Here is a 132,659-nt window from a genome sequence, read left to right as displayed (position 1 = left end):
TTATTATTATTATTATTATTATTATTATTATTATTATTAGAGCAATCATTCAGTAGCTCAAGACTTCTGAGTGACAGCATGTCAAATCAGAGTTTTAGTGCACGAGGTTTACACAGAATCTTTCATTGAGAGATTGAATTGAGCCACAAAATGAAACAATACCATGGTGGAGGGAGCGAGCTCACATATCTGAGCGTTACATAGTAGATTAAAAGACATAAAGAGGGCACAGCACAGAATACATCTGGTTCTAAAGTCAGATGAGGAAATGCTACTTACCACAAACTGTATCTGCTTTCTTACACTGATGAGGAAGTTGAAGAGCAAACAAAACCAGAAGCCATTTTTACTGTAGGGAAGACTAGATTTATACTGAAAACTAAAACTCTGTTCCATTCTGCTTTGTTAACTTTAAATCATTTGTCGGGAGAAGCCACTAAATGGCCTGAGAGCACCTTTAACACTGCTGGATGACACACTAAATGCAGTTCAGCTCATACTTAACTCCGCTGTACCCTGCATGTCCTGCACTGCGGCGGGATCCCCGTCCTTTTGCCTTTTTTTGGGGCCGTGTTTGATCGAGGACCTGTCTCTGAGGATCAGCCGCAGCCCGTCGGTTAACTCCCCGGTTCGGCCAGCTAATCACGGGGATGATTTGATTTGCGCCGGGCGTCTATCTTCACTTGATTTGTTGGTGTTGCCTTAATCAGGAGGACTGAGCTGCAAAGTCACTGTGACGTCTGTCGAAAGGCTGGCGGGTGAGTGTCGTAAATCCTCATTAACGAGACGGAGGAGACGCGCCGTACAGTGGCAGGAAGAGGATCAGATCCAACCTGTGATACAAGAAAAAACAAGAAAAACACCTTTTTTTTGTGTGTGTTTTTGGGAAAAATCACATTTTCATGCTTTGACTTTGATGAGACTGTTATGACTAACATGCAGATAAAATCAAACTTAAACATTGTCCCAGTGTGTGTGTGTGTGTGTGTGTGCGTGTGTGTGCGTGCGTGTGTGTGTGGTCATCAGACCAGCCAGCTGTGGTGATAATGTGAGGGTGGAGCCGCTCGTTGCTATCAAGTCTGCACAGTCCAAGTCTGCCATCTACTGATTCAGAGTGAGAGAGCAGCTCCGCCCGCACCCTCCCCCTCCCCGTGCGCTCAGGGATCACGGTTTGATGCCAGTGTTTGTGTGAACCGAGGCCGTTATCTGCTGGATTTCATTTCAAGTATTTTTGATCACCCTTTCCCCCCCCCCCCCCCCCCCCCCCCCCCCCCCCAACTCTATCTTTTGAACCGATTGCCATGAAACCATGTTTATGATCAGATCATATTTATCTGGTTCTTTGAAGCAGTGACATTTGTCTTCATCTGATGGTGCAGCTCCACCAGGGGAGATTTAACCCACCTTTGTGTTTTCACATTTATAATCCAAGCGGTTGAGTTCCTTCAACCAGCTGTACCGAGGAGGTTGGAAAGAATCAAGAAAAACACAAAATGCACAGAGGGTAGAACATGCAAACCCTACACTTTAGGCCTGGAAAATACATTTAATGTACATTTTATTGTCTTAATGCCATGTAAAATATTGCACAAATATACAATACTAAAATTATGAAAAGGCTTTGAATCACAAGTTTGTATATTAAAGTTAATTTAAATTGAGGAAGAAAAGCTTGGTCACCTCTCCAGGAGCAGCGATCGTCGGCGTCTTAATGAAATCCACTCGTACATCCCTTTGACCTTTACCTCGTGACGACTTTCACTTTCATTTTGTTGTATATGGCGGCGTAATCCCGCTTTAATTACAGTGGGCCCGGCTTCCATTTGGAGGTTAAACACACTGAGGCAGTTCCACACTGTCTGATTTTGACGTCTCCAGTCCCGATCGTGATTTGATATTTGACTCCGGCCGCCTCGAGATCAGCTCTGAAACAGAAACAGAGGATCAGACGGTAGCAGCCGGAGACGCCGCGGTTGGTCTTAGATGTCTGAAATAATGTAGAGAAAGCAGAGGTTTATATTTCAGCTGGACCTTCGGCCGGCGGGAGAGGACAGTAATGATGAAGACTGACAGCTGCAAGTTTTCTTTGAAGACTGTGTTTATTACCTGAGAGCGACGGGAGGAGAAAAGCTTTCAGACCTGAACTTACATTTATATCTGCACGACTAAAGCAGTTAACTTTTACTAGCATGATGTTGGATGAAGTTTCACTCAGTTTCATACTGAGGCCTGCAGAGCTTCTCCTTCATCACTGAGTTTTAAAGTGAACCTGAGCTGCGCTGCTGTTTGAATAAAGCCTCATAAAGTCTCAAAAAATCTTCATTATATTCAAAAAGTTCAATTCGAAACACATTTGAATGAAAAGTTTTGTGTTTCTCTGCCTTGTGTTGTTGTGGTCGTCGTTATTCAAAGGTTATCGTCCAATAATTTTCCCTGGTCTGAGATGAAACCGGGCTGTATGTGGGCTCAGAAGAAGCCATCCATCTGTTTCATTTCAACACCAACGCTTAAGACAAAAAGAGTGAACTCTCCAAACTTCACCACCTTCACAGTGTGAAAGTGTTAATTAGTGTTTGAAGGATCCTTATAAACTCTGCTACATCCAAAAAAATGAGAAAAGTTTAAAAATAAAGCTTATTCCCAGTCAGATTTTTGGGTGAGACTTGGTGAAACACATTCATTTTCCCCGCAGATGCAATTACACAAACGTGAGAGCACGAGTGTTAAATTTATAGATGTGAATCTGGTTTATTTCTTCATTCCTGATCTGATTTCAGCCACAAGTCTGAAACACAGCGAACCGCTAATCAGTGAAGCTGTGGATCATGGAGGAATGTATATCTCCTTAATCCCCGATGCGTCCAATTTTTTTTTTTTTTTTTTTCCACACAATTGGAAGGATTTGCACGAGAGCGGCAGATGAGATCGAAGATCCAGACTCTCTCTTTCTCACTACTTCTCTCTGTTTTTCTTTCGCCTTTGTGCAATGCATCATTCATCAAAAAAAAAAGAAAGAAGAAGAAGGCTGATCCAAAAGTCAATCTCCTCCATGGCGTCCATGTGTTGCGCCCAGGCCTGTGCAGTTATCTCGCCTCGTAGCCAAAGCTGGAGATATACAGTAGAAACTTCATCTTTTCTGTTTCATGGTGCGCCGGGGTTCCTGCGCCGCGTCGCCGCCGAGCTCAAAGGGGGGAATCTGCCACTTGATAAGTCCGGGTAACATCAAGGAGGAGAAATGTTTTATTCATCGGCCGCAAAAGCTCCTGAATTCACTCAAATCAAATTCGCCCGCCTTTGTTTGAGAGATCAAGCTCCAGGTTTGACACATATAGAAATGATTGGATTTCTTAGAGTTATAGAAAAAAAAATAAAATAAAGAATAAAGCAGGAGGGAGGGAGAAAGTTGTGAGAGAGAGAAGAAGAGATAGCAAAGTTCTGCGGAGTTTAATGGGAACACAACGAGCTTTAAATGTTCAAAATCTGCTTCTCAAAGCAGGATTTCTTGTTTATTACCTGAAAATGTATGTTGGATTGTGTTGTTATCTGTTTGACTTTCAGTTTTCCACACAATCCACTCCCGAGCCGTCTCCGGTAAGTCATCCACTCTCGGATTCGGGTGACCTTGGCACCCTGCTGATTCACTTGTTTTGTTGCCGCTCTTTCATCCTGTGTGTTTCTCTCTCATGCCGCTCTCCTTTCAGATCCCATATTTTCTCTCCCTCCTCTCTCCCAACTCTGATCTCCTGCTGTCAAAGAAATTCAAATACTTTTTTTTTTTTTTGGAGTGGTGTACACTGAGGTCAGATGAGATTTGCAAAAAAAGAAAGAAAAAAGACAGAAAAGTTTGAGTTTGGGCCGATGGCGCCGGCACAGAAAGGTCTCATCTCACGATAAGAGCGCCGTGACCCCGAGTCGAGGCCCTGCAGGAATTTATAATCATTATGAGAGGCGTGTTTTTTTTAAAAGAAGCAGGTTTGTTTTTTTCTATTTTTCATCACATCTGCTGAAGTTTTACCTTCTCGTCTCTTGTTTTCCGAACCTCTCCTCGGTGCTCTGGTCACACTGCCGAAGTGCTCTTTGATTGAACCAGAAAGGAGATCCAACTTAAAATCTGTCCTAAACCAAACCTGCAGATCACATGATCACATGTTGCAGTGTCACAGTAAAGACACAATCAAGTCAGGCAGACCCGTCGTGTCTTTTTCATATCGAATCTCAGTTTTTAGAGCTCTTCGTCCTGACACGAGGAGGCGCCGGGCCGGTGCCTGAGTGGATCTGAGTGGATCTGAGTGGATCTGGTTAATCCCATGTCCACTGCAGTCAGTCCGAGTCTCGTCACATCTGCTCGTCCTCCTCTCGGCTCCCACTCCGGCTGCAGTTCACGTCCTCCGACAGGCCGTCGACAGCAGCAAGCAGGTAATTACAGCCCAGGAGGGCCTGGCGCCCGCCGGCCTCTCCACCTCCAGCTCCACTGGCTCATGCGTACCTGAAGTAAAACTCCAGATTCGAAGAAGGAAACACAAGAAAGGAGGTAAAAGACAGAACAGAAAGATAAAAAGGAAGCGACGTTCAGTGTGGGCACATTCACGATCCTGAAAGATGTTTTGGAAACAAAAAACTGCCCCACCTGCTTCAGGAGCTCAAACTCCGGATAAATTCTTCTTTAGTGAGCCTCGTAAATATGAAATAGGAGCAGCGGGCCGGGCGGGGTTATTCTCCACGTAAAAGGACTCGTCTTCACGCGGCCTGATTGATTAGGCTGCGTTTAATCACGGCCCATGAATCAGAGCGGGATCGGCGGCGTCAGAGGACGTTTGGATGGCCTCACCTCCAACAAACATTTATACCAGTGGTTCATTTACATTAATGAGCCTTTTGATCTATTTCAGCTGCTTTAGGGCAAACAAATTAAACCTGTAATTGTGCCATAAATAATGAAGAATTTAAAAAAAAAAAAAAAAAAAAAGAGTGGAGTGGTTTTTATTTTTAGAGGCAGCTTTGATCAGACACAAGGTAAGTTATGAGGGAATCGAACTACGAGCGAAGCACACCCGATTAGGAAAATGAGGCAACGTGCCAAAGAGGAAAGAAGGAAAACATGAGGAAGCAAGGATTACAATGAGGAAAATAAAGACCAAATACCTTTATTATTAAAGAAAATGTGAAAAATATGTAAATTAAAGGAATTACAATGTGATGTAAAGAAGGAAAATGAATGAATGAAATGAAATGAAAAACATTTCATTCCTCTTCTGTGGCGTCTTATTTTAGTTCAGAGTCGGTTTCATCCAGTTTCACGTGGGGCGTTCCTCCTGGACTAGACTTGGGCTCCTCTTCCTCTCAGAGCCTGAACCCGACGTGCTGCAGGGGAACGAGGGAAGCTCCCCTGCTGGTCTGCCTCGGTGAAAACCAGGAACCTAAACCACGAATCCCCTGAACACTTGCTGCTCGAGGATCCTCGGTCATCAATGAATCCTTATGAGTCAAAGCAGTCTACACCCAAACAAACATCTGTTGTCTTGTTTTGTTTTATTGATCATCTTTTAATTGCAAAAAACATTAGACAGGGTGCACTTTTCTAATGTTCTTCTTTTCTCTTTTCATTTTTTTTCTAAATTGGCCACGTTATGTAAAAATATCTTTGCTTCTCTATTTTCGTGCTTTGGCCATAATTCTCTCCCCCTCTCTCTTTATCACTGTCACCTTTTCACCTCATTCCTGTCCCGCTTCCCTTTAAAAACCATTCCATCTTTTCTTTTTCTTGCACATGAAAAAGGTAGACGCCGGGCCCCCGGTAGGTCACAGTGCATTAACCACACTAATAAACCCATTACGCTGCCATGGAATGGGATCCAAACGAGGGAGGGAGGGAGGGAGGGAGGGAGGGAGGGAGGGAGGGAGAGCGAGCTGAGCGATGGGGATAAAGAACGGAGAGAGGCTGAGTTTGGGAGCCTCGGTGGCAGGCTTGGGGGGGGAAAAGCCTCCCTGATACACATTCGCTTTACGTACCTTTAAGGCCTCTGTCGATTCATTAGGAGCAGGAGCTGCCACCTTCTGCCGGGGCGTTGCGTCACCCTCCGCTCCCGTCTCCCTCTCCCACATTAGTGCCATTGCGGGGCCAATTACGACACTGCAGAGTCGTCCGGGGGCCATAAATATCGGCGACGTGTCCCCAACCCGCAGCGCTCCTGCAAGGGGAGAGCAGGAAGGCAAGAGCAGAATGTGGGACAAAGTAAGCAGCTGAACGCTCTTTTTGTCTCCATCAGTGAGGAAGGAAAAATATCACTTCTGATCATATATCTGATGCCCGTCGAGGCGCCGACTTCTCTAGACTTTTAGGATGTTTGCAGCAGATGCTTTCAGAGGTGACACCGGCCATCCGTGACCTTGTCACCGGTTTACAGCTTTTTCCTTCCTCGCACCACTTTGGGAGATTCTGACCGCCGGAATCGGCGGAGAGAGCTGCTCTTACCCATCCAGAATCACTTCACTCAAATCCCCTTGTTCCTGCTATGCCTGGGGATAAAATGTTCATCTGTTGACTTATAAATAACACTGACTGACAGGAAGTCAAATCAGTGTCATATTTTTGCCTGATCAGCGCAGGATGTGATCTCCTACTTGGATACATGTCTTATATCAACGCCTCCAGTCTTTTTTGTGTGATTGCATCACAATTTTTCTGCCAATTTTCTCCAAAAATGTTCTGCAATCAAATATTATGCAGTCTTGTCTGTGATTTTCTTTTGGAAATTGAATTGAAATTTTCATGTCTATCTTGAAAAAATGTCACTTTTCTTTGTTTTCTTCTTTGGAAGAAAGCATTTTAATCACTCCCTTTTGCATGTTTTGTTCAGGATACTTTGTTAATAAATGAAAAGAAAGTTTAAAATTGCCAAATTTCTGTGAATATTTGTTAAATATGTGAGTTCCAGAGGTTTGATACCCAGAAATCATTGTAAACATTTTTTTTGGAAAAATTAAACGATCAGGCGACACGATTAAACCGATAAACACAACCCAACATCAGCAGTATTAAAGTGATGGTCTAATCTCAGCTAACGTTCGCTTTTCAATGAGCGAAGAATCAAACGCTGCACCGATTAAACACCTCAAATGACACATGAATCCTTTCATTACTCCCACGCTCTCTCATCACCTGTAATGAAGTCTGTTTGAATCAACATAAAATCAAACGGGCCCAGATGTAAGCCCTGAGGGACGCCGCTTATCATCCTTTCATTGGGACATTATCAACTGGTAATAAACAACACGCTGTGATAATTATATGTGACTTTTGGTGTCGAAACATCGATAAAATCATAACAGCTTTTATATTTCAATCAGCGTTCAGCTCTCCAAACATCTAATTCATGTGTGATCTTCACTCAGCACAGTTTCACCATGTTTCTAACATGGATGCATGTGAGATATCAGCAGTGTGATTTCCATGTTTTGTGAATATACTTTAAAAGCATTAGTTGGAATTGTGCCTTTCAATATCTAATCTTATTGGTATCTGTTGTTTACTTTGGCATCATTTGATTAATACGACCGTCTGCTTGGCAGGTTTTCAACTATCAGTGCGGTTTTTTTTTTTTTGTTTGGAAGTACTACAAGGAAAAAGCACAATGCACAACAAACATGTGAAGTCCATTCTGGTTTGAGATTTTCTGTTCAAACCCACACACAGGACAAGATGTAAGGATCAATAATGATGGATGTTTGAAAGAGGTCCAAACTTTTGTTGTGCATCATTAAAAAACATGATATGGATGTAGATAACACATGTTGTTTTCCTTCCTGCAAGGAGGAAGCCAAACAGTCTTCTTCTTTGTAACATTTCAAAAGTCTCCCCTGTGTTAAATACCTAATAAATCCCACTCACTGCATTTTAAAATAACAGCAGGCAATAAGTCAATATTTTGCCAGGTCACACAAGCTGTTCAATTAGCAGACACTTCAATGAGAAACCGCACAAAAGTCACTTCGTAGCACAAACTGACGATGATCAGAACAGTCGATTGGACAAAGCTCGTTCTCCCTGCCTTCCTAAGAAAAAGGAGAGAATGTTGATTTTCCCTGGCAGGGAGTGGCTGAGTGAGGACGGCGGCGTTTTCTGCTCGACGCTCTGCTGACACCATGTGGAGCCCGACCGGAGCTGCAGAGCCCAGAGAGAAGCAGGCTGGGATTTGTTGCTGGTACACCCAGATGCCCAAACAACATTCATCACCGGCAGACACAAACCCCCCCCCCCCCCCCCCCCCCCCCCCCCGCCCCCCCCCCCCACACCCCCCCTCCTCTCCTGGTGCGGCGAATTGATGAACCATCAACACGAGTTTCATCACGTTCACTTTGTATTGATAAAGCAATCATGCATGCTTTTCTTCTGTGTTTCACGGTTTCTCCTGCTCTCAAGACAAATGGGGTGTCAGAATGATACCCCCCCCCCCCCCCCCCAAATACACACACACTTCTGCGTCAGCCCGTTTCCACCGAGTGACGGATCACGGCTCAAACTTCCCGTTTAGGCTGGATTCTTCAAAAAAAAAAAAACACGACTCCCAAACATCTCAGATGCCTCCATTTTTTTTCCTCCTTTTTTTTTTTTTTTTTTTATTAATTCTTCTACAGTATACAAATAATCACACACAAAATGTTCTCAAAAAACCCCTATAGCGTCTCGTAAACATTCACTTCCTCCTCCTCTTGCAGTCCGTCCGTCGGTTTCCTTCACCGTGTGCCGCGTCGTCCAGAACCTTCAGTCTTCTTTCGTTTTAAAACAGAGGCCACACTGGAGATCCTCACACACACATACACACACACGCTCTCTCTCTCTCTCTCTCCCAGACACACCTCGTGCACGCCGTCACCCCTTCCCACCCAACCCCCCCCTCCCCCCCCCTGACATTGCATGGTTTCACCGCGGTGACAGCCCAGGTCCGGGATGAAGAAGGGAAGAAAGCCAGAGAAAATCACAGTGTGAAGCAGGAGCTCTTGACATCAGTGCGCTCGGTTGCGGGCCCAGAGGTGAGGAACGGGGTATTGCATGGGTCGGCCTCGAGCTTTAGAGTGGTGCGGGGGTCGGATTGGTGGGGGTGGGGGGCGGCGAGCATTTGGTGCAGCCGTCAGATCTGGATCAAATAATTTCTTGGACTCAATTCCACAGCTGCAACAGAAACATTTCTGCTATTGTGCGCCTTTAAAGGCACAACACGCCTAATAAGAATGTCTCACGCTGAAGTACCTTTAAATGCGTCCGAGATTCGACCAAAATCTGGCGGCGGCGCCACGTGCGAGAAGAGAGGGTAGTCAAAAGAAGACCAAAAAATAAACAGAAAAGGTATGGATGACTGGCTACAGGATGCAGTGAGTCAAGTAAACAACGGGGAGGCTGGAATCCGGGGAAACGTGACCGATGTGGACGAAATCTGCATATTCAAGAAAAACTTCCATCGGTTCATAGGAACCACCACCGTTTATGAATATTTAAAAACATCTAGAACATGTGAAAACAAAGTATATATATTTATATATTTATTTATATATATATATATATATATATATGGAGGAATCCATAAGCAGTGGCACTGAAGACGCCGCAGATAATTGTGGCTCTGGTATCATGTGCGGCGCCGGTCAGTGCGGCTGCCCATGCATCCCCCTCATCTCTACATCTTTTTTTCAATATGTACTCCGCAAGCAGCGGCTCTTTCCCAAAATACCAGGAAAGCAGTAGTGCAACTAACTTTTAGCAGGTTTTTTTTTGTTTGTTTGTTTTTTTGTTTTTTTGTTTTCCTCTCCAAAAAAAGGAAATTAATCAAGTACGTGAGTTCAGGACTCAGACACTTCACAAGCTGCAATCCACCATTCCACCGAGGAGACGTAAGGTAGGACACTTGAGAAGGAAAAACAAAAATAATTTAACAAAAAAAAAAAAAAGGGGGGGCTTGACCAAGCTGCGTTACCTTTTTTTTTTTTTGTTGTTGTTTTTCTTCCTCTTTAAGTGGGCGTGTGCTGAAAGTGAGGTTTAAATATATCCAGTAAGAACAGCAAACGCGAGGAGCTGAATGTACAGACTGCCCCTTTAGACCCTTCGACTTAGTGGCTTTTTGGTTCGAACTCAAGACGAAATTAAGAAACGACAGTGACCTTTCTTCTTGACCTGTTGGGATCTTTTTTTTCGTTTTTGCTTCCTTCTTGCAATAACTTGTGCGTTCCTTCACTCCCGAGCCGAGGACAAAGTGCGGCGGCGTACGGTACAGGTGGCGTACAGGGGATTCACTCGTCCTTCTACTCGCATGCATTTTCGCGAGACGTCCGCGCGGCCGACGCCGTTTGGTCGCAGTGCGGTTTTCCCCGACGGCGCGAGAAAACACGCTCGACTGCCAAGAAGCTTGTGCTGTTTCTTTTTTTCTTTTTCTTCTGTTCTGTTTTGTTTTTTTTTTTTTTGTGCTGCGGTTTTACAATAGAGGCCCTAAGAGTTGACCGTGAAGGAACGCAGGAGTTATTCGGGCGAGCGGTCCGCCGCGACCCCCCGGGGGATCCGCGGGCTTCCGGCCGAGGCTGTGAGTGAACTAAACTAAAAGGCATTATTGAAAAATAAGGCTACCAACCTGGAGAACACTTCAAGGCACCCAGACTGAGCTACATTCCATCTCTGATGACAAAGAAAAAGAAGAAATCCAGAGAGAAAATAAAACGTTTTAGCTTACAGTGATGTCCTTCTTCTTTTTTTTCTTTTTTTTTTTAGTATTCGGGCTAAAACTCTTTATGTTTCTTCTCTCTCACTCACTCACTATCTCACTCCGAAAGTTTTTTTTTATTTCTTCTTCTTAAATAGGCTTTTGATTTTAGACGAGGAGCGCTTGATTTTCTCTCCATTGTCGCTGGAGTCCTGGGAGGAGGCGCTCTGGAGCTTGTACTCCCGTCCCAAGCTGCGGCCCTCCGAGTCCAGGGAGGTGATGGACGGGTGGCGCCCCACCTTGGGCAGCATGCTGGCCGGCAGCTGGCCGAAGCTGTAGGACTTCTCCAAGACGCCGTTGTACACGCCCTTGCCCGTGGGCGAGGGCAGGGCGCTCCCCTGCGTGAAAGGTACACTTTGGGACTCGGGCGAGATGCGCGTGAGGTCGGGCGAGCCTCTCTGTGCAAAGGGCTGGCGCTCCAGCGCCGGGGAGGGCGAGGTGGAGGGCGGGCCGGACGGGGTGGCGGGCGGCGGCAGGGGGGGCGGCGTGGAGTCCCTGAGGCTGCTGCTGCTGCTGCTGCTGGTGGTGGTGGCGGCGGTGGGGGAGGCGGTGGACGGCGGCGGCGGCGGCGGGAGCTCCGAGCTCGGGCTGAACAGCAGCAGCTCCTCGCGGGAGATCTTGCGGTACGGCGGCTCCGAGTTGTGCAGCTGCTTGCGGACCACCGACGAGTTGAGGCCGTCGGCGTCGGGGTTCGTCTCCTGAGCCGCTTCCCTGACGGACGAGAGCAGAGGAGGCACTTCAGTTGATGAAAACCTCTTTCGTCTGATCAAAACTGTCAAATTTGGAGGGAAATTGATTACACTGAGGATCCTGTTTTAACCATATGAAGCACAAGGTGCAAGTCCGACTTTAATATAGTGAAATAAATAAAAAACACTTTGACTCAAGAACAGTTCCTTTCCAACATCTGACCTCACCTCCTTCTTACGTTAACAAAACGTTTTCAGAGGATTTTTTGACTTTACTTGGTTATACGATCAGTCAAAAGTGTACGAGACCACAGGATGTCGCGTTTACATGGGACTTTTTATTCCTTCATAAATCAGAAAAAAGCCTAATTCTGCTCTGAAATGACCATGTAAACAACTGAAAACTTTATTCAGATTTAAGTTTAAATCCAAACAGACCGGCAGGTTTATTCTCCTTTAGAAGTGGATTATATGCTAATTAGGCGCGACTTCATTCTGATCGATCTGCGCATGCTTCGCCGTGATGACGCGATATTCCAAGACGGCGGCCCGCGGCCCGCGTTTCGACTCGTACGGAGACGATTTATTTAACGGCAGTTTTAGAAGAACTGGATAAAATGAAACGAGCGGATCGATCAGCGCTTAACAACGCGGACATTTTCAAAACTGCAGCGTCAAAGTTAATCGAGAAGGAAAGACGAGGAAAACGCCGTTTACTTCCGGGAGACGTCATTACGTCACGGCCGCGCCCGTCCAATCAGAGAGAGAGGATTTAATCCTTCGTTTTTCCCATGTAAAGACGAAGCTCATGAATATAATTCTGAATTACTTAATTCGGAATAAACCGATTCCGAATTAAAAACACCATGTGACCACGCTCATTGTCGCACACACTGATAGTGAAGAAATTCATTTGAATTCAGACCTAAAGCAGACTTGATCAGGCTCAAATAAAAAGCCACACCTTGAGCTGCGTGCTTAAAAAAAAGTCCTCCGAATTCTTTTAAAAGTTCTCGATTGTGTGTTAATGTTTAGATTCACTCTCCACATATTAGTCGGCACCAAAACAAAAAACAAAAAAAACCCAAACGTTACCACTTAAGCCCAAGTTAAACGCATCAGTGTAAATGTTGTGACTGCGTGAAACACCTGTGAGTCCAAACTGTAAAACCATTCCGCGGCGTTCCGGCCACCGCTACATACCCCCTCCTATCCGAGCTGAACATGATATGTTCGTCATCTGCCTCGGGGTGATAGGAGAGGGACGAGCTGGCCATGGACAGCAGGTCCGGGTCCGGCGACATGAGCGGCGACTGCGGCGAGTTCATGATGCTGCGGCGGGAGCGGCACAGGCTGCTGCTGCGGGTCAGCGGGGGTCGCATCAGGGTCGACGCTGGAGAAAAAAAACGATTTTTTAAAATTGATTTACTCTTTTCTCTGTATTTGTGATGGAAAGGCCGTGTCGCCAAACTCACTGGTGAACTGTGGAATGATGGGGGGCGTGTCCTCGTCCAGGTCGTCCACGCCGCCGGCGATGGGGTAGGGGGGCACGGAGACGCGCGGCATGACCACCCAGCTGTGGTCGGAGTAGAGGCTGGCCGTCAGGCTGGGCAGGCCCGAGTTATTGACCACGGGGAAGCCGCACAGCTTCTCGATCTGCTGCCAGCGGTGGAGCCGCTCCCTCAGGCACGCCGTCACCTCGGACAGCGCCTTCCTGCGAGGAGAAGACAGCGAATCATTTACGTTTTTATTGACTGACTTACCGATCGTGATCTGATCTGAGCCTCTTCTCACTTCGCCTCCAGGATCTTGTGATCCACCTCATCCAGCGACGAGCTGTGGGCGACGTGAAGCGTCCCGAACACCGTGCCTCTCTTCTTTTTTATTTTCTCCGCCTGAAACACAAGCAGGACTGTACTTACAGCAGGATGGAAAAACCCCCGTAGAGACGCTGAGTTACAGCGTCGTCACGGGACTGAAAGCTTCTCTACTGTAACCCAGATTAATGGGGTCTGGGGTTTGTTAGCCAGCCTGATTGCGAGTCTCCCGGGGACTCGAGGGCGACGCCGCCCCATTAATCAAACCGGCGGTCTTTATTGTTTGTCCACTCTGACCTGGAGGTCTCATGCAAATTTGGATTTGATGGGGAGAAAACTGGGCTGAAGTTTATAATCGGGGCGTCCAGAGAGAAAAATGAGCCGAGGATGTTTCTTTCATATGTAAAAAAAAATTATACTGGAGAAGTGAATGACCTGCAATACATATTGACATTTGGATAACTTAAACGTGTTTTTCAAGGAAAACAAGTTCAAGTAAATCAAGGAGGGCAGCAAAAAGTGTGTATTTAATAATAGAAGAGGCCCATTTAAGTGTTCTTTAAAGAAAAAGTCAGAACAATCTGACTTGTCTGTATTGTAAACACGCCTCTTTCAATAAATGAATCCCTGATTCAACTCAGTCCGGATCCTCCAAATAAAAATCAGCACTGATGACGACCACATAATATTACATATCTATTTCAACGTATTGCTGTAAAGCAGGATGTCATCATTCTGTTTTCATGTAAAATAGTCTTAATGCACAAAAACGTTGTCATACTTGCATTGAAATGACAAAAAAATGATTGAATTTCATGACTATACTGTAAAATATGAATAGAGAGCTTTTTCTGTGAATAAAAATTAACTTTTCTTTTGAAAGCTGTTATGATGGACCACAGCTGGGTTGTAAACTCAACCTTTGACATTAATCTTTGATTTTGAAAACTATTTTCTTAAAACTAGGACATAATTTGTTTTCTTTTTTTAAACTTGCTGCAAATTACTACAGTAACTGCCACAAAAAACCTTGCAAAACAGGGAGGTTAGATTTTTATTTCTATAACTGAACGTTTATCCTTGTATTTTCAAAGTAAGTTGTCAAATAAAAAAAACAGTTAACACCTCTTTTCACATTTTTAAACCAACTCAAGCTTTGATACTCCAAGTCAGACCAATGAATCCCCAAAAATACTTTGTCAAATCCTCTTATTGTTGTTATTGACGTGGTAAACACATCTTGAATTAAACCATTTCTCTCTTTCAACTAAACCACATCAGGAGATATTTGCACCTTTAACTTTAAATTGTCCCTCGGCTCTCACATCAAGACCCCGTTATCCTCCCAGTTAACATGGATTCTGATTCGTATCCCGTCCCGTTAGAACGTTACTCCCCTCCCATCAGGGCGGCGGCGGCGGCGGAGGGGAGGTTACCTCGTCTTTGGCGACGCAGAGCTGGAACTCGGCGCTCTGCTTCTTGATGTTGTAATACTGGACTTCCACTTCGTGCGTGAGCTGCAGCCACTTCTGGAGCGCTTCGGGCACCGAGCGCTCCGACTGCATCTCCTTCTCCGCTCGCTTCAGGGCCTTCCGTACCTGCAGGGGGCGGCATTGGGGGGGGGGGGTAGTGGGAATAAATGTTCATAAATGTGACTGAACACTTATAATTCTGCACAGAAACTGAGGCCGGCGGCGATTCAAACTTCTGCACCTGCACCAGCTCCTCCTCGGCGTACTTGAGTCGGCTCAGCTCGCACTCGGCCCCCTCCCGCAGCTCCCGCAGCCTGTGCGCCTCCTTCTTGGCTCCCGTGATCTCGTCCCGCATTTTCTGCTCCAGGTTCTGCTTCTCCACGGCCACCGTGCGGTTCTCCTCCTGAGCTTTCTCCAAGCTGGAAGGCAAAAAAAAAAAAAAACAAGACCCGGGAGGTGCGCCATGAGTAAAAATGTTGAAAATGAGAAAATACAGCAGAGAGAACTTGCACTGAAACACCAGAACACACGCTGGGGCTTTGATCGGTGCAGTTGCTTCACTTTTTTGTGTTAAAGCTGCTATTTTAATGAAGATCCCGGAAGATTTATGCAGACAGGATGTTTGGAAGCTTTCATCACGCAGCAGACCTTCAGATCGTTCATCTCTACCTGCTTCATCTTTATAACAGGGCTGTCAAACACAGGGGTCACAGACAGTCGAATTTCTTCTTTAAACTTAAAGGCTGAGGTTTTTTTTCTTCGTTGTGGTGCAGAGCTCGCTTAATGAAAATGTATTTTCACAAAAACAAGCAATTACAACAGAAAATAATCATTTCAATGATGTTTTATGGTGCAAAATACAATAAAATGTCCCAAAAAAACACCTGAAACCCTTGATTTCTAATATATCAGCAGGCAGAATGACAGCAGTGACCCTGGGCGGAGGATCTGGCCAGTACAGCGTCTCGTCTTCCCGCCTCTCTCACCGGCTCTGCAGGTCCAGCAGGCTCTGCTCGGCGTGCTGCAGACTCTCCAGATCCCTCATCATCTGAGAGATGTGCACCTTGCTGGATTTGTTCTGGACGTACGCGAACCAGCAGCCGCCGACGCCGATCACTATGGAAACCATCAGGACGAAGTCCTTCATCCAGTTGTGCTGCGGCCCTGCGGAGGGGGGGGGGAGGAAGAGGAGCGGCCTTCACTACTTCCGGTCGTCCGGATGGGGATCGCGGCGACGGCGAGGACTTACGGAGGGGAGGCCCGAACAGCACGGCATCCAGCGCCTTCAGGTTGAGCTTCTGCTTGTGCCGCTGGTCTAAAACCTTCAGCTGCATCGACATGAACGACGGCTCGTTCGCCGCTATTCTGGAAAGCGGGGGAGAAATCACAAAAATATGTGACGCAGGCGTCGACGGCTCCGTGTGTGTGTGTGTGTGTGTGTGTGTGTGTGTGTGTGTGTGTGTGTGTGTGTGTGTGTGTGTGTGTGTGTGTGTGTGTGTGTGTGTGTGTGTGTGTGTGTGGAGAGTTATAACCTGAACATGAGCTCATGCTCTCGCACTGCACCGCCTCAGCTGACCTTCATGACACCGCCGCCGTCCTGCCACCCCCCCCCCCTCCAAGGATCCACATACCACCACCATCTTAAACCACTTAAGACAACATGGCAGCCTGAGAAACTGTACCCCCCCACCCCCCTCACGCCGGCCTCGCAGTGACATCACTTCATGAGTCAGCGCCGATCGGCTCGGCGGCGAAACGCGAAACCCTTCGATACCCCTCCCCCCCCCCACTGCAGGTCACACTGCACATGTCTCTGTTTCTCCTGTAACGCTGTAACGCTCATCTGACCGTTTCATCCTCCAAACGGGGCCGGCTGGGAGGGGCGTCGTCTCTCCAAGGGTTGCAGGTTTGATTCCACGTCAACACACCGAACCCCCCCAACCCTAACTCTGGCAGGTGGAGAAGTTCTGTCTTTATGAGTGAAATCTATTTATGAAGAGCTGCATAGATAAAGAAGATTTAGTCCAAATTTAACAAGCTTGAGAGGATTGATTCATGACCCCTGCCGTGACCTTGAAGGGGAAAAAAAAAGCCTCAAAGCTCTGAAACTCCTGATAGGAGAGTTTTTAAACGCTGTGTTTCCTCCAACAGCCAGCAGTGGGCAGCATTAAACAGAGTAATGAAAACTAAAGACTCCTCTGGGTATTCCAACAGAAACATCTTCATCAGAGGCAAAAGGAGCAGAATCTCCTCCCGTGCCGCTAACGGCGTCCTGGCGTCGCGTTGCGGCGAAGCGTACTAACCGAGGTAAAGTGTTCCCGGTGACTCCGAAGTCCCGGAAATTCTTCTCGTACTGCGGCAGCTCCACCGAGTCCTTCAGCCACCGCACCGAGTCGTCCACCGTCCAGTTGTGAACTGAGCAAAGAGAGGAGGAGGAGGAGGAGAGGCGTTTGTTAAATCGAAAGAAAGCTGAAAATTTCCCACACTGACAAGTCGGTGTTTCACTATTCGGCTTTAGATTTAATATTACTCATTTAATTTTGATTCTAATTGATAATCTTCTTATCTATTTATCCTACGAGGAGCAACAGTTCAAAGAATTTCACAGTGATTATTTTTAGTAGTAGATTTTAATTTCCAACTCCACTCAAATGCTTTTATTTTTACCGATCCTTTGACGGCAAAAAAAAAAAAAAAAGTGTAAAGAAAGAAAAGTCCACGAGCTGATTGTAAAAGTTTTAGGAAAACTTTAGGTAAAAGCAATGACGAAGACAAACAGAAGACGAGTGGATGATTTAAGTTTTAGACAAATGAAGGCGGTAAACAACAGTTCAGGACTCAGAGACGGCTAAACTCAAATCCTCTGATTCCAGTCAGGCGACGCTGGGAAAAGTGAGATTTCTACCATTTTCTAATCACTTCAGTGAGATTAACACCTTTTGTGGGAAAAACTGAAAAAAACACACGTTCTGTAAATTGGATGACAGAAAGTGACCGACTCAAGACAAAAGGTGTCTGAGGCAAAGCAGCTGCTCGTTGTTCTGCTTCCAGTCAGTATTTTTTTTTCTCTTTTCTTGCCGCGTGCGCTTTAATTCCAGATACCAAAACCAGAACTCGATCTGAAACCACTGAGCTCCACAGATATGAGTGATAAAACAAATGCTGGCGCATGCAGGCCGAGGCTGCACGTTTGAAGATTAAACATGAGTCTGCGCTGCGAAAAGACGAGATGCTGCGACTGTGACTAATTTACGGGAATTACGGTGTTTTGTGTTGTTTAGGAATTAAGTAATATGCGACAAACAGGCCGTTGCGGCTGTGTTTAAACAACATTTCCATACAAAACAAGAGCAATAAGAAGTTGAGCTAAAAAAAGAGCAGACTGTCTCAACATGTTGCAGTCAAGAAACACATCGCCCCCTAGTGGCCTGGCATGCAAACTGCACCGTTTTCACACCTCTCAAGGATGTTTGTAGATGAAATCGGGGCCCCAAATTTGTTTTGTTTTTTTTCTCTGTGTAAGTGTCTAGAAATGGTTGCACTGTGCCTGGCACCATATAAATAAAGCTAAATTGAATTGAACATCATCTGTCGTTAAACTTTCTTCCTTCTGCGTGAATTTTTCTTCTCAGGCATGCAGACCTTTTTCTGGACGATCGATTTCAACTCAGTTACATAACGCTGCTGTCTGGAGGCAGGATATTGTCATTTCCGTGGGCTCAAAGTCAGCGTGTGTTTCAATAAATGCAGTCTATTGTTAATTATGGTCGCTCATTTTAGGACTTTTCTTTTTAATTTCAGGTTTTTGGGGGCTGCATAAAATGACACTGGGTGCCGAATTCGGCCTGCGGGCCTCGAATTACACACATGTGCACTACCGTAGTGTAACGGGAGGCTACATGCACGTGTGTTTGTAAGAACTGTCTGATACCTTTGCAGGATTCTTCTTGTTTTATCAAACATAACTCCAGGTTTATTCGGCGAGCTCTGCAGGACTATGAAAGCAGCGTTTGCTGCAGAGCCCTCTGACGTGTGTGTGCGTGCGTGCGTGTGTGTGCGTGTGTGTGTGTGTGTGTGTGTGTGTGTGTTACCTTCAGAGGTCTTCCAGCCCCTCCACAGCTCCTCCACTGTGATGTGCTGGTCCTCACGGTGCAGGTTGCTGTGTTTGTTGGTTTGCTGCTGCTTCATGTCTTCTATTATGAACTGGAATCGAAGGAGAGGGAAGAAGAAGAAGAAGAAGGAGAAAAAAAAAAGCATTTGTGTGAGTTTACAGCACTCTGAGATGAGGGGGGGGGGGTTCACTCAGATCGTCTCTGTATGTCCATGTGAGGGTTCAGCAGAGACTTGGCTTTGCCTAAAAGTCTGGCTCTGAATCACACACGTACACACACTTTTTCTTTTTGCTGAGCTTTCTTCCTTTTAGGGACTTTGCACAGAGAAAAGAGAGCCATGGCGGAGGCGCCGCTTCCACCTGTGTGTGCGTGTGTGTGTGCGCTCGAGAGTGTGTGTTCTCGGTTTCCGGCCGTCCTCCTTTGGTAGCTCGGAGTATAAATGCCCCCGCAGAGAAAAGCCGCCGCTGACAAACCCACCAAAGGACCGCCAGAACACCGGCGGCATTAACGAGGGCCGTGGCCGACTACCAAGCACTACAAAGCCCTCGTCTCGCAGCTTCGCGTTTATGTGTGTGTGTGTGTGGCCTTGGCACGAACCACAAAAACAACCCGACTTCAGTCTAATTAATAGATCGTACCTGTTTCTGAGAACTAATTAGCCTCTGATAGCACTGCAGCGCGGCGCGCAGCCATTACCGCCGCAGACTTGACGATCACTCTGAACCGGCCCAGGATTCGACGCACACGACTCACATTTGTGTGGAATTTAATGCTGTTGTGAACCTTTAAAGGGCTTATCTGCATAGAAACTGTTTATCAAAGGGAAATACAAAGATCCTCAGTAGTTTTTTTTTTTTCTGCACATCATTCGGAGAAGCTAAAATCCGTACTTCGGTTGTGTTCAGAGATGCAGTGAAGCTGCTGCAGCTTCATGTAAAGCTAGGAAAATCCGCTCCGGCCGCAGAGCCTTAACATGCAGATGAGAAAGTGAAGCTATTTAAGTCACAAGATAGTATTTTTACCCCCTGTTTAACAAGCTTGGATTTAAAGAAAAAAAAATGTCTGAGATCGAAATGTGTCAGTAAGCATGAAGGATTTTTCCTTTATGCATGCAAAAAAAATTTAAAAAAGTAGTGTAAATTAAGGAAACTACAAGAAAAAACAGGACGATCTGCAAGTACATGGAGCTTGGGGACAGATAAATAGAAGCTTATCCAGTAAAATAGCTTGTAGATGTGTCAGTGTGAGGAGACGGTGCAGCCGTCTCCTTACTGGGGGGGGGGGGAATGGCTGCGCCGTCTGCAGGGTGAGCATGTTCCGCCGCCTGTGCAGTCAAACGCTAAACCGCCGCCGGTGACAGATCGCGGTGTTTTGAAGGCTGTTTTGACACGGCGATGAATCACAGCATCACAGATCAATGACTTTCATATCTGACTTGATAAAAAAACAGCACACTCTGATTGTAATCCGGCTTTAAAACACATCACGTGCCGGATCACTGACAGATGCCATCAACGCGCCGCTGCAACTAAACTCTTTTGAAATATTCCTGAAAGCATGTGCAGACACATCTTAAACACATTTCTTTTTTTCTAGAAACATTTCACATATTTAGATGGAAATCTGCAATTCCACTCATCTCTGTTTGCTGTGAGGTTAACATGAAACACAAAAGCTGCCTGCAAAAACAAAAAAAACAATGATCAATCGGGGACCAAAATAGCTTAAATTACACATTTGAATGTAATACATGCAATATTTAAGGGGAATCTTTACATTTGTAGCACAAATTCAGTATTTTAGTTATGACCGTCTAGAAGTCGAGTGGCAATGATGCACAATAAGGACAAAGAGAGCGAGAACTGCATGCACAGTTCACGTCTTGCATATCAAACATCCAGTTCAGCATCTGTGTTTATGAATTCCGCCCGGCTTGGCCCGGCTCCAGCTGGGTGTCAGCACCTGAGGGATTAGGGAGTGCCACCTGCCGAAGCAAAGTGCGCCGGAATCCTCCCTCAGACGCGAACCGGCTGCACGACAAAAGGAAATCACCTGTTTGTGAGCAGGTCGTGAAAAAGCAAGTCAGCTGCGGCTCTCTGCAGAAAGCAGCTGCAGGAAAAAAAAAAAAAAGGGTTTGCATGAAGCAACGTAACGCTACGTAAAATAATGAATAAAAAAAAAAAAAAAGAAAAAAGATGGGGTGAAAGTGAACATCCCCATGCATGCCTTTGGAAATTTTAAGACTTTAAATGAGCGGCGTCGACACAACGCAACACTGAGACCCGAGCTGAGATGTCGGTGATGCTGCCATGAAAGCTAGCAAGTTAGCGTTAGCCTCAAAGCCAAAGAGTTTGGAAAAAACATGCATAATGCAGCAGCTACTGGACATTTCACTGTATTTTGCAACAGAAGGTTTCATTAAAATTGCCTTTATGTTGAGAATTCCGTCATTTTTGGTAGAAAACAAACCAAAAACAACTTTAAATGTAAAACTTAAAGGTTATTATGGCTCTATTATTCCAATCCAGCCCACTCAAGACGAAACTGTTCTGAGCTGAGGGATGTTTGACTTCCCTGGCTGAAATGTTGACATTTGTTGAATCGGGGGAACACGGCGGTAAACCGAGACTTAGAAATAATAATAAAGGCAAGTCACATGAAGCTGATAGACGCATGTTTGTAGAGCCGTCCGTTTATCTATGTGATCCCAAAGTAAACCCCGAGGATTTCACTCCGTGTAGCATGTGTTCAAACACGTGAACTTCTTTTTTTTTTTTTTTTTTTGTTCTGAGGGATTCCCACTTGGGTTTGCCTGAAAAGCTCTTTCAGCACCTCGGTAGTGGACAAAATCCTCTCCTTTTTGGTTTTTTTTCTTTTTTTTCTCCCCAGACTTCCTTTCCACAATACAAATGCAAATGTGTTTCCCTTGCTGATGTAACACCAGGCACAAACTCAAGCGGTCGGCCCTGCTGAGTCACCGGAGGGACCGCCACACGTGCAGATCCAGCTCCGAACACATCCAGTCCTCCTCGCAAAGACGCAGGCTTCCGAGGACGAATTGACGACTTGTCCTTTTTCTTTGGGGTTTCTTGTTGAAAATGAGACCACTCTCTGGAGCGCTGCCACAAGAAACGCCACAGAAAAAAGGGAGGGAATCGACGACGGGACAGAGAGCCTCGGCTCGCCCTGAAGGTCAATGGTCGGTCCCGCAAGGACAATAATGCGTCCACATGTCTCGGGGAGATCTGGCCGGGAGCGAGCGTGACAAGAGACGCACACAGAGCAGGCAAACAAAGACATATCTGTTCACAACGCATTCCAGATCGGCTGGAGTTGGAGACACGTCCCATGAGCCTCTGCTCTCCCTCCGACTCCTTTCACCCCCTGATATCTGCTGCATCGGTCCATCTGTCCACATCTAGTCATATAACCCAGTGGAAGTTATTAACATCCACCGCGTTTCCATCATCATAACCCCAAGCGCTGATATTCTAACTCCGCATCGTGCCCCGGCATTAATCGACATTAATCACAGACTGCTGATAAAAAAAACCCACCATTTTGGATGATTAATTGTTATTAATGCGGTGTGAATTAGGGACAAAGGGTACAGTGCAGTCCGCTATGATTTATTAGAACATGAACTACGGCAACACGGCGGATTTATCACCCGGATCGCCTCATCACTCACACGACAGCATCGGTTTATTTCACATTTGCAGCTCGTTGTGAGGGTGAAGTGTGTCTTTAAAACGGGTGACAAATGTTTCACTGTATGTTGTCAGGAGCCACGGTTCGCGACCTCTGCGGTTCAGAAAAGTCCACAGTCATTTTCATGGACCAACGATTAACTATTGCAGTGACTGTCAGCCACAAGACTACCAAGTTCCAGGAGAACATGGACGAGGAGTCAAGGCACTCTGGAGTCCGCCATCGTAGAATATTATGCAACAACTTAAAAACCTACAAGTCTGAAATCTGAGCGACAGCAGGTAGAATTACCAAAACACTTCCTGAAGCATCACGTCCAGCTTCTTTACTGGAATTCCAAGAGAAAAACTGCAAAATTTCCTGATTTCACAAGTGGCAGTTCACTTTACACGCATGCACAAACACACACACACACACACACACACACACGCGAACATGCTGTGATGGGACCAAACCACCAACTTCACACTGCTCTCCAAACGGAGCCAAACACACTAATCAGCGTCTGGTCCTGCTGTTAAATCCAAATCCTGGTGATTTTGGGTGAAGAAGCCACTGCAGCAGCAGGATGAGGAACAATTTCACGCCGGGATTTTGGGACCCCAGACTTGGAGGGTGATTCTCCAGGCTTTTTCAGATCACTGATCCAGCACAGAGCGCGCTTTATGTGTGGATTATTCAGAGAGTAACAGACCCGACTGTCAAATATCTTAAAGATAACAGTTTTAATCTCATTAAACTGCCAATATATCATCCCATTTTTTTTGTTTTATTCCTTTGCAAGAAGCAATGAGCCACTTCTCAAATGCACGATTTCTTGATCTGAAAAAAAAAAAGTGTAAATAAAATCTCCAGAACATTCCCAGACAAGTCAACAAACTGCTTCCAGAAGCATCTTTTAATAGATATACCGAAGCCTCGAAGCTCCTCCAGCCTCCTCAAGTTTCTCCGATTCATTCCAGCCTCCGCTCAAGTAAGACATACATACAGTATGCCCGCACGGATGTAGAACGCACATGCGAGCCTGATTTTTCCACCGGGGTGTTATGCATGACCTGTCAACCGCTAATAAAGTGCACACACACACACACACACACACACACACACACACACACACACACACGCAGTAGCCGAGGCACACACTCCCCGCCGCGACGCTGGTCGGGTTCATGAGATTTCAAAGTGATGCAACACGATCCGGCGCAACGCCGCCCTGGCAGACGGGCAAAGCGCCCCGGGGCGAGGACCCGCACCTGCCGTCCCCCGGCGCGGCGGCCGCGCTCGACGGCGGGGGACCTCCGGACGCCGCCCAAAAAACCCCGGGGGCAACGCCCGCGCACCGCCGGGTAACGGGAGCCCGGATCACGGCGGACGGGCTCGGGTTGCTAATAAAATTCCCGCACAGTAGTCGCATTCTGGACGCTCTGAGAAGGCCGTCAAAAAGCCGTCACCCCGACGCGGCGTGCGCACGTCCACAAGACCGTAAAACCATTAATTCAGCAGCATGCATGCCGACTGCCATTGGCAGTATTTTTATTGTGCGATGTCCGTCTTTTACGCACGCCGCTGAGAATGTCCGGTGAAATCTGACGCCAGTGTATTTTAGTTTTGCTGGTATAATCACTTTACAGGAAAAGGGGGCAAGTTCAAGAGTTGATGGGTAAATTTAGCGTGCAGCCGCGCTGCGTTACACCCATTTTAACGCCTTTCAGGTGAAAAAGTGTTTGTTTCAGAAAGAAGTTTCCATGCACATGGCAGAAACGCTGAAAACAATGTGGTTGACGCGCTTCAGTTCCTCTATTAGCTTCTCTTTATGCCTTCATTTGATGCTTTTACAACAGAAAACTGCTACATAATATTAAAATTAGTGTCTTTATATGATTTAATGAACAAAAATGAATTGTTTCCTTTTTTATTTTCACTTGCAGCCAAGTTGACAAGCTTTTCTCATGCAAACTCAGAGCTCGAACTGCGGATTTTCAACTGAACGACCAGAGACACTCTGAAGCTTCTGGACGGTTTGATTCCAGTTGGGGGAGTTCAGCCAGTGAGCAACACTCTTGTTTGCTCTCCCTGCACTGTCAATACGTTTAAGAGCATTCAAATGTGACCAGGCGGGCCTGAAGTGACTCTTACAACCGGATTATTGTCCAAAAAAACGAGAAACATGAGCTGTCCCATTTTACTCACGCAGAATAACCCAGACGGAGATTTGAATCTGCTGCTAATATATAATTTGTTCCGGTCATGAGCAGACATGATGAAACGAGGCGCAAGAGTAAAAAAAAAAAACGAGCGAATCCCTCTGCTCGACGCAGCAGCGATGTTGCAACCTGCACGCCGGCGTTTTATCTCTGGGCTTAAAGAGCTAATATGTCTGCGTGGGTTCACAGTTCAGACTCCGACGGGGGAAACGGGGACGGAGCCACGGCAGGGAAACCGTCACGGCGAGCTCGACTTAAAGCGCGAAGCTTAATAGGTCGAGCTTCTGCAGGGCTGCTGCCGCCGCTCAAACAAGGCAGAAACGGCTTCTGCTTGAAACACAAAGCAGAAACGCTTGCCTTTGTCTGGATCAAGCACGTGGCGGCCGGATTTAAAGCGTCTTAATGCTCTTGAAGTTTCCTAGAAACGAGCGCTTTTGGACAATATCTGCGCCAGACATCATGAGGTTTAACACGATTCGTTATTGATTTTATGAACTTATTACGTCGTTGCGGTTTTCCTAGTTTCCACATTTTTGGCTTACAAGATTATCTTTTGTGGTTTGGCCGCTCCCAGAAACAAAAAAAAAAAAAAAAACTAACTAAAAACTAACATACACCAGCTTAAAACACATTTTCTTGGCTATAAATATTCCCAACATCAGCTGAATGCCAGTGGTGTCGTTGTCCCTGTAAATCTCCTCTGTCAGTGACGGGGTTTCATGTCGTCTTTAGTGCCATCGAAGGAATCTCCGAAATGTGTGTCATGAAAAACACAGCTGTGACATTACGAATGAGGCTCTCGTCTCGTGTTAACCAATCCCTTCAATATCAGGACAACGGCAGGAAGCGCTTTGTGCGAATTGTTGGGTGAAGCAACAGAAACACTGTCTCTCCTGCTCTCCTGCACCCACGTGTTTTTCTCCAGCAACCATCTGAGCACAACAACAGAAAGACGAGTGTTTTCAGATGGACGGTCGCCGGCACACTCGACCAACCTTCACATGATCCCAGCCCTGTGTTTTGTAATCTCTACGCCTACTGCAGACTGACTCACGCTCGCATCTAATCCCAACTGTAACACGCCAAATCGAGAGCAAGCATTCACGTTACATAAGCGAGGGAAGAAGAAGAAGAAGAAGACTAATTTCTTTTAAATTACATTTAGCCATCAGCTGAAATAGTGACGTGTTATGAAACTTGCCTCCTCAAGAAGCCCAAAGAAGAAGCTGGAAAATCCTCCGCGGTGAGCGGCGGCCAAAAACAACTCGGGAGAGAAACGCACGCAACTCGCTGCCCTTATAAAGACAAAGGGTGAAAACCGACGAGGGGGCAAGTCAGAACACACTACGGGCATCGGACACCCGGCCCCTTAATGTGGGCCGGGGTCCAGTTCTAGCACCGAAACCCCCTCCGTACGCCGTTTCCCCCGCTCTCCCTCAGGCGCCGCCGCGGGGCCGGGAGATATTAACGCCCGGGTGAAAAAACGACCCCTGCCAACACACACACACACAAACACACAACGCAGCCGTGGTCCCGGGTGGCCGCCTCTGAAAGCGAGAGTCCGTTCGACTGCCGGGAAACCGGCGGGGCGCGGCGGGTCGGGGGGGGGCTCTCGGGTGTCGGCCGTGACCCCAGCAGAAACCTCCAGCCTCCAAACACCCTGTTTAACGGCATCAAACGTGCCTGAACCGCAGTGTTTCTCAGCTCCAAAACGGCGGCATAATATTGATGAAAAGAGCCACCGGGGATGTGTGAGTGTTTCTGGCGGTGTGTCACGGTGTTAGGAATGCTAACTTGGCCGTCTCCTCCAATGACGAACCGATAATTATTCAAGTCAAATGACTTCGAGGCCGGCCTGGTGCCGCCGCCGCCGCCGCCGCCGCCGGTGCCACAGGCTCTTCCTCACGGGAGTAAATATTTACTGGTGTGCGGCCGATCCGCTCCCGAGCGTGCGTCTGTCAGCATTTCAGGCTCTTCGAGTGAGTTTTGTTCAAAGAATGCAAGAAGTGAGGATTTACAGCATTCCTGGACGAGAAGACGAAGGCGGCTGTGGGAGTTAAAAAAAAATCACAAGATGAGACTCATTGAAATAAAGCCAAGAGAAGTCCGGATTTTACTTTGATGACTCAAAATATGACTTTATGGAGGCCTTGCAATGAGATCTAATGACAGTAAATGTGAACTGTGATCAATTAAGTCGAAAAGAAAACAAGATTCTCATCCCCTCGACACGACACTTGTTGACCTGCTCACACAGCAGAAAACCTGGGAAAGCGACGGATCGTTTGTCCCGCTCACCTCCACGCTCTCGTTGACCTCTATCCCGCCGTCGTTGTCGTCGTCCAGCTGCTTGTGGATGTGCCGCAGCGCCTCCAGGCTGAAGCGGTCGGCGTCGCCCATGCATGGCGGCATCACGATGAGGCACGGATCTGCGGGGCAGACGGGAGAAGCGGGTGAGGGACGGCCGGTCGCACACAGATCTGTGGAGTACCGAGAAGCCGGGTGGAGGCTGCACCTGAGAGGATCTGGATCTGCCTGAAAGGCTTTTCCACACCAAATCATTGTTTTTTTGTTTTTTTTTTTTTTTAGTTTTGGTCACGAGTACATCCGCGTCTGCTGCTCACTTTCAAGTCCTTATCAAACCACACGTCGACTCAACCCAACTTTTCTTTGTGAGTCATGAAGTAACGGCAAATATGTTGCATGTACGCACAGTAAATGCAAAAACAAAGACAACACAACACAGACAGTACGTCCCGAACACAATGAGCAAACTGTAAAGAGTTTTTGGAGCATTAAAAAAACAAATGACTCAACACAGAGTGGTTTGTTTAGTGCTGACATGTTTCTGTGTGGTTTGAAAGGAGAGTCACGCCTGGAGCTTTTTGGAGAGAACGGCTAAAAACAACACAGAGGAAGACACGGCCGATGCCTCTGATTTATCTCCTCATCAGGACGGAGGGCATTTCCTTCAGGCCGCAACTCTTCAGGCCAGTCTGTGCGAACAAAAGCTCGTCTTGGGGCCACACCCGGCCAGGTGTTTTTCCAATGCGTCGCGCTTCCTTGTTTGAATTAAAAGAAAGAATCGCGAGAGTCACATTTTTACTTCAAGCAGGGCAAAGGCTGTATTTACACAGCAGGAAGTTCAACAGGTCGGCCTTTCATTTTGATACACGTCTGAGAGTTTTAAATTCCCGCAAACACAAAGGCAGCGTCTCCCTGCAAACACCTGACGTTTGTTCTTCTTTTCAAAAAAGCCAAAAGCAGGGATGTCAAACGTCAGACCGATCGGCGCTCTGGCTGGACTGTCGCGTGCTGTTGCCGTTTCCGCAGCGTCTCCAGGCACCCCCCCCCCCCCCCCTTGTTTTTATTCAGCTACCCGCCTTCGCCCCCCCCGCCTCCCTCCTTCGCCCCCCGCCTCCCCCTGGGGCCTCCGAGCAGTGGACAGTTTGCACTGGCCTGAAGCCAAATCGTCCCAGCAGGGCCACAAAACACAGTCGCGTCTCAGCGGCCGTGGAGACGGCGGTGGCGGCCCGCGCACACGCACGGATACGTCACCATCATAAAGCTGTCCCGGTCCCTAAATATATTACACACATAAAGAAGGAGCACTTTTTGTTTTTTTTTTAATTGTCAGTCCAAAGGCCTTTTCTCACACAGCAACACTGGAACACACACATACACACACACACACACACACACACACACACACACAGGCTTTAAACAAAGCTCCACAGCAAGTGTACAGACGACAGAAAAGCCACCAGCAAACCCAGAGAACTCAGATGATTACAAAGTAGCGTAGTGGTTAACACGCTCACCTCACAAAGTGAGAGTATCCCGGTTCAAGTCCGCGTTCTCCACCATCCCCTGCTAAGTTAACGAACCAGCTGCTCGGATCAGTCACACATCATCCGGCAGAGGAGAGGACAGCATGGATCTTGATGTCTGACTCCTTCAAGTACTTCCCTAAGAATCCTTTTTTTTGTGTGTGAGTTTGTAGAAAACTGACTTTGAGCTATTTTCGGCGATTGTTAAAAAGTGTGTTTGTGATCGTGTGCAGCCCGCCGGCCGCCGTGTGGCATTTTCTCCTGGTTTTTGATGTCGGATCCGTTTACCGAGAGGAGACTTGACACGTTAGTTATAGAATTGCCACTTGGCAATCCACGGAAGAAGCAAAAGGAGACATTCGATTGGACGCCTGCCCGATGCTAAGTTTGGACGAGAGGACGCTGGGGAGGGATGAACGTGTCAAAACCAAGGAACCGGCGCTGCGCCGGGACTTAACCCCGGGACAGCCGAGAGGTTAGGTAACGCCGCCATCACTCGTTCTTGGGCAAACAGACACAGTAAAACCCGGCGTGAAGCGAGAGTAACCAAAGCAACGGCGCGGAGTGCGTCAATCGAGAGCGCCGCTGAGAGCCGGAGGAGGTGGAAGACACACAACGTGGGAAAAGATCGTCTTATTATCAACAGGAAATATTATCAACACAAAACGCCTCGTTCAGATAAGCTTTACTGCTAAAGTGTCCTCCCGTCTCGGCCGACGCTCGGTCAGGAGTTGCATAACGTATTTGCTTAGGTTGCCCGGGAAGTTTACATGGCCTGCTGTTTGCATAGCATGCATCTAAGATTCGGCTGTTTGGTTATTTAAAGACGTACACACACACACACACACACACACACACACACACACACATCATTTCCATGCCTTTCTCTGGCTTTGTATTAACTTGTATGCCTGTGTGTACAGATATAGGTGACTAAACAGCCCATTCACACACACACACACACTCTTCCACATCCTGTTGTGAATCTCAGTTAAATCCTTTGTTTAGCAGGAATGTCACACTTGGCTGAAGCACACGTCTACAAACAACTTTCCCTCACGCTGATGCCTCCATTTGTTGTCACATCAGTCCATACAGTAGCAGCCTGCGTCCTAATTCTGTAATTTTTTTCGCTTGTGCTGAACCCTCGATGAACCGACTTATCTTCAGAAGCTCTCAGACAAAAAAGATATTTCCAAGATAGAACAAAACAAAAAAGACAGAAAAAAGAGAAACACTGTCACTCACGTGCAGCATTTAGGCGTGCGATTCACAAATCCCACATCAGAAGCTTTTCCTTCCCAGGTGGCCTGTTTTTGAGTGTGTTTGAGTCCGTTTCGGGGGGTGGGGGGGGGGAATGTTTGCACTACAATGAGGAACCATGTGACGGGAAGCGGCCGGCGGTGACCCCGAGTGTTCCGGCGGGACGCACGCAAAATCAAAACAGCTGGGACGAGCGGTCCCGAAACACGACAAAATTGGAAAGCACTGAGTTATTTTTAACCCATCAGGCTCCCGGTTGTCAGGATGTAAAAAGCTCAACAATGGCAGAGGTCTCCCTAACTCAAACACACACACACACACACACACACACACACACACAGCAGGCAAACACAAAGCAGGAAAAGCAGTTGTAAAATAATTTACTTTGCTATAACTCACAGATGTGTGCGAGCTGTCACCGAGGGCTTCAAAAGAATTTCATACCAAAGCGTTCGGTTGTCAGCTACCAACTTTAAAGTGATTCTCGCTACTTTTTTGTGGCACATTATATGCATGTCATTAGGAGGGTCCTGTCTTCATTTTTAGCGTCTCGGTTGGAGGCAGGAGAAGCAGAGCTGAAGGTGTCTGTTTGGTTCACCATGTAGCCGATATATTAATCCCTACAGCGAACAGAAATCTGGGTCTGATTGCAGGTTAGAAAAACATTTTCTGTCTCCACGCTGCTCCAGAGGCTTCGTAAGGGTTTGATGCGCAAATACAATAAACCGCACAGTCTTTGTTTGGTGCCGTTTCCATGCAAAAAGTCAGAAAACCCAACATAAATGCAGCGGATCCATCAAGATTTTGAAGTCGAGTAGCCAACCAAGTATTTTCAGAGACATAAAATAGCTGAATCACTTGACCTTCCGTCCCATTCACCCCCCACCAGTGTTCAAACAAGACTCGGTTATAAAGAAACACCTGAGACCTTGGCAAAGTTTTATCACTCTGCAAAATGACAATAACAGCCACTGGTTGTAACTAATGAGATGAAAACACACAAAGGACAGGTCCCCTTTGTGAAGAATATTTCAATTATAGAATAATTTAAGAATATCATAATTATATAGAGAATAATACGGACATGAAAATGAGCTACAAGTCAGCATAAAGTTCAAATGAAGGATAAATGTGTGCACAGAGCACCAAACAGTGTCTGCAGGTCAGAATCTCCTGAGATCCTCACCGAGGAGACTGGAAGCCTGTCGCCTATCTCCCTGTCTCACTTTAGATCAAATCCTGGATGACGATCCAGATTTGCTGCCCTGGTTCGGGTGAAGGGCAGAGACAGGACAGAACCAAGAGCGCTGGATTTGACGGCTCCGTCATCTGACTCCCTCGTCTCACTGCTCGAGATTTCTCCGGGTCGTCAGCTATTTCCTGCTCGAATACACACACTCACACACACACACACACACACACCTAACTCATACAGACTCCAAGGTGTCTGAACGACGTTTCAAGACACGATGAGCAAACCAGGATGAAGCCACGAGGAAACAGATCACAGAGCAAACACCCCGCTCGCTGAACAGACGAGCGCGAGCAAGTCAAATTTCATTTCGGAGATTCTCTTGTTAAAAAAAAAAAAAAAAAAAGAAAGAAAGAAAAAGAAAATTAGGTGACAGGTAGTCGAGGTTTGACTGGTTTCTTTTTCTCTAACAACTCCCGAGGGTAGGGTACATCTGGACGAGCTGAGCTCAGTGAGGAAAGGAGAGAGAAGGACTTTAAGGTAAAAGAGCTGCTTGAAAGGAGCTATTTCTGCATGGCTGTACGTAAATTGGCATAAATAGTACAAGAATATAGCAAATAGTTTATTTAAAGACACACAGCTCAGAAAAAAAAAAAGAGCATCAGTGCAACTTTTTAGGAGTTTGGATGAAAATAACAACTTCGTCACTACGAAATCTGTCCAGTTGAAGCCTGAATTTCTGGCTCTTTGCATTTGATTTTTGCCAGATTTAACGGCGAGCGGGGAGGACGCGGGATGTGGTCCGCACTTCCCCGCGCTCTGTATCATCACCAGCGTCGCACGTGTCAGCCGTTCATTAGATCCACCGGCGGCGCCACAAACCCATCAGCTTCCAGGCATTTGCCACACGAGCACGAAAACATATGGATAATAAATGAAAAGTTAAGCGTTTCCTTCTAAATTCCTGTGATTTATTGATGAGATACCGTGGAAAACCCCGCGCCCCGCTCCGAGGTGGCGCCTCTCCTGCCTGACCCCGCCAAGATTAGACGCTCGGTGTGTTTTTAATGAATCGGGTGAAAAATGCCCTTAATAAACCAATCGCATGCCCCAGATTGTGCGAAAGCGAAGGAGAGGAATGCGATGTCCCCTGTAAGCAGCGTCCAAATGGCGGCGTCGTAAATCAAACCGACGGCTCAGTATTAAAAGCGAGTAAATAAAGCTTCTGAGAGTCTACCATTTCAGCTCATCAGCAGCCATTAATAAGACACAAATATCGTTAGCCGCCTACAAATGCCACCAGCGATGGCAGCGAGAGGGGAGAGGGAGCGGCGTGGTTAGTTAAGGAGCAGGAAACAGGATACAGAAAGTGTCTCTGTGTTACTCTCAGTTTGCACAAGCTGTAAAATCGAAACGCGCCACCGGCGAATATTTGGAAGCGAGGGAGCGGCAACAACACACTCCGGACAACAGTTAGCTACTGCTAAGCTAACAGGTAACCAGCTGCAAAATCATCAGTGAGCCTTGATCCAGGTTTCATCAGAGGACTCCCAGACAGACACATTTCCAACGCAGACGGAGTGTTGCGAAGCCACACGAGTCCCGGGATCCAGACGACCGACGTGTCTGAACAGAACCTGACCCGCCCTGAGCTGGATTAACTTTGTCGCAATTTGCCGAACGCGCGACACAACAAAAACTGTCGATCCTGCAAATAAAAACAATAATAAAGGCGGCGACTGGCCCGCTTAAGTCTTCAGGTATGCATGCTATGAATGTGCGCTGTCCAAACTGCAATCGGCACGTCAGCGCTCACAATAAATGCATGAAATCATACCATACAGTGAAGCTGGTGTCAAATTACAGGCCCAAAGAAAGTCTGTTTTCAAGGAGGAGACAGCAGGTCAACTAATGGGCTTCATTACATAATAAGGATTTTATTTTTTTAACCAGTGAATGATGAAGATTCATTCAAAGAACGGATGCTGGATACTTTCCCACTTTTTTGATTCATAAAAACCAGCAGTGTTTTCATGTTTGTTGAGTCCAGTAGAGACGCTACCTTAGTGATCTTCAAACCCAACTCTGTTTTCACTGCTGTTTTATTTGAAAAAAAAAAAAAAAAAAAAAAAGGAAAGAAAATAAAAGGGGGACGAGCAGGGAGGACAACTAGAGCAAATCATGTAAAGACTCACTAAATCTGAGCCAAAAACTTCCAGAAAAGGAGACACTCCATGCACCCCGGCGTCCCAGGAATGCTTCAAAAGCGGCGCTGGACACGAGGTGTGCGGCGAACGAGGGCGGTCCGGAGGATGAAAAGCAGGAGAGGGAGAGACAGAAAAAGAGAGAGGGGCGGCTGAGCGCTCGTTTAATTAGCTGGTTCGGCCTCCGACATGCTCCTCTGGATGTGAGGTTAATGGATTGCACGTCTTCAGAGAGTCGAACCAGCGGAGCAGACACTCGAGGGGGGGGGGGGGGGGGAGGAGGATCACATGCTCGGCTTCAACAGTTAACAAAGAACAATGAATCGCACGGCGAAGCCCCGGCGTGTACGAGCCACGCAGATCAGGTCACTGAGGAGTCGGGACAGTCTATGCAATCCATGCTGATCTAAATCACACACGTGTGTAGGGGAGATGCATCATGGGTAGCCCCAGCAGGGATTACGTGTTCCTGATCTGTGACACAGCCTCACAGATGGTAATCTGAGGGTCGGGACTTTCCCAGCGGACCTCCAAGAAGCAGAGAGATATTAAAAAAGCGGTAAAGTATGTCCCCAAAAAGAATAATTTCTTCATTATATTATCTCTTACTAAAATGGTTCCATTATTCCAGAACGGGATCAGCGCCTGCTCCGTGTAATACGGATACAGTCAAGTTGTTAAAATCAAGACAATCGGCTTAAATATTACAACATTAAGGAATAAATAAATCAAGGTGAGTGAATATCTCTAGAATAAAGTCAGACAGAACAATGAGTACAGCTTTCACAGCAGAAAATAATCTATATCATGTCGAAGGTTTACAGCCGAGGAGGGAATCACATTGAAGTTTAGGGATCAGTCCAATTTCGTCTTGAAGAGGCCAAACTGTTAGAACTATGCCATTTAAAGTGTCTTTAAATTCAAGTATACTTTATGAAAATATTTATATTTTTATATATTTTTTAGTGCTGTCAGTTTTAATCGCATTGATCGCAATTTAATCGCATTGATCGCAATTAATCGTGATTAATTCATGGAGAACTGTCAACAATTAACTTTTTTAAAGTTGAGATTAATTGCAATGAAGAATCTAATCCTCATAAATCGGTCCCAATGTCAGGAAAAAACACTATTATCCTCTAGTTCTTTTCTTTGACCCAATGGATTAATCGCAATTAAAATTGACAGCACTAATATTTTTGCTATTTACAATTACCTCATGAGGCATTTATCAGATTATGAAGTCAAAATAATCTGCAGTAAATACTCACCTGGAGTTGGTGTTATTTTTCCAGATGTTTGACGTCTTTAAAAACTTGTGTAACTTCACGACTTTATTGTAAAAACATCACTAACATCCCATTCTTACTATATTGGTCTCATGATCTTACTTCATTACTTGACCAGGCTCTTTAGCCATGCTTATAATTGTTTTGTTTTTTTCCATGAATAGTATTTTATTTTCTGAAATAAACCACCTATTTTTGACTGGTTACATGTTTTCACAAAACAAACTTGAGCGTCATAAGGCCCGGGGGGCCTAATGTGTCCCTTGACTGGACCTCAGGGTGTCATGGGGAAATCCTGAGTGAAAAAAAAAAAATACTGTTGTCTTCATTATATCTAAAATGGTCATTTTTTCTTTCACACCATTGTCCATTTTTTCATTATTGGTTGGATCTGGCAGAGTGACACGGAGCGACAATACCTCATAAAAATGTAAAAAAAAACAAAAAAACTTTTTTATCACAAGATAATTCTTACTGAGCAAAACTGACCCAATAGGAATTATTTTTCATGTGGGGAAAATTACTTGCCGTCTTCTGATTTACAACATTCTCAGCACTGACATCTACAATAAACCAACTGAACACTCCGATAAACTAGTGCTTCCTGTATGTCTTGTTTTGAATGCTCAATGCTTCAAGACACATACATTTTTAGATTTTTAATGTGAAATTATTGATTTGCTGATGTGTGAATTTCAACATTGAGCATTTAGCTCAGCAGTTGTTCGACTTCATAACTGTGTGGGGATGTTTCCCACGTGAGCTGAACCACACCGGTCTTGTTATCCGTGCCGCTCGGCCGGGCGACTCGTGTTACCGGTGTCTGGTTGTGAAGGGAACCCGAGCTCATGAATGGCACGATAACCTTGAAGGAAAAACGAGGGACGAAACGCAGCGCAAGGAACAAAAGCCCGCGGGCCGCTCGCCCTCGGTATGAAATCCATCATCTCGATTGTTTACATCCTGCTGGATCTCGTTCGCGTCGTTGAAGAAGAAGGATTCCAATGGCATTTATGTGACGAAGAACACGAGAAACATCTGGCTCAGAATCCGAGTGTTTAGTGTCTTCCTCTAAAAGTTGAGGTATAAAGTTAGTGTCTTCCCTCAGTATGGGAACGTCACGGTTGGATGATCTATAACTAACAGTAGGTTTGGCCCGCCGCCAGCATCCTGTGTGTGATCTTCACCTTCCTGCTCGACAGGATTCTGCTGTTTTTTGTTACTTTTACTCGTCCGCGAATGGATGCGGATGAGGACGGGAGACATAATACACCTGCAATTAAATCATTCCTAGCCAATTCCAACAAGGCTTCATACATTATATAACACCAGCGTTAATGATGAACGATGAACAGATGTGGAGAGAAAAAAAAAAAAAAAAAAAAGACTACATTTCCCAAAATGGCAAAGGAAAGGCTGCACAGACGGAAAGTTAAAACTTCCTGAACACACCACATGTACGCCAGGGAATCGCCTTTTATCACACCTCTCTGATGTGAAATACAAACTGGATCCACTGAAGATGAGGTCAAGGAGAGGTCTAAAGACTTAGGGTCCTTCAGCAATGAGGCCACAAAAACCATGTTTAACAAGTCCGAACTGTACCTAATTTTGACTCTCAAAAACAGTGAAGGGATCACATCCATGTCACCCTCCAGCTGAGCGTCTTCACCTTTTCTCGTTTATTAGATTTGTGTCTCCGCACTATGCTCGGATCCCTCCTTGTAAATTATTCTGTTATGAGCGCAGGTCAAGCGCACGGACGTCGGTGGAGACAGACTTGCGAGGCGGACGGCATACCAGAGAAATCCACACCGCTCTTTGCCCCTCTTGCCCAGGCCACCGCATCACGTGCCCCCTGCTGAGGGAAAGTCCCTGAAATCAGAGGGGACCGCTCGTCACGTCCAACGTCTAACTTTGAAACCCACTCAAATATTAATAGATACATTTGCCCAAATTTGAACGGTGAACAAGAAAGACATCTCTACTGGCCTATCGGCTGGGCTGCTGTGTGAAATCAGCTCAATGCTGGCTTTAAATTTAGAGTCTCACAAGTTTTACACTAAAATAAAAAGAGTCCTACCTCTGTTTCTTACAGAACAAGGAGGGTAATGACCAGGAAATGACAAACACAAAGAGACAAAGCCATCGAAACTATTTTGGACATGTGTGAAGGACATAACATTGGCTTCTTCCTGTGTTAAGGTGACGAGTGTTATCGCGGCCGGCTCCACTCCCGCTACAGGACGAGGCTGTGACCCATGACGGCCATTTTTTCTGGATTCCGTCTTGCCTCAAGGCTGCAAATGATTTTTTGAAGCCAAACATTTCGTTGCGTAATCAGGAAATATAAAAAAGTTAAAAGAACCTGTTCTGCCTGACCAGAGAGCAACACTGCGCTTCTCTTTCTACCTGTGTGCAAAACCACAGCGTTACATAGAGGATGTGAGAAACAGAAAGGGGAACCAATAAACACCGACGGCTGTCTGTTTTTATGGGGTTTCTTCCTGCTTGCTGGTATTTAGTGCTGCCCTGAGTGTCGGTCGGTTGGTCGCCGGTGTCTCTCGTGTCCGACGGCTCCCGCGCTGCCAACGAGGGGGATCAACGCCTCGGAGTGTGCCGGAGAGAAACAACAATAGCCCCGACCTTCGCGCTCCGGGCTGGTGGAGGGCAGACTGCTACTGTATTCTGCTCACGGCAGGAAACGCCGTCCAGCTGAGTACAGTGACCTACATCTCCTGCTGAGAGGGGGGTGGGGGGGCTGTGGGGGGGCTGTGCGCGAGTGCATCGGCTTACCGGCTGACAGCTTTTTTTTCTGCTTATGAATGAATTATGAAGAACACAGGGGCGTGCGTGTGAAACGAGGATTCGATTCTGCTCGGTGACAGAAATAGTTCAAATTAGGGAAAAAAAAATAATACACAATAGGAATGATTGGAAGGCTAATACAGGGATTAGTCACTTAACAAAGCCTACGAACCAAGAATTCAGGTCATTGATTGTTTCAGTGCTTGTTAGTGGCGTTAAATCCAGCCTCAGATCTCCATCGCGGCGGCACACTGGAGTAAAGCGCTAAATAAACCAACCCCCCCACCCCCCTCAGCGAGGCCTGGTCCTACAGTGTGAAGCATCTTCGTGGGAAGAATGACCCCCCACCACCACACGTGGCACTTCTGTCTCAGGTCAACCACAACAAGGATGCATGATGGAAAATGCACACGGAAAACTTTTCCACTGGCTTTAAAAATACACTGAAGGGGGGGGGGGGGGGGGGGGGGGGGGGGGGCGCTTGTTTGGGGGCGGCACTCATTAGGTTGGATCAGAACCCTAAAGCCCCCAGATTGAGATGGCTGGCAGCTGTTCCTACTTATTGGAACAGCAGACGGATGTACAGGGCAGGGATGTCCCTGTGACGGATCTGCAAGTGAACATTACCTCGCTCGATTGATTTTACAATAAATCTATTTTCACTCTGGTTTGAGCAGCAGAACATAAAAAATTCGAAATTCAACAAGAGTTTTGGATGAAGAGATTCATTAACGGCAGAATCCATGTAAGAGTGTTTGTATCTCGTGGGAAGAACAACTGAAGATCAGAGAGCAGGACACGGTTCGATGGCCTGACGAAGGAAATCAGTTACAGAAACTCGACCCTGAGCTGCATTGAGTAGTGTGGAACATGAATGAATGAAATCAGTGATTCTCATCACTTTCCTTTTGGTTCGCACCACTTCCTCAAATGTTGTGCAATTTATTTATTTTTATTAAAAGACAACACCGAAACAACGAACTGAAAGACGAGCACTCGAGGGGTATTTTTAGCAGGAATATATCTATCTCAGATCAGTGTGAGTTTTCGGGCCGGCTGTGGTTTTCATTATGTCTGGGGTTTCATTTGGCCGATGAGGATCCCTTCAGAACAGCCTGCTCTCCTCAGACAAGGGAAACGGCTCTGCCTGTCGAGCTGTCCTCCACAGAACCGGCGCATTATGACTTACTCCGTGTTCCCGCTGTCACTTTATCACTATTAGTCCCCGAGCAAAGCCAAAACTCTCTCTTCCTCTCAGCGAGGACGCCCTCCTTCCCTCTGGCGTGCATGTGTGTTCATTTGATATAGAATTAGAGCGCTGGCCCGCAGCGGTGGAAGCAATGCAAAAATGCAAATTCCTGTGCTCCCTGCAGTACTTAAGCACGCAGTGGACCAGATAGGCAAATGTTAAAACTCCCTTCCAAACACATTTATTAATGCGGCCACTAAGCTCCGAGGTAGCCGGCGCCACCTCTGATTCACCTGCATAAACAGAAATACTGTACCAAAGTTTTTTTTTTTTGCGTGCGTTACATAAAGCCCGTGTATCTGAGGCGACTATCATCCAGCAGGCACGTTGCTCCGGGACTGGATGTTCCCTGCGCCCGGCGGGAGGAGATTTGTTTGTTGAAACGCCAAAACAAGCTAAACACCATTAAAACGGGGGAAGGTCACGTCTTCGCCGCCCCTCTGCAGGGACCCCCCCCCCCCCCTCCGACTAACGTCGCGTTCTTTATCTGCTGTTGAGCATCGGCCGCCCCGAGTTGCTTCTCGCAAGCGCTGATTTATTGTTGAGGATTCCGGTCCGTGCTCACACTGAAAAGACCAACGGCGAGGAAAAAAGGTGCAGCTGGCAAGGACAAAACTTTGAGACGTGTCGCTCTCACTCCACCAGACTGTGAAATGTGTTCAGAAATGAGCACAGAACTACATTCGCACCATGACCTTCAATTCAAATCAGCTGCTGTCGGTCGTCCAACTCCTGTTTGCTTTTATTTTTCAGAAAAAAAAAAGAAAGAAAAAAAAAAGGACGCTCCTACAGCAGAAAAACAGCTAGTTCCTCCCCACTAATCACAGATGTTGGCTGCTGCTCTGTGTGGTGACACAAACACAACTAATGGGAAACAATCAGGCCGTGTTTAATTCTCCAAAATAAGTGGATAAGCTGTATTCAAACGCAGAACCGGTTAAAACTGCAGAGTCATCCCACCGTTCAGGATTCCCTTCGTCTTTTGCCTCTGGGGACCGGTTTCCCTGGTCTTTGAAGGTGGAGAATCACAGGTGAGCCGAGTCACCCACCAAACGTCAAACCCCGACCCCGCGGTGTCGCCGCCCGGCCGCTCGCAGCGGGATAAATGGCAGCTTTGAACCGCGAGCCGCTTCAACCCGGACTCCAACCTCAATTACCGAGAAGCTCCCTCAGTAGCGCCGAGGCCGAGGGGCAATTAGAGAGACTGACCCGTGTCTGCGGCCCAGTGTGTGTGTGTGTGTGTGTGTGTGTGTGTGTGTGTGTGTGTGTGAGAAGAACTGTTTATTACCACCTCCATCACGTTATGTAAGTTTCTCAGTGAGATAATATTCGTCAGTGTCACAGGTTTTGTGGCTCAGTCTGACACCGTTTCCCTTTTCATCGTTTTGTTGGTCACTTCATTGTCCCACTCTTCATTTATGATTTATAATCTGTCAAAAATTCAGTTTCTTCTGATTTCAACAGACACCTTACCATTCCTCACTCATGTTGATATTGTTTTTTCAACTTTTCAGTTACATTTTAATGTTTTAACTTATTTTTTTCTGGCCTCATTCTCATCCTGTTTTCTTGTTCTTTCCTGTTTCCATCTTATCGCCTCATCAGTCACCTGAAGCATCTGAATCATGCTAACCTGCATGAAGGGCTGCTGCACAAATAAACTTTAACTGAAGGTTGCTTTTAGGAATGTTTTCGAGTGAGAACAGAAAACTTTGGGGCGTCCTTTCACACAGCGCTGCTCGGAGCCACTGAAAACACAACTAGCTGAAAATGCTCCGACTCTTACGGAGAGCGTTTTCAGAAAACAAAAAAAAAAATATGAGTTTTCAATGGAAACTTCAATCAAAAGACAAACTGTTCCTTTAACATGGGAAGGAAACATTTTTCTCAATGCTAAATAAATAAATCCCTTGAATCTCGAGGTTAAGGACATTGGAAAACATGATGGACAAATACGGAGACTCGAGTTTTCCTCGCACCAACACGGGACCGGAGGAAAGGCTGCTGACCTTTCCAGGGAGCCGTGTGGGAAATAGGCAACGGCGTCGTGATGTTTACGGACAATGTACCGAGCCTCCATCCTCCCTGCCTCTGCTGCGCCTCTTTGTTTACAAGGGGAGGACCCGGCCCGTTTCCATCCAGCTCCGCCGCCGCCGCTCGCTGCCGTGGAAAAGGGCAAATGTGCTTTTGCCATATTAATCAATACACAGTTCGTCCCCAGGCTCATTTTTCAGGAGCGGCGCAGCACTTGTGAAAAACAGACAGTCATGAATAGCGAACAGCTTGTCTGGGATGAAGGTTTACTGGAGCGTGGAAGTGTTGGGTTGGACATACATGCACGAGTCCGAGCGCCTCGCTGAGCAAACCGTCTTGTGTGACTTTAGTCACAGCGTTAGCAGAGCAGATCATTGAGAGAGCAAACAGCCCAAAGTGTGTAAGAGTCACTAAAACAAACAGGTGAAATTGCCATTTTAAATGTACTTTCATAAGAAACAGTATTTGCTGATATTTGCACTGACGACGCTTTTGTTTGAGGAAAGCGAGCGGATAGAGGTGAGCAGCACGACCGGAGGTGAGCGTCTCATTCAGGTGTTTGTCAACGGGGAGTCCTGCTCCCGGTTCCAGCAGGAGATCATTAACGCTTTCATGGAATCGGACGAGAAACCCTCATAAAACTAAACGCTAATATTTGCCTGAGTGAAAATTTGCATGCGAGCACACAGAGTTGAGGGATGTTTCTCTCAGTAAATGAGTCTCTGAAATGTTTGCCATGACCTGTGCGAACACCGAGCAGGAAACATGCAAAACTGACCGTTCGGGTTTTAAATGTACTTTCGTGGGATTTCGTCTCGAAGATGCATTTTTGGGTCAAATCCTGAATACCAGATAAAGATTTAACCATTTGAGTCCTTGCTGATGGTGCCATTCGAACGCCAAAACAGATATTAACCACAAATCATACCCAAAATGGTAGTAAGGCCACAGTAAAAACTACACTTTGCATGACTTTGCATGTTCTTCCAGCACTCCAGTTTTCCCCGACGGTACGAATGATTCGCTGAAGTTAAAGCTGTGTTCCTGCCACAAAACGAAACTGAAGCAATGTTCATCTATCGTCTCCCACTTCACATCATTATAAAGACATTACGACAGTTTGCTAAACGCTAAATCTAAGCTTCCTTTTTTGAAAATGCATATTTTGTTTTAAGAGTTCAGCAGAAGAATAATCTGCCTCTGCATTAAGAAAGAATCCAAAACAGGCAACGATAAGCAAACTCATCTAAACAGCTATTAAAGCCACTCACTCGGGTTTATTTCCATCTTAATATAAGGTGAAGGTGAAGACACCAGTGACCAGTTTTCCAGAGGGACTGTCAGGCTTGATCTTGGCCCAGAACCTCAACTTTCTGAGCTCTCCATTGGGTGCCTGCCTTCCGGTCCTGTCTGGGGTTTGGTGGAGCACACTGCCGTTTGAAGCTTTATTTAACAGGAGGAGCAGATTTGTAAGAAACCATCAAAGCAGGAAAAGGCTCAGCGCACAAGCGTAAACAAATCCACGCACGGTTGTCAAAAAGCATTAGTGTGATTGTCACTTTGAAAATATTTATATAATTATCATGTCTGGCTGCATCGCCGCTAATTACTGATGCCGAGAGTGTTGTGTGACCTTAAGTCTATCTTTCTGTGGTGGTGTCAGGCGACAGCGAGTGGAAGAAACTGAGGCGATGGAGCTGTTTGGAGAGTGAAAACAGGATGAGCATGGCATGAAACTCGCCATGCTTACTCACATCCCGGTCAAAATGTGGCACAGAGGGACGGAGAAAAAAAAATCCCATCTGACTTTGGCTGACGATGCTTCACCACCATGGAAGAGGTGCAAGTCCATCACAAACAAACAGAAGTTTACAGTCACCGATGGGCGCGCACATGGAGAACACGCTGAATCTGCACGGAAAGGCCTCAAGCATGAACTCCTCTGGCAGTGAGGAGTGAGTACCGACCACTACGCAAACCGTAACACTCTACAGAGAATCCATCCATCCATCCATCTTCGGGACCGCTTATCCAACTGATCCCAGCTGAATACGAGCGAAGGGACGGTACATCCCGGACAGGTCACCAGCAGGCTTCACACAAGGTCACACTGACACCTGCAGCCTTCGCCTGCTTCCAGAGCCACGCATTAGCCTCAACATGTTTTACACTAATTATCAAACAGGATGAACTTGAACTACTTGATGAAAACAAATAAACCGACTGACATGCTAACATGTGCACGCCGACATTCCCATACAGGCCCCAAGTCTGCATGTGCACAAACAGGAGCAGGTGTCTTTGTTTAACCTTGCCAAGTTGAGGCAACCTCCACGCAGAGGAAAAAAAAAGACTGAAATGAGCGCCGGATCGACGTAGATAGGTTAAAAAACAAATGCAAATAGATGGGAGCTGTGTCAATAGTACCTGTAGCAGCGATCAGCATGGCTCCAGACACACGGCCATGTAAACAGAGGGGCTACTCTGCATCTGACTGCACATGCAGGATTTATCTGTGCGCACAAAATGAGGAAAAAAAAGAGAAAAAAAAAAGAATGGGGGCTGGAAGAGGGGGGTGTCCTCCTCCTCCCCAACAACCTTGATGGCACATGAGGTGCACCATTACAGTAAACACCGCTGGTGAGGATGCAGCCTGCATTCCTGTCATGTCATGCATTCCCGGGTAATGTACAGAAGGGGAGGGGAGGAAAAAAAAAAAAAAAAAAAGGTGACTGTCGACATAAGATGCATCACTTTGCATTAATGCTCCTGCGCAGGGCATTCCTCGGCTTCCCCCGGAAAGCTACTGGGAATGAAGAGGTGAAAAAAAAAAGAAGAAGAGGAGGAAGGAGGGGGGTGAATGGGAAATTCTGCACATGCATATCCAACATGGGTCCGGGTCTTACCTGTGGTGACTACAGTGTCAGCATCAGGCTGGTGGCTGGGCAGATCATTCGAGTAAGTGCACTCCAAGCCCAGTACCGCATAGATGACGAGTCCACGTAGCAATACATTCACCAGCCTGTGGATGTAACTCATGGTGGAGATCTAGTATCCGAGATGGGTGGGTGAAATGTCAGGGTCAGACACAGCAAGCAATGCAATCTGGCTTCTTCTTTCTTTTTTTTTTTTTTTTTTTTTTAAGTAACAGAAAAAAAAAATGTGGTGTCACGAAGTAAAAAAAAAAAAAAAAAATGTAGATTTATTCTTTCAGCCTCTGAAAGAATAAAAACTAACAGCCTCTAGTGGGCTGTTTCAGAGGGGAGACTGCCACCGCCAGCAAGCCCCCCATTTCTGATACAACAACAAAAAAAAAATTAAAAAAATTAAAAAATGGCTCTAAAAAGGAGAGCAGAGACGCACATGCAGCCTGTGAGGAGTCCAGACCGCGCAGGAGCAACATTAAATCCTCACGGGGAGCTGTGAGTTGGAGACAGACAGTCTCTGTACTTCCACGTACAGTACACAAACACCGGGGACTGCCTCAGCATATTGAACTCGCAGCGTCTCCGAGGTCCGCCTCTTCACGGGGAAAGTGGCAAATCCCTTTGCATCAAAACCGGATCGGGGAACCCGGTCCGTCTCCGAGCCGAACCGAACCGAGTCCACACGACATCCGCCGAGCTCCGGGTCCTGCTTTCCGAGGGTCTCCGAGCAGAACCGACCGCGCACGACATCCGCCGAGTCCCCCGCACGGAGGCTTTTAGGTCCCCCCCCCCCAGTCCTGTCAGATCAGCTGCTGCTCGCCGGCTGATGCGGAGAGCCGAGCGGGGCGGAAGTCAGTATGCAAAGCGCTTTGACATCAGGAGGAGGAGAAACGAGGAGGCGGGGGCGGAGGAGGCTTCAATTCGGCCGCCGGTGTTTTGGTTTAAGTGGTTTCCCTGTTAGCTAGTGGCCGTCTTCCGCTTGCGTTCCTCGTTGCTGGTTTTCAAAAGTCACCGTGAGCCTAAAGACCCGACACAAATATATAAAACAAGACAAAATGCAGACCCCCCCCCAAAAAAAGGTCCAACACTGCCAAATTTAACTGGGAATACAGCGTTAAATGTGTTTTATACATCTGCAGCAACAGCGCTCACTACAGGAAGTCGGTCACCATTTAACAGGGGAACCATTTAATCCGAAACACCGGTCCGGGGGCGTCTGTTTTTGTTATTTAGTGGGAGATTCACAGCGGCTCTCATTAAGCATTACCCCCGCCTTCCGTCTGCTTCTCCCGCGCAGCTGACGCACGGGGTTTCGGGCCCTTTAAAACTCACCGGGGGCGCGGCTGGAGCGGACAGGAGCTCCCCGGGGTAACCTGCAGCTCCGGTGAGGATGAGGAGAAAGAGCGTGGTACCCCGCTCCATTGTCCGAATGGCCCTCCTCCCGGCGCGCGCGGATTGGCCGAACTGTCCCAACATGGCACGACCTGATTGGCTGACAGACGTCCCTTCTTTCTCGTGTTTTCGAGATGCTCCGCGCGGGAAAGTCCAGCACAATAAAAGAGGATACCATCCAGTCTCTTTAATATTATTTTGGTTTCTCACAAACTAATTTGCATGTTCTTTCTCCGTGAATTCTGGTTTTCTTCCACAGTCCAAAAACATGCATTTGATTTCAACTGTTGAGTCTAAATTGCTCTTAGGTCTGAGTGTGTGTGTGTGTGTGTGTGTGTGTGTTGCATCAACTGTAGCATAAGTGGAGACGGTCATAATCACACCCAGCAGCAATTCAGATTTACCAGGGAAGAACATGCCAACTAAATAGACAATGGTAAGATATGAAACCAAAGTTATGCGGCACGATCGTATAAAGTTGGTATATTTAAAAAAAAATAGTTATTAAACAGATTAAATTTGAAATTTGATTTAAATTAGTCACAACACAACACCCTGTTTGTAAATACACTTTGCTTTTATCCAAACTGACAGAATTTAAAGGATTCCAGGTCGGTAAACATTCTGTCAATACAACACAAATCACAGTACCTGACCGAATAAATACCTATAGAAGCTGAATGGATGGATATTTGTAATATTGCTGCCTATCACAGATCAGATCAGTGATGGACAGCCTTTGTGTTGATGGACAAAAGACACCTTGCCATGCAATATGAGCCACCAGCCACTAGGAGGGACTACAGTGAAGAGTGGAGCACACAGTGGGGAGTAGTTGTCTCAAATGAGGAGCATGACTGATAAAAGAGTCAGCCGTGGGAGTCCTAGTAAACAGGTGGCAGATGTAGCGCAAACCGGGGAAGGGGGGGGGAAAGAGGCGAAAGAGAGGAGCAGCAGAATTCGATACGAGCCCGCAGAGGGGGCGGCGGGGAGGAGAGCGGCCAACATCCAGGGAGGAATACAGCAGATGCTACAAGTCGGAGGAGAGGGTGAAGGAGGGGGGTGGGGGGGTCAGAGAAGCACCTCAACGCCGCTTCCTGTCACTCGCGTTACGCCTTGTTCAAATATTTATCCCACCGCATGTGAAAATTCAAATAACTGCAGGGAAGCAATTCAGATCAACTTCACTTTATTTAAAAAAAAAATAATAATTAAATTAAACCTGCACATGGAACTGACCTGCAAATAACATTAACAACACATGAGGTATTAAAAAATAAATAAACAAAATGACACAGTAAAACAAACAGTCATGAGATGAACTATACCCCAAAATGTGACCTGGCTGCCGTGAAAAGAAAAGCAGGTTCAACGAGATAATTAAGTTTAACCTACTTTTCATGTTTGAACTGCTTTAGAGTCTGCGCATAGCAGAAATACTCACGTTTTCCCGGTTGTCACACACAAGATGACATGTGAAAACTTTGGGGACAACTGCCAGGGATGGTGGAAAAACACGGCGGCGTCTCAAGTTTCCAGAAAGTTAGAAAACAAACGTACAAGTTCAAAGTAACAGCGAGCCTCGATTTAAAATACCGAGCATTCATACTGCACTCACCATTTCCTCATTTTATGCGATTTAAAATACTGTAACACTATTTATGTCCTAATCGCCGTCATTTCATTTTCTTACATTATTAATGATGCAAATACAGTCATGTTTGGAACAGAAAATTAACCGTTTTGTCGAGAATCACCTCTGAAAACCCACAGGCCTCGTTTGACACCCCTACTGTATTTCGTCACCTTCCTAAAACCGTGTCGGTTTTTCAAGTTTTATAACTAAAACAGCCGTAAGTCCCCCTCTTGACAGACTGTTACACCATCGGGGTGAAACGGCGCGATCGGGAGGTTGATTATTTTTAGCCCATCGGTTTCGGGAGACGTCGATATGCAGAAACGACCCAGTTTTCATACCTAAGTCAACACTTGGCAGCAGCCAGGTTACATATTAAATGGAGGTTGAACCAGCATCGTTTTACAGTACATGAAGAAAAACATTCGATAAAGTGAAAAACAGGTGAACCTTGGCACTTGAAGGTGCTGGATGTCCCTTTAAGAGTGCGCCAATACTCAATACCTTGATGATAAACACATCAAACTATGTCTGGATGCAGCAGCTTCTAATTGTAACGGCGCGCGGTTTGCGTCTTTTCTCCCGTTTCTTTCGGCGAGCCTCTAATCTCCCCGGCAGGATTATCTAATGGCGTTATAACAAGCCGGAGCCGCGCCGCAGAAAGACATCACATGAGCTAATTAACACTTCATTAGCCGAAGCTGGGAGACTCCGCCGTTGTTCTCCCTCGCACGCCGCCACGATTGCTCGCCGGCTCCTAATGAGCTTCGGCTGCGAGCGCGTATCGGCTTCCCCGCAGAGCGTACGGCTCGAGGAGGCCGGCTGAGCCTCACGGGCTCGGATATTCTCGAATAACATGATATAGATAGTCGGTATTCACGGTGCGGACATGCTCAAGACGGGTTTGGCTTCTTCTTTTCTTTTTATTTGCTTCGACCAGTGCGAGAAGATGCAAGTGCAGGTCTCCCCTCCGCAGCCCGTGTACTTGGCTCCTCCAGGGGTGGATTAGTTATGTAAGCGTGGTCATGGCATCATACCCCGAGCGGCGCTTTTCTGGCGTCGGGTCCCTCCTCCGGACCGTGGTCTCGGCGTTCCTCAGATGGCCGTGGCGAAGAGGAAGATCTGGATGAGTGGCATGACCTTCAGGGTGGACAGGTCGGCGAGGACGGCCTGCAGTGTGTGCGTGTGTGTGTGTTTGTGAAACAAAAACAAAAAGCACAAATAAGATCTGTGATTGCATCTCAGAGAGCGGCGGCGGACTGGGAGGTCCCGAACCCGTCCAGATGCCTCTTTAAAGTCCGCCCCAGGCTGGGATTTGAGCCAGGAACACACCTGGAGGCCTGAAAGCTATTAGCTCTACTCTGTTTTCTTTCCTGTTTAGTACTCAGGTTTTGGCTTTTCTTCGAAACGACGGGTTCCAGGAGTGTGGTTAACATCTGCATGAACTAAAACCTTCTGAGAAGCTGAAATATGACCCGAGGTCGGCCGGAAATACGGATATTAGAAAGAGCTTTGCAAACAGTCGGTGGAGATCCGTCTTTCTTTCTTATTTTTAAATTTAAGATGGAATCTTACGTCAGAAATATGGCGCTCTAAAAAAGCAAAAAGGTTTATTTTGGCTTTTATTTTTTATCCATTGCCTTTTTCTGTCCCTATTTTTGGTATTATTAAAATTAGAAAAAAATACTTTGCAATATAAAGTTGTTTTTTCCCCCCCACACACTTTTCTTGTTTTGACGCTACAGCTTTGGAGGCCCAAACTCTCCTCACACAGATCTTCAGTTCATAGTGAAGGAAGTCACTGTTTACTGGGTTTTTTAAAATATTTTTCCTTTAAACTGAATTAAAAAAAAACATGAAAATTAACTTGTTTGCCATTTGTGCACAGAGAATTAAAGTTAATAATCACAACTTATTCAATTGATCAAATTGAATAAAATAAACTCAAACCTCTGACCAAGATTTAGTTCTTAAGATTAATTAAACCTGTTTCTTAAAATAACGCAATCCGATAAAGAAGACCGACTTCCTCTGAGGTACGGACTGAAATAAAGATTCCCAGACTCTGTGATGGACTGACGCTCCGTAACTGGATCGTCTCATTTGACCCCGGCCAAATGTACGTGTGAGATTTGGCGTTTTCGCAGGGAAAGCAACCTTACCTTCGCCCACCGAGCCCCCTGGGGGGCTATAAACCCCCCCCACCCCCCTCACCATGAGACACATTTCAAGATTTAAAAAAAGCGACACGCATAATGATGATGCAGGATCCTCAGGAAGCGACAATTCATGCTTCAGAGAGCTACCCCCCCCCCCCCCCCCCCCCCCCCCCCCCGTCTTTCTGGGACGGCTGGTGGAAGGGGGGGGATTAAATTTAGGGGCCCTATCCTGTTTGGAGGGAGGCGGTTTAATATTTCAACGCCAGGTCCGAGCGTCTAAATATAAGAGAAGGAGCAGCGTGTTATGATATGTCCCCTCCGCCGGGGCAGGTGGTAAATGAGCAAGCATCTTGAGAGCATGTCGCCCCACGCGTCACAGCGGAGTTTAACCTCCTTCACCCTCTGGGAGGGACGGGTAGAGGGGGGGTTGTAACAGGAAAAGGGTGAGATGACTCGCTGTGGAGTCGACTTCCGATTCCTGACATATATCAGAATGAAAACAGTAAATCGAGAAACAAACGTCGACGACGCAACAGAAGCAGAGTCGACCGGACTGAACAAACCGTCATCTTTAAGGCGGCGGCGGTCTTGGCGCGGAGGGGACGGCGGGGCCGCGAGGGAGAGAGCGAGGGCTTCTTAAGTGTCGGGTTTTTGGAGACATTCAAAAGACCGGGTTACTGGCGCTGGCCGGCCGTCAGCGGCTATTTACAGTCTTCCTGGAGCAGGAGGGGGGCGGAGGGGGGGCGACCGGAGGAGTCACGCTTTCTCACACCCACCTCGGCCGAGGCCAGCGACGTCACTTCCATCAGGTTCTCGGCGCGGAAGGCAAACACGGCGGCGGCGAGGACTGCAGGAGGAGGAGGAGGAAGAACAGGAGGAGGAGGAGGAGGAGGAGGAGGGTCAAGACAGATTCTTCAGAATGACCTCATGCTCCAGAAGTCAATATTCACCTGCACCTCTGTTCGAAAAGCTTAAACTTTTACATATTTCATCTATTAAACCATGTATATGTACGCATAAATTAATTAATAAACAAAAATTTGAATTTTCAGTCATTATCATTCAAGTTTTATAATAACCTTGTCCTACCTGCAACCACCTCCAGCGAATCATATCCCAGGATCCGATCCCACAGCAGGAGCAGCTGGTCAGTGGAGAGGTAGCCGGAAAAGGCTCGCACCATCCACTTGAAGGCGATACGCAAGCTGAGAGCAACGCAGGAGGAATCAGCACAGAACTGCAGTCTTTACTCGTATAAAAACTACAAGCTGATGATTTTCATGTTTTACATGAATTTTATGAGATACTGTTTCTCTATGACACTTTTTTCCCCTCAGTCTTTTGGTCTCGACATTCCTGTGTTTGCACCGTTTCGCCACCAGATGGCAGCAGCTGGCAGGAATACAGGCTGCAGTGAGGCTGCATTATGCAAGACTAACATCAGGCGGTGTGAAGGCGCATGATGGACAGTATGAGAGTGAACGATATAAATAACAGTGGAAGAGACGGAGAGAACGACCCAGATAGGAACGAACACAGACGCTGCTTCAAAACTGTTGAAAAACGAGAATATGAGTGATTTCTGGAGACTGTTGAGGCTGTGTTGAGACGCAGATGTGATCATAAAAGACAGAAACTTTAACTTTACCTAAAAAATAAAGAAAAAGTAAATGTACAGCTGCATAAAGGAGAATTGGAGTTGATGTTTTCCAGCTACTCACGGCTGAGCGCCGTTCTGCCGCAGGTGGTAGAAGAGCTGCGGCAGGTGGGCCTGGAGCAGGCGCTCGAACTGCAGGCACAGGGACACGATGCCCTGCAGGGGGGCACAGGGACGGGCGCGTGAAGCACGGAACGAATGAATATTCAGAGGATTCGGGGAGCCGGAACTCACCGAGGGGGACGAGGAGATGGAGTGCAGCCGGAAGAAGTAGCGGATGTACATTTCCCTGAAGACGCTGTACAGCTTGGACGGCTCGTTGTACAGGAAGCACAGAGGCGCCACTGCGGGGCGGACACACGGTTTGATCCAGGCCGTCCTCGGCTCGTCGAGGTGGACGGGAAGAGCTCAGATACTCACCGTACATTGAAAAGCCGTGGAAAGGAATCACGCCTGAAAGACGGTCAAAGTCAATCACAAGGAAAAACAACAGCATTTATTTTAGGAGTTCAGATCAAGAGTGACTCCAGGTTACCGTTGGGAGGATAAACGACTTCGCATTCCTGGTCCCCCGCTTTCCCTGTGAGACCGAGGAGGTCATGGGAGTCAAAAGCCACTCCTGGTGTGACGATGTGAAGTGTGTGTGAAGGACGAGTGGCCTCACCCTGGATGTAGGATCTGGGCGGAGTGGCGCTGTTGTACTTGAAGTGTTCCAGCACGACGGTGTCGCGGGAGAAACACAGCATCACCTGAGAGACACGGCAGAGGGACACGTGCGCCTTTAGAGTATCCTCACACGAAGGTCGGGCTGCGTCACCGGCGCCACGGCGGCCTGCGATGGCCCCCCGTGTCCTGAGAACCCCCATTAGCGCCGCGCACGTGGAGACGGGGTATTGAGACGTGTAACCGAGCCTGGAGTGGCTGCTGATGGCGCAGAGACGGCCGTGTGAGTGGGAGCTCGTTCTATTTCAATCCCATCTCGGGGTCTTCTTCGGGAACGAATTTCATTTCCACAGAACACTTTAGGTGAACGGCATGATGGGAAATCAGCAGAGCAGGGAACAGAAAAAATAAGAGAGAAGCAAATGGGGACCATACATAATAAACATGTCTCCTCGTTCACATTTAAGAGTCTTCAACAGGCACAAAGGGTCCGGCGGGTTATCATCGGAGAGAGGAACAGACGAGCTGAATCAACCTCACTGCACCTTGAAAGGGTCTAAAAGCATCTTACTGCCGTCTTCTTTGCTCTCCGAGATTACTTTTCACGAAAGAGATGTATTCATTCACATTCAGAAACACTCAACTGATAATGACGCTGAAAATAACACGTCAAACGGAGGAGGCTCGCTGTTCAAAGCTGGATGTTTTAAACCAGTTTAATCTCCACTGGGCCAGACCAGTCCCGTTAAAAAACCCAAGTAATCCGCAAATACCAGCAGCTCCAGTCCAAATCCTGAAATACATTTCGACTGAGGGAGCAAAACAGAGTTTTAAGTTTACGATACAAAATGAAACTACTGAATAAATTCAACAAAATTAAGGAGAAAATGGTCCAACCCAGCGAGAGCGTCAACCCACCTGGTAGAGAAAGTCTTCAAACACAAAGTAGTAATCGTCGTTACTGGCGGTGAGCTTCACATCCTGTCCAGAGGAGAAATTTGGGGAATCCAGTTAAAAAAATGAGACGGAATTTTGCAGTGAGACGACGCTAGTATGATGTCTGACGGCTGAAGACAGACTCACTTTATAGATGAGGTTGTCCACCAGCAGGTCGTGTTGGATGACTCCGGCTTTCAGCTGCTCATAATGCATGACGTCCTGAAAACAGCCGCGAAGGCGGAACACAAACTGAAATTTAGGAGCTGCTACGAGCAACAAGTCGTGACTTTGAAGTTTTAAGTATAAGCGCGAATGTTTACAAAGCTTTTGATAGTTCGAGTGTGCAATCTGAAGGAGCGACGCTGTTTCTTGACGGCAGAGGAAATATCAACCCTCGTGGCCTGAAAGGAGCCAGCTGGAAGGAGGCGCGCCGCCTTTCCGCCCTCATGGTTAGCCTCAGATGCGTGTCCGGTTTTGAGACAGCTTATTGTAAATGAACCGAAGAAGAGAAGAAAGCGGGGTGGGGGGGGGGGGCAATAAAAGTGTCTGCTGCGTGCGGAGCGCCTTGAGGGACGACATCTCTGTCCAAAGAGAGCTGAGGTAAAGTTACAACGTCCTGCTGAAGTCTTTCACAGTATGGGAGCAGAGAGGTCATCCTAATCATTCTCTAGAAAAAAAAAAAACTGATCGCAGCCTCCGTCTGACTGGTTCATGCGTGCGCCGACACCGCCGACACTCTCCAGACGGCTCCACGGAACCCCTCAAAACAAGTCAATCTTCCAATCACAAAGCACTGTTTTACGGACTTGGCCTCGGCTGCAGGTTCTGGACGGCGCCGTTTACACAGGCGAGAGCCACACAGGCGTTTGTTATAACTGTGCAACTGATTATCTCAACATTTGTGTCGTCTACCTTCACACACATAAACACCCGGGGGGGGGGGGGGGGGGGGGGGGGGGCAGGGCTGGAGCCAAGACGCAAGGAGAACGGGATTTTTACAATAAATAGGCATGAGGAGCAGAAGAAGGAATACCCTGACGCCGCCGCCATCGGATGTCCAGTTCAGGGTCCCCGTGGTGACCTGTGACCTCCACAAACAGTGTTTTATCGACTTGGCCCGGACTCGGGGCTCTGGACTCGGGCCGTTTGGCGTTTGATTATCTTGAGCGAAGAGCGTCGAAAACACACAACCGCTGGGTTTTTACAGGAGCCGCTTCATTAGGCTGTAGTAAACATGGAGGGTTTGGGAACGACTGCAGCTGTGTGTGTGTGTGTGTGCGTGTGCGCGCTGTACCTGGGGCTGGTTGGTGGAGTTGAGGATCAGGCCCCACAGCTCGGCCCGGAGCCCGGTGGGGCAGCCCTGCCGGCTGTACTGCTGCGCCGCGGCGCTGTCCTGCTCCGCGACCACTGAGCAAGGCGGGGGGAGACACGCAGGTCAGGCGTCGGACCGTCGACGGTCAGAACGCCGTCTGAGAGGCGTTCAAGGACAGTCCGCTTTGGAAGCACTCAATGGTGAGTGCACAGGAAGAACATGCAAACCCTCATGCAGATTCCCTAAAAGCTTCAGCGAATTTCACGGTAAAAGCTGCACATGAGGCGCAAATCCATCAAACCACAAGTCGTTTTTAATCTTTTCTTTATGTTCGTTGAAACTAATTTTATTTTGAAAACAACATTTGGGAAAACTCAAGCGGGGAATCGAAGACGAGAGAAATAATCAGACGAAGTCTCTGGAGAAATCAAGCATATTTAGTCAGGCAGTGCTAAAACGCTAACCGTGATTAGAAATAATCACTGAAAAATGTCAACACAGACTTTTCTAATATTGAGATCATCACAGAACTTCAACTAAAAAACAAATAAAAGCCAGTCATGCTGATGCAGAGGCGCCTCCGTAAATCTGTCATGACGGTAGCAGAAAAACACCCAGGCTCTGCCTCGAGCTTCTGGCCCATCATAACATAAACTAACAACGCCGCGCGCCTCCTAAATTCAAGATCTGAAGGCGCTGGAGGCCTGCAGCGGCGAGGCCGCAGGGCCGTATACAGGAAATACAGCCTCCTGTCCAACGGCGTCTGATTGGTGCCCGTAATAAAGCTGGTGTGTATGGAGGAGGGAGCAGAGGAGCGTTCAGCAACACAACGCCAGCAAGGACGTTTCTGATTGCCTTCTATACGAGAACCGCACTTTGAGGGTTTATTTATTCTTTCAGGTTTTAGAAATGAGTCAAAGGCAGACTGAGTAAAGTGACTTTATCCTGAAGGATTTCAGTAAACGCACTCAGCTGCTTTTAAAGCATATTCACACCATTTGTGGAATAAACACAGGACTTAACACTGAGTAAACGTTACGCTGTTATAGATTTACATGAATCGAGGAAGCGAGCACAAACCTTTCTTCCCGACCTGAATGTACTCGTTTTCAAACAAATCTGCAGAGACGGAGAGAGAAGAAGAAGAAGAAGAAGAAGAGGAGGAGGAAGAGAACAGATTCATCAGCGGCTGCAGCTCCGGGCTCCGTTCCTCAAGCTAACGTTATCTGTTTGATTTACAAACACAAGCGATGGTGGGTACGGTTCTATTTAAAGCCCGAACGCCAAACTGTGGGCTCCGCCGGCGTGCGGACTTTACACAGATATTGCTTGAAAAGTCCCAGAGCAGCCGTGTGGCACCGGGGCTGATAATGAGGCCCGCCGTGCTTTATGGATCATTAAACTCCTCTGGTTGGAGGGTAAACACATTAATTATCGCTCAGAGTGTGTTTAGACGGATTCTGAAGTTTCACAATTAAGGTTGGAAAAAAAAAAAAAAAAAAAAGCAGCGAGCGACCTGGATGGATGTGCGCGTTGTCGTCGATTCCCAGCTGCCCGTTGGTCAGGTTGAGCTCGGAGTAGGCCTGCCTCTGAGACGCGCACACACACACACACACACACACAAACTGGGTCAGCTTAAGAGGGAACGCTGCAGGAATCGGGCGGCGACGGAGACGCCTACCAGCTGCGGGACGTCCCGGACGTTGAGGGGAACCTGGATGAGGCCCCAGTGGCTCCGCACGCCGACGTCCTCGCTGCTGTCGTGGTTCGGGTTCCTCAGGCTGATCAACACCTGGAGACAGAAAATTTATTAACAGTTATCCATACTTGTCAAATTAACCTCGAGGAGCAAGATGGAAATAAATGAGTCTCACCTCCAGGAAGTCCTTGGGGGCGTAAACAGGCCTGAACCGAGTCAAATCTGCAGTAAAAAGACACATTGAAAAGCTTTACCCAACAACACCGGCCAGCAGCGCCTCCAAATACCCAACCCCGACCCTGTGTGTAAATCTGGGATTTCAGAGGAGGTCATAATGGCTGACTAATGGAGACGACGCCGAAGCGCCCAGCCGTGAAGCCGCCTTTAATCAGCGGCGGCTTTAAGACGTGTGTGCACAGTCACAGCTGGCAGCGTCGGCCCGGCTGCAGGCGTCCGCCGTCTGCCCGATGTTTCAGGGGGGTGAGGGCGCTCCGCGGTCTCGGGGGGGTGGGGGGGGGGGGGCTCCTTATCGAGGAGTCTGGACAGCTTCTCGGCTTGCCGTCCCCGACTGTTTACAGCCGCGGGACGGCACATCCTAAATGTTATTACAGCACCGGCGGGACGCGCAGATTAGCGCGCGTGTCGGAAAACGGGCCGGCGTGGAGAGAACGCAGCGTTTTCTCCGAGATCCAAGGCTTAAGCACATGTGTCTTCTGATCCTTAAAACAAACTATTTTTTAACTGCAGATAAATTCAATGTATACTTCAGATTGGGAACAACGATAAAACTCTGCATCGGAGCAGCTCCGGTCAATAACATCGACGTTCCCAATGAGATCTACACCTCCGCGGCCTCGTGTAAACAAAGGAAACCAGAATCGGCGAGCGGAAACTACATCATATATTATTTACAACCTCCCCACGAAAGCCTTTTCTTGGCCCAACGGAAGCGGCGGATCTGGTTGGGAGACGCGCTAAGCCGATCCGGAATACGCCGGCACATCAACACTAATCTGTCATAAAAGGCGGCGGAGCCCGGGGGCCTGGGGCCCTGGGTAACGTCCGGAGACCTGGTTCATCCGTGCCCATCTCGTTCCATTTGTTGGCGAGCTCCTTCTGCTCCGCCGCGGGCCTCTGTGGAGCAGAGAGGATTTCAGCAGGCAGATGCCGCACGGCCAGAGGAGAGACGTACATCCAGGCTCTCAGGATTATGCATGCAGACAAACAAAGCTACAGTGGGAATGCTCAGTCAGGGGTGGGGTGGAGGCAGCCCGCTGCCAGGCTGCCTTAAAGTTAGGAGTTCAGAGGTCACATGGAGGCCAATTTCAGCTTGACTGGAACAGATAAATTTAAACTTTAAAGCTTTTCTATGATGTGATACACAGTCAACTCTAAATGTTTCCCAAATCTCAACATTCGGTGGCAAAAAATTACTGCAAATTCAACATTAAGTCAATATTAATGATGCAGAATACAGTGAATATCTATAATTTTTGCATTTTACAGCCTTTTGCCTGCATGCCTTAAACTCCCCCTGACAGCATGACTTTGAAGCTAACGCTAGCTCACCAGCTTTCATGGCAGCATCGTCAATATCTCAGCTCAGGTCTCAGTGTTGCTTTGTGTCTGATACTCTTAACAAAGGCCTGTTGAAAATTAAGCTCTTTCCTTATTAATTTTACATTTTGCTTACTGGTCCGTGGGCCAGAGTGCAGCCTTTTGGGTGCCAGTTGTGGCCCACAGGCCTCATGTTTGTCACCTTTGACATACAGCATCTTTAAATTGCAATTACACTTTATATTCTAACATCAGTCACAGATGACCCTGTCTCCTAAAGGCCCTCAAAAACTGTGATTCAACAGTCGATTTACATGACTTCTTGTAATTTGACACCTTCCTCACTGGTTCACATACGACACTCGCCTACAGTGGAATAAATATACGTAAAGTCTATTCACGAGGAGTGATTTAAGATTCGTCCTAATTCTGAAACGCTGGCCGTGATTGTTTAGCAGATATTCCAGATACCATTCGAGCCAGAGGCACGCCGAGCTCCGTGCTCATGCTGTTCAGGCTTTTAAGGACACGCTTCTCCCAGCTGGCCTGTGGAGGGAAGACAGACACACGCAGAGCGTCACGTTACGCGTCCGGGCAGGTGAGGAAGACGAGGAGACGGGGAGTGACGGGGACGAGCGGTGACAGGCCGGACCTGTGCCTTGCGCATGTAGGCCAGCGGCTCCTTGAGGTGCTCCGGGGGGGCGGCGGGGTGGCTCGGGGGCAGCTGGCTGGAATCGGGAGAGGAGAGAGTTCGGTGGATCAACGTCACAGACCCTCGATAATAGAGGCACAAACGTGTAAACAAAAGGTGAAGTCGAAAACAAAAGGAGGTCTGTGGATGGTCACCATTAGATAAGGATGAGTCAGTCCCCCCCCCCCCCCCCCCCCCCCCCCCCCACTGTGCTCAGCGGCATATTGAATGACTCAAGGTCTCAGTGGGTTAAACAATGCTCAACTAATCTAAACACCCAGAAGAGAACATAGTGGCCACAAAAAGGTATTAGTCACCGTTTGAAGTCATTCTGCGAAGCAGGGCGGCTGCAGCGAGCTTTCAAAGCTGCTTAACAATCAACTTTACTGCAGCTTAGAGTCAAACGCAAAGGGAAACCAACAGCTGTGTTTCAAGACTCCAAGAGGTTGGAGAGAGATAAAAGCCTAAATAATTCTGCTGAAAAATACAGTTAAACACATCTTTTTTCACTGTTTGCATGTATTTAGCTCAGGAGGAAGACTTCATTTGACAAAATTTGAAGTCACCAAACAAACAATGGACAAAGGGACACAGAATAGCCAGAAAGAGTGTGAAAAATATGACAAACAATATAAAAGAATAGCAAAGAAATACAAAAAAATAACAAAACTGCATGCAAAATTATCACAAAGCAGTTCCCAAAAACACACAGACGTGCATAATTACTGAGAGAGGACTCAATTCGCAACAAAGAGACACAAAACTACAAGAAATATGAGCAAAAGGAAGCACAAACCACAAAGTAGCACCAGCAACACTCATGACAACAAAGAATCAATAATCAGTAAACATGGGATGTGACTGAAAAATGTCCGTTGAGACACAAAACCACAGAAAAAAACAAAAGACAAAAGCAACTACTATTAGAGCATGCCAATCAAAAGTGATTGCAAAGTCTAGTCAATGGACACCACAAAGAAATGCAAAATCATCCCAAAACACTTCTTATTTCAAGAAAAGTACACAAAAGGGGGAGAAACAAAAAAATAAAACAGATTTTTTTAAAAAAATAAAGAATATTTTTATTTTTAAAAAAATATTTTTTAAAAAATAAAAAGGTAGCATTATGGAACAATTCCAAAAATTAACACAAAATCACCATAATTATGAATAAGAAACCAGCTAAAAACAATTAAAATTTGATTAAAAAAATCAGGAAAACAAGAGTGATGTGCCATTATATGAGTTGAAAAGATGTCTCTAGTGAGTGAGAGTGTGTGTGTGTGTGTGTGTGTGTGTGTGTGTGTGTGTGTGGCTGTAGAGGAGATGTATGTATGTAAAGTGTGTTATCTTAAGTGTGTGTGGTGGGGCTTTAAATTCCCTCTGATGCCCACCCAGTGTTTTTATAAACCGTCTCTTCAGAGTGAATGTCACTTACATGTGCAGCTCTCTGTACACCGCATTCTGCAGCTTTCTCTCCCAGCCTGAAACACATCGCACCGAGCCAATGAGCACTCGGGAAGCCTCGGTTTCTAACTCCTCTATTATGACACGACGTTAACGTGACCGTACCTGACGCTTTCAGGAAACTGCGGACATCCTCTTTAAGAGACTCCAGCTTAATGTCCGGCTGATGTAAACACTCCTGCAAACAGACGGGATGTTTAGCAGTGTCGGGCCGAGCCGAGCGGAGCCGAGCCCAGCCGAGCGGAGCCGAGCCGAGCCGAGCGGAGCGTCGTTAGCCGCATGCTAACTGCTAGCTGCTACTCACTTTGGCTTGCCTCTCGATCTGGGAGTGTAAATGAGTCCCTCTGAGGCGCTGCACGATCTGAGAGATGCTCGCGGAAAGCTCGGTCCCTCCGTCCATCCCCGCTGTCGCGCTTTATTCCGTCTATTATTCGGTTTGATTTGTTATCGCTACGGGATCCGCATCCAGACTAGAGCCAGTCGCCCCCCTGCAGACCCCGGGAAACACGAGCGACACTTTAGTTCCGGGAACGGAATACGAGCAAAACAAAAGTTCTGACCACAAAAAAAGCATAAATCCACCAAATATCAGCATTTTCTGCATTCAGTTCACCCATCCTATTTTTCACGACACATATTTTTCAGCCACACTGGAGCGCTCAGGTGAGCTGATTGGGGTCAAAGGTCACGCTCACTGACCCACTGCTGCAAGCACCATTCAGACCCAAGGAAATTCACAATGCTTTATGGGGAAATAAAAGAAATCCATTAAAAGAACATGATTAAGAGTAGCATAAAAATTAAAATAAATAAAGTAAAGACTTTATAATGATGGATGGAATGAATTTAATCCAGAGTGTTAGCAAACAAGTGTGTTGTGATTTAAAAGAAGAGCGTCAGCAGTCCTCAGGTGTTCAGGAGCGAAAAGCTGCTTCACCTTGTTGTCTCCTGACTCTGGGAACACTGAGTAAACCTCATCTGCGTGTTATGATCCTGAGGTGTTTTCAGGCCAGAGAGCTTTCAAAGCTTTCAGAATCCAGATGTTACAAACTCTCAGTTCTTTCCAGTATTCACTTCATATAGCATGAAAAAAACAAGAGATACGGCTTGTTTTTCCTCCCCTATCGCAATGCTGCTCAACCTGCTTTCATTAGATTATAATTTGCACCTCCGCGTGAGGCAATCCAGGCTATTTTCAAAACTGCCAGGACTTGACAGGACTTGTAAGATGGAGCAAGGAAGTAACTGTGAGCTGCACAAGTACAGCCACTCCAGCTTCCAGTGCATGACTTCTTCAGCGGGTTCATCGATGGTTTCTGCCACATTTCCGACACCTTCACACTTACTGAAGCTCAGAGATGGCTTATGGTGAGTCTTTTCTGCTTCAACTTCAATTTCCACTGCGCTGGGTGAACAGTTTGGGATGAGCATAGCAGGACCTGAAATGTCGCCAGCTGCCTGTCTCACATGCGAGGGGCTTCTTCTCTGAAGGAGTTCATCAAATCTGAGCCCTGAATTATTCCCCCGGCAGAGTGAGAACACTCTGACTGCTGTTCTGAGCATACAGGCGATAATAACTGTGCCAATCTCTCCACCCAGCACAATTACATTCCCACTTAGTGTGCTTGCTGCTGTGATATGAAGCAAACACAGCTTGTATTTTTAGAAAAATCGAGCTCTACATCATTGATAGTGATGGAAATTCATTATTTTTCATTTTTTGCTCTTGGAAAGATTGATTTTTTTTTTTTTGCGCAAATAAGCCCAGACATTTCTGTAATGCCGGCCGTGCTTAAAGTCTTCTCTTCTTTATTACCGTGATGATTTAGCACTTGGTGTTTTTTGAAAAAAGAAAAAAAGAAAAAAGAAAGAGGAGGTGGAGGAGAGAGGGAGTCCTGAAGGCGGGCCGTGCGCGCGAGAATGCGACTCATCCACATGTCAGCTGGACGCAGCAGAGGAGCGCAGCGCAGCGCGGCGGCGCACCAGGCGGAGCGCGCACTGAAACTTCAATTCCCCTTCATCCTCTTCCCTTTCTGTTTAACCACAACTGGTTAAAATTTCTCAGCTCTCTGTATCGTTTTTTTTTTTCTTATCATTTTCCTCACAGAGAATGCATTTTTCTGAGTTTACCTGAAGCTTAAGGAGAAAGAGAAAAGGAAAAAAAGCGAAATGGAGACGTTCACAATACGCGACATACTCCTAAATTCAACTGATCTGAGCAAGCTTTTGTGCAATTTTGGGATCAGTAACATTTCCGAGTGCGAGAACGAGGAGGACGCATCACCCGAACCTAAAGGTTTGAAGCCTTTATATATGTATTCATGGAATAAATCTCAATCGCACGTTGTGTCGAAGAGTATATCACTGTATTTAGAATAATTATTTTAGATTTATAACTAATTGACAACGTTCGCCTCACTTGTTCTGCTTTGGACATTTTTTCCCTGCGTCTTTGCGCATGACGCATATGGCTCAAATCCTTCTTAAATCTGAAGTACTGTGGTGGACGAATTTTTTTTTCTTTTTTCACGCCACTTTAGAGAAAATCTGCAAATTCCAAGTGAACAAAGTGGAATTATATCCTCTCGATACAAAACATAGACTATAATAGCCTGAATTTTGCGCATTTTTGAAGGATACTGCTCCACTGACAAATAAAACATTTTGCTGTTTTCAGTACGTATTTAATGTTCCTAAAATGTAAATCCAGCCTTGAGAATGTGATCCCTGTGTGCCTCCTCTCTCAGACATCAACCAGACGGTGCGGATCGTCCTGTACAGCCTCATCTTCCTCCTCAGCGTCCTGGGAAACAGCCTCATCATCGCCGTCCTGCTCAGGAACCGACGCATGAGGACCGTCACCAACCTGTTCCTGCTGTCTCTGGCCGTCAGCGACCTGATGGTCTCCCTGGTCTGCATCCCCTTCACCCTCATCCCAAACCTCATGAGGGACTTCATCTTCGGCACTGGCATCTGCAAACTGGCCATGTACTTCATGGGTGAGTGGAGGTTGGATTTATGACCTTATGTCTATCATATGTTTTTAAAAATGCTATTATAAGATAAATAATTCAATAAAATCTACCTCACGGTGAGAATATCCCTAGTTCAAGTCCTGTTTCTGTGACCTTTCCATACGAAAGTTGCATGTTCTCCCTGCTCCTATATGTGGATTTTCTCCAGGTTTCCCCCCCAAAATGCAAAAGCATGCACTTGGTGAATTGGTGACTGTGAATTAAATGGAGTGTGTGCCATTGTCTCTCCCTTATTTTCCCTGTGATCCGTCCAGGATGCACGCCACCGGGGTCGACTCCAGACACACACTTTCCTCAAACCGTTAAAGTCAAGATGGATTGTCCGTCAGTGTACCGATGGATGAATAAATGCATTAAGATAATAAAAAAAAAGCAAGACAAAAGAAAAACAATGTAAAACTCAGAATTGAATAAAATTGGACCAAATGCAATCATCCTTAAAACAATCGTAAAGAGAGAACATATGAAAAACACATGATTCGATTGTGAAAATGGAAAAGCTTGGCAGGAAGGAAAGAAAATCACATTTTTACTCTGACGTAAAGTGTCATTCTGTCTCACAGATCTTTAATACAATAACTTTAGAGATATAATATATACAGGTTTTGATTGTAATTTAAAAGCAAAAGTTTATTTTTTTAAGCCTTTGAATGATATTAGTGACATTATTATACAACCTAACAAGTTTACTTAAATTTCAAACGTAATTATATTCATACTTGTTCAATAATATGTAATTTCAGGTGATTTAGAGTTAACTGGTTGTTATTAGTTCGCCAGGATGCATCACAATCAAATTATAACTGAACGACAGTGACTGAAAAGTAATGATAATTGTTTGTTTTTAACCCCAGTTTAAAGCATTTCAAAGACTCCAGTGACATCCAGTCTGCAGAAGATCGAAAAAGGCCACACTGCTCTTATTTTGCATGTCTGTAAAAATTAGATAAACGTCACAGAATATATCATTCATCATTTGTTTAAGTCAGGGGTTTGAAAACTTCCATACACACAACTTCTGAGTAGATGAGTCAATTCAATCAGGCAGCCGAATCGGCTCCTGGCTCTAATTTGCTTGTAACTCAGACAAATCCCCGGGTTTCTTCCTGTACCTCTCAGAAAGCCGCCGGGAACCTGGCGATAATGAAGGTGCAGCCGTTACGGCAGCCGTAACTAACACTAATGCCTCATTTTCATCCAATTACAGGTCGGCTCCGAAATGTGATTTTCATTTCTGCTTACATCCTGTTTCTCCATTTAGCGGCTCGCCGGGAGTTCGCCGCGCTGTCCTCGTGGGGAATCGTTGCATCATTTGTCCACGTGTTTATCTGTTCGTCACGTGTCGACGCCTCTCGGGTCGAACCCGGCTGATTGTTAAGTGTATTTATAGAGCCTCCGGTGCTGTTGATGGACTGACACCGCTGTCTGACGCAGATTAGTTCCCCTCTCCGTTCAGGCGTCTCCGTGAGCGTCTCCACCTTCAACCTGATGGCCATCTCTCTGGAGCGCTACAGCGCCATCTGCAACCCGCTGACCTCCCGGGCCTGGCAGACCAAGTCGCACGCCGCCAAGGTCATCACCGTCACCTGGGTGGCGTCCTTCATCCTGATGCTGCCGTACCCCATCTCCAGCACGCTGAAGCCCTTCACCCGCCTCAACAACAGCACGGGCCACATGTGCCGGCTGGTCTGGCCCAACGACGTGATCCAGCAGTCCTGGTGAGAACCGAGCAGAACCAGGTCTGCAGGAAGCGGAGGCTCATCCGCTGACGGGCTGCTTTTGTTTTTCCCAGGTATGTTTGCCTGCTGTTGCTGCTCTTCCTCATTCCCGGCATCGTCATGATGACGGCGTACGGCCTCATCTCTCTGGAGCTCTACCGGGGAATCAAGTTTGAGCTGTCCAACAGGAAATCCAGCCGAGGTGCGAAGAAGTCAACAAGTCGTTGCATGGATGCGAGTGTTACGCCAGACTTTCACCAAACCATTTCTTCTTCCTGACAGACAGACAATCCAGCACGGGCAGCATCAAACCGGGCGACAGTGACGGGTGCTACCTGCAGCCGTCGAAGAGTAAGAGCCTAACCGTGAATACGGGGACGAGCGGCGGCGGCAGCAGCAAGCCCATGATGAGCCGAGTGTACAGCAGCAGCTCCACGTCCAACCTGATGGCCAAGAAGCGCGTGATCCGCATGCTGCTGGTCATCGTCTTCCTCTTCTTCCTGTGCTGGACGCCGGTCTTCGTGGTCAACGCGTGGCAGGCCTTCGACCAGCGCTCGGCCTACCGCCTGACGGGCGCGCCCATCTCCTTCATCCACCTGCTGTCCTACACCTCGGCCTGCGTCAACCCCATCATCTACTGCTTCATGAACAAACGCTTCCGCCAGGGGATGCTGGCCACCTTCAGCTGCTGCAGCTGCTTCAGGGGCGGCGGCGGCGGCGGAGGAGGAGGGAGCGGCCGACTGGGGAGATCAGCCGGAAGCAGGATGACTAAAGAAGAAGCGGGCGGCAAACCCAGAGCGGGCCAGAAGACCCCCGAGCAGAATGGTCAGACCTCGCCGAGCGGATCCAGCACACGCTTCACCTACACCGGCATCCGAGGCTCGGCGTGGAGCGAGCTGACTTAAACCGCGCCGAGGCGTCGGCGTGTGGGAGCACCGGCCCGAACACGAACATACGAAGGGGAGACGGCGGCGTGTGATGTAAAGCTCGAGCAGCACAGATGCTTCGGCTCAGGGCGGGACGGGACGAGGACGAAAGAGCGGCGAACGACAGTCGGCGCCGGCCGGCTGACGCCCGAACGCATTCGGCTTCAGGGCCAACGGGTCTGACCTAGAAAGAAAAGGGTTTGATGAGGCAGAAAACCAATTCGACTCAAATCCACCTCAATCGCCGCGGTAATCGCCGTTTCGAGCCAAGCGCATCAGATGAGCAATTTTCAGCGATAAAATACTTCAGACCGATGACGTCCCTCACAAAGGCAGTTCACTCCTCCCGCCTGGTCCTGCAAGAAAGGTCAAAGCAAACGCCACGGGCTATTTTCCCAAAAAAAAACAAAGCATATTTCAAGGTATTTTTAGAATCTAACCTCAAGGCTGGAAGGAGTTTGTCAAGCTGGACGGTCAAAAACAAGCTGAATTTTTGAAATGCTGCTTTTGAGCCGAGGTTAGCCGTCAGTACACAAGAAAATAAACCTTAATCGAATGACAGTTCAAGACTGTTCTGAACTGGCGTTAACAGTTAATCAGTTTTCCTTAGCTTATTTGGTACAAACATTGACAATTGACCACGGTAATTTGATCTGCTTGTAAGGCGAGCACGGGTGACCCCTACTGGCCGTAGCTGGAATGACACGAACAAAGAAAAACATACATTTGGGTTAAAAAAAGAACATTGGTGTGTAGAGTTTGGAAAATATTGACCGACTTCAAACTGTCTTTAATTCAGCACTAAACTCGACAAAAACAAAATTCAATTTGGGCTCAGAAATATGTCAAATCAACATGTCTTTACACACTTCCTTAGCTTAGCAGCTAGCAAGACTAACGATGGGAGGAAAGAGCCTTGATAATTATGGGAAATTGTTTATTATTGATATTCAAGTGGCTGCTCAGACTATATAATACAAAAAAAACATCAACATAAATCGCGCTGGTCCTTGACCCACTGTGTGTGTGTGTGTGTGTGTTTGTGACTAAGGGACTTGGTACTGTGTGTTCTCTTGGACCTGGAGAGGCCTTATCGCGCTGTGGGATTTACACCACCTGCAGCTCCTCTTCAAAGAGCCAATTCCCGGCATCGCCGCCCGATTTCCACTGATTCATACCGTCCGATACCGCAGCATCGATGTAGCAACTTATTTCACCTGTTTTCCTGTTGATAACATGACCTCAGCGTGATTCTCTTAATGTTTTGTGTTTATTGGAAGAAAAAAAAAATGTAAAAAAAATTAAAGTGTTTTGTCCTGTTGCATGATGACGTGCCTTCGGCGTGGGCACAAGACTGAATGTAGAAATATAATCCAATGTGTATAATCCCATGTGTTTCTGTGGAAGCTGTTGTGTTCGATGTGCGGCTTTCTGCAGCGAAGGTTGGCAAAAGATAAAATAAAAAAGGCTGGCAGTGTTTTTAAAAATGTACCGGCATTAAAAAAAAAAACAAAAACCACAAGACTCAGATATTATATCACTTTTTTATTTCTCATTTTTATGCCAATATTGCAAGTTTTTTCTTGTTTTTTTCTTCTTTTAATGACATACAGATTTGAGCAATGTCTGGAGCTGCAATATGTACAAAAACAAACTAAAGTATGTTATAAAAAAAAACTGAAAAAACGAAAACAAAACGAAAAAAAAAAATACCATCCCCTTTGTTTTTTTGACGTTATTGCTAAATGTTACAAACGGCACAGGTTTCTACCATCAGCAACCCTTTGAGCACTGAGTATACTACCACAATGACACCTCTGCTTACCATTTACTAGAATAATACACAGATACAGTGAGAGAAGTGAGAGAGAGTGGAAGGAAGAGCAAGAAGAGGAAGAGGAGGGGAAAAAGAAATGGCAAAAAAAAAAAAAAAGTGATCCGTCTGTAGCAAAGCTAAGCACAACAAGCTGCATGTTAAAAAAAAAAAAACCGAGGTGAGAAAATGTACACAGAAGAAAATAAAAACAACATGTGGAAGTGCGGATGACGTGTGGGAGAGAAATAGAAAGGTTAGCGCTCTGTAGTGCAAACAGCCAAATAGTCTTAAGGAGAAGTAAGGCTGAGTGCGACAGAGAAGGGCTCCACACTCCTTTATTTTTTTTTCATTTTTCTTTTCTTTTTTTTTCTTAATTTGTTTAAAGCTGCCTCTCACTCTGCCCTGTTTTCGTTTAGCAGTGCATGAAAACTACATTATAAAAAAGACATTTGGCATATTAGAGGATACATACATACATTGTTCAGAGCTCATTATAAAAAAAAAACAAAAAAAAACAAACAAAAACACCAGAACAGCTGCTTTTGGAGGTGTGAGAAACAGACACGACTGGACACACACGTACACACACACACAGGAAAAAAAAAACAAAAACAAAAAATTAAGATATTCTGTAAAAAGCATCTAATGAGATGGTGGGGGTTTGTCCTCCTCTGAAAGCTTTGTCGCCACATTAATAATAATAATAATAATAATAGCAGTAATAAAAAGGTTTGTAACATGTTTTCGACCTTGTGTTGACAGTGAGACGCGTCGTCGCACTCCAGGCGCTTCAAGAGGAGAATAAACTGTAAACCAGCTCGGATTGTCAAGGCGACGCCTTTTAGTCTTATTAGTCTGGAGCCGAGGCGGAGGACGATGCTCTCGCTCCGACTCCAGGGAAGAGATGAGGCGGGGGCGGGAGGCGGGGGGGGGGGAGCCTCAGAGGTACGGCACGAGCAGCGTCCGGGCTGTCCTTACCGTCCGCTCTACCGACGTAGCTCTATAAAGACAGACTGGACGCCACAGCCGCTCGTGCTGCATCTCTGCAGGCGACACGTGTAAACAGAGAAATGACCCCAGAGATGTGAGCTGGGGCGTGATGCTAATACAGATGTTTAAAAAAAAAAAATAGACAAATATAGAGCTAGACGACATAGAAAACAAAACAAAAAAAACACTCAAGTTAATAAAAATCTACAGTTAAGATTTGGTGACCTCCGTCCCGCAGAGTGCGGGGGTCGGGGGTCGATATGTGATGCTACACTGCCGCTGCAGCACCGTCGACTACGCTCCACGCTCTCCAGGACAGACAGGAAGTGGCCTTTTCAAAATAAGACAAACGGAAAAAAAAAAAAAAATCTACAACTCCCAGGCCAACCCAGGCAGCACGGGCAATAATGCACTTTTCTTTTTGTTGTTGTTGTTGGTTTTTTTTTTTTTTTTTGACATAAGACAAGGGGAGACTTTGTACCAATAATTTAAAAAATATCAATATTACAATATAAAACATTTAACATGAATGACACACAGGTGGGCGAGGAGGGCCGAACGGGGGGCATAAGTTAACTTTTTTTTCTTTTTTTACATGGAAGAGGGTGCGAGTTCACCCTTTTTTTTATGTTTCCGTCATTTTAAGGGTCTGAGAGTAAGAAAAATGAAGTACTTCATTAAGCAGACATTCAAGTTACAGTATTGTTTGTTTTTTCTTCCTCTCTCTTTTTTTTTTTTTTTTTTGTTGTCGTTTCCCAGAAGTGAATACAGTCGTACTGTAGATATCACAAGTATTGCCTTAGAATGTTCATCCACAATAATTCAGACATTTGGATCCCGGCGGAAGACTGAAAACATCCAATTTTTTTTTTTTCTCAGAAAGGAGTTGGAACCAAAAAAAAAAATGGAGCGAGTCTGACTCAGTTTTCCATCACAGCGACTACACACACACACACACACACATATATATTTGCTGGCTGGTGAACTAGTGCTCAGGCGGACAAAAACAATGAAATGACCTGTACAATATTGCTGTTATTGTTTTTTTTTTGTTTTGTTTTTTTTTTTTGGAAAATGCACATATTTCCAATAATACACACTTAGAAGGCCTTTAATACTCCCTACAGGAGGCGCTGTTGCCATGAACATGTATGAGTGCAACTACTCGGACCGGACACACGCATACACACACACACACACACACACGCACTCTTACACACACACGTTCTGAAAATAGACGCTAAACCACAGCACATATCAGAGAAAGGAGATTCAGAAGAAGGCTGAGAGGAGCTTACAGCGCTCGTGAGAGAATAATATTGTACCAAAAAGTGAGAAGGTGCCGGGCACCGCATGAGGATACAAGAAAACAAAAAACAAAAAAAAAAACAGAGAAACTAGGTTACTTGTACACGGAGGATGAAGGCGAAGAGATCCTTCAGAAGGCTGCTTTTTGCATGAAAACGGTGGTGGAGAAACAGCAGAGCTCCTGTGATAAGAAGCGAGGCGTTAGCTTGCTTTTTGTGCCGTGCACAGGTTCTTCCAAGATGAGTAAACAGTAGATAAGAAGAAGATGAAGGATCTTTTTTTTTTGTTGTTGTTGTTGTTTTCTTTGTTTCTGTAATTGAAGTTTTTCAGTAAGGCCACATCAAATTGAAAAGAGTCCCTCTTTTCTTTCTTTTTTTGGAGTTCAATGCCACCAGGAACTACAGCATCAGGCTGGAAGACACCGCACTGGGTGTGGTGATCGGCGTTCACTACACTGGTTTTGATACGTTAGCTGTGGTGAGAAAAGCAGCGGAGTCCTGCACAGGGTCCTGCAACGCGGAAGATGGTTTCTCGTGAAATCAGACATGACAATACCTAAAAAAAAATAAAAAAAATAAAAAAAATCAGCCGATATTTGAGCCCGGTTATCTTCACACGCCGTAAAACACCGACTCTTGCTACATCGTTTGTCATATCCAGTTGCAAACATGCAGTCGGCTCCAGATTTCCTCCGATTCTCACATGATCATCCCGATAATTATTAACTATTAGCACCTCTTCCGCACAGCGCTGTGTCGATATCCCGATATCCCGATCGCCGGACCCGTGCAGGACTCCAGATGGAAAACAGCAGATATGTGACTGGTTTGTCAGAATATACAGTACTAAGGCTATTCTTTTAAGAGAACAAGACTTTTCTTATTACACTAGTCTGAAAAATAAAATAAAAAAATGGCAAACTTGACTTGTTTTTCGTAACAATGGAAGTCTCGTTTGTTTTTTTTGTTGTTGTTGTTTTTGTTTGTTTTTTTGTTGTTGTCCCACGTGTTCTGCAAATGTTGCTATGGCTCCGTGTGAGATGTACGGATGTGTGTGTGTTCCAGGAGACATAGCGCACGTAGAGTATTGCAGGCAAGGCAGAGGCGTTGCTTAAAGCTTTTCTTTTTAAAGACTTCATAAAAACCAATGATAAAAAATAGGCCCTCTGAGGTTATTCCCCAATTTTCTTAAAAAAAAAAACAAACAAAAGAAAAAAAAAAACAAAAAAAAACAAAAAAAACAAAGAAACAGCCTCCGCTTTATGTAAATAAACAAACTTCAGGTTTTTCCCCAACAGAAGAAGCAAGAGTATCAAAACAAAGTCAATCCAAAGACTGAAAAAAAAAAGCAGGCGTTTGTAGTTAAGGTCACAATAACATAAAGGGGGGGGGGGGGGGGGGGGATTTTGGACCTCAAAAAAGGGGGGGAAAACAAAGCCCAAAGCTCAGAGGAAGAATAGAAACTATTTGGTAACAAAAGTGTACTATATGTTTAATACAAAAAAGGTATGGAGAAAAATGTACCTTTACTAAAGCTTATACAAGATCCTTGGTCCATAAAAACTATGTTATCGTCACGTTTTAGGTGTGTCCCTCTGCATCCATGCGCTCCCCCCTCAACAACAATACATCCATCCGCGAATTAGAAAACAACGCAGGAACAAAAAGGAGGAGCTGTAAAGGGGGGGGGATAAAAAAAAAAAAACCTTTCCTTTTCGTTTTTTTTGATCATGCTGGATGTATTGTTGTTGTGGTTTCCCCCATTCTCACAGCTGTAGAAAGGTGCTGGTGCTCTGAGCCTGCAGGAACTTCACTCGTTTTCCAAAACACCAGGGCTGGACAGGCGGCGGGGTGGGTGGGGGGGGGGCGTGTGGAGGGGCGGCGCTCCTGTCGGCTTGACGGCTTTTCGTGGCGTCGCTCCTTCAGATCCTCCCCCCCCTTCTCGCTCCTTTTGTCCCGCCGTTTTCTTCTTCTTTTTTTCTTTTTTTTTTTCCTTTTCCACTTCAGCTTTCTTGGTATCCAAAATTAACGCAGCACTTTAGAGTGAGTCAGTTTGTGTTTATTTCCTATAGTCTTCATATACCTCCTGGTATATCTGCTCTGAAGGCATGTTGCGTTAGGAGACCACGGCGGCGGCGGTGGAGGACGAGGACGTGACTCCCGGGTTGGCGGTGCTGTTGGGGCCGTAGACGGCGGCGGCGCCGGACTCCTGGCCGCCGCCGCCGCCGCTGCTGATCAGGCTGGAGTTGCCGGCGCGCAGGATGGCCCCGGCGGCGCTGCAGTGCGGCCTGGGCCCGGGCTCCGGCGTGTAGGTGAAGGTCAGTGTGGTGGAGTAGATGATGCCGTCGTTCCTCACCAGGGTGACGGGGACCTGGACGGGCTGCCGCACCCAGCGCCAGCCCTCGCGGAAGGCCGAGATGTCGGGCACCACGCACAGCATGCTCTCCGCACACCTGCAGGAGGGGGGGGGGGGTCAGCGGAGGATCGGTTTACGATCACAGTGTCGAATGCACAGGACAACCATCACGCTGCATTCAAGGTTCAAGGAAATCGGAGTTCTTCTCAGTGTTTTGACGAGAAAAACATCTAAAGTTGACTTTGTTAATGACGTCCAGAGTGTTCTGAACTTTTCACAGCAGGACATGAAGCGAAGCTATTAAAAATATTTGATTTGTAAAGAGCAAGGTCGGGATTTAATACATTTGAAAGGGTTTGACTTTGAGAATTACGACATTAGTGTTTTATCAAGAACAGGATGAAGAAGGTCGAAACATTTTGTCAGACGAGTTGGCCTGATATGCATGTAATGATGGTGCAAAACCGAAATAAAGTGCAATCTAAAGTCTGTCCCTCCTCCTTTCTTAAGCAGTTTTTCTGCCCCTAAAGGTCAGGAGTTCACACCCCTCCGTGACTCTGCAGCTCTGCTCTGAGGCGGGACGGCGGTCGCCGTGGAAACTCAAAGCCTCGCTGTGGTTAACGCTCGCTGGGTGGCACTGGTAAACACATAAAAGTTAATCGCTGCGCAGAACTCCAGCCGGGGGAAGGGAAGGATTTCACAAGAGCGCTTCGGCCAACTCCAAACTAAATAACCCCCCGTGTGAGTTCCACCGCCGAGCTGGGTGCAAACGGAATAAATCTAATCCCAGAATATAATTCACCCTTATAGGAGGTCTGTGAATAACGAAGTTAAAGCAACGAAAATGCCGACCTGTACATGGTCTCCGCCTCGACGTCTCCGAACCAGACCCGCAGATTTGGAGTGAAGTTCTGTCCCGTCAGCTCCAGCATGGCAACGTCGCCGCCGCCGTTTAGCTGCGGGCAAACGGGGGAAAACCGACAAGTCAAATCCCCGCACACGCACCGCGAGAGCTGGAGACGGCGGGGCTGACAGCCGAAACGGAGCGTCCTGCCACACCTGTAAGCTCTCTACCACAGGCACGGGGGTGACAGGCGAGTGGACGGGGCCCATGCCCTCGTAGAAAGTGTATTCGGCCTTGTCTGTGCTGATGATTGTCCAGGAAGCGCCGTCGTTGATCATCTCCTTGTTTGGTTCCTTTGGGCATGGAGTGGCCTGGCGTGAGGAGGAGGAGGAGGAGGAAGAGGAGACGTGACACAAATATCTCCAAGCAGATCAAAAGCGCGGCAGGAAACTGCGGGGACGAGACGGCGGGGCACTGACTTGAAACTGGATGATCCTTTCTTGGGAAAGGCACAGGTACATGCGCTCTGTGTCCTTCAGGTAGAAGGCACACTTGTGGAGCTGGGAGACGGGGTCGTCGGCGTCCAGCAGCGCCGTCTGCTTGTCCACCTTCCGGATGATCTGAGAGGTGCAGACACAAAGCAGTCACCCAGTCATGTTTTGCCGCCCTGCTTCACAGTCTCCTCGTGTGCAGCAGCCGTTTCTCATTTTAATCAGTCTCCCGGCACCGTTCTCAATAAAGTCTGACTCCCGGAGTCCCTCGAGGAGGGCCGCGGTCATTACCAGTCTGGGCAGCGCCATGCCGGTGACGGAGCAGACCAGCTTGACCGTCTGGCCGTAGTGGATGTAACCGTCTCTCACAGTGAACTCTTCTCCTTCTGACTCCTCGTCGTCCACTGCCAACACAAGAGCACAGGCGGTGAGCGCCGCTGGCTCCGCGCGCGCGCGCGATGAGCCAGGTGTGCAACTACCGCCGACACTCACACAGGTGGATGTAAAAGGCGCCCCACTGCTGGGAGCTGGCGTGGAAGTTGCCGCCCTCCACGTGTAGATAGCGCGTGCTGACTGTCTGCGACCGCAGCCGGTTGAACAGGGCCACCTTGGTTCCTGATGCAATGCACACTGCGCCGGGAGACGAGAACAGGACACACACACACACACACACACACACACACACACACACTCAGAGTCAGACACAGTCGGTTATGTAACCAGAACAAAAAAGACGTGCTGCTTTCAGGTCAGCTGTGTTTACAGACTGACGGCAGCGCCGACAAGAGACGTGGAAGAAGAGGCCAGAAACAGGGGAAAAGACACAGGTGCTCAGGAAGAGGCTCGAAGCAGCAACACTCCCCTCTGCTGGCGAGAGATGGTACTGGCATAGGATGAAAACATCTTCACAAGAAAGAAATGAAAGTTGATGAAAAAGCTGAGAAATTAAATAAACAGAAAGAAACTGAAAACCTACAGATTCTCTCTTCCTTTCATCTCTGTGTTATTAAACGATTGATCCTGACGTGATCAAAACTCTGACTCAAAACTATCAGACCTCACTTTTACTGTTTAAAAACCGCGGCCACAAAACAGGACGAGCCGGCGCACCAAACACGGGAAAATATGTGATGTTACACATAAAATTAAACAGGAAAAACTCTACTGCAAGAATATATGAGTCACTCTAACAGTCAGACGCACAAACTAAACAGATCAAAGCAGAGACGACCGCAGATTATGAGGGATTATATAAGAGCCACACACACACACACACGCACAAAAAAAGGCTTTGAGATGAAGACAGAGAAGAAAAGGTTTTCACCGGGAGCTTGAAAACAATCAGTGGGAGAAAGTTCACCAACAAAATAACACACTTGTGAAGCTCGGTGTGTTTTCTTTAACAGATGAAGCCTCAACAGAACCAGCTGTAAAAGTCGACTCACAGTCTGCATTTTTGAGGGACTGCTTCTTTTTGGAGGGCTTGGAGATGACTTTGATCCTCTTGCTGAGGAAGACGCCGATGTCCGCGCTGTTGCCGTAGAACATCTTGACGGACAACATGAAGTGCTTTCTCTTGTCAGAGTCGGATATGTACAAGGTTTTGGCTGTGCAATAGTTCTGGTGGCGGAGAGAAAGGAGGACCGCAGTGTTAGGTTACAGAACAGGTGTGTGTGTGTGTGTGTGTGTGTGTGCACACGCGCGCTTGTGTGTGTGTGCGTCACACCTTTCCCTCTAAGTTGAGCTGCTGCATTTCTTGGTCACTGTTGCCGATGCCGATGAAGGCGCAGGGCTGTGACTCCTGCTCGGAGCAGCCGTCTCGCTCCATCTGCTCCTTCTTTTTCTTCCAGCCGCTGCCCATCAGGTACACGCAGGGAGGGGGGCAGAAGAACCTGCGCACAGCCGGCGGAACACACACTTTAAACCAGCTGGTGCAAACAGGACTGTAATTCCAGGCTGGCTGCAAGAAATCTGTGATTTAATAACCTATTTGTTCTCACTAAGATATTTCCAGTGTGGCAGCTGGCTCTGCTTTTTTCTATGATTGTTTTATTTAAATCAGCAACAGTAACAATTCTACCATTCTGGAGGAAATAGCAGGTATATTTAAATAAAAGGAGTGTGTTACTTACTTTCCACGTGGTTATTTTGCCAAAACAACAATTAAAAAACAGACACACTGCAAAAATATGAGCCTCTCGATAGAAAGAAAAAGCCAAGTCCAAGTGTGTCGCTCGATTGTGACCAGAAGAGGGCAGACCTGCACCGAGTCAGAAACCTCCAGCAGCATGTCGGGATGCCCAATCACTCCGAGCCTCCTGCCTCCACACTGTCAAACTTCATCTAGCAGATGTTACCATGAACTGTCCAAAGCAGAAATTATCTGCTCTGATACATAAACCAGCATTTCAAACGAGAACCCAGCTTTTTTTTTTTTTTTTTTTTCCCTATCCTACAAGTTCATAAAGTGGGTCTTGTCGTCTCCAGCAGAAATAACAGTCTCTGTTGTCGAGACACCAACTGCAACAACGTTTGCCTGAAAGTGAAATGCAGTCATTACTGAACCGGCGCACTTCAGATAAATGTGTGTGTGTGCGTCAGTGTGTGACTGGAAGGCGACCTGTTTCGCAACATCGGCGTCTGCCTCCGTGGGCGTTTGTCTACTTTCACCTCCTATAAAAAGCTACAGACGAGGGAGACGGGCGCGTTGACGCTCTCCACGCGGCGCCCACTTCCAGGGCCCGCCGTCCGACTCCCTCGGTGCAAACTTGGAGAGGCGCGACCGGGGGCGCGAGACAGACGTGCAGAGCACCGACACGTGGTTGCGGAGGCTCGGGGATGTTGATGAACGCACACTGGTGGAAGCGTGCTGCATAATATCAGATTGTTCTAATGCTATAAAAACCCCACTGGGAGCCGCTTCATTCAGAAAGTTTTCACCTCGAAGAAATTCACGTCATGCATAAACATGGAGGACGCTCGAGCGAATGACAGGCTCGTCCTCGTCCTGCTTGCACAACTCGCCTCGCCTGGTGTTGCTTTCACTGGACAAGATGCCTGAAAAACCGTGCGAGGAATCCGTCTCCGTCCTCCTCGCTCTCCTCTGCTGCGCTCCAACTCTCAGAGGTGTCTCGGAGTTGGCGGGCAACAGCTGATTTACTAAGAGATAGGCCTGATGAGATCGCGAGCCGAGCCGCGAGTCAGCCAGAAAAACAGGCGGAGGGAGGCGGCGGCGGGGGGGTGGAGAGAGTTTCCAAATGAGCAAGAGCAGGAGGGGGAAGAGAGGTGGAGGCTATGAAAAGGCTTGAAAGCAAGAGGTAGAAAGGTGAGAGGAGGGTTACAGGAAACGTTCAGGACAGAGAGGAGGAGCTGAAGAAGGTTGATTCTAGCCTTACTGCCTGATGCTGAAACCACAACAGAGCGCCGCCCGTGACTCTCTGGGACCTGGACGGTCTCGTCTTTGAACCCTCCCACCGTTCCGCGTTCACCCCTGGAGGTTTACCCCCGAACTCCTCTCAGCTTTCCTCGCCGCAGCCTTCACCTGAACGTGGCCTCAAGCGAAAGGTCGAAGCTCATTTCCTCCCGCGACCTCTGCCGATACGGGAGGTCAGAGCAGGTCAGGGAGACGTGTGTTTTCCCATCCAGTCCTCAGTCTGATGGCGGAAGGGTTTCGTCCACTTGGCTCCACCTGAAGCCTCGTCCTCAAGTCTCCAGTCTGGATGTAAAGCTAATCAAAGCAACCGCTGGCGAGCACCCAACAGCCGCATCCTCTCCCGAGTCGTTTATTAGATGTTAGTGTGAGTCTATTGTCTTTAATGTGCTTGATATGTTTGAGGTCAGTGGCTTCTGAGCGACCAGAACTCCATTTACCCACAGCCGGGAGATGAGGCAACATGGAGAACACCCAACTACACAAATATCCATAGAAGAACAAACTGAAATCAGGATCAACTCACCTTTTCTCATTGCCGTAGGATTTCTGTGCAACTTTTGCATGCAGGATCATGACAGTTTGGTCGCCTCGCTCCTTCAGGTAATTCCTCATCGCTTCTCTGCAAGGACGACACAAAGAGGGAGGGAGCACAGGGGGAGGGAGTCATTAGCAGGCCATTTAGCGATCAGGCGGAGGTGGCTGGCGGATACCGGGTGTGGCGAAACCGAAAGCCGAAGCTCTGGGAGCTTCTTGAGTTGATATCGGGGTCACTGAGGATTATCGAGCAGGTTTTAAAAGCTTTCATGTGGAGAGAACGGAGGGGGGGGGGGAAACGAAGGCACAAGTGTAAAATATGTAATGAGAACACACAGAAACACACACGGTATACTCTGAGTGACCCCTGGAAAGCCTCAGAGCCTGCACAAAGCTGCTCGCCAAGACGCTATGTTCTCCCTCAGCTGGGTCCATTTGAGACGAGGGGTGGGCTGAACCGTTAATGACCGGCTCAGAGGGACAGTGAGGAGCACGGGGAGAAGAGGGAGGAATGGAGGAAGATGAAGAAGGAGAGAGGAGGGGGGGGCAGCCGAGCTGAAAAAACAAAAAACAACAGTGCTGAGCTCACCAGCAAAGACTCCTCTTCTCAAAAATGTTGCAAGATCCGTGCACTCATTACTCGTGTCAGCCCTCCGCTACAACTCCTCTACAAACATTTTAATATCTGGGAGAGCAGTGCAGACTCCAGCAGGGCCGAGGAGGAGGAGGAGGAGGAGGACCTCGGAGGTGAAAGATCAAGCTCAGATGCACAATTAAGACACACGGAGAGCGATCCGATGGCCGGTCTGATCCGTGCACATGCACAGATGTCGGTGACACCTGACACGCCGGGGCGCTCAGAGGGCTTCCCATTCAGACGCCCAGAGCTCCACTCTGCCACGCAACGCTGGGCCGCACGCTCGGGCCAGACAGGGTCTTTGTTATGAAAAGCAAGGAGGTGGGGGGGGGGGGGGGGGGGGGGGGCTAGCAGTTTGGATGTAGGAGGAGAAAGAGGAAGGAGTGAAAGGGAGGACTGGGATTGCTCAAAGGGACTGCGGTTTATCCAAGCATAATGGACAGTAACGTGTATTTCTTTCTTCCAGATTTGCATCAAAGCTTAATTACACTTAATGCAGCATTTGCGGGGAATAACATTACTAAAGTGAGGTGATGATCGGGCACGGTGTGCAGCAGAGGAATGCAGGACAGATGGCGGCGGGTTCTGCGAGTAATGTACGAGAGTGAATTAATGTGCACGCAGGCGCGACTGCATTTTATGCGATCGGAGAGAGATCAGCGATCGCAAAGCGGCGTGTGGCGAGCCAAAACGGTCAGAAATCAACCCAAAGAAAGAAGAGCTGGGAGGCATGTGCCACATTACAGTGCTACTCGGCGGAGAGATAATGACTTTTTTTGCGTGAGATGGTCAATCGTGACTATTGTCACTTTCAAGAAGAGGTGTTACGCAGAGTTTAGCCTGACTGCCAGAAACCGAGTCCCCCCCCCCTCTCCCCGGAGTGCTGGGAATTGAAAATAACAGACTTTAATCATCATCCAAAAGGGTCAGGACCACATGTGCACGCCACCTTTTGACTAATAATCAAATACTATTTACTGATTCGACTAAACAGCTGAAAGGCTTTGATGACCTGATTGTTGAATATTAAACCCATTTAGCTGGTCTGAAGCAGTCTGATGCAATTTAAACGCCACAGAGAGCAAATGATGTCAAGCCAGGAAATAAGGTGCACGATCCGAATGACGACAACATCTTCAATTAGACAGACGCGAGAGCGGCGAGGGACTGAACTAGGAAGTGAGCGACGCGCTCCCTGGAGTGACAACCAGACACAGACACGCCGGGTCCGCCGGGAGACCCCCGCAGTCACAGCTCTGATTGATTATATCGAGTCGCGGCCTGCTGATCTCAGACCTGTGGGGGCTGGTGTCACGCCTCGGCGGCCCGCCGCTCGTACAGGAAGGATGATATCACAGATGTGACACTGACACTTCTGGATTCCTGGAATCGATCGCCTCACATTTTCCACTATCTCACTCACAGACGGTCAGAGTGGACGCCTCTTTTTATTCTGACAGCTTCATCTGGAGATGGTGTCTGTTGCCAAGAGTGTTTTTTTCTATCCTGTTTTTGTAAACTCCAGTTATAGTATTAGGAATGTCAATAGTTGAACAAGAATAAATATAATTCAATTTTAATTTCGGTTTGACAAACTGCATTGACTATGAGTAACAACGAATGTGAAACTGCATCAAAACAATTCAAGCTTTAGGTATCAATTCAGTAAACATGTAGCAGTGATCACTGAGTGTTATAGGGCTTGTCATTTGGATATTAAATGTTCTAGACAGTTAAAAATAACTGAGCCAAGTTTCATGTTGACTTTAGTGGTACGATCCTGTAGGAGGGTCTGAACAGTCAGCGTGTCGAGTTCTGAGTGAACCAGATAAACGGCGTCAGAGGTTTTTTGGAAATAGCTGGTTACGTCCCTCTTCTTTTGTTTCTTCGACTATTTTCACACTGAAACTGATCTGTTAAAAAGATTCTTGAAACAGTTTGTGATGCATCGGCGTTTGGAAAAATTTAGATGATCTTTCTACCCAGTTTCAAATCAGGAGGGACTGTCTGCGATCTTAATCCGCTCCCTCAGAACCGTGCGATTTGCAACCAAACGCAGCAGGGTTAACACGGAGTGTCGACCGATCTCAGTGAGGAGCAGACAAATCTCCTTACCACAGATGAACACAAGCTCCTTCGTCTCCAAGACTTACCAGTTCAGCGCTATTTTTTTTTTAAATGAATTTTCAACAAAATCTTCCAGCTCCTCGGTCGTCTATTGAAAACAGTCGCGGTTGCATTAATATGTTTGGAAGATGTGATTTCGCGAGGCTAACGTTTACCACTTACAGCGATAAAAATCCTGGAAGTTGACATGGTGAACTGAACATGCTCGCCCTGGGGGATTAGGATTAGGACCCCTCCACATCAGATTTTACACAAGCTCGTCTAACGCCTTGGAGCAGCGTTTCGGAGAAGTTGAGTTTTCTGCCGTTTACATGGAGACCCAAAACCTTTCCGTTTTCACTTGAAACCATCGCGCGGCGTACAACACCCAGGAAAATACTTGCACACCCCGTTCAGAAGGACTGAATTCTTCAGAAACAGAAAAGGAAGTTCGATAAAGCACGGCCAACCAAGTCCTACATTCAGGGTCGCCCCTATAATCAAGGAGAGAGTTATTTCACGAGTCCAGAATCAAACAGGAGTGGTGGGGAGGTTACGTGCGAGAGCCACGGCTTGTGGTTAACACTGCTGCGATGCTCACCGAGCCCGTCCAGACCACTGCGGCTGGGTTGAGGGGAGACCGTTCCCCTCCGGCGTGAGCTCCAGCCTTCACTCACAGCGGCTCATCCTGTCAACGGCAGCAGCCGTGCTCACACCAGAGTTCCCTGAAGTCACCCCTCAACCGATAACGAACGTGACAACGGGCAAACGAAACACAATAGCTGAAAAAGTTGAAAAAAAAAAATAACAAAAAAGTAACACAATCCTATCCATGGAAACTTGTGTTGTGAAGCCAGGCATTGTTAAAACCCACAAAAGTTTCCAAGTGCGGAAACCGAGTTCAGAATATTACCAAATATGTCAGAACCAATTTTGGGGTGATGCACGTAAAACATCTGAGTAACTGCATCTGATGTCGTGTTGCAGCGCGGGGAGCTCTTGAGCTTGGATGCTCCATTTACTGACAGTGACAGACCTGAGAGTGCGTGAAAAAATACACACTACAGCGTATTTGTCTCCTCAGAAGTCATACATGCTTGTGCCAGGCACAGGACGGAAGGCAGACACTAGTTCTGAGCAGGCATGGTCGCAACAAGATGGGAAAATGAATGGAAATCTCTGCTTGAGTCAGACTATATGTGTCAAAAAGTTGCTCCAAATATTTACATTTGTGTCATCAATCAATGCAGGTATTTGCTTTATTGAACGTTGAAATTATTGGCCACAAAGACGCAGCTATGCGAGTATTTGAGCAGCAGAAGAATTGGAGACAGGAGCGCCTTCCAACGATAGCCAACAAAAAACTTTCTGAATAAATAAAGCAACAAGGAGAGTTTCTATTCCAGAGTCAAGCAGATATGATTCTGTAATCTAATCCGTTAAAATGACAAAACAGGATTTTTCTGTCATTGTTAACATTCTGGATCGATGACAAGAACAATTACTGAACAAAGATTATCTCGTCAAATCGATAGTGTCCGTTCAGAACTTCTAAACCATTTGTAGTTCCTGACGCCCAGGCGGCTCCATGAAAGTTTGAATGTTATCATCTGGAGTCGCGTGTGGATCAAACACAGACAGTAACACACCTCAAACAAAGGCTCTCGGACTGTTTCCAAACAGTCGGTGCCCTTTTAAGAGAGGTCTGAAAGAGACACTGTTCTGCAGCATCTAAATAAACCAAACACAGGATGTGACTAATGGCTGCGCTCAAACAAGGGCAGCGGGACTGGTTTATTCCCCGGTAGGTGGTTCGTCAAAACCCTGATCAGAAATCCTTTAAGGCGGCTGAGATACGAGCCAAATTATTAAAGCGAAATACAAGTCGAGCCAAAAATTTCCCGGTGATGGCTTTTATCGGTTCATGTGGTTTTCATTCGGCTAAGTCTGTAGACTTGACGCAACGGCTCTTTGATGTTTTCACACAGTGGAGAAATGTGTGCTACTGTTTGACTCACTTTTCCAGTGACTAAGTTCTCAGTGAGATAAAATACAAACGCAATAATCACTGAAAGTGCATGTAGCCCTGCACAGACTGCAGCTTCATGGAATTAATACCAGGTTGCTGGATTAATAATTACAAACTGGGTTGCTTTCTTTTTCCCAAATGAATTTTTAAGTCTTAGAATATGCATGTAAAATAATCTAACCTAATCCATTTTAAAGATTTACAGGCGTGCCGTAAATATGTGTTTAGTTTAAAGAGACACAGGTTTATCTGGACATCACAGCCATGTCAAACCAAATGCAGGAACGTCTGCACAAACGCATTCAAAGCAACAAAAAAAAAAAAAAAAAACATAGTAACAACTGTTGTCAACATTGTTTTTATCTGATGAATGAGTTGCAGCCGTATCTATATGTGATATCCACCAAGGACTGCGAGTGCGATAGCCAATGAAACATGCACGAAAAAATGAAAAACAACAACAACAAGAAACTTGTTTACTAGTTCAGATCGAACTGCACCGCACACATGAGCGCAGCCTGAAAACCTAAGAGGAACAGAAGGGGTCAGTGATGCTCAGGCAGATAGCAGGGACATCTGAGTAATCACTTATCTCTTACACAAAGCGAAACACAGACTCAGATAGAGAGTCGCTCTCTTTTCGAGAGCTGAAGGAGGAAGGAGAAGTGAGGGAGACAGTGACCAGTGCACAGCTGAACTTCCTGTGCGAGAGTGGCGTGCAGACGCGGAGCTAAAACATCTCTCTGCCCCATTTAAGACAAAAACAATGAAAAAAGGTCTCACAGCATGCATATTATATGAAGAAATCAACAACAACATATGTATATGAAACACAACCAGAATACAAGAAGAAAAGACAGAAAGTGGCGGGGAACAAAACACAAGTTGAGAACCAGAAGAACTTGATTGAAACCACAGGTCGTCTTTTTCATAGACTGAGAAAATAGAGAAAAGGGCATTCAAGCGAGAAAGGGAAGAGAGCGTGTGTGTGAGAGGAAAAACGGAACGGATAAAACAAAAGCTAAATGTATGAGAGGTGAGACCAGAATGTGCCAGACAGATTTACAAAAAGGGCTGCGCGTGTGTGGAAAGGCGAGAGAGCGAGCGAGAGAGAGAGAGAGAGAGAGGGAGGGGGGGGGCGAGTGCTGTTAGCCGGGGTAAAGATGCAATGGGGCAGACAGGCATCTGTCCCATACATCTGCCACAGCGTCTACGGCGGAGCGAGGCTGTCACAAGACCCCCTGTGAACGCACACACACGCTCAAACACACCCGCACAAAGAGCGCCCGGCCGCACTGACACACGCGCGCACTGTGAAATAGCTCAATTAAGATGATCAGACTGCAATTAGCACATGCCCCTGTGCGTCCCAAAAGGTAGATTACACACATTTGTCGTGTCAGGCCTGGGTTAAAACACTAACAATTAGCCACTTCGGGCGGCTCAGCCTCCGTTTTGAGCACATGCTCCGTTTGAAAATCCACCTCCAGACAAAACGCCTGAATCGGCGTTTGATGTCTGACCTCCAGAAAACCTTTTGCGAGTCTGGGAAATTGCTTCAAACAACGGGGTTCTTGCAACAGCTTGCGCTAGCTCTCGGCCCCGCCGTGTTCCTCCCGACGATACAAGGCGGCGTATCTCGTCTCGCCTCGTCTCGCCGTCCTGACACTTGTCAGACAGCCTACAGCGTCAACAGTGACTGAGGTGGATGGAAACAAACATCTCTAATTTACATGTGGTGTAATCTGAATGGCACATTGAGCAATCTGATGACAGAATGACAAAAAAGTAAATAAATAAAAAAGGACAAAATGTGAAATTTATCCAGAATGTCTCGGTGCACCTGGCTGCAGCGGCCTCTCCTGCTCTGCTGGTTTGTAAATATTCATAAAGTACACCAATTTGCTCCATGTTGCCTCAATCAAATCCATGTCGCATGTGACAAATGTGGAAACCGCAGCCGGCAGGGACCCTTTGGGTGACGTTTTGTCCAGTTAAAACAACTCTGATACGATTACTTAGTGCAAACGCACTGTGGACGTGAAGTGGAATAATACATGCCCGTCTCCAGTCGTGGCTTGCTCACACCTTTTCACATCGCAAGCAAAGGACTCAGCAGAGTTTCTGTTTGGAGAAACGGCCCGCGAGAGGGAAGCCCCTCAAACACCCAAGCCTGCACACTTTGGTGGTTTTTCTGTTTGTGTGTAGGTTTGCGCGAGTGTGTGAATCTGAGAGCCGTACGGCTGCATTGTCATGCTTTCCATTTCCACTCGAGTAGCCTTCTTGACAGTGAGGCCCTGCAGGACTCGGAGCTTTAGCCTTCCTAAAAAGCCCCTGTTGTCCGCCCTGCTGCTGCTGCTGCTGCTGCTGCTTCACTCAAGATCGTGAAGCTTTAGCTGCTCACGGGGGGTGGGGGGGGGGGACAAGTGGTTGTGAGTAAACGTGCAGACATGAGGACACTGTGGCAGATTTATGAAGAAACACTAAGAACAGGACATCATAAAGCACACGGGGGTACGGCCACATGCACACGCGAGAGGAGGTCCGCGTTGTGCCTGCAGGCTGCTGGGTAAAAAGCGTTTTGTGCCTGTCATATTTCTGGCCTTTCCAGAACCCATCAGATGAATCGGAGCCGGCGGATTGGCAGCACATGAATGAAGAGGGGGACACATCAAAAGGTGCTGGGGCCTCTTCTTTTTTTTTTTTAAACCCAGCTCGGCTGTTCCAGGCAGTGCGCAACCTCTCATTTTCCCCCCACTGAGCACCACGTGCAAAGCCTGAGCACACGAGCACACACAGGCAACCCCATGCCTCTTCCAAGTAACAAACACAAAGAACCAACAGGCAAACAAGTGCATAATAACACACACACACACACATTTGGCCTCGAACTCAGAAACCTCCATAAGTGAGCCACAACATCCATCAATGTTCCGTGCTCTTCCAAAATGGTATTCCAAAAGACTTGGAACAAGCTCGGGAGGACAGGAATAATGAAAAGCTCGCAGCGTGGCTCCTCACAGCTGCGCCGTGCGCACGTTTACACCGCACGTTCTCGGAAAAAGGTGATTTATGGCATCTCTGGTTTGTTTCTCCGACAAACCGCGGCTTCGAGAAATAAGGCTTTGTTTGAGCGCAGGCGTATTTAAAACATGTCCCGGAGGACTGGAGTCCCCGGAGATGAGTCTGCTGAACAGTCACCTGCAGGACGGCAGTGATGCATCACAGCAGGGGTCCGCAGACAACAGCCGCCACTTGGTGGGAAAAATGGTATTACACAGAACCACCTACTGTCAACACGACTCCAGCCGAGCAACTACGGCCATGGCGTTTATTTTCAATCCTCGGTTCATCAACAACAGAGATTAATTCATTAATTCATCCCCGATCGTTGGTGTGTTTATTAAAACAGGAGCTTCCTTAATAACGACTCCCAAGAAAGCCTCAGCAGTGCACATGCAGGAATAGAAGTACGGATACTACGAGGAAAACAAAAACAGAGTCAAGGCAGTGTGTGTGTGTGTGTGTGTGTGTGTGTGTGTGTGTGTGTGTGTAGTGCTCACCTTGTTAGGCGCTGTGGCTGAGGGCGCTCCCCGAACTTCCTGCAAAGACACAAAGTGAGAAGAAAAACATGAGTGGGCTGGTTATCAACCACAAACACACAGAGTAAATACTGCAGTGCAAAGCAGTGCACACACGCACGCACACACACACACACGAGGCACAGCCTTGACAGCGCGTGGAGGCAGTGTACCTCGGTTTGAGCAGGTGCGCACACTGAACTTTATACTCACCCATTTCTGACTCGAGCGCGTCAAAATAAATGCACAGTGGTGTAAAAGCAGCAGCGTTCATTTAAACAAGCGTTCCTCTCACTGCTACTATCAAATGACTGAAGCTCAACTACAGAAAGAGAAACAATTCACACATTGAAAATGAAATAAAACTCAAATATAAGTACTTTAAATGAGTTTGAATACAAATATTTTGTAATTTGACCTTGTTGTTTGACTATCTAAAACTTTCCTGAACTAGAAGAAAGAAAAAGGCATGAGGAAAACACACCGGAGTAACTTTCAGACTTCATGTTTGGGAATGTGAATCATCAGAACGGAGCTAGAAGTGCATCCGACTTGCTAATTTCCTCACAGTGCCTCCAGATCGGCGGTGCGCTGGAGCCCACGGCGAGTTTCACTCAATCTAAGGAAACGTGGAGCAATCTGAAGACTCGCCGCCGCTGAGATTTAACGGGGTGAATACTAATAATGGGGTGGGACAGCACTAATTTCAAGCCACAGTTATTTACAGCTCCGGCTCTGGGTGGTGTGAATTGCATTTAAAAGGAGGGCTGATTCATTTAATCTCCTGTGCCAGAGTATACAGAGCAGGCCTGTGTAAAACAACAGGTATTAAAAGCAGGGAGAAAAGACTGGAAATCTGTTAAAATATGAAATATTTTCAGCTTCTTGATTATTTTTACATGTGACAGACAACTTTCCATAGCATGCTTTTCAGGCCTGTGAATATGTCCACTGTGAACAATATACTATGGTTCATAAAATCAAATATTTCACATCTAATTCAACAGTTAAATGAATGATTTCCCATGCATAAGACATAGGAAGCACCACAGCTTTGCTATCCAGCGTCCGATGCTGCACGGTCAACCTTTTGACTCCAAACCCCGGAGTGAGGAGAACCAAGGGGAAGTGCAGGAATCGAAAACTGGGAAGCTGACACATGCCTCACTCTCGTTTCACTCTCTGAGCGTGTGCATCGCGGCGTTTCCCCTCAGCGTCGAGTTGTGACATGATGCTGCCCTTTGGCTTAATCATCGCCCCTCCTGCATCGTGGAGCTGGAGTCATCAAAAACAATTCAGCGCCGAAAACGGGTGACCGCTGAGCCGAGGTACGACCGAGCATGATGAGTCGGCAAAACTGAGGTTGAGTCATATCAGAAAGCTCTTAGTCACAGATCGCAAGCAGCAAGGAAACCACGACCAACACCGCATGTACAGAGCGCTTGCAACAGAGGACGACTCTTTCATCGTCGACTTCTTTTTTCGTGGTTAAACATTTACATGTGCAATACAGTCGGGTCACAAGTGTTAATGATATATCATGGGACTAAATCTGCAAAGGTGGAACAACTCCAAATATGTTTACACAGAAAGGCTGGAAAAAATATGAACAAATTCAAGCTTTGCAGCTATTATCAGCAACAAATCTCAACTAATGCCCCTAAAGATTCCCCCGAAAAAGAGCTGTGCATAGCCGACGCCTGAACTTAAACCCCCAGCCAGCTCTTTGGGAGCTTAAACAGAGAAAAAGTAAAAATAAAAGGATAAATCAATAAAAAAAAACCTCTTGGCTCCTCCCCTCTGCAGGTTGGCTTTCATCTCTGGGTTTTTAGCAGCACATGTGTTTGTCATGAAGCACGCGGCGCACGGCCCCATGAACCAAATAATTACAGTCTTATTAGTCTCGTACAGTCAAATTACAGCTTGCGTTATGGCGCACGCAGAGGTCTTTATTCAAGTGTGAATTCCACCTGCAAGCCTTTGGCAGCCTGTCAGTTATTGGCACGCTCGCCGGGCTGCAGCCTACAGCAAAGCATCATCCTCGCACACAGTGCAAGGGGGGAAAGCGCGGCTCGCGGTCTGTCCAATATGGTTCAGATTTGCATTCTGGGGGAAATTACGGCGTCGCGGTGAATTACCGCGGCGATGATTAAGATAGAAGTGGCGTGAAATATTTAGGGACGCAGCTGCAAAAAGTGAAAAATCAGGAATTATAAGGTGGCTTTAAAAAAAAAAAGAAGGAAAAAACCTGTTTCATTTCTAATGTGAGGCCAGCCCTCGGTTATGTTGATCATGGAATTGCACTCTGGGAGTGGTTCAAGTCTTTTGTCTGAATGTGAAAAACAAAACCACTCGTGGTAGAAATTTTAACACTCCTTTCATGGAATCATTGTTATGCTACGACTTACTGAATGACGACTTGATCAGAAAGTCGGCACAAGGAAAACTCGTGACACAATATGCTCGTAGATCACTGCTGGGCTCGCATAGATCTATCTTTAAGGACGAATACGGGTGAAATATTTGCCGCACGGGGACCCAGACAGCTGTTCTTCTTCACCACAAGGTCCTTGTCAACCACGTTTGCCTCCCGCCTCTGTCCTCCGTCACTAGACAACCTTCAAAGAGACGGCGTTTTTTTATCTGAGGGTCGCCGGCGTTCAGCGGCGGCGTCGTCATCCAACTCCGCTAATGGGTTGCATGCTAAGTGTGAAAGCTATCACGTGTGCTAAAATGTGTTTGGACAAGTATTTTAAGCAGCCCATGGAATTCTTAAGGATTAAAATCATTCCCAGATACATAACCTCAGCGTGTGTACAACCATGAGAGACTATCTTGGATTCTGGCGGTTCGATGCATGTGAAGCTGAGACTACCGAGGTTTTCTCGTCTGCCTACAAGGATTGAGAGTGAGCAATCCAGACTTTCTCCCTGTGTAGGAAGTGTTAGCTTTGCATGCCAATACATCTCGCGCGGCATCGATAAACACGGAGATAATGTGTCGCGCAACTGGTTTGGAGTTCTGGCACGCAGGCACACTGTGGAAAAAAAACATGATACCACAAAAAAAAAAAAAAAAAAACAGGATGAAAATAGCTGGAAAAAAAATAGAAGGGAGGCAAAGAGGCAACATGGGGATAAAGGGCAGGAGAGAGAGTGAGGGGGAGAGAAACTGAAAGCATGATTGGTGCAAGAGCTCGAAGGAGGGAACGGAGGTGGAATAATTATAAAGGAGGGCAATCAATAAGGTTCCCACAGTGAAACACTGATGCCTCAACTGGCTAATGGATTCCAGACGGCTCTCTCCTCTCCCTCCCCTCCTCCTCCTCCTCCTGCTTCGAAACCTCACCCGGCGAGGATGGGATACTGCAGGAACGGCGGAGGGTGAGATTAAACGAGAGGCGAGGCCAGGAGGAGAGGATGGTGCATTGTGGGGAGAGAGGGAGAGGAGATAAAACTTGAGGATTTAGAGGAGGATGTATCGGGAGCGGGAAGGTGAAGGAGCCCTGCACAGCCGAGAAACACTGATTTGTCATGACTGCGTTTTACTCACCATCTCTGGTTTAAAATGCTATAAAAGCACATTAAAAATGAAATTTAGAGCTATGTTTTAATTGCATGAATGCATTGAAAAAAACTAACCCATTCTCAAATGTCTCGATGCAGTGAAGCTCAGGGAAAAACAAAAAAAAAAAAAAAAAAAAAAAAAAAAAAAAACGCGAAAGAAAAAAAAGTCCAATGAGCCAATTCTGTGAAAAGCCGCCGTCCACATTTCCATTCACCTCCACACAAAGTCACATTTAGTAAACACCTGCTCGAGACACAAACACAAACAAGAGAACGAGAGGCGGCACAGGAAAACCACAAATGGTGGAGCTGCACAAGCACGCCGGCGATGCATCTGCAGATCGTCGAGTCGCTCGTCCAGACTGAACCAGTTTGGGGCGCCAGTATCACAACTGGTGAATCAGCTTAGAAGACGCTTCAACAAATACATTCATACATCGTAACGCCGCATATTTAACTACAGAAAAACACATGACACTGATTTCAACTAAATGCAAAATTCGAAAATTAGTTACGAATTTTTGATCGAATAAAAACTATTTAAATGTCTTAATCTGGTCATGTGCTCAACGGGGCTCAGGGTTAAGCAGTCGAGACCATCGGCTTTAAATTAAAAGTTTTTTTCTTTTTAAATCAAGAGTTAAAGGACCAATAAAATACTGAAAATTGAAATTAACTAATTAAAGAGCCGTCTAATCATTGCAGCTCTCCATTGCTTGTTCATAGTTCACATTTTTCCATTCAGCAATTTAGTTTTGAATAACTTTGTCCAACCATTGTAAAATTCTATTCCCGATGGGATCCAAACACAATGTTTGTATTCTGAATCTTTTGCGCATGAGGTCCCACTATGAGGAGTTGCTCGTGAGATTCTCTGTTATTCTTCCTTTATACTCCCCCCCTCCTCCATCCTCATCCTCATCATCATCATCATCTCGTACCGCTGCTATGTTTGGATACACTGGGGTGAAGGACACTATGGCCACAATAAAACTAGCTACAGTAAAATACCAGGAAGTGTAATTCAAATAAATGTGCGTAATGTAAAAACTGAAAACTGCATTAGTAAGTGCATGATGAGAAGTTTGAAGTTAAAGAAAATACATAAAAAGTAGTATATTGAAACGTAAATAATGTCCATTAATCATAAATGTGTTGCTTTAGTTGAGCTACAAGTACATAAATCATGGAGCCCACCTAAACGGTGCGGAACAAACAGTACACCGTATTACAAACAAATATTTCAGCGCTAAATATATAACATGAGTGGCACTGACACAAACTTTTTGGCTGTTTTGAGGCTTTTCATTAGAAATGTGATGAGTCCAGAAAACTGCAGAGCCATCTGTCTGATAGCTAATCCCAGCAGTGTGTGCGTGTGTGTGTGTGTATGAGTGTGTGTGTGGTGAAGGGGCATCAGAGGGGCCAAACAGGTGAGAAATCTAGGTTGGTCGAAATGCGTTTTATGGCAGGTGGGAAATATTATCCTCTCAAACTAAAAGGTTTTTAAGATTATTCTGAAAAATTTTAACTTTACTGTTTGATTGTGACTCTTATTTGTTTATTAATATCACTTCAAGCCATTGTGAGTTTGCCATGTGGCGTTTACACTCACAAAGACTAACATAAAACCAGAACTTCGGGGCAAATACACTGCAAAATCTACGTGCTTTCTGGAGTCAGTATAAGTCAGTATTTCTTTTCCATCTCATTTTCCATACTGGCACTTGAAAAGATGAACATCCCACCAGAAACCTGACGAAACGCTGATGCTGCTGGCTGAAAGTTTCAGACAAAACACACCAGAAAGGCCCGGAGAGCTGCGGTCGCACGTCACCTGTTTGTTTTGCTTAACGCGCGCATTAATCTGCGGCCGGGAGAGGGAACGCGGCGTAAAAAGTTCTGAGGCTGAGATTTCCATTTTGATGCTACTTTGCAAAAAACTGTCAGCTTCTGCTTTACGGTGATAAATTAGCGTCGCCAAATGAGTAGTTTTCAGTGCTGTTTGGAGCAAAACTGTAGCCAGGAAGCCATGGGAAGATTGTTAAAAGCGCCTTTACGCTGCCAAAGGCAATATTTGGAGAGGGGAATAAAATGCCTTGAATGTTAAGAGAAGTATGTGGGCATTAAACTGTTACGACTGAAATATCCTGAACAGTGTTACTCACTGGAGGCACTTCATACACGCAGGTACGCTCAGTCTGAGTAAGAGATTCATAATTAGCAGCAGATAGTTTGTTTGTTTGATAATATCTAAAAGCGTTTTCTGTCATTCTGGCTGCTTTGAAGCACACACAGATGGCCACAAATATTCAGATCCTGACACCAGGCTGACACTTTAATTTCTCAGAGGTTGAACACAAGAGCAGCCAGAGGGTGACGGACCATATTTCTGTTGTGGCTTATTTAAAAAAAAAAAAAAAAACCTCTAACCAGCAGCAGATACGACGCAGGGTGAGAATGAAACTTCCACAACAAGGCCTCCCCCCCCCCCCCTCCTCCTCAGGCCTCGTTCACAGACAACGCAGAGAACATCACTTAAATACAACTGGACAAGAGATGGCCGACAGTAGAAGAGTGGCACAAGACAGCAGAGTAATCAGATAATTGTAACGTTCACATCTGAATGCACTTCAGAAATGCGATAATGTTTCACTTCATTATCAGATTCAGAGTTAAACACATTATTTCCCTCACTTTAGTAGCTTTACAGCCTTATTTTTTTTTAAAAAAACCTATTTGGTTTCTTCCACCTTGATCTCAATCGCAAATAAAAAGGTGACACTTCGAAGGAGAAATTTTAATGTCAAAGGGCTTCAGGTGGGATGAAAAGCCTCCGACAGCTCTGAAATTAAAATGTAGGAAGTTACAACATAAAACCAATCGTCAAGCTGAGTTAATTTCTGTATTTTGCAAGTCGGCCCACAGGTTTGTTACCACTTAAGAGCAAGACGGCTTTCAAAAAAATATTTTCCTGACTTTAACAACGAAGACAAATTTTTCAGATGGTGCTTGGAATTGTGTTACACTTTGAAAAACATGGGCGAACGCTTACTTAGTCTACCTCCAAACCTCCAAATAATCCAGCAAAGCCAATTAACGCAGCACCATTTGTCAAAAGTTCCATCACACCATAACTTCTGTGCAAAAAGCTCGTTGTTTACCATTTATTTTTATTTGCATTGAAGAATGTCAGAGCGAACCAAACGAAAACCACAACTGTAGTGCCATTTTTCTTTTATTTGCAGCTTTAGCTTGAAGCAAGACGGCTACAAAAAGTGACCGCACCTTCAACATTAGCTGCCCTGCTGCACTTTCTGAAATATTAACAAAAGCAGAAATAGTTCAATGGATTATACTAAAAAAAGAATAAGTCATTCAGCTTTGCCTGATAGAAACTCCTGAAATAGCAATAAACCACCTTACTGTTGTTTACTTAATTAATGAATAGCATTTTTAAACACACTGCACTCCTCTTTTATGGCAAAGCTCCAAACCATTGTGTTAAAGTATTTAGCCAGTGACAACAACAGGAGCAGATATATACAAACAATAGATGTGGTTGAGAAATAATTGCTTTCACTGAGGGCCGCACCTCCGAGCAGCAGGCAGCATCCGTAACATGTCCATTCAAGCCAAACACACTCCTGGATACGATCTGCAACACACTGACGCTTTGGTAATAGCATAAAATTAACCTCTGGATGGAGCGAGGCGGGGGGGAGCGCTCTCATTTCGCTCTGACAGGTAGCGTGACACATGAGGTATTGGTGACAGGGAGGGGATGGCAGTTGCTATGAATAGAGGATCGACCACCCACCCACACATGCTAGCACACAAGCGCGCCGTAGCACACGTCAACACATGCACACGCAACGGGGGGCTGATTGAGAGAGTGTGAACTCGGCCTGCCGTTCAGACGGGGATGTGTTTGACAGCTGTGACTGACAGTCCAAACAGTGCTGAGGAAAAAACACACATCAACACCCCGAAGGCTCAGAAGAGACCAAAAATACACACCCTGACATGTCCTCGGCGCTGCGTGCCAGACGCGAAGCGCCGGCGCACAAGTGCGCCGACACGCATGTGCTTTTCGCTCTGCTGCTCGGGCACGCATCTGATACATCTTTAATCAAACAAACAGGAGCAAAGTCGCATCTTCTGTTCCTCACAAAGTTTTCCTTCACATGGCAACGTGTGTGGACTACAGCAAGGCCTAGCAAACTGTATTCATGCAGTACATGGTGTACCAAGTGTATTCCAAAGTGCTTCATAGTAGCAAATTTAAATTATTAGACTATCCAATTACTGAGAACAATTTGTAATCACTTAATATACTTATTTAAGGAATAATCTTAAAAAAACAAACAGAAACAACAGCTTTTGATTTCACAGAAGTCCTATAAAAGTAGCTTAACTGACACAAGTTATCTAACTATGCACATAAATATATTGCTACATGCTTTAAAAACAATCTTCACTTGTGTAGCGCCTTTCAGATAAGACGACGCAAAACACTGCGTCAGAAATGATCATCAGGAACACTGAGGGGGGGGATATCTGCAGGGAGTACAAACCTACACAAATACAATGAGATGAGGAGGGTGAGAATAGGTGGGACTTTAACGCATTACTATTCTAAAAAAAAAAATGAACGTGTTGTATTTTGCTATGGAAAGCATGACATATGTGTGACAATATAGAAAAGGTGCTGAAGCCAAAACAACTACATGAATGGAGGCCTGCAGTTACGCTTTAACAACTTGGACGGGTGGTTGGATGGATGAATGAGCTTAAACTAAGAAGGGGATGGAAGAACAGGAAGTGTTATGATGGTAGTGTGTAGTGAAAAGTCGCAATATCCTTTAAATTGGTGTTTCCTGGTCAGGAATAAAAGCACATTTCCGTTCAGGCTGAGACTCTGTAGATTGACCCCAACTCAACCCATTCACGCAAAATGGCACATCACCTAACTTCAACCGCCATGTGACGACGGTGCGATGGCAACATCAGTCTCTTGTTTAATCTCCTAGCACCCAACACAACAAAATCGCTCTCTTCGTAGGAACTGAGAGTCACTTCTAAGGAAACAGTTTCTCCTCTTCTAGGAACCGAGACAAAGTAACAATACAGTTAACTAACAACAATATGCCATCTTTGAGGAGCATTAGTTCACACTGCTGCAAGAAAAGCATGAATAAGGCAAACGGGGCATTTATGAATCATTGCAAACTCTCACTGTGGAGGACTAGTAAACAACACCGATGTTGCTCAAGAGTGAGCGGCTTTCAGTGAAGCACCCTGGGTGATATAAATAACAAACCTGTTTGCGAAACGTAGATGCACCTCTTGTTGGATTGCAAAACAAGTCAGATACCTAAGGAAACGCTGATTAGAGCTTAGATCTACACCCAACCTTGAGCTGACGGAAATCAAAAGACATTTTCCCCGCAGAGTACGGTACTATGAAAAACACATCCAGAGATCACAGGAACATGTATTTCAGAAAATCCCCAAAAAGTCTTCAGAGTTAAATCCCGATGCTGTTGAAATGATACTGAGGCTTTTCACATGTTCTGTCTAGATTTCAGACAAGAATACACACATGCATCTCTCTTTTGTAGACCTGGTGATTCTCAGGGGGCCACAAAGCAACACGCAGATGCCAAAGACCATCACTCTTGTGCTCATGGCGGAGGAGGGTGAGGGTGTAATCTCTAGAGTCAACTAACAGGCGTCATGTTCGAGCTTTTATGTGCACGTGGTCCAATTCACATTGTGGAGCCACACAATGGGTTTCTTAAGCAGGCACAAGAGGCTTCAATACACGCACAAGACATCAACAATGTAGCTCTAATAAGCAGTGTCTGTTCAGCTGCCTCTTTCTGTGGCGCTGGAACTCAAACCTGGTCCCAAAAACTGAAGTCGAGTTTAAATCTTGACACGCTAATCTGTCTTTCACACATCTGCCACACTTGCAAACCAGGGTGGGTTGCACATAAGGATCGACCGATATGGCTTTTTTAGGGCCGATGCCGATGCCAATTATTGGTACTTATGGAAACCGATAACCGATATGTTGAACCGATATTCATTTGCAGCAAAAATGAACATTTTGGCATCAAAATGTAGCTGTGGGTGGGACATTGTTCCACAGCCCAGAGTAGTGACTTAGTAGTGAAGTGACTAGTGAAGAGAGATGTGATGTGCTCAGTGGAAAACACTTCTACATTCATTATACTCAGGCCTTTTGTTTTCGTTCAGTTTATAATTGTGTGATTACTTTATTATTATTGTTATTATTATTACTGATACATGTAATTATATTTATCACACACACACACACACACACAATAATGCAGTCATCTCATCCATAACTTCCCCAAAACTCCAATATTCAACTATCTGTCGCTGCTGCTAACACAACTCTTTCCTTCATTTTCTTGTATTTTGTCCCCTGTATGTCCTGTACTGTAGGAATAAAAAATAATAATAGATTAAACAATGGAGAATCCTGGTTGAACTAAAGTTGTAGCTACTGTAACGCTAAAAAATATGTTAAAATCAATGTTATCACTAATCGATGCGCGCCCCCGTGGGGGGAGTCATTTTTCGGCAGGCAGTCTGTTCTCGGCACGGTAACCAGTCAACCCCCGGTCGCCCCGACCGACTCGGCCCCACGCGTCTTCTGTCACGCACTCACGCCACACATTGAAAACTGGAAAAAAAAATCAGCGGTCGGTCTGTGACAGGCTTGTGTTTGATTCCTCCCGGTTCCACAGCAGCGCGCCAGACACATTTACCGGTAATTTTTTTTTCAGTTTTCAATGTGTGGCGTGAGTGCGTGACGGAAGATGCGTGGGGCCGACTTGACTGTAATCCGCTGCCGGTTGACCGCTGCCGGCCGACCGCTCCCGGCGTCCCAGCGAGCGGGCTGTCCGCCGCCGGCGGGCCGCTCCTCGCGGCTATGCAGCCGCGCGCCGTGCTCTCCGGTTGGGAGACTTGAGGACAAACTGTGTGGTTCTGGTGACTGACGGGTCAGAGGCGGAGAATCTGCCTCAAGCTTCATGTTTGCCGTTCTTTGGAACTGGCTAGCTTAGCTACAAGCAAGCAGAAGTTGTTTGCTCATGTGATCACATCACAATGCATTATGGGAGCCGTAGTCAAGACAACTGACTGACAACCGGGTGGTCTTTATTACCGTATTTTCTGAAAGAAAAGGCGCACCGAAATATAAGGCAGACAGTTGGGCTTTGAGACAATTAGAGGCTTTTAGGTGCGCCTCATAGTGCGGGAAATACGGTAAAAAAAAATTTTTATCGGATATTGGTGGTAGGGCTGCACGATATTGGAAAAAACTGACATTGCGATTTTTTGGGGGCTTGCGATATATTGCGATATATATTGCGATATTAAAAATAGAAGAATTTTCACCAGATGACCTGAATAGCTCTATTTGGGGAGATGGCCACTTGAGAGAAATACGTGGTGTTTCATATCGCTTGTCGAGCATGCGGATCATTTTTTTAAATCCCTCTTTCACGATCGACGGTGTTCAATGGCACCATGTCTTTCGCTCGGCAAAAAGTTATTGCATCCGTGATTTGTCGATGCTGTTTGGAGTTCCTATCATACGGTGTTATGTCGGCAAAGGCTTCTGTAATTGTTTTTTGAGAAGATGAAGTTTCACCTGGGGTCTTTGGTTTTGCACTGGAAATACAGGAGCTTGTGATGGTGTTTCAAATGGTCCAACAGGTTTGACGTATTACCTCGTGTTAAGGCAACCACGACGACGCACTGTCGGCAGAGAACGTTTTTTTGTTCCGTATCGTCTTTTTTATAGCCGAAATACATCCAAATCTCACATGTTGGCCTTTTTATGGGGACTAAATTCTCCGTCGCTTCCTGCTGCATGTCGCCTGTGTTCAGAGTGTAGTCTGAGAGCCCCCCCCCCCCGCTGTGGAGGAGAGAGGGGAGAGGGGGGCGGTGAGTACCGAGCAGGAGGGAGGGAGAGAACGGCTGTGCGGAGCATGGAGGAGCTGGCTGCTTTTACGAAGCAAAACAAAAGTTAAAAATAATAGTAATAAAAAATATTGCACATCCTGCGATGTGACTATTGCACTTGTGCACATTGCGATGGCGATGTTCAAACGATATATTGTGCAGGCCTAATTGGTGGAAAAAAAGGCCGATGCTGATTATTAGAAAAATGCCCAATATCGGCCGATATTATCGGCCAGGCCAATAATTGGTCGATCCTTAGTTGCACACACCTCGTCACAGGCGGTGTGTGAATCTGAAACCACATTCTGAACTGCCTTTGCGGATTTGCATTTCCACATGCAGACTTTTTTTTTTTTTTTTTTTTCACCCGTCTCTGGCGCTCACACAGCTCCAGGACAGAGCGCACAAAACAGCAATATGGAGGAAAAGAGGTGGGATGAGGGATTAGACCTATAAAAAGGTGTCTGGTTTCCCTGCCTGAGGGCTGATAGCAGATATCACAACTCCTCTGAGTGGCTGTGCACCTCATTATCAACTCCGTTCTCCCTTGCAGCTTCCACTCGCCTCCACGGCCACTGGCTGCCTCAGCGACGCCAAATATGAGAGCAGGGGCTGTCAACAAGGAGTTAATGACAGAAACATTCATTTCAGACTAATTTTCCACATCTAGTTCAAACTGGTTCGACAAATGTTGGACAAAAAAGGCTCACAAATTGTGTTTTGTGCAGAATTGCAGCATGGCCTCGCGGCCCGGCTAACTTTGTTCCTTCTTTTTCTTAGCGACGCTCCGAGCGGAAAACCAGAAGAAAAAAAAAATTATCAAGAAACAAAAGTAGAAGCAGCCAAGAATTACCAGCAGTGTTATAAATAGAAACACAGGATGACCTATCGACTGTTTTTTTTTCACACTTTTTCAGTTTTGTTAAGACTGATGAGTTCCTACTTCATCCTTCTTAAAATATTTGTTCCTCAAATGTTGCTAATGACTGCATATTGATACCAAAAGAGAAAAGCATGGAGGCAAGCCGTGCTCAGATGACTGAAGCAAAAGGTTTCCTTTCACTGGAGGTGATTGATACAGCTTACAAATTATATCTTAGTGTTTCAGCTTCAATAGATTTTTTCTTCTTTTTTTTTTTTTTTTTTTGGGGGGGGGGGGGGGGGTTCGAGGAGCAAACCAGATCAAATCTATGTCCCTTAAAAGGTTGCAAAAGCCTAAAGTTTCTTCTATTTTCAGAACATGCTCTGTAGACTACCAGGTTCCCATGGGCTACCAATGATACAAACAGCCTTAATTATATTTTTATAGTAGCTTGAATTTTTTTCTGCTGTTTCAGTGACTTGCAAACACATTTAAGACACACTGGTGACTGTGTTTATGAGTGAGGATGGAATACAGTGCTGCATTCAACTGGAACTCTAGAATATGCAATAACTAGAACGCAGCAAAGTCAACATCTGTTTGAGACTATAGACGAAGTGTTTACACTTCAGCTGAGGGTGGAGCTAAAATATCTATTGGCCGCTGCTGGCTGGACTATGAATCATTCGCTTTATGTAACAACGAAGAGGGAACCTAAATTAAAATTCAAGTTAAGCTTTTCCAAAATGATTTTATGACGTTTCAAATAGGTTTATCGCTCAAGGGGAGTAATCATTTAAAATCAATGTGGTGCTTTAAAAAAAAAAAAAAAAAAAGCAAAGAAATGTCATGGCTGACAAGTGCTCTGACTGGAAAAGTCACTTGTGCTGAAGTTGAGTGGGTTCAGCTCCACCACTCAGTCGCTACTGTGCTAACTAGAAACATTTCTTGGACAAGACGATTTATGGGACTTTCTCACGGGGGACCACTCTAACCAAAAGCTTTCCCCGTGAACTGAGTGACTCTCTTTCTGTGTGTGTACTCGCACTGCCAAAAGGTACCACTGACGTCACATTACACATCGTGAGTAGAGTTTCCCCTGATATGACGGTATTCGTCCTCCTTTGTTGTGGCAGACAGCAATGTCAACTGAGAGAAAACTCAAGAAATTTACATTCCAGATTCAGAGCCACGTGGGGTTTGCATGCTCTTCCTGGGTAGGAATCTTCTCTACACCCGCTGTCTTTAACATGTACTTATATTTGAATTTCTGCTTGAAAAAATATGAATGGAATACAGTCTGTTATCAATAGGCACCATCCCTAAAACTTTTACACTTTACCAATGTCACAGTCAAGTAGCTTTTGCATGCTCGCTCCACTAGGGGGCATAAAAACAGAGGGCGAACAATACTTTTTTTACAATAAATTTGCAACAGGTGACAGCAGTTGTTCAAATTAGCTGGCTACTACTGTATTTTACTGTTCACAGAAATGATCTGGTAACCCTCGGGACAACGGACTGACAGGTTTTTGACATTTTGTTGTACTTCTCAGAAGGTCCTGGTTTCAAAAGTGTTCCTACAATCTTACATTATATCCATATCCTGCATCACCAGTTTGTTGTAAGGGAGGTTAAAAGCACTCACTCACAACAGGGATGAGAAAAGCCCCTCCTAAAGGCCTCCTTTTCATAAACAGACACGCGGCAGTCAAGCACAATGTTCACCTTCATGTGTGAGAAGAACACCATGAAACAGACAACCAGACAGCTGAACAGGAGCGTATTTATCAGGCAAATTAAATCAAATTAATCAAATTAAAGCCTGGAGCTAATTGGCCAGCCGATTAAAATACTCATTAAAGAATTGTGAAGGGTTAAAATGTGTATTTTAAGCTTATGAAGGACAAGAACAGGCTGACGTTAAGATAGAGTTTCTTGCTCATGACGTGTCTTAGAGGAAAATCAAAATCGCCTCCAAGCAAATGTGTTCGATTATCACTCAAATTGCGCTAGAACAGTTTGGAAATCCAAGCCCAGTGGCTGTGTCAGCCCATTGAATAATACCTGCAGACTTACGTCAGGCTGTGACACACACCGCTGCACCGTTACAACACGCGCTGAGCACAAGCATCGGTCTTTTCCTTTAACACGCTCGCTTCCTCAGCGGCGCTGCGCTATTCTGTGTGTGGCCTTCAGCACGGGTATTATCCACGCGTCTTTCGAGCGCATATTTAATCATTGAGGGGAAAAAAAATAAAAAATACTGTCGCTGTGAGGATAGCCAAGTTTGGGCACTATTTTAAGTCAGCCCTTGGAAGAGTGTCTGAGAGGAGGTTGTAGGCATGAGGGACAATGAGAAACACACAAATGGGGAGAGATTAGTGGGCGCAGAATCTCCCAGACAGCAAACAAGACAACAGAAAGATGTGGCTGGGTGTCGGAGGCTCGCTCTGTCCTTGGCACGGGTGCTTGGCATGTGGCACCCTGCATGCCGACGGCAGCAGCTGCCAAGCTGGGAGTGGTGAGGGCAGAGTCACTACAAATATGGCCACAGTCTTGCTTTTTAGCAGACTCACATTGGGAAAATCTGTCCGCAAGGGAAAGTGTCTGTGGAAAAACAGCGACGCATCAATTTAAGAGGCAGATTATTCAGTCTCAGGGATCAAATAGTAGCACTCATTCGTCAGACGCCACTCTTTACAGATACATTTTTGTTTATAACAGTTTCCCCCCGTGGGTGCTGCAAACCCGATTCGCCTCCAGGCTTAAAGTGACCCCCTGCTAGACTTAAGCATGAGGGATTTTGGTGTGTGTGCATTTTTAATCAGATTCAGAACGGTTCTCATCCCATAATACTATATGAATCTCTGATCTGCAGAAATATTCCCTCATTGCCATGGTGTGGGCATCAACAACTTTCCTATGCTTAAGTCAAATCAAGAGAAAAATACTGTGTTGTGTATCAGTGCATTTTGTTTTTTTCAATCATCGAACTCCGGTGTGTACATATTTGAAATCCCAAAAAGCATATAGAAGATTGAGACATAAAGTTACAAACTACACTGATTCTGTATATTGTAGGTATGTATTCGAAAACACAATAAATCATCAGACAACTAAGGTCATTTTCAGGTGGTAAAGTGCGCTGGCAGCGCAAACTTGACAAAACAAAGAAAACATGGGTAAACCAAACAATGGGCTCTGTGTGTGTCTGTCTGTGTGTGTGTTCAGCTATAACCAAAACAAAATCGAAAGTGAACTCAAATCAGAAAAATACACCACAAAACCACCCTGGCCAGTATGCAGTAACAGTACTCAGCATCTAATTATATGTAGAATTCTGTCTGCCAGATTTTAAAACGCAACTCTTTGTTGTGTCATTCTGACACTTAACATCGACTTTTCCCCTAAAGGTGATGTGATGTTCAAAGGGTTGAGGAAACCTTGAGTAGAAAATGACTCATGTCTCACTCAATCTCACCAGAGACGGGCACATTACACAAAAAAAAACATTAAAGACTGCAAAGAGCAGAATTATAATCCAAGACCACAAAATAATCTTTAATAAAAGGGATGGGGTGAGAGTGTCATGTTACACAAGCAGAAACGGAGAGGAGTGAGTAACTGGTGCTGATGAGCTGTCCGACCCTCAAGGCTGACTGACTGCAGATGGCAGAGAGGTCTGGCGGCTGCCCTGCGACGCCCCGCCGGGGGCAGAATCAAGGGCAGGGCTCAAAGCTCTGTGCGCTCTGGTGTAAGTGTGTGTGGATCGTTGGGTGGGTCACATCGGCCTGCACTAGCAAGTGCTTCCATACACACTCACACACACACACACAGCACCAGCTCCATCTGTCTTTGACATGGGAGAGCTTAATGACAGAGGCAGAAAAGCCAAAGAAAAAGCCTCCTCGCTCTGTCTCCCTCCTCCCTCCCTCCATTTTCCTTCCCTCCACCTCTCCCATTCTTGACCGCACTCCCCAACATCAATGCTCCATATGGAGCTCTCTGGACCAGACTTTTTAAAACTCTTCTCGGCCTGGCACACAATCAATACAGACATCTAGACGTACACTTTGCTTGCACACCAACTGCAGACTTTTAACGAGTGTAATCTGGCGCAGAGGCTGGAACATACTGAGCATATACTCTGGTACCGGCGCACGCATTATATGTACTGAAAACAAAGTAATGAAATTTCCAATGTGCGCTGCGCAGAGCCAACCTGGACTCTCATGTATGCACACAGACAATCTCTTAATGCCTGTTCTATCTTTAATGAAGTCGCCTTTGTGAATCCAGCAGCTCTGGACTCCTTTCTATTGCCTACCACCTGCCTCTATTCAGTCCTCAGATAACATGGGCCCTAAATTGAGACTGGCACTCCTGACCAGACGCAATGGATCGACAATGAGATCCTCATCAAACTGATTTGCCACAGTTTAAAAAAGAAAAAATTCAATAGGGAATGCAGCATCGCCAAGCAGGATGTTAAACCACCTCTCTCAGGTCTGACAGGGCTGGAGGGATATGGTGTAGCTGGTAAATCAGCAGGGATTTCTGAAGAAACGCACCCTCTCTAAATCTCTTCTGATACATTTTCAGGCACAAGTGATGAGCCTTGCTCCATATTTAGGCAGAGAGATGAACAGGAAACACAGAAGTCAGCGCGAGCAGACCTCAGGCAGTGGAGTGAGACACCAAATATAAATAAACTATTTTCTGGTTAACGTGCGAACGAAATTTGCCGTTTAACAGTGTTTCCTCTTCTGCATCTAACACGAGAAACAAACATCTTTTACTGACGTATTCCACTTCAGCATCTAGTAAAAAGAAAATATTGTTACCACTGCCACGTCGGAGCAAAACAAAAAGTGCTGAACAGATGTTAGGATTGCAAATAGGGCTGCTCTCTGCTTGCACAACCTCTCTATTAAGAGTGATCATTTCAACATGCGTTTTATTGTCCGAGCTTGCGAGGGTGCAGTTGAAGCATGTCTGTGCGCACACAAAAATAGAAGTGAAAGTTTCTATGCCCTCAGCGTGCATATAATCAGGTCACTATCGAACCACAACAGCAACTGCTGAACTAAACAAATGTACCAGGTAGGAAACAAAGAGCCTCCAGACGGTTTGCTCCAGTCAACAGCAGTGTGAAAAATATGTAAGCTGAGCGCAAGATTAAGTCAAGTGGGAGTAAAGATTCCAGGGAAAGGCACACGGCAATGAGAGCTCGCAAAATTAGACATCCACGGCGAAGAAGAAAAAAATAAATAAAAAGGAAATGCTGCAGCGAAGTGACAAGTGCGATACAGCCAAAGACGCGCGAAGAAAGGCTGGGGTTTGGGGTTGAGACAGGTCATGTGCTCGGGGGAAACTGTCAGGAAAGAGAAGAGAGGGGACGAGGCGAGGGAGACTTGAACCCTGAGTGAACCACCCTTTCCCGCTCCGCTCTCCCCCTTCTCACTCTCTGCTGAGTTGATGACTCACTGCTGGAACGAGAGGGAACCCGAGGGGGGCGGGTGAGGGGGGGGTTATTGTGAGGAGTGGAGATCCGCCGCCGCAGCAGCAGCACTGCTGTAGCTCAGGCTGAGGCCTGCTGGATCAAGTGAAGGAGATGTTCAACTCGGGAGCAGCACGTTGCTACACAACATAGCTTTTAAAAGTTTTCCTTGTCTTGACTTTACACACGAAACATTTGGTTGTAGAATAAATTCTCCACTACTCTTGCTTTAAAGATGCACTAAGAAACAAAATGATTTCTTTTACTGTTAGTAAAAAAAGACTAAATTCCCCACTGTCCCCAATTATGAAACTGCTTATACTATAATAATCACTTTAATTCTCGTATTTCTCTAAAAAAAATTCTACCGCAGAGTTTATATATCTTCAAGCAATTAAAGTGTTCTCACGCAATCATTACAGCTACAGTTGACAACTGTGGACCAACAAGTCAAAACCTGTGTTCAGAGATCGGATGGGTTAAAATATGGGCTTGGTGGCATTGAGGAGTCTCTCTGATTCTATACCAGAGCAGTCATTGCTGAGATCTTCATTCATAGTTGTGTTTCGCTCTCTGTTGTTGAACTGAGGGCAGACTGGGCACTGGTGTGGCACACAACACAAACACTGTGCAGGAATGGGCAGCCCCAGGCCAGTTGGGGAGCTTCCCAATTTAAGAAAATATCTCTGCTGCAGAACAGACGTTCTGAGTAGTAGAAGTATCTTTATTTTATAATACACCTTAAGATCATAATGATCTTAAGGTTTAAATACATTCTCCAACACACAAAGGAGTCATGCTTCTAAAAATGGGCCTCATTGCTCGATCTCAGTTCACCACACATATTGACCCATAAGTGTTTGTTATGCTTCACAGACACAAACGACAACACGAAGCAGCGCGGCGTAGCAGAACACATGGATCCAAAAACGCATCAATGAATCTATAGCAAAAACACATTTTCTAAACCATCCATCAACTTAACCTCATATTTACAGTAACAATCAACACTCGCATATTTTAACACTTGGTTCCCATATTGACACCTATCTGGATGCTACTCACACAACGCCGACCAACAACCTGTCGAAAGACATCGAGTCTTTTCTCAGTTGATCATCGAGTCCTTCCCTCCCTGGGTCGCCACAGCAGGTCATTTGACCTGAATGTATATTTCAGCAAAATCTTTAGAGTGTGACCCTTGCGGGACCCAATTTTTCACCATTGTAAATGTTGGCGACTCCGCCTCCACCACACCCGGTACAAATACAAAATAAAGTTGGCGAGACCTCACATCACACTGGATGTGAAATGGACTTTCTTTGTTCTATTCTGTCACGATGAGTTCCTTTTCTCTGAGGATGAAGTCTTTGGGTTTACACGCCGTCTCGGGGTGTTTGCTGGACTGGCGCCGCTTCAGTTTGCTCAGTTTCAAACTTTCATTCGGCAGTTTTGCCACCACAAAAGACGCTTTCAGCTCCAATTCTGGACAGTTCTTCTACGAAGCTATAATCGATGTAACTCTCTTTTGTCCTTTATACCAACTCATCTATCTCTACAGCCGGATGCGCTGCCACTTCCACCCCATGTTGCTTCCTTTGCAAGATTACCTGTGTGTATATATCATTATTATGTTATCACATTCCCACTGCAGGTTTGGATGCCGTATCCTTCATAAAACACCAGAAACAAATACTTCATAATCAAAATATTTAAACTTCTTCTCACTCAGCAAATCAAATTTATTGCATTTCTTCTCTGTAAATGTGGCCATCCAAGAATCAAGTGCAGTTTTAGGACGTTTATCAACTCAGGAACTAACCACCGTTTTGCCCTGCCCTTGCCTCTAAACCACCCCAAGGACCGACTTCGCCGCAACGCGAGAAAAAAATAGAATTCCTGGCAGAACCAGAGAGAGCGCGAGAGAGCGAGAGAGGCATGACCTTTAGCTCACATGCTGCGAGATGATCCTCAGCAAACCAAACCAAGTGGAGCGACCGCAGCACGCTCGTGTCTATAAGTGCAGCTTAGCAATGAGTTTGTCAGCTCGAGACTGCTGTCTGGTTTCGGTGTCATGACGGGGAGAAGAGGGGGTGGCGGCGATCCTAAGACTGGTTCCCCTCCAAAACATCTTTCCAAAATAGTGAACTCGGTCATTAAAAAGACATGAAAGATGTTTCTTAAAGCAAAAACCACACAAATAGATGAGAAAACATAGTAAATCCAATACGTTGAGGTGAAGCACAACTCCTCCAGTGCTAGTTAGATGTTTTTAATTAGAAATAACTGGTAAGTCTTGATCTATAGTCTGCAACTGGCAGAACTGTTGCACTCGCGGTTTTGCGCTAAAGCTAAGTTTAAAATTTAAAATTACACTGACAACAAAGTCATCAAAATTACAAATATATCAGCCTCTTGCTTTTTATTGTGATTTCTAGGAGGAAAGCAAGTTAAACCGTCCAACACAGTAAAACCAGATAATTCAGACACAAGAAGAAGCAGACACTGTCAGGTACTTTTGCAGAGAGAGTTCAAAAACTAAGAAGAAGTGGACTCCAGCAAATGAAAGCGAAGGCTTGTTCATTTGTCTCGCAGACACTTTGACGAGCTCGGGTTGAGGTCGAAATACTTGTGGTGCATTTCTAATAAAGCCAAACAGGGATGATAAACTTTGCTGGTGACTTTTTTTGGACAAACTCGAGGTTCTGAAAGAGACAATTCAGTTTCCTTCCATGAGCTCATGTGAAAGCCCACGTAACATTCTTCAGGCAGTGCTTCCAAAAACGATCGCAACTGTAGAGAACATCAAGCTGCAGCCGCAAGTGCAAGATGATCAACCACAACATTAACAACCCTCTGTTCGGGGGGAAAAAAGGCATTGTTTTCGAAACCACAATCAATAGAGCGTTCCACAAAGCGACACACATGTCTATTACTTCACTGGGAGTCTAAGCAAAGGCCAAAACCTCCTGACGTCAACAGCCACAGGAATGCCACCAGGCGGATTCTTCACTCAGACTCTCCAGCAGCCTTAGTTAAACAACCAGACAATGCAAAGAAACATTTGGAGATAACAGTTTGCCTTTCCTGGAATCCCAACACTGCCCCCCCCCCCCTCTCTCTCTCTGTAATTTTCCTTTAATATTTTCTTGACACACAATTACTCCTCTCTACGCGCAGCTTGCTGGATGGGGGTCTAGAGTCCTCGTCTCGGGACTGCTGTCACTTGTTCAGATCTGCATTACACTGACAGGTATGTCAAGTATCAGCAACGAAGACATGGGCTTATTCTGAGTCATTAAAAGCATCAGTCAAGAGAGGGAAAAAAAAAAGGAGAGGTTTCAGTCATAAAGTCTGAGGTGTGGTCGTATTTTTATTGTCACACAGGCATAAAGGTAGAATAAGCCAAGCGGGTCAACTGGATGCAAGAATAAAAATATCCTTTGTAACAGACCTTGTTTACTTCAAAATGAAAGTGCTTATTACCAATTTAAAGTTTTTTTTTTTTTTTGTTTAATATACTTAGCAGGATTTGACTGAGAATGGATTTTTATGAACTCCGTGTAAGAAGTTTCATCCTGCCCCAGCATTTTTACAATTTTCAATTTATTCCAAGGTTTCAAGAGAGTTTTATTGAGCCCTGAGGAAACCCCTGGATAAGATATCGCTGCAAAAATAGTTGTACACGAGTAAAAATGTCTATATGGAACAGAATTCTCACAGGATTTTCTAAGACTACAGTGGGTAGACTTCTTTTCAAATCAATAGGGCAGTCGTGTCAAATCCCATTACTGGAGGGCCGGTGTCCGGCCTGCTGTTCACTTGTCGCTGCCCCGAGAGAGAGAAATGTGTCACCGTGGAGCACTACAGAAAGCCCACGGTGATCTGCTCTTTACAGTCAGGTGTACTGGAGGAGGGAGACATTTAAAAAGGTCCACACTAGTCCTGCACGTGAAATTAGAAAATTACAGTATAGTTGAACTTAGAATTGCGGCAATTTTTAATGGTACATTTAAAATGTAAACGATTCTATATTGCAGTATTTTTTTTGAGATGCCAGAAGGAAATTGTATAGATTTTCCAGTTAAAGGCATCAATGCTCTCTGTTGTGCAGTAACAGGAACTAAACAGTGTTGTTTTTTTTTCCCAAGAGGAGTCAACCACAAAAAAAGATAGTTAAAGTTTATTGAAAGAATCTTCAGTTTTATTTTTTATTTTATTTTTTTTTTTTTTTAAATTGTGGTTTCAAAGTACGAAATCTAGAACTTTTTCCCCTAGAAATAGGTCTGCAAAGTCACAAGTCACATGTTCTTATAATCATCTGTAATATGCAGCACCCTGGTGCTATGCAGAGTCCTGCATCACAGCAGCACCTCAGCCTCAAAAGCAAGAGGAACACGTTGAGTGCCATCCGCAGACGTGGGGCTGAAAAGGTGAAACATCAACTGTGCACAATGACCTGTGAATTGGCGATCATACTGGGGAGATGAGAAGCCAGCTACAGGAAGTGGATGTTGTTCCTAAAAAGCCATTCGCATGCTGTATCTGAAATGCTTCGGATAGCTACGTTGATGAGGCGGAACATGAGCATGAGAGCAACATTAACTGGAGCGAAAACAGCGATGAAGGAGATCTGTGCGAGGATGTAGGCCAACCCTGAAGACTGCACGAAAAAACTGCATTTAACCAGGAAATACCTGTGAAGTTAGGGAAAGGCGTGTCCAAGTTTCTGTTCAGGGTATTTGAAAACATCAGCAGATTGACTGTGCGTTTTATTGTTTTCACAAAAACAAGAGTTGATTACGGCCGATTAACAAGCACGAAATTCAAAAAGTGGCTGAGAGTTTGTCTGTCAATGTCACACCCAAAACCAAACACGACCCTATATTACCGCGTTTGTAAAATCTCAGTTCAAAGGCTTTGCTGGGATCAGTCAACACTTCGACACTAAGAGCAGTGTTTTCATCGGAGGCATGACCGATTTACCCAGAGGGGGTGAGACTGAGCCGATGCTCGGCGGCTGTCCGCCGCTTTTATACGATGCCAGCAACAGGCCCAAAGGCTATCACTTGTTTGTGAAAGGTTTACTGCAGACTAGGTTGTAGCGTGCCACTCCCCTCTTATCTAATATAGTAATAGCGGCAGTTGCTTCCAGCTGTGGGAGGTGGTGTCGCGAGGGGCTTTCCCATCGCGGGAGATCCTGTGTATTTTTGTAACCTTCCTCTGAATGGATGAAGCAGCCCAGCGCTGCTGTCGGAGATCAGACGGGCGCTGAACAATGCCTCTGAGCCTTCACAGTCGCCACTGATAATCAAATGCAATTATCTAGATTCACACAATACCAGAATGAAGTTTTTGCGTTTCCTTTCAGGAACAACCACCAAAAAGTTTCAACGCCTGGACTAATATTCTTTCCTCTCAATTGCATCTGCTCCAACATAGGAAATAGGTACGCGTTTGCTCACTGAAGCGGCATGAAAGCAAACAGCCGGTCAGATGGGGAATGAGCTTATGTTTTCTGAATGAAACATCCTGAATGTGAAAGGACAGCGGGGGCAAAAGTGCTGACGCAGTAGAAACCACCTCTCCCCTGGTGGAGCTGTAATCACTACAAGCAGCAAAGGAACAGAGGAAGGGAAAAGGCAAACTCGGGGTCTGAGGAAACTCTCTTGGATGTGGACAGCGAACGCGAAAGACAAAGAGCGGCCCCACAACAAGAGGGACGCACTTCCACCGCCTGTCACATCGGCCTCGTTAGCTTTCTGCCTCTCCTGTCTTAGCTGAGCAGTGAAGCCGACGCCAACAGCAACACCGAGAAGGACTTGGGCCTCTATCAAACATGACGCCACGGCTGTTTTCAAAACCACACTGGCTTCAGATTTACATCAGAATGTTCCGTTCCATCTCCGCTGTAACACAGCGGCGGGTTTTCTGGAAGAACCCGAGACGAGAACTGTGAGCTCACACCAATACATTCCAAGCCCTGCACAAGTAAATAAATGGCCTTCCTGGTTGTGGTTTAGTATGAGAAATTCAACCCTTTCGTCGGGCCGTGGGTTCTGGCTTTCTTTAACCTCACACCTTAAAGTGGGAGCACTCATCCAAATGCAGTATCAATGAAAAGAGGCACTGTGCTTTGAATGAGAGCGAGGGAAGTACAAGTGCACACTCTAAAAATTAATTCAGGACATTAAGCCAATCACTAATACTTTAAAAGACCTATTATATCCCACTAGTAGTCCTGCAACTTCATATTCATTCCCCTGAAATCATGACCAATGGAGTTCATTCCCTATTTAGAACAGGGCTGGGCGATTATGGCCCAAAACTCATATCTTGACATTTTTCTTAAAATAACAATATAAACTTGACTTTATTTTTCCTCAATAACATTTTTACCACAAATATTTTGGGTCAAATTCATCAACAAAATAACAGAGGCACTTTTATAAGCCACCAGCTGCACGAAATAAATCTGAATTCGCTAGAAAATGGTGAAAAACCCGGTATGCATAACAAAAAGAGAGTTTGCAGGATTTAAGACAGCTGTGTCAAAATCGTTTTAGCTTAGGGAGAAACTCGAGGGAGTGAAATGACAGTACGATAATGCACAAACATCCACAAATCCAAATGATTTAGTGCAAATAAACAGAATACAAGTATGAAAAGGTACCCTCTTCAAAATAACAACACTTTCAACATCATGCCAATTTTTAACTTTGCATCAAAATACAGTGAAATGTCTCTGAAGTGTCTTTGTCGGGATGATCCGTTTGCGTTCAGGCCTCGCTGAGCAGGGTGCGGTATTGACTTCCGGGTCGGTGGAGGGGAGATTGGGGGGCTTTGCATCCTATGTCACCCTACTCCTGACGTACACGGGTGCAGCAGTACAAACATGAACGCGTGTTGCGACTCGCTGTTGCTGTGCTGTGTGCTAACCTGGCATGGCTCTATTCCAGCCACATGATTGGCTCAGCGCGGAGCGGCTCTCATTATCATTGGCTGTTCCTAAACCACATCAGATTACCATTGTTAGCTTTTGAAAAACAACCGTAGTTTTGGGGAAAAGTGCGCTTTTTCAAAAATATTAGATAGGTTTTGAAAGTTAGATAAAAACAATCAATCTAGACATCACTATTAGTCCTTCAGAGACCTGTGATTATGTTCATATACGTACGTGTGATTTTAGAAATGCTTATGGAACAAAAACGGTCAAATACTCAGAGCATTGCACAACATAGTCAGCCATTGCAGCAATTCAAACCTAAGCTAACCCATTCCCTTTATCCATTGGTTGACCTTGTCTTGTTTTTTTTTTGTTTTTTTTCATAGTGCAGGAACTACGTTGGCAAATCTGTTTTGTGGAACTTGAGCAGGTGGCAGAAGACCAACACCGAGAAGTGCAAAGCTGGCGGCCGTCCAAGCCAAATTACGCAAAAATGTGCATTTCTATCCCCTTCGGTGTCTCCTGTGGTTGTTCCCCAGAGAGACACAGACACAAGCAGTCCGAACGGGGAAACAAGAGAACGAAGACACTGAGTCAACCAGGGTGCGTGGTGCTTTAAGAGGCCCGTCGTCACTCCACCAAACAAGTTGAATCTGAACCCTGAATGAAACTATAGGCTCCGGGGGATATTTCAATCATGTGAAGTAATGGATATGCATGAACTTCCAAAACAATAGGCTACTGTACGCACAGGAATAAATCCCCCCTAAAGATGTCTGGCTGTGGCACATTTGCTTTGGTGCTTTGCCTGTGACTTCGGTACAGTCCCCCCCTTTGGCTTGTAACCCCCACATGCCACACACTTTGAAGATTTTCACAGCTCTGGGTGGATAGAGGGCAGCTTTGGAGGCTGCAGGATACCGAGGTGACACACAGATCGGGTAGCTTGTATCATCTCCCTCGTTAACCTATCCAGCTAAGGTAGCACCGTGTCTGTGTGTGTGTGTGTGTGTGTGTGTGTGTGTGTGTTTGGATGTTGGGCTGCCTCTTTGAGGGGGTGGGGGTTGGGGTGAGTCGGCATGTCTTTTAACTCTAGCCTGAGCCTTTGCCACCATAAAGGTCAGCGCTTCGACATCTGCTGCTCTCTCTGAATCTCTCCTTTTACAAAAGGAAGCGGGGAAGAGGAGAGGACCCAGGGGAATGGACGCACGTGCACGTACACGCACACGCACCAACTTTTATGTCTAGGTACACTCACTCTTTCCCCCATATGCCAGCACACACACATCAGATCGACGCAGCCCCAGATCTCAAACCGCATGCTCGTGCTAACACAAGTCTGCGTCTGAAAGAAAGGCTCGACGGTATCGTTACGCAGCACAGAGATGTTTGGCTTTCGGCCTCAGAGGCTTCATCGTTCTCCTTCCCTTTTTTTTTGGCAGAGGGACAGAGGGGAGGGTGAGCTAAATGGAATCCCGTCCCCCAGGGGCACAGCAAAGGCAGAGAGCAGTGTTGAAATAAGTGATTCATGCTTTTATCATCCCAGGTGAACAGTGCTGCTCTTTCAGCTATCACAACCAGTTTCTCTGGCCAGAAGGAAAGAACAAAATTACAAAACCCGGCCCTGCTTATTTATAGATTTTTGTGCTCATTTGAAGGACATTGATCAGACCCGAGCTTCTATGTTTTGCCAGCTCAACTGAGTTTGATAATTTGGTGTCCTCCTCCTTTGTTTTACACAAGGAGTAAATTGAATAATTGCAAGTCTTCATTGAATAAAGTGACAAGTTTGAAAGCGTCACTGAAAAGACCTTGAGTGACAGGTAAATGGACTTCCCTTATATAAAGCAATGGGGGTGCGTGTGATTAACAGTGTAATGCAAGCCCCTTAACACTGTAAATCACATGCATGAAATCACGCACACACTCACAAAGCGAGGCGACAGCTGCCACGCAAGGTGCTCGACCCCCATTGTGAACAACGCAGGGTCTCAATGTCTTGCTCAAGGACACTTTGTCATAGAGACGGGACAGTACGGTGGATCAAACCTGCAGCACTGACACGATGAAAGATGACCAACGCTACCAACTGAGCTACAGGCAGATAAACTATTTGGCCTGTTCAATGGATATGTGTTAAATAATGTTAATCTTTCTCAGGATAAAGTAACAGTATCAGTATCTTAACATTGGCTTCTTCTTCTACAAATTATGGTTGTTTCAATGATAATTGATAGTGTCTGATATAATAATATCAAGTAAGAAACATGTCTGGGTTTTTTTAAAGAAACATTTCGAAACACAAAAGGATTCAGAAGTAATTTAGATATAAAAAGCATTTAATTGGTTGGTTAATTGGTGGTTCTGACCTAACCTAACCCTGGGTGTGAATGTCAGTGGGCGTGATTTGTTTGTCTTTGTCTAGTCAGCAGGAATCAGCTCTGGCAACAGAGCTGGAAAAAGCAGTCGAAAAAAAATGGAGAGTAGCCAAAAAATAAAGTCAAAGAACCAGTTTAGAATTTTAAAAATAAAAGCAAGCTGTCCAACAGAGCTGATAATAAAAGCTGTAGCGTAGGCTTGATTTAAATTACTATCCTCATGTGAATTAAAGCAAATGACACGAACAAGCCACCCTGACATTGGTAATTGAACGTGTTGTAGCTACGCGTATTCAGTGGAATTAAAGCTTCTCTTCTGTAAAGGAGTGCATGACAAACTCCCCTCGACCGCCTGTCAAGCCTACAGGGAATGAGCGTTTGAAACCTGGAATAGAGATTTTGTACCGGGCTGTGGCTCTTTGGCAATGACTGGAGTTGAACAGCAAAGAGAATAAGCTACGTACCCAGAGGCATAAAACCAACCATTCACTGCCAATTATTTGAATAATTAGCAACTACAACCTGTAATCCTGCAAACCAGTATCAAACAGTAATAACAATGTCGAGGGAACAAAACACAAAAATTCAGATTTTTTTTTTTGTTGTTGTTGTTGTTTGGTTGTTGACAAATTGCATTGGAGTAAGAAAGGAGATGTGTCTGAAAAACACACAACTGACAATATGAAATGCAACACCGGCTTTATAAAGCAGTGGAAGTATTCAGCTTCCAGTTAAAAAGTCACGACAGTAGTGTCACTGTAAAGACAAAAAAGGCCCAGCTGCAGCTCTTCTGTAATACTCTAGAAGAGAGAAATAATACTATTAACAAGTCTGTGGTTGTAGAGCCCCTCCCTGTGTAATGCAAGAACCATCCACGCAGCGTGCGGGGGCATCGGGCTGTGTTTGGGTCCTCTGAAGCCTCCGACCGTTACTGTGAACAAGGTCTAAAAAAGACCCTTATGGCACTTTAATTTTCTGTTAAAGCTCTCTCGCCTCAGCACGCACCCGCCCGTCTCCCATCCTCTCCCTCGCTGACCCCCACTCCCTCGTCCCCACATGCAGAAAAGCACACGGCCAAACACACATGAATTTGCAGATATCATCTGGACAGGTGGCCAGCCACCCAGACCTGACCCGCCTGCCCTCTTGCTTGCTTGCTCGTTCGCTCCCTCCCTCCCTCCCTCTGCCTCCTCCTCCTCCCTCCCTCCCTTCCACTGCACCCCCACCCCAACTGAAATCAGTTCAGGTCTGCTGGAAAGCCCCAAATGAACATGCACAGCAAACCGACCCCTCCCCTTCCCCTGCCAGCACACACACACACACACACACACACAAACCTCCAACGAGCTCTGCAAATGTCTGTCACCCACTGAGCTGTCTGTGGGGATTATTGCCTCGACGGTGCAAAAAAAAAAATAGGCCTGTGTCTGTGCCTGCTAATGTGCAGGAAAATAATTCAAACACAAGAGAAAAGTCAAATGTGAACAGAGCACTGGCTCCAGATCATAACCCATTTCTGCTGAATGATATGGCCACATTGCTGATGACTAACGACCCGGGAAAAACAAAGCAGCACCACTCCGCTGGGAAACGATATACATCCTTGACACCCACTATCAATCCAGCGGACAGTTTAAAAATGTTAAACAAGTCAAATTTCTCCACTAAAAGCCTCGCCTGACATAAGTTGTACAAGATGTACGATTGAGCAGCAATTACTGAATGCGCACTAAGTATAATGGACTCTTTTAAACTGAGGAAATATGATGATCTCTGAGATAAAAAACAAAAACGTTTATTATGACCTGTACAAAAGGTTCTGCTTATCTTACAATTGAAGCCCATCGAGGAAGATATTTTCACATTCTTGGCCACAGCAACAGTCAGTCATTACGCTGAACTTCTAACGACAAACTACAGGAATTGATTGGGCTAATCGGGAGCTTAGATCATCTCGGAGGCTGTCGGGTCACAGGACATATGGCAGGGGGGGTCAGTGGTGGATTTATCCTTTAGATGCCATCCTCGCAGGAAAAACTGTGCTATGGCTTTTCAAGAATTTAAATTGGCAAACATGAGGAATGAAATGGTTACAGGTTTTCTGTGTGACTGATAGTCTGTCTTTCTGTTTGCCCTGAGATGGACCGATAACATGTCCAGCATTCAACACTGCCTCAGCTGGCTTCAGCACCTCATATTCCTATTCTGTATTTAGCAGGTTAGAATAATTTACACAGTGCTGGATTTTTTTGCATTTTAATAAACTTATTTTTCCTATAATCCAGCACCAACCAATAGATTAGCTTGGGTCAGAGAAAACTCGAATACATTTCCACTATGGTCCTATTTTCACTTTCATGAAAGAACTGAAGGCTACACTGTCAAAGGATGGATACCTGCCTTCAGTGTATGCAAAAAGAACATTAGAAAACCCTGTATTTTGTAATTAAAGCCACCAGGTTGTGTACCTTAAGGACAAATTGTACAGTTGCCGTGTCTATTGTATTAGGAGTGTTTTCGATTCTGTCTCGAGGAGGAATTCCTGTCAGACATTGCTAAAATATTTATGTCATGCAGGGGCATAAACAATACAAACAAGTCAAATGAACAGAAATAAGACACAAAAAGCAGATGCTGATTTCAGTGTATGTATATATCGGTGCTTACGAGACATTTACAGCACATTTTACTGCGGTAATACCAACATAATATCATATCGTTACATCCGTAGTGCAGTGGATCGAAGGTTTTGTAAATCCTCGGCTTAGCTGAAATATTTGTGTCATTTTCAGTGATGATAGGGTTAAAAACACATGGCTGAGAGTGTTGGGGTGAATTCCGTCCTCAGGTGCACTCTACATAAATAAACACTTTAAGAAAGGGGCTTTCTTCGCATCCAGCATCGTTGTTTGTGTAGTAAATAGTATTTCCCAGCTCTGCTCACAAGTCGTAAAAAGTGCACGCTATTCGCTCCGCGCGGCGGCTTCTAGCTTAAATATTTACGAGCAGCAAAAAGACCCCACGAGTGAACGCAATCCGGCGGTTTTTTTGGTAGAAAACACTGCCAACTAGACATGTTGGTTACAAAGCCGCAACGTGTTTCAGTCAGACGCCGCTAGCTGACGTCCATTATCGGACATCCAGTGGGTGAACGTGCCGCCCGGCTAACTGAGGAGCACGTTTCGAAAACAAATGCACATCTAGGAATCACACGGCTGCTTTCAAGGGAGAAGCCAGCAACCGCACACGGCCGGGAGATTACCATAATAATGATAAAAGAGGTTCAGAGCGTGCAAGCGTGTTTGTGTTGAGCTCGCTGGCTAGCCTTGGAAAGCTAACAGCTCGCTCGTTGTCTGGGAGAAAAGACCACCGGGGGTGAAGTGTCGCTTTAGCTGGGGCTAGCTCGCCAAACACTGCAGCAACAGTCAGCTCGGGCAAGTAACGTTAACCGGAGGGAGAGAGAGAGAGAAAAAAACACACTCTCACACACACAGACAAAGAAAAAAATGACCTGCCGCGAGGAAACAAGTGGCCCGAAGCCTGCGCTGTAACCACGCTTCATTACACGCGCTAGAATGAAGACATTTCATGGCAATAACTTGAGATTCTTCACAACTCCACTCCCCACCACCAGCCCCGAATCTCAGACTCACCCTGTCACAACAGGCGCCATCTTCCACAAACTCTCACCAAAACTCCAATACTCGCGATATCCTTTCTCTCCCCAGCAGCCCAACAATCCGCCGAGACAACAGAAGCAGACTGGAGGTGTAGGGACGAGGGAGACGGAGAGAAAGGGGGTGGGTGAGGAAGACAGAGAGAAAAGGGGAGAGAGAGAGAGAGAGAGAGAGAGAGAGAGAGAGGGAGGAGAGAGAGTGAGCGAAAAGGGCAGACGCCACAACAACAGGCGTGGGAAACTTCCAAGATCACGCGAGAGTTGGAAAACTCTCACAATAGGCGAACACAGAGGGAGCGCCTCCTCTCGCGAGATTTGCAGTGAAGCGGAGTAGTTGTTTATCTTGTGGCGCTGAAATACTATTCCCACGTGTTTACCGGGTAATAAATTACAGCACCTATCGGTTTGAAGGGGGGAAAAAAACCGCTGGTGGCGAGGAAGCTCGGTTTTCCCATGCTCTCACACACAAACACACACACACACACACACACACACACACACACACACTTTGCATCCTGTCTCTTTATGGCATCCCTGCAGTTTTCAGCATGAACAGCTGTTTATAATTACCTCCACATAATGTTAATATACTGTAGGGCAGAGACGCTTCATGACTTCATAGTAGGACATTTGTTTTAAATAACAGTTGCTATTTGTGTGTTTATGGACACTATACTACTGTGCTTTTCAGCTCACTGTTCCTTTTAAAGTCCAAGCCTCAGTCTTCTATATGTTTTTAAACACACATTACACTATATCTTACTACAAAGTGGACACAAGTACTCATATTACTGTAATTAATTAGTATTGTAGGTTACTTTCATATCATTTAGTATGTTTTTTTTCAAAGCATGTGCCAGGAATTGATGCATCTGCCCATGATTTAAAACAATCTTTCATTTTTTTTCTTTTGTAGCAATAAGACTTTAAAGGGACAAAATTGATGCTGTTCAGCTTAAAAATACCCATACCGTAAACTCAATGCACTGAATACCCACTGTAGAAGTAAAAATAAAATCCAGTTTAGTTTGGAAATAATACTTTGTGTTTGCATTTCTACAGTATGTGTAATTGTAGTTCATTAAAGCAATAGAAAGCATTGTGTCTTACTGCATCGTTTCTGTATCTTTATGTTCCTGTCTATTAGTATATTTCCATGTTGTGCTTATTTACACTATTTTACAATCATTTTTCTTTTGATATTTTATTTATTTAATATGTAAGCTATAACTCATCTATTCGTCCACCTCCACAAAAGTCAGTTAACCCTCAGGTTGGGATAAAATTAATGTGTGAAAAAAATTCAACAGAAGCTTCTTGGTTTGAGAAGAGTCATCCCCAAATACTTAAATCAAATGTAACACTGGACAATTTAGAGGCATCACAGCAGCTGTGGGCACCCTTTGGCCTACAGGGTGTTTCAGTGCAAACAACATGATTTAATACTCCAATTTGGGAGTTTTTAACAAGTACTGCTTTCTGTTTTACTCTGTACCCTTGAAGCAGCTGAAAGGTCGTCAAGACTGATGACCTCCACCTGATTTAGAGTCTCATTAACACTATCAACATTAAAGTCTGGACCGAGAAACTGCTGCAAATCACATAAGCAAGGTTTCTGTACCTGTTAAAACACACTCAGAGCAAACTTTGTCTCATTTGGCTCATCTGAGAGGTGACAGTGCTTGTTATTGTTGTAGTGATTTCCCCCCCCCCCCCCAAAAAAAAAAAAAAACACCGACAGCAAGCATGTGAGGTGATGATGATGCAGCGAGGACGCGCTGACGTGAAATAAGGGTAAAAAAATTAATGGAGGGAATCTGCACACTAAATTTACAATTCCCCTGGGGAACATTGCAATCCCTGTTTAGAGTGCAGAAACAATGGCGTGAACACATGTGAATGGGCCATACAGGGCAGATTAGCGAATTGCCATCACATTGGGGAGTCCCATGACCAGCCTCCACACCAAACCCCAGTCCAAAACACAAGGGAGGCTATTATTTAGAATAATCATGCTTGAAAATGTGGCATAGGCTTTATTAGCCTTTCCCCTTCGCCTCCATTTCTCCTCCAACCGGAGTGTGTGATTTCCAGAAGTTTGTGTGTGTTACATCAACCCCGCAACAAACAGATCAGACCGTCCCTGTTTGTCTGGGAGGAGCCGGGACGCCGTAAACCTCCATGTAGGTCTCCTTCCCCTTGTGTGTGTTGTTGTCTCTGCAGCCTTCATTTAAATCTGTTTGGCATCTTTGTTCACCTAACAAGTGACTTCTGGTGGGAGGTTTTCCGACTTCAAAGAAGAAAAAAAAAAGAAATGAAGGCTTCAGAGACCACACTGACGGCGAGTCAATGCCTCCGTTTGTTGTTGTGTGTGATCTGCCCTGTGGCTGTTTAGCACGGAAAAAGGAGAGCGGCTGCCGGATGAATAAAAAGACAAAAAAGGCAAACACAAAAAGGCAGAATTGCTGCTATGTTTAAATGAGAATTGATTTTTGAAAATAAACTATTTTAGCTTTACTCTTTTTACGGGAATTGCCTGGCCTGGGACGGTAGGAGCCATTCAACGCGACGGAAAACATGCCTGTTTTCATTCAAGATGGGAGCGCGGGTTATCTTTAGCGAAATTGAAGTAATATGGCGATCGCTGAATGGTTTAGGGCAGATTTTATTAACTCTGAAATTCAGAGATAAAAATATTATCCATATTACGACCAAGAGTTTGAGTGAGGGTTGTATTTTCAGGCTTTCTCTAAAAACTAACAACTTAGTCTCCGTCTATAACCTTATATTTCTCAGACTATGTCATTTTTAGGGATCTTCGCGGTTCTGCCAGATAGAAAAGAGAGAAAAAAAAGAGAGAAAGGAAGAGGAAAGGTTGCAGAGGGGAGGTTTTGCATGAGAGTGTGCGCCTGGCCTCCGGCCCGCATGATGAAGACGCACAGACGAGGACCTCATCCTGCCCTCAACCATTTTTCCTTTCCCTCTCTTTTTTTTTTTTTTTATAGTCGGCAGAGAACCTCCAGTTACACTCCAAGTTGAATGGGGAAGCATAAAGTTTCCTCAAATGTTTTACAGCTGAACACAGTAAAAAAAAAAAAAAAAAAAAAAAAAAGGAAGAAGGAAAAAAATGAATTGTCTACACAATTATAAAGACTTTCTGAATAAAATAGAAAAGGAATGTATAATCAATTTAGCAGCTGAACTTACATTGACCTTTTCTTTTGGTTCTTGTAAAACGTAAAATCGCTCAAAGGATTGCTCACAAATGTGATTTAAGGCTTCCTCGAGGCTTTTCTTGTCATTTTCACCTCTCTTCTCTGTCTCCATTGCTTCTGATTTTTTACTTCATTTTTCCTCATCATCTCAATCTTCCCCTCGTGTCCCGTTCCCTCATTAGGGGTACGAAAAAGAAAAAGAAAAAGAAAAAAATCCCATTTATTTAGAAAGAAGGCAGAGCCAATTCAAGCAATCATGACTAAGCCGTAAGACCTCAGGTCTATAAATCCACTCACTTGACTGCTTAAGCTCGTGGCTCAGAATGAAAGAGAGATTGAGACCGAAAGAAAGAGAGAAATCCTCGTCCCCGTGTGGAAATGCCAGTCACCGATTCATCATCCCATCTGCGTTGCCTCTGCGTAGATTCAGCCTGCGAGCGCCGAGCCGAGGCTGTGAAATTACCCCGGTTTTGTTCTGCGGCCGGGGCGATTCTCACATCCGGCTTATCACGTTCGGCGGAACGAGCGCCGGCTCTCGTTTTTAAATATAGGGGGACGTACAAGAGGGAAATGATTGTTATCTGTCCATTCTGAGCAGAGAAAACAAAGCTGGGGGCAGAGAAGGCGAACCAATTAAGGAAGTGCAGTTTCGGTTTCCTGATTAGCAGCTATTTGACTCAAAGTCATTTGATACGGGCAGAGGGCGGCCAAACTTCCTGAAATGAGTCAAAGCGAGAAGCGGCGACAGGCGGCGGGGAGAGGTAGGCCGGGAGACACTGGGTCAGATGTGACGCTGGCGAGCGGACAACCCGACTGAAAAATGTGGACGGCGGAGGACTGGGGGCCCGCTGCCAAGACAGAGACAGGAAAGCGGGACTTGGCAAGCGGTACCAGTCAATTTACTGCAGTAAACAAACTCATCATTCGGAGCCAGATCCTCTTGATCATATCGTATTCCCTCAGTGGACATCACAGGAGTGAAAAATCACAAGTGAGTCCAGTCTGGCTGGTGTGAGTCTGAGTTCACAGTTGGACGGAGGGCGTCCCTGTCTGTCGGTCTGTCCATCCGTCCGTTGCATCCATCTGCCTCTCTCTTTCTCTCCCGGGAAAACCCGGGGGTGGGCAAGGGCAGGGGGGGGGGGGGTCGCCGCCGCCCTCCTTACTTTCATCACATGACCGTCGTGACAGTCGGGTCCCAGAGACATCACAGGGTCTGACTGCCGCTGCAGCAGCGGATGACAGGGTGATAAGTCTGCCAACTGTCAGGGGAGGTAAAGAGCGCCTGTTTTGCAAGGTTCTTCTTTTGAAATCCAGGCGAACCAGAGGCATGAGGAAAGAGACGTTTCCCCTTTCCTGGACCCGGGCGGTTCACGGCGAGTTCACATATGTGGGGTGAGAACTACAGAGGCACGCTATCTGGCAGCTCTGACACAGCCTGTGTATGACATTCAGGGGGGAAAAAAGAAAGAAAAAAGAAAAAGAAAAGCAACGTGATATGCCTGACTTAAACCGGCTCTGTAGCATCAGTCTGAAGAAACAGAATCTGGAACTTGTGGCTTTAATGAAGGCTTCTATGATCTGCTGTTTGCCTGATAACTTGATAGCAACCCCTGATTTATAATGAAGAGCAATCAATCCACAGTTTGTGTGTTGTTGTTTTTTTTTTTTTCTTCCTTACTGCCATTCGTCTCGTTGCAATAGAGCCGTATTATGAGCTTTCACAAGCGTGACACCATCGTCAGGATCATAAATCCATTAGCTCGATGGCCATCGGCAGCAACGGTGAATAGAAAAACAGAAAAAAAAACAGAAGGTTTCCTCTGTTACCTGAGGAGACATGTCAGCTTTGCAACCATAGCACTTTTCAAATCGTCCTATGGAGGATTGAGTGCAGCACATTTAATTCTTGTTTTTCACTAGAGGAAAGCCTTTTCATAAAAAGTTACACGATACTCGGTCTGGGCTGACTTGGCTTTGTTTCTTGTCGCCGTCTTTTTAAACCGGCCGTCGCCCCGGGGCATTGTAGTTTGATTAAAAAAGCAGAGCGCCGAAGTCATGTCGAACACATTATGTTGTGGAAAGTCGAAGAGCAGCTCGACGCCGCGATTCTCGCCCGATAATTGTCACCTGGAAAACGTGATATTGTCGGATGGAAATGTTTCTGAATTGATTCATGTCAATAAGATTCAATAAAGTGAAATCCCAAAAACGGTCGCTGTCATTCAACCAGAATCTGTGCTTGTCCGCGTATGAAACACGTGGTCGTAACATCGTCTCGCTGTAACCGTGAACGAGTGAGATGAAGAGCCACAGAGAGCCGGGAAGGTCGTCATGCAGACAAACTCTGAGTTAAAGAGAGCTTTTCTTCAACAACGCTGAGCATTAGGTCAGTTTTAGCAGACTGTGACAATCATGCTTAAAAGCTTTAGTCGAGCTAATCACACGTTCAAGGCTTGATGTTTTTTTTGCGTCATGTGTGTTACACACGGCTTTCTGTTGAAGGTTTTATGCATTTTTTCATCCTTTTAAAGAAAACGTAGGAGTATGGATGACGAGTTTCTGTCTAAAAGACATGTTTAGCACATGCACACGACGTCTGTAGATCTTCTGCACATAGATGGACGATAACAACAATGGTGGACGATGGTCCATATTCTCCTGGGACTTGGTAGTTCTAGAGTTTTAGAGTAGCCATGACTCCTTATTTGTTAATGTTTATAGCGTATTGTTCTCTGCAAGCATGTGTGTGTGGTTTCGTTCCAAAAACAACCAGCAGGGCCAACTTGTGGCGAGTTTTCACTTGAAAACGAGTATGAATTTAAAATAAAATGCAATAAAATCAATTTACCTCATCACCACATTAAGAGCACCGAGAAACTATGGTGTTTCAGTCAGGTAGGACTCTCAAAGGTTTCTTATTCCAAATATTTTGTGACAGAAGGGAGAAATTGTGTTCTCCTCTTCCTCTGGGACTCCCCAGTTCTCGCAGTTTCTCAAGAGTAAATGTTGAGTAAAGTGGAGACAGTCACCAAAACGTTAATTCATGTTTAAATCACCTTTCTCTGACACGCTGTCATTAGTGGACATTCACGGAATCCTCCCTGGACGACTCAGTATTTAATCTAGATTATTTGTTTAACATGAAAGCAGGCACTTTGTAAATCATCTGGCGATGAAGCACAAAGCGGATCCGACACATCAAAGCAGCGGCTCATCATAAAACATGCAAACAAGCAAAGTTTGAGTGGATTCATTTTTTAAATCATTCTCCCCATCGGTGTTTTCTTTGATGACTCAGCTGTATCGCGTTCGCTCACGGTTACTTCTTTGACTGATGTCGATGTTCCACTTCGGAAAATCTGAGTCGACGCATGCAGCCCCCGAAAAAAAACAAGCCTCCACCTCGACCCCCCCCGGTTTTTGCATGCGCATGCATCTAAAGTTGTGATTTACGGAGGCTGCAAAGAGCGCACGGCGCAGGACTACACTTAACCTCGACACAAGTTATTTTGTTTGTTGTCAGGATGTGGTTGAAACACCATCTTCTCAGCCTGAAGGTTTCGGTATCGCGGTCGGCCAGGCCAAACGCCAGTGTTTTTGCACCGAGAAAAAAAAAAAAAAAAAAAAATCCATTTAAAAAAAAAAAAAAAAGAGCTGAAACTTCTCCAAATTTCTAACCCTTAAGAGACTAATCAGGAACCGGGTCAAAAATGTCATAACAATGGAACCTTCCAACAAAAGTAAAGCCCCTCCACTTTGTGAAAAACCCTCCTGGGATGTCCACACTCAGTAAACTAAGAGCATAACTCGTTTGGCTTGGCCCGCCGCCCTCGTCAGTTAGAACTTCTAAAGGCTAAAGCATGGCGAGGGCCCGAAGCAGAAGCAGCCCGATAATGTTACAATACAGACTGGTAATGTTTTCTTAACAAGAGCGAGTGACAGGCTGTATTATATCATGACAAAAAGATTGATGTGCCGTTATTAGTGGGGACAAAGTACTTGGCTTAGCGCGGCGCAGAAATGTGTTCTGAGTTTCTGGGGGATGTTTCCACGGAGTGCTTCAATAATGTGATTAATTAACTCATATATAGGTTTGCTTTCTTCCTCCCCAACGCGCGCCCGGACGAGTAAAACGCTATTTATTCTGTTTTCCATTGTTAAGGAGACCGTGTTTGGACAGACAGCTTCACTTTGTTAACGCGTTTGGCTGGCAGGGGTTTAGAGGGAACAGACCTCAGCCCAGTGAACCTCTCAAACCTTGACCTTTGCCTCCTTGACGCCCACACTCTGCCTCTCTCTCTCCACGTGACCACACACACACACACACACACACACACACACAAACACACAAGAGTGTATTCGCACACGTTCTCCAAAACAACGTTTTGCTGCGTCCGTCCGAATACTGAGGAAAAACTCCCTCCGCCGCACAAAGGGGAAGAGGTGCAAGATACACACACACGCGCCCACACACGGAGCATGCAAAACACACAAACACACTCCGGCCAAGTGACTGCACCGCTGAGGCCGTGACCCTCTGCGCCCTCCCCCTCCTGAACTCCCTCCTCCCCGCCTCCTCGGCTATCTGTCCGTGTGCTGATAGAGCGAGGGGAGGCGGCGGCGGCGGCGGCGGCGTTCAAGAGGGGCAGGAAAAGCGCTGGCGATTAGGACGGACTTAGAGGGGGCACAACGGATGGAGGGGGGGGGGGTGGCAAATATACCCCTGACCCTATGTCCCATTCCTGGCAGCCACCCTGCTGCTCCCTTCGAGGAGAGAGGGAGGCGGGAGAGAGAGAGAGAGAGAGAGAGAGAGAGGGAGAGAGAGGGAGGCCTTCCACACTCGGAGAAGATAGCGGACGCAGCGTGGCATCATGGGAGTCCAGCCAAGGCAGTGGCATTTGGTCCATGTTGAAATGTGTCCAATTCACAATCACTGCAATGTCAAAATCTACAAGGTGATTCAACTTTCCAAGTTCAAAAAAAATAAGAAAATGTCCCAAAAATAATCACATTCAATACACAAATTTCAGCCTGAATATTCAAGAACGGCTTTCTGAGGAGAATATCTGTTTGTGCATAATTATTAGGCAACAATTAGTGCGCAGAGTTATTATGCTGCTCAGTGAAAAACAAAAATATTCCCATTTGACTGGTTTATTTCCACAGGTCATCATGAGAATACTAAACAAGTGAACATTTCAAGAAAATCAACCAGAGACCGTCTGTTTAATAACTCATAAGCCCTTCATCCAAGGAGACTGTTTCTTCATTTGTTGACCATCATCTTCCGAAAGTCCGAAAGACTAGTAAAAAAATCTTTCCGGGTTTGAACTATGTGCTTCATTTTGTGGTGGTCAAATCTGAACCGTTCTTACCTTGGTCGTATCTCTGAGTACCGAAGACCTTGCTCTTCCTGGCAGGTTGCAGAAAATGAGAATATGAGAGCGCAGGAAGATAATGATTTCCGGGGAAGTTCACGTTGGAATCTTCTCAAATCTTTGGCACAATTGAGTTGATTAAGCCTCTTTCTCTCAGCGTGTTTTCTTGGACATCTGCTGGCTATTTAAATCAAAATTCTTGATGGTTTTGTGATCACGCCCCAATGTCTTGGCACTTTCGAGAGTGCTGCATTCTTCTGAAAACGAATAGTTTTCTTTTTTTCTTTTTTATTTTTTTTGCTAGATATCTTTTCTGACCCACTTTGCTAAATGATTATTCACACCTGACACAAGATCAAGTTCATGCTGCGTGGATTTCAAAAATATGCATCGTAGTGACAATAAGAACAAAAAATACTCACTTGCCTAATATTCGTTCATTCAGTGTATAACAGAGTTCTTCTCAGTTTCAATAAATTTGGTGAACATGTGAAGCTAATTCTAAAGTTTGGATGTACGTATCAAAAGCTACAGAAAGCACAACAAGAGCATGTGGCGCAAGTGGGTGTTTCTACATGTGTTTACCATGAGACTGACTAAGTATGAGTCAGAATACACACACAGAGGTGGAACATTTAAAAAAAAAAAAAGTCCGTTTTCTCTTAAATTACATGAACACGTCATGACAGCCCAGCCAGCTCGCGTCGCTAAAGCTATGGAATCAAATTAAAAACACTTAAAGCGGATAAGAACACATTTGGGGTCAAAGCTCTCTTTGTAAAATAATTTGATTAAGCCACACTAAAACCATGATTGCAGGAAATTAGCTTTTGGCAGAACAATGCAGTTAATCAGAGTGTTTACATGTCATAAGTAGTGATTTATCCTTGTTTCTATTCAGGCTTTCGCTCCATATTGAAATCCCCTTCTTGGCCTCTCGCGGGCCTCTTGAGCCAGCACCTGCAGTTTGGCAACATTTTTTGCCAAGTGGGTCTTTCATTAGATTTTTTTTTTGGGGTGGGGGGGGGGGGTAGAAATGTTGCACGAGTGCACGCACTACAAATATTATCCCCATCCGACGGCTGAATGACAGCGAGCGGTCAAGAGAGAGCGAGAGAGAGAGAGAGCGAGCGAGGCCGGATATCAGAACAAGTGAGCGGGTGAACAGTGCGAACAGACGGGTGAGGAAATGGGGTGGCAGGCATTCAGCCGGGGGAGCTTTAGAGACGCAGGTGCCTTAATTGTCCTCCAATAAAGCCTCGGCGAGTGGGCCAACCTGTGAATGAGGGTCCGCTCAAAGGAGGGATGAATGAGCCGCACGTGAATGAGTGAACGAGTGAATGAAACGAGCAAACGAGTGCCTGGAAGAGTGGAAGCCCTCCGTGGGGAGGCTGGGGAGGGCTGTGGATGTGAGAAGGGGGAGGAAGGCGGGGGTGGGGGGGTGGGGGGGGGGGTGGGGTGGGGTGGAGGAGACAAGTGATGTGATGCATTAGTGAAAAAAAAAAAAAAGAGCTAGAAGATGAAGGAGGGGAAAAAAAGGAGAAGGTGGGGGGAGATAGAAGGAGAGGAGAGAGAGAGGAGGGGGTGCAAAAATCAGAGTGGAAGTGGAGGAGATCGGAGGTGGGGGGTGGAGGTGGGTGTTTGGGGGGGGGGGGGTGGGGGGGGGGGGGGGGGTTTAGGTCAGGCCTGTCTCAGACAATGTGACATGGCACACGCTATTAATTCTGGCTCAGCGGAGAGACCCTGCCTCGCCATCTGCTCAGGGTCAGGGGCGTTCGCTGGGGTCGGCGTCACATCCACCCCACCACACCCACCCACAACCACCACACAACACACACACACACACACACACACACTCACTCACGCACCACAGAACCCCCCCCCCGCCCCCCACACCCCTCCTTTCCGCCCTCGCCTGACAGACACCCGGCCAGGCCCGCGTGCATTTCCATACAAACAATTGCAAGCAACCTGCTCCCGTGTCGGGTGGGCGGGGTAAGAGGGGAGTGGAGCGCCGGCGAGCTCGCCTTAACAATGGCCTGTCAGATGAAAAGGCCCTCGCTGAACTTGATATACATTACAAAAGAGCCACACCGCGGCAGTCCTCGGGCTCGGCCTCGCCGGCCCGCGGTTGATTTTGAGCTTGGCGTTCATTCGCTTGTTTGCGGTTTGAGCCCCCCCACCACCCACCCCACCAAAATCACACACACACACACATATATTACGCTCGCAGCCTGGTGATGTGCGGAGGTGTTTGGTGTGTTATGCATAAATTTTGCGACACAGTGGAGACAAACCCAAGCCTCGGTAACCATAGCATCGTTCATAAAGCAGGATTTATCAATCAGTTAGTCGGTTTGGTCAAACTGTTCATTGTATCTATGAAAAACTCCTTTTTATCTAAAAAAAAAAAATGTAAAAAGTGCTGTTTAATCCCATGCGAATGTATTATGTTGAAGCATTGAACACATTGGTAGGCTTCAGGTAGTGAAATCAGAAATAATTCTTCTGAGCTGTGAAAACTGATCATTCATATAACTACAGTAGAGGTCAGAGGTAGAAAAAAATGGAAATTGTAATGAGATTATCCCACTGAAAAGTGCTTGGCTCATTGTATAAACTAATGTTTTATGGGAATACTGTAAAGTAAAAACTATGCTTAATATCAAATTGATAAAATTGTGCGCTTATATAGATTATATCCAACATAAACTGCAGCCACGCTGTCGGCCACGGTGGTGAGATGTAGGAGTTCCCGTCTCTCCGCTCGGCCATTGCGTGCGACGGCTGGCAAAACGACAAGCTTTAGGGTCCCTAATTCAGTTTGTGCTTAAGGTTGGGATTATCGGCGAAACAAGAGAAGATCAGACGGCTGTGAAGAGGTGTCCGCCCTGTGGACACACGACCTCCTCTCCGCTGTCGGCGTTTCCTCGCCGTCTGACCGTTCGTCCGTCCGGCTCTCATCCCGAATAGAGAAAACGCCTCGAATCCTTTGACCTCCTCGCTGTCTGCATGCGTGTGTTCATCAGGCGTGCAAGTAGGTGGGTGAGGAGTTTAAGTCCCTCCTGTGCCGCCACCACCACCACCACCACCACCACCCCAAAGCTAAATCCTTTATCTGCTCTCGGACACGGTCTGGAGGGCAAAACAACAATAGGATCCCCCTCTTCCTCCTCCTTCTTTTCCCCTCAACTACCAAGTCCACACACAAACACACCACACACACACACACTCACACACACACAACAGATCCCTCCTGAGGCCTCCCTGAACCTCCAGCATGACATCACTGGGAGCAGAGGGCGACTTAACCTCTCAAGGTTAACTAAGTGAGGTTACGACTGTAGGACAAGCAGTTTCACATCACTATCTTAAAAAAAAAATAATAATATAATAATAAAACTCCTCAAGCTTTCCTGAGAAATTTTGTCTTTATTTTTTTTTTTCTTGTGAGCCCGGCTAGATAACCAGATATGTTACTCTGTTTCCAGGTAGATGTTTAATACACCTTTTAAGGAATGCTTAAATGAGCCTGTTAAAGGGTGTTCCTCAGGGATCAATATTAGTAACCTCCTGTGTTTTATAAAAAAGAAAAAACCTTGGCAGATGATTCGATTTTGTGTAAATGAAACTGCATTTCTTTCCAGTAAATAATCAAATCTCATATTTCTAGAATCCAAACTGTCTAAATAGTGACTGCTTAGGTAAGAAGTTAAATTCTTTTGTAATAAAGGCTAAATGTTTTTTTGTAAATCCTGTTCTGCCTTTGTACTTATCTTATTTTTTTCCCCCTTTCTTTTCACAAGTCTGCCTCCATTTTATTGCTCCCAGCACACAAAGTGAGCATGCCCAGGAGAAATGAAGCTTGTTAGACATCTTTTCTTGTGTCCCTGTGCTCTGTGGCCTTGTGAATGAGTGTCAGGTGGTCTGAAAGAGGTTTACTGGTCATCTAATCGAAAGTGTGCGAGTGGAAGGGGGAGAGGTCGGGGGGGTTCGGCAGGGGTCAGCGTTAGAAGGTCAGAAGATCAACGCCAGACACAGTCGTGAACGGCAGCTGCTGCGTCAGCTGATGACCTCGAGAAATAAAAAAAAAAAGAAAAAAGAGAACAAGGGGCACGGCGCAGCCTTGCTAATCTCGCAGCAAAACCACCCCCACCGCAGTTAAGTGTGGACAGACATAGAAAATGAAAACATAATGTCAGGTTATTTAAAAACTATGTTCCTCAACTGTCTACACTTAATCTAACCTTTCCCTTTCCCCCTGCTTATGAACCCGATTACATTGAAATAAAAGCCCATTTTTCCTGTCTTTACCCCTTTTTGCTTTTTCCTTTCCGTTCATTTTTAGCCTCCTCGCTGCGGGTTGCCCTCCGACTCCTCGCTGGGTGGAGCCGCGCATGGGCCAAAAACCTTGATGTCACCGATGTTATTTTCAAGAGGGGTGAGCTCATTGGCTGGAAACCACAGAGGAGCTGGCATCCAAGTGTCAGGGAAGCAGAGGCCGGGGCTGCTCCTTGTCTGACGCTGGCCCTCGTTTGCGTTGCATCTGGGGAAAGAATCTGGGACAAGCTGTGTGTCTGTCCGCCTTTGTATTTATCTGAAACATATGCATATATGAGTGCGAGTTTACTTAGATAAACTGAAGGACTGGCGCTTTGAGGGAAAAATTAAAACAAAGGCAGAAAGTGAAAAAAAATTAAACAAACAATAAAACACCAACATTTTAACTTGGCTTTGAGAAGCAGATGGCGGGCACGTGAAGGCGAGCGCCGCCGCCACACGGAAAGACTGACACGGCTGTGCGAGATGTGAACAAACTGTTCCTCGTATGAATCCAATCCATCGCTTGACCAGTTCCTGAACAAGGAGAAAAAAAAAAACATATAAAAAATGAATAACATGTCGTTTATCGGGACGGAGTCTGATAGTCTGCGGTTACAGAATATATTCAGAATGCATCACCCTGGTTATTCATTAGTTTTGATTGCATACAGATTATAAATTATGCTGAAAAAACAGGGATTGTGCTTCTCAAGCTGTATACAGTTCAAGGCTTGTTGAGTTATTCTATTAGTTTGAATGCAATGCAGAGTCTATTCAGCCCCCCGTGGATCAAAACAAGGTGGTCTTTGCAGGTTTGCAGTGATTTGGTTATTTTAAAACCGGATTTGAAGCCGGGTCGAGGTCAACTCCAACCCTGTGCACCACCAAATTCAAGCTTAAATACATTATTCACTGTTTAAAAAAAACTTCCTCTCCATCTAATTGTTTAGTTCTAATCCATTCACCTCCTCTACAAGAGTACTTCCTCTCCGTCCGGCCTGAAAATACTATAAACTGACAAATATACGTGCTGGAGAGTTTATGAGCGCCTCAGGACAGTGATTTCAATCCTGTATGTTTTGTCTGTGATTGCTGTGATGACATAATGTCTCCAGAAGTCCAGGCAGACTTATGAGCCACCTGGTAGGCAATCAACTTTTGAAGACACGTGGAATTTTTAAAGTTCATGAGGTGAAGTGTTTTAACGTAATCAATCCAACAAAATCATGAGGGAAAATTGCACAAAATCTTTTTTTTATTATTATTATAGCATTGTCTGCAGTAGAAGTGTCAAATATTTTAGTTCAGGGTCACATACAGACAGGCTGAACTGGTACCATAATAATCTTTAAATTTAATACTACCAAAAATGAATATATCTCCACAGAAAATCAATTTTAATGAAAACTTCACGTGCAAAATATAGAGAAATGTCCCCCAAAAAATAAACTTCTCCTCTCACGGTTGCAAATTGTCAGTTTTCTTGTCCAAAAGTTCCTGTTATGATCCTCAGTTTCTGACTGAACCAGAGTAAATACCATATATTGATTACATATTGAACAGTCTCCACTGGCGAGAGTGTGATGCGTCATTGGCTTCACTTTCCCTTTACTGAAAGGGGCTTTCTAAACCCGACGGCTTTAGGTTTTCCTGCCAATTCCCTCGGGGTATGGGCTCGGCTTGGCGGTTTCCAATGCCCAGAGTAAATTTAGCATCTTAGCTTCAAAGCTCACAAAACAGGAGCGCTTGGGAGAAAAAAACGCTAATCTGAATTACCCAACTTTAAGGTGAGCGGCGACCAGGGGGAGAGAGCAACACCTGGAAAACTCTGGACTTCGGGACGGATGTTAGTCATCTGAGCAGGGGGAATTTTCCCCTCATTCCAAAGAAAAACTGGGTCTTGTATAAACAGTATAATCTAGTAGAAACATCCTAAACGATATACGTATCAGTGTACAGAATGGGAGTTGGTCCATTGTGCATACACACTTGCTGCCAAGAAAACTCTCAAACACACACACACTGAATACCTACATGCTATTATGTGCATTGGCTTTGTTATGATGATGATGTCCAATATAGATGACTTTAAATAACCAATATCAAAAGAGTTATTATTTGCACACTTAAAGAAAATCATCCAGTCTTCCGGTCTTTTCAGTAAGTGCACGTTAGCGTGTCCAAAGCGTGCGCGGACGGCCCTCGCCTGCGTGCCAGTCGGCCTGTCCGCGAACATGTTCGCAAATCTGTGTACAGTACGTGCGTGCGTGTTTTGCGAGGGTCAGTCTGGGCAGCCGTCCAGACTGCCGAGAAAGAAAAAGGAGTGAGTTTCACCACAGGAGGTGGATCTGGGCGCCGCGCCAATCAGTCTCACACACACACACACACACACACACACACACACACACACAGACAGCCCGAGGCAGCGGCCCTGTGCTGTCGATGCCTGCAGGCAGGCCTGACCACTCGCTGCCCTCGCAGACACACCGAGGGAGGACGAGGAGGAGGAAGGTGGGGTGGGTGGGGGGGGGGGATGCCGGAGAAGGAGGAGGAAGGGTAAAGAGGGAAATAGAGGGAAGAGCTGTGCGGAGCAGAGAGAGGACAAACTGATAAGGTGGAGAGGCGCGTTGGAGACGTGGAAAACAAGGGGGCCGAGAGTGATAGATGGAGGGAAACAGAAGGAGTACGGCGAGGGGGGAATGAGGTGTCGGGGAGAGGATGAAAGATCTGGTGAAGGAAAAACATGGCAGCAAACAATCGGAAAGAGAAGAAGAGAAAAAAAAAAAAGAAAGCAAGAGGGATGACTGGCTCGGTCAGGGGATGGTGTGTTTGTTGTCGGAGGTGGAAAGAAGGGTGAAGGGATCTGGAAACAGGGAATGAGCAAAAGGAAAAGATGGAGAAAGGAATGGAAAAGCAGTGGAAAGAGGAAAAGGGGGCTGAGGCATCAGAGATAGTGGAAAAGAAATGAGATAAACGAGTGACGGCAGGAGCGCGTGTGATTGAGAAGCTACTGTGATTTACATTAGCGCTACGGCAAGCGAAACAAAGACGGTTTCAAACGGCATCCACCGATGCTTCATCTTCTGATACATGTTCTGCTGCTCCAGACAGATTTTTTTTTTTTTTTTTTTCTTGAAGAGTGCAAAAATGATGAGGGACACGTGGGATTTAGTGGCCTCTCGCGGTGAACGCTCTGAGTGCAAGCAGCTGAAAATACCAGGATTTCCCCCTTCGAGCATGTAACACAACCCCTGGTGGCCATGAAAAAAGAAAAGACTGCGAAACAATGCAAACATGAAATCCTGCTCATTGATTAGTCTCTCAGCAAAAACTGCAGCGCAGCAGAATGTGTGGAAGAGGACGAGATCCCTCTTTCTAATCCAGAAAAAAGAGGGGCCTTTGACTCCAAATAAGGTCACCAACAACACCGAGTGTCCAGCTTTTCTTCCTGCTCTTCACTCCTTTTTCCTGCAGCACAGAAAACGGCAAACAGAGGGGCAAGAGAGATACAGCGGGACAGACGACTGGTGGAGGGAGAGACAGAGAGAAAAGAGTGAGACAGAGAGAGAGAGAGAGAGAGAGAGAGAGAGAGAGAGAGAGAGAGAGAGAGAAAGAACGTCTGTGTCGGTGCCAGAGCGAGGTATAAGGTTTCCTGAGACTTGTTTTCCTGACTTAGCCGTTCTGTAAGCCCTCCATCCACTTCCCCTTGTTTTACAGACATGCACGCACACGTACACACACACAGACAGACACACACACACACACACCCCAAATCACACTACATATCGTTGGAGATAGAGGCTTTCTGGAAAACTGAGCCCATCTCCCTTGGGCTATTCCCCAAACTGGCTCTCCGGTTTCACCGCTGCGTTCCACAGCGCAGCTCCTCGGTGTTGGGCCGGGTTTACTTAGGCAGACGCCTCTCCGCTCAGAAACGTCTCACAATCACCCCCAGAGCACTTAATCTCTGTTATTGGAACTCTTGCTGCTATCAGTCCCCTTCCATCTAAATATTATTGGAGGCAGAGATAATAGAAAAGTTGCAATAAATATGCGAAACAACACCGGCGGTGCACAGCGAGTCCACTTCCTGTGCCGTTTGCACGAGGAATGAATGTGTTAATATGAGAAGCGTGCATGCCTGACTGCTGGCTCAGAACTGGAAGCGCTTCGGAAACACATTGGTGAAAGTGAAGGATTGCTGCAGTGCAAGTTATTGAAAATGAGAAAACCTCCTCACACTCACTTTACAAGTCACAAAAAAAAAACCCACTAGTTACCAGTGAA

General features: G+C 46.1%; 4 protein-coding genes across 7 annotated transcripts; 1 reads left to right on the top strand and 3 right to left on the bottom strand.

Annotated features, from left to right (window-relative positions):
* Positions 1-8,580: 8,580 nt before the first annotated feature.
* Positions 8,581-44,415, bottom strand: stim2b (stromal interaction molecule 2b). Of its 3 annotated transcripts, none has more exons than XM_030085032.1 (12): positions 43,526-44,415; positions 27,049-27,179; positions 18,815-18,926; positions 17,027-17,138; positions 15,973-16,088; positions 15,710-15,887; positions 14,965-15,142; positions 14,688-14,849; positions 13,229-13,329; positions 12,910-13,148; positions 12,584-12,827; positions 8,581-11,456 (listed from the first exon to the last, which is right to left on the bottom strand). In XM_030085032.1, exons 1-12 carry the CDS (start codon positions 43,656-43,658, stop codon positions 10,823-10,825), a joined length of 2,340 nt encoding a protein of 779 aa, XP_029940892.1. In that variant the 5' UTR covers positions 43,659-44,415; the 3' UTR covers positions 8,581-10,822. The 3 variants fall into 3 exon arrangements, with proteins under 3 accessions (XP_029940892.1, XP_029940901.1, XP_029940909.1); XM_030085041.1 differs by having other exon boundaries at positions 12,638-12,827; positions 43,526-44,414; XM_030085049.1 differs by lacking the exon at positions 43,526-44,415 and adding an exon at positions 27,266-27,343.
* Positions 44,416-46,134: 1,719 nt separating this feature from the next.
* Positions 46,135-59,193, bottom strand: tbc1d19 (TBC1 domain family, member 19). The gene is made up of 21 exons (XM_030085059.1): positions 59,023-59,193; positions 58,824-58,896; positions 58,690-58,735; positions 57,213-57,288; positions 57,032-57,106; positions 56,074-56,137; positions 55,179-55,225; positions 54,986-55,096; positions 54,821-54,893; positions 54,385-54,423; positions 53,287-53,399; positions 52,137-52,211; positions 51,972-52,034; positions 51,055-51,139; positions 50,926-50,970; positions 50,811-50,843; positions 50,625-50,734; positions 50,455-50,546; positions 49,823-49,938; positions 49,510-49,580; positions 46,135-47,744 (listed from the first exon to the last, which is right to left on the bottom strand). Exons 1-21 carry the CDS (start codon positions 59,116-59,118, stop codon positions 47,670-47,672), a joined length of 1,578 nt encoding a protein of 525 aa, XP_029940919.1. The 5' UTR covers positions 59,119-59,193; the 3' UTR covers positions 46,135-47,669.
* Positions 59,194-59,938: 745 nt separating this feature from the next.
* cckar (cholecystokinin A receptor) lies at positions 59,939-66,765 on the top strand. 2 transcript variants are annotated; one of them, XM_030083742.1, is made up of 5 exons: positions 59,939-60,086; positions 61,466-61,717; positions 63,210-63,471; positions 63,546-63,673; positions 63,754-66,765. In XM_030083742.1, the coding sequence occupies exons 1-5, from the start codon at positions 60,077-60,079 to the stop codon at positions 64,374-64,376; spliced, it is 1,275 nt and encodes a 424-aa protein (XP_029939602.1). In that variant the 5' UTR covers positions 59,939-60,076; the 3' UTR covers positions 64,377-66,765. The 2 variants fall into 2 exon arrangements, with proteins under 2 accessions (XP_029939602.1, XP_029939594.1); XM_030083734.1 differs by lacking the exon at positions 59,939-60,086 and adding an exon at positions 60,888-61,014.
* Positions 66,766-67,754: 989 nt separating this feature from the next.
* On the bottom strand, positions 67,755-115,602 carry rbpjb (recombination signal binding protein for immunoglobulin kappa J region b). Its single transcript, XM_030083723.1, has 11 exons — positions 115,434-115,602; positions 84,504-84,542; positions 76,158-76,253; positions 73,928-74,093; positions 73,647-73,821; positions 72,694-72,831; positions 72,493-72,605; positions 72,190-72,330; positions 71,926-72,081; positions 71,719-71,822; positions 67,755-70,963 (listed from the first exon to the last, which is right to left on the bottom strand). Exons 1-11 carry the CDS (start codon positions 115,451-115,453, stop codon positions 70,627-70,629), a joined length of 1,485 nt encoding a protein of 494 aa, XP_029939583.1. The 5' UTR covers positions 115,454-115,602; the 3' UTR covers positions 67,755-70,626.
* Positions 115,603-132,659: the final 17,057 nt, after the last annotated feature.

This window comes from Salarias fasciatus, chromosome 3 (assembly GCF_902148845.1).
Source record: "Salarias fasciatus chromosome 3, fSalaFa1.1, whole genome shotgun sequence".
Lineage (NCBI taxonomy): Eukaryota > Metazoa > Chordata > Actinopteri > Blenniiformes > Blenniidae > Salarias > Salarias fasciatus.
Note: the sequence above shows the minus strand (reverse complement) of the source record. Positions and strands in the feature narration are given on the sequence as shown.

What these genes read in the sequence shown, in the direction of transcription:
- stim2b (XM_030085032.1), bottom strand. Translation starts at nt 43,658, where the DNA reads ATGAGTTACATCCACAGGCTGGTGAATGTATTGCTACGTGGACTCGTC. An exon ending in GGGCTGGAAGACCTCTGAAG is followed by an intron (nt 17,139 to 18,814) that starts GTAACACACACA and finishes CTCTTTGCTCAG; the next exon opens with TTCACAACTGGACGGTGGAC. An exon ending in CACAAGATCCTGGAGGCGAA is followed by an intron (nt 13,149 to 13,228) that starts GTGAGAAGAGGC and finishes TTCTCCTCGCAG; the next exon opens with GAAGGCGCTGTCCGAGGTGA.
- tbc1d19 (XM_030085059.1), bottom strand. Translation starts at nt 59,118, where the DNA reads ATGGACGGAGGGACCGAGCTTTCCGCGAGCATCTCTCAGATCGTGCAG. An exon ending in CCATCTCCTCGTCCCCCTCG is followed by an intron (nt 50,547 to 50,624) that starts GTGAGTTCCGGC and finishes GCCCCCCTGCAG; the next exon opens with GGCATCGTGTCCCTGTGCCT. An exon ending in TTCGCTGGAGGTGGTTGCAG is followed by an intron (nt 49,581 to 49,822) that starts GTAGGACAAGGT and finishes CTCCTCCTGCAG; the next exon opens with TCCTCGCCGCCGCCGTGTTT.
- cckar (XM_030083734.1), top strand. Translation starts at nt 60,888, where the DNA reads ATGGAGACGTTCACAATACGCGACATACTCCTAAATTCAACTGATCTG. An exon ending in CGCATCACCCGAACCTAAAG is followed by an intron (nt 61,015 to 61,465) that starts GTTTGAAGCCTT and finishes CTCCTCTCTCAG; the next exon opens with ACATCAACCAGACGGTGCGG. An exon ending in CAACAGGAAATCCAGCCGAG is followed by an intron (nt 63,674 to 63,753) that starts GTGCGAAGAAGT and finishes TCTTCCTGACAG; the next exon opens with ACAGACAATCCAGCACGGGC.
- rbpjb (XM_030083723.1), bottom strand. Translation starts at nt 115,453, where the DNA reads ATGGCGCCTGTTGTGACAGG. An exon ending in ATGGCGCCTGTTGTGACAGG is followed by an intron (nt 84,543 to 115,433) that starts GTGAGTCTGAGA and finishes GTGTCTTTGCAG; the next exon opens with GAAGTTCGGGGAGCGCCCTC. An exon ending in CAGCCACAGCGCCTAACAAG is followed by an intron (nt 76,254 to 84,503) that starts GTGAGCACTACA and finishes TCGTCCTTGCAG; the next exon opens with AGAAGCGATGAGGAATTACC.